Source organism: Rhinolophus sinicus, linkage group LG05 (assembly GCF_036562045.2).
Source record: "Rhinolophus sinicus isolate RSC01 linkage group LG05, ASM3656204v1, whole genome shotgun sequence".
Taxonomy (NCBI): domain Eukaryota; kingdom Metazoa; phylum Chordata; class Mammalia; order Chiroptera; family Rhinolophidae; genus Rhinolophus; species Rhinolophus sinicus.
Window position 1 is genome coordinate 163,698,233 of NC_133755.1, and position 126,245 is coordinate 163,824,477.

At 35.5% G+C, this 126,245-nt stretch overlaps 2 protein-coding genes across 4 annotated transcripts; both read left to right on the forward strand.

Moving 5' to 3' along the window:
- Positions 1–11,381: 11,381 nt before the first annotated feature.
- GJE1 (gap junction protein epsilon 1) lies at positions 11,382–20,164 on the forward strand. The gene is given in 5 exon segments (XM_074334012.1): positions 11,382–11,424; positions 12,545–12,726; positions 13,208–13,305; positions 14,872–14,885; positions 19,884–20,164. Coding segments are annotated over 5 exon segments (618 nt in total).
- A 9,152-nt stretch (positions 20,165–29,316) lies between these two features.
- VTA1 (vesicle trafficking 1) lies at positions 29,317–85,549 on the forward strand. Of its 3 annotated transcripts, none has more exons than XM_019756640.2 (9): positions 29,337–29,474; positions 29,811–29,885; positions 49,579–49,673; positions 51,841–51,968; positions 52,663–52,738; positions 66,832–66,940; positions 72,808–72,981; positions 78,060–78,140; positions 84,439–85,549. In XM_019756640.2, exons 3-9 carry the CDS (start codon positions 49,593–49,595, stop codon positions 84,582–84,584), a joined length of 795 nt encoding a protein of 264 aa, XP_019612199.1. In that variant the 5' UTR covers positions 29,337–29,474; positions 29,811–29,885; positions 49,579–49,592; the 3' UTR covers positions 84,585–85,549. The 3 variants fall into 3 exon arrangements, with proteins under 3 accessions (XP_019612197.1, XP_019612199.1, XP_019612198.1); XM_019756639.2 differs by having other exon boundaries at positions 29,830–29,885; XM_019756638.2 differs by lacking the exon at positions 29,811–29,885 and having other exon boundaries at positions 29,317–29,474.
- The last annotated feature ends 40,696 nt before the right edge of the window (positions 85,550–126,245 follow it).

Below are 126,245 nucleotides of genomic sequence, written 5' to 3' on the forward strand. Positions count from 1 at the left end.
TTGAAAGGATCTAGCCACAATGTCATAACTAACTCTTTGATATCAAAATAATAAAAACGAACCTGAAAGCTTGAGCATATTGAGAAGTATATGCTAACATATGCATATTTGTAGTCATCACTAAATTGTCACCAAGAACATAAGTCACGTTCACTTATACCTAAGTTCCTCATTTGTTACTGGCAATTTGTAATAACTTCAGACAAGAGCCCTCCAAAGTCAAGTTTGTACGGTGCGGATTGTCTCATTTTGGAAGAATCTGTTCATTGAAGAATTACCCTAATACCCCTTCAGGTTTATCTATGAATTGCTTTCAGGAGAAATGCCCATGTCTAAAGATATGGGCATTAGATTATTCAAAAAGGGTCAGGAGTTCTAGAAGATTTGGAGAAGTTGGTATGAAATTGAGAGCAAAGAAATATTCCATCTTCTGGCACACCTGAAGGATGAAAACCTCAGCTGCCTTGAGCCATCTTTTTTTTTTTTTTATCTTCAGAAGGGACTTTGGTAGTTGGCCTAACCATCACTGCTTCTCTTTCTATTCTTTCTCCAGATCCTTTCTTCCTCTTTAAGCTCATGTGCAGCACACTTGAAATGTATTCCAGAACCCACATATTATAAAGGTTTTTTAAAAAGCTAAACCATTTCCAGGTTCATTTGGGTGGCAGATGTTGTGGTTATGCCCCACAGAGAAGGGAGAGGCATGAGAAACTGTCTTAGCAGTTGTACAACTTTTGATCTTGATACTCCCGACTAAGACCTATGTCAGTTCTCAGAAAGAGCCAGAGCAACGGATCATCTGCATTCAGAATGCAACAGTCTCTCACTGTGTATGTCTCACATTCATGCTCCCCAAGTGTCTTACATTGGGGTCCAGAGGAATGGATTCTGAGATGATGCCCTGTGCACAAGGGGTTTATTGAAGAGTGCTCTTAGGAGTTGACCCTATAAGGAAATGAGGAAGGCAGGACTGAACAGGTGAAGAAACATCCACAATGTGGTTGCAACTGAAGTTTTCATCAGTTCCAAATGTTGTCATGGAGGGGAGATGGCCCCTTACAGTTGTTCTGAAATGGAATAGAAGCAGGTCTTTTAGCTCTGCATCAGCAAATTTCTGGCCATGAGTCACCCTCTGGGAATAGACACAAGCTTGGGTGAGACATTTCCCTTCAGTGGAGGGCTATGCTCAGTGAAGGACGTGGTGGTGCTCTGCCAGCAGCCCATATACCCAGCAGCAAGGGGCTGGTACAGAGCCAATGCACCACAGCAAGAAAGGAGATGGGACTAGGTCAGCCCTCCCCATCTAAATAAGAACATCTCATTAGGCATGGCCTTCTATATCAAGCTTATTCATGGCAAGCTTTGTCTGGTGACTTAAGAGCTGGTCTAGTTGATTGTGGCCAAGTAAATCTGTCTGCTTTCAGCCAAAACATAAAGCACAAAGAATTCTCAAGGACTCCAGCATGGTGGGAAATAAAAGTTTCATAGACCCATCTTCAGTACAACAAATGACCAATTTCTCGATAACAATCACATCAACAACAACAATATAATAATCTTTTTACAATAATTTGGTACTTACAGTGCAAAGTAATATATTAAATAATTTACATAACCTATCTCATTTAACCCTAACAGCAACCCTAGAAGGTGGATATTATTATTTTTATGCTCTAGGTGGGAAATTGAAATTTGGGGGTAGGAGGAACAGAGCGTATCCAATATCACACAATTAATAAATCATAGAACTTGAAATGAAGGGTTTCAGACTCCTTAATCATAAAAACTTTACTAAACTATCTACATTGCCTGGTTTATTACCGACCACATACTACTTGACACTTGGGGAACTCTGTTGACTTCTTAATTTTAAGTACAAAGTAAGATCTACTTATTACAAATGCTGCAAAATTGCCATTATATTTATTCAGAGGTCACATGATCTTAGCTTTTCAGAACATTGTTGAGAACCATGAAACCAGTTTAAAAGGCTTTTGTGTTCTGGTAGAAATGGAGTAATGAGGATTGGGTGTTCTTTTCTGCTTACTGCTTTAAACAACTAGAAAACCGAATCTGAAAGTGTAACAATCATTGTAAAACATGAAACAGCCTTTGGAAAACAAGCAGGACAGGGCTGTAATCACTGAGAAGAGGGAAACAAACCAGGCAAGTCCTGATTGCACTGAGCTTACTGCCGAGAGGCAACTTTCTGGCTGCTGCTTAGGAGGCAGAAACCCTAACTGAGCCCAGTGGCCTCACTGAATTGAGAACCAGAGGTCAGTGTTTGAGGATGGCTAGAATTGGAAGGGCAAAGTACTACAACGGTGGGAGCCAAAGAGAAAGGACTCCAGAGACCTGCAGGGGTCCACTTGAGGTTTTGACTGAGTACTGATCAGCTCACACATGAGAACAACATCCCAAGGCCAGAGAAAGAAATACCCATAATGATTTGAAATACAGACTAGACTCAGAGTAGTTTGTGTCTACACAGCCAGAGGAGAAAGACCTTGTAATGCCATGTGCGTCTTGTAGAATACTCAGAAGCATATTACCATAGTTTTGAGGCTAAATGTGCCCTATACCACAAGCTAATCTAAACCCATGTTAACAAAATTTAAACCAAGACTCAAAGGTATCCAACTGATTCCAGTAACCTATCTGCATGCCAGAAAAAATTCTAACACAATTGAAAGGGAGACAATAAAATACACCAACCAAAAAAAAGTCAGGCAGTCAGTTAAAAATCACCAAGTATATAAAAAGCAGGAAAATACAACCCATAATGAGGAGAAAATTGATCATTAGAAATAGACACAAAAAATGACAGAAATATTGGAACTAGAAAACAAGGACATTACACATCTATCAAAATATGTTCCATCTACCCATCAAAGGGTAGAGGAAAATATTAACATTCTGATTAGAGAGATGGAAGATTATAAAAAGACCCAAATTCAACTTCTAGAGAAGAGTTGGCTCTAAAAAGTTTGGCAAATTTTTCCTTATAGTGCCAAACAGTCAATATTTTAGGACCATATGAGCTCAGTTGCAACTATTCGACTCTGACCTTGTAGCACAAAAACGACCATGGACAATACATAAATGAATGTGAATGGGCATGACTATGCTGCAATAAATCTGTATTTTACAAAAGTGGTGTCTGATCCAGGGGCAATAGTTCTTTGATCCCTGACTTAGAGGTTAAAATATCAGAAATGAAAAATTCCCTGAGTGAGATTAACCTCAATGAGATCGTGTAGAAGAAAAGATCAGCATAATAACTACTAGTATAATAACTATTCGCAATGAAACACAATGAGAAAAAAAAACGTTTATAGAGAGAGTCAGGTATTTGGGACCATATCAAGCAGTCTAGCATATTTGTAATTGGAATGCTAGAATAAAAGGGGAAGAGGACAGAAAAACTATCTAAAGAAACAATGGTTGATTTTCCCCCTCAAATTTGTTGAAAACGAATCCACAGATCCAGAGAGCTCAACAATTTCCAAGTAGATGAGAAAACTGAAGATTGAAGTTGTTAGGTAATTTTCCAAAAGTATTTTCATAATAAGCTATGATTTAAATCTGTTTGCTGATTCAAGAACCCAAGTTTTTACCTATTTGGTATATTTCCTCTAAAGCTTGATAGAATGAGTCTAGTCTCCATAACAAGAGCAGAGATCACATTTACTGAGAAACCAACTTTCTATCAGGTGCTATGCTAGATGTTATCCCATATATTCTCTTATTTAATTACAATGAATCTAGTAGGTAAGAATAATTTTCCCATTTTACAGATGGGAAACCTAAAAGTCACAGAGTTAACACAGAATGCTTAAATAACAGCCAGTAATGGGAGAAAAAGACACAAACTCAAGTCTTCTGGATTTACAGGCTGTGTTCTCCTATGGAGCTTGACTATATGGGTGGAGTATTGGAAAAAGAAATAAGGCATATGTGTCCTATAAATAGAAATCATGTGATTTAGAGATATTTGAAATACAAACTTATTGATAAAGAAAAAATGAGGCCTTTGATTTTACCATTAGTTCAAGCAATACTGGCACAATACAAATCACTTAGAATAAATTTCAAAGCTAGTACAATAGTTCCTAGTATAGTTATAAGACTTAGCATCATAAAACCACAGAACTGTGAAATTATTTACAGATTGTAGAATCTAGTCTATTCCTTTTGGATGAATGGAAATGCAATCCAGAAGATTATATCATTTGCCTAAAACAACATCATTGGTTATTGACCCTTTCTTCTAAGCTATCCCAATTCCATTCTAGAAAATATAAATTATTCATGCAGAAAGACAAAGCCAATTTTGGCAGGTCAGAGATTTCAATGAGATGCGAATTGGTTTAAGATTGTGATTTATGAATTGAGGCAGTTACCCAGATTGCCTTATCTCAGCTGTCCTTCTGTGAAACATACTATAATATTGTCAGTACCTAAAATGAACTTTATTCCATCCCATTCAACAGTGATTGACTATCTCATGAAAAAGAAGGTAAATTATTATAACATAATGCAAAATTCTGAAAATGAAAGGATCTTAGAGAGGAAACTTATACAGAGATCAGTTTTCTTTTTGTGACAGATATAAAATAAGCCAAGATAGTTTGGGACTGTACTCTGAAGGATTCAATATAAGTCATCCTCGTTTTAAGCAAATTCTCAGCAGTATAAATGTCAACCATATACATTTATACATATGCACGCAGGCACGCATGCTCTTATGTAAGCCCTGTGAAGGCAGGGGCTACATTATTCTCACACGTTTCTAACACCTTACAGAGTAGCTGGTACTGTAGGTGCTCAATATTTATTAAGTGAATGAAGAAAATGGGTGAATAAATACAAACACATAGAAAAGCAAAGCTCTAAGGCAATACATGTAACTAGATTTTAAAATACTAATTGGAGCAGATTATGAAAAGTAATAAATAACGGTTATGGATTCATTTTCATGTGTTAGCTATCATGAGTAATGCTTTTCTATACTGTTATTTCATTCAATCCTTTCTTGGGTTCTGCATTAAATTAAGTTTTACCCCCTTTCTAGATTAAACCACACAGGTCTTAAATATTTTTAATCTCAGAAATTTTAGGACGCCAAGAATATCTGTCAAAAGATCATACGTAACTTTCAGGGTTTATAGTACTGGAAGATAGTGATAAAAAATGTCAGCAGTGTGTGTGTGTGTGTGTGTGTGTGTGTGTGTGTGTGTGTGTGTGTTGTAGTAGTGGTAGATCTGAGCTTGACTTCACACACGTCTGAAGTTAAAAGCTTTTCGCAAGTTTGAGCAAGCAAGCTGTTATGGTTGCCTCAAATTTCAGGCCATTTACTTAGGAAATTGATGGAGGTGTCCTGGTCATTTTTTAAATCTTTGGGGCTGGGAGAGCAGAAGTAAATTTAAATGAATAAATTTTCTCAAAGCCTCACTGGGGTTCAATCCCACTAGTCATTGTTGAGCAGAAGTCCATGTTTTGGCATCTTAATAAACTCTAGAGGAAGAGTCACCCCCTCCCAAAAAAAAAAAAAAAAAAGATTAGACAGGAATAGGGAGAGAGAGAAGAGATACTGTAAAAGGACATGGGATTTGTGAATGTCATTCATCATGTCTGAAAACGTTCATACTCTGGCCAACATGAAGGTTCTTTACAATGAAGAAAATAATGACTCTTCCTTACTTAAGAAAGATTATTAATTTTCTGTTAGCTACATGAAAAGGGAAAATGAATAGAAAATGATAGATGGTTCAGACCCTCATTAAAGACAGGAGGAATGTTCCAAGTCTTTTAATAATCCATGTATAGCAACCCCATGAGATAAATGCTATTGTAATCCTCAGTTGGAGAAATAGATTCAGAGATGGCAAATAATTTTCTTGAAATCTCAAATCAAGCCCAGTGGTCAAACCAGGGTTCAAACATAGTTTTTCTGATTCCGGAGCCCCTGATCTTAGAGACCATGTGCTCCTTCCTCCTTACATTGATGCAAAATGAGAAACATTAGCTGGATTCATTTCTGTGAAGTCCTTCATGCTTCGCAAGCCCTTCCCTGACACACACTATATTGGGTTAGTTCTCTGCTTAGCCTCTCCTCTTCACAGTGAGATCTGGCCAGGAGCCAGATCAGGGCCAAGGACTAAAGGCTAAGGGCCAACCTCTGCGGCACTCTCCAGCCCCTGTATACTCCAATAACCCCTAAGCTCTTTCCAGAAGAAGAGAAGAAAGTCTGAGCTTAGTTCCCCTTAATTTCCATGTTTTAGGGTCTCATCAATCAACCTAATAATATTATCATGTGCCCTATAGCCTACAAGTTAATAAAAAGCAACTCATTCACTATCTTTCACTACCTGTTTTTGCCACTTGCTAACTATAGCTTTGGATAAATTCCTTAAACCCTCTAAACCTCATCTGCAAATTGTACCTATAAGAGTACATACTTTATGGAGTTGTAAGAATTCAGGGAGATAGTTTGTTTAAAGCACTTATTAGCAAATAGAAAACATTCAACAAGCATAATACTCGTACATTACTATTAGATTTTTATTGTAGGAGAGTACATTTTTCTTCTTTTCCCCATTTGCTCTAGACCTTTTCATGTTCCTTTCACATCAGGAAGGAGGGGCTCAGCGTAACAGCACACAGGCATGACTTCCAACTTTAGTTCTCATTTCCTGAGTCTAGGTTTGTCTAGAAAGAAACCATATACCCATGATTCCTCAATTACAATTTGAATCAGGCAAGATTCTGGAATGTTAGATTTACTCAATTAATGCCCCTAGTCATGTGGTAGATTGTAAAATCAAAATCACTACAAATTCTTCACCTCTCCACATCCATGCTATTAAAATGTGACTTCAGATCTTCTTATTAAGAGCTGGATTCCAGGTTTGCCAGAAGACTAGCTTTGACTCATGGAACTTAGAGACCATGAAGCAAGTAGAGGCTTGAAAAGCTCTTGCATGTTTGAACATTTCCATTCTTGCTGCTTTTGGAACTCTGCAATTGCCACCATAGGAAGAAACCTGGGCTAGTCTCCAGCATGAAAAGACACAGGCCTCAGGCACCAGGATCATTCTAGTCAAAGCCTGCCAAGCACCAAACATGTGAGTGAAATCATCCTAGGCAATCCTGCCGGCTGAACACATATGTGTGTGAGAGCATAGCAGAGAACAACTGAATCAGCCCATACCTGGAAAAATGACCACTCAAACCATGAGCTAAATAAATGCTGGTGGTTTGGACCTTACATGTGAGAGCAGTTTGTGAAAAAATTCTTAACAGATACAGATATCAAGGGTTAGGTGCTGCTATAACAAAAACCCAACAATGTGGCATCATCTTTGGGACCAGGCAGGAGGCAGAGGGTGGAAAAACAACAACAACAAAAGCACTGCCAAAGGCAGGAAAAGCAAAGAGAAACTCTTAACGGAGGCTGGGAAAGCAGTGAGGAAATTACTGTAGCAGGCTGGAACTATAAGGATCCTTATTATGTAGCAGGGGAAAAAAAGTGGCACAAAAATCACCTGAAATATCTTAGAAGATAAAAAATGTGCTAATGAAATTTGGGGTTTGGTTAAAGGAGCAATCCAGAGAAACACAAGAAGTAACAGTTTGGTACACCTAGCCACATTTGATAAGTTATAAAACAAGAGAGATTGCCTAATGAAAGAGCCTAGAGATGAGTTTGCAAGCAAACTTTTGGGGAAACATAGAAGCTTGGGGCTTGGGACTTGCTACATGAAAATTCTTATTGTTTATTTATTTATTTATTTATTTATTTATTTATTTATGCCTAGTGTCCCTAGCCAGTAAAAATTTCTGACATAAGACATGGTCTCAGGGTAAAAACCAACTCAATGGAATGGCATAACATTGTTTCATAAGGCCTCAACTATTTAAGCTATGCCTAATGGCCACCTCAATTAGACAAAATGTTTCTAAAATTCTTAAAAAGCATGGACTCAGAGAAGCCTATTTCAGAAATAGCAGTAAATTTATACATATAGGAAGAGGCATGATTTTTAAAATAACATTGGGTAGGACTTTTTTTCAAATTAAATCTGGTATGTAAAAAACTCAAAAAAAGATTAAGAGAGTTGTGCCAACAAAAGGACTACAAGACAAGTTTGGAGTTAAAGGGACAGATATTTGTCAAATTGTAAAAAAGACTTCCGGTCACCCAACTTGCTTCTAACAGGAAGCAGTTTGAAAAAGCTACTCTGCTTCAAATAGTCATTGTTTTTCATGAAAAGGGGAAGATGTTTTCAGCTAAGAAAGAACCCAGAGGATGGAGCCACAGGTCAAGGACACGAAGTACCAGGGATCCACTTCCATTCAGCAGCAGAGCGCAGGTGACTAGATAGCAGGGACTAGGACTAATGCCTTAGTCACGGAACATTCTCCTTCCTCCGGAGTAGGGAGAATTGGTAGTATCTTCCTTGCCTTCAGACTTCAGAACTATTATGGACTCGCGACACCAGTGTGCCTTCTACTCTTCCACATTTGAGGTGGAAGTGTCTATTGAAGTCATGCTTCCCTTGTATCACCATTCTACATTGATGTTCTATGGAAAATGACTTTTCTTTGTGTTTCATTAGCTCCTGCACGATGGGAGCTACATCTCAGCCACATCCAGATGTGCACATGGTGCAAATCACAAAACCCTGGACCTCTGCCCTAATCCTATAACTAGATGAGAGTTTTGACATCCTGGGATGAGACTGAAGACATGTGGGTGAGATACGAATATATGTGATCAGAGGGAACACTGGTAAAATACAAAATTACCTACAAATTTTTTTCAGTCCTGCACCGACACCCCTACAATGTGACTGCAGATCCATCAAGAGGCAGGAGCTATTTCTTGAACCTGGGTTGACACTATAACTTGCTTTGCCTAATGTAACATTAGCAAACAGAGGAGTAAATAATACTTTACACATTGGGGATTGCCCTCTTTTACTGCTTTTGGAACCCTGCAACTGTTTTCATCTAAAGAAGCTCAAGTTGTCACCTGAATTAACAGCCCTACCCACTGCTGTCCATGTGAGGCCAGCCTCACTATACCTGCTGTCTTCTCTGGTGAGTTTACCTCACATTTGGAAGGTAAAACTCAGCATACATCACTTATCTCTTAGCACTTTCCTCTTGGGAGGAAATTGCCCACAGAGCTCAGAAGCTCTACTCTGCTTGTCTCATGCATGAATCTTATAGAGGTCGGGAGGCACTCCATGCAGGAAAGGTAGCCATGATACGGCATTGACCAGGTCTGCAGTATATCTAAGAATCATTTTCCCAAAGAGATAAGCCAGGTCCCTCCTGCAACCTAATCTTCATGGTAATAAGAGTGATATGTTGGCCTCTATCTGCCATATTCATTAGTCTTATGATTCAGTTGGGTCATAATCTATGAGGGGAAGACCAATACTATTTGTTTGGCCCTTTGAAGATCTCAGCAATGAAAATCATGATGCATTTTTCTCTTCTTCACATGTTATTACAGTTCAAGTCTATTTTGTCCATCTCTGAAAGAACACATGAAGACTTTAATGATTTTTACACATCTGACACTAGTATATACTGTGTTTCCCCGAAAATAAGACCTAGCTGGACCATCAGCTCTAATGCATATTTCTGGAGCAAAAATTAATATGAGACCTGGTATTATATTATACTATATTATATAAGACCCAGTCTTATAGTATAGTGAAATAAGACTGGGTCTTATATTAATTTTTGCTCCAAAAAATACATTAGAGCTGATGGTCTGGCTAGGTCTTATTTTCGGAGAAACATGGTGTCATGCGGGACGGCCTGCGGGGTCTCTGCTCCCGCTCCCCACATAAGAACGCAGGATATGGTGAAGCCAAAAAGGAATACCTATGGAGCCATAAGTAGGGGAATCATATCACTATATTCTCGCTGGCGGCATCCGCCTCTCTGCAATCCACTCTTGCTAGCTCAGCCACCATCTTCTTGCTAGCCCCCGTTTGCCGCTAGTGTAGCCACAACAGTTATATTAGTGGCCAATGGCTCACTGGTTACAGCTGATGGCCAACTAGCCACAGCTGATGGCCATCCAATCACAGTTGATGGCCATTTACTACCTGAGCCAGCACCTTTCTATGTGAGGCCGAGAGCCTGGAAACTGCTCTCTGGGGCTCTGTCCCCACACATGGTATTTATTTAAATTTAAAAAATCATTACTGTACAATAATAGAAGTCAAAGCAGAATTCCTCCCATGTGAAGGAATGTTTGAACTTTTGGATACCTCTTTGAAGGAATTAACACACAATAAACCTGGAATTCTGTTTCTGAGGAGATGAAAATATACATCAATGTCTCTTCCTACACCCCTGATTTTTTTCCTATCCAGGACAACACTCTGACTCAACAAGGCCTCTCCCCTTGCCTATTGATTACAATTACATGTGTTATGCAGTCACTTCTCCACTGGCTGAGGAGAGCAATGAAGTTGTCTGAAGTCACAACTTTCGCAGATCACAAACAAAACTAAGATGAGAAAGGCAGGTGAAGAAAGTAGATTTGATACATTGGCTGAATGGCGTTCTCGGTGGATGGAAGATATTATGCAGATGTATCAGTTTGAAGGCAGCTTTTTGTCTGTCTTCACCCCCGCTGATCATCAGCACCTGTAACAATGTCTAGTGGATGATATATCTACTAAAAGACAAAAGAAAAGGAAGCCAGGATTGATATGTACTAGACCCTGGTCTCCTCTGGATTAAGAGTGCCTGACATGTTTCCTTAGACCAGAAATCTAACTGCAGATTTTTCCCTATCTGTGGTAAGCATTCAGCCAAAGGAAGAATATAGCAACACAACCATAATATTCAATAACATAATAGCCATCATAGCCAATGTTATGATTTCTTAAACTTTCCAGAAAGTAGTTCTATTTCATTAAAGTAAGTAAGAAAGAATCAGGACTAATTCCCATGTACTTATCTTTTCAGACATACCTACATGGAAAAAAAATAGATTGCTTGACTTTTCAGACAAAACTCTAAGCTAAAGAGTTCACTGAATTATAATTTTCAGGTAACTGAGAGGCATTGAGTGCTCAGAGCCCTTGTCTGGCTGGCCTCTTGCTTTGCTGGCACACCTGTCTGGCTGGCTGGCTGTGCTGACAGTGTAAAGCAAGGGTTTATTAGATTGACCACATGCCCTCAGCTTTTGTTTCTTTGTTTTCATTTTGTTTTGGAAAGATAGTGAAGGTGACAGGCGCCCGAGAGATCTATGGGGGGAAAAAAGACAAAAGAAGAGGGAAGGGAGAGAAATTTGCAGGGGGTCTAGAATTAACCTACAGGGATGCCAGGATAATATCTCCTGACACATGTCTCTAAATTACATCAAAAACTTCTATGAAAGATGTGTAAGTATTATGCAAACAACAACAGCAAAAAAAATTTGAATGAGTTGTATCTGTGTATTTTAACCTGATTTGCATGACTGTTGATATGTTCCTCTACATATATATTAAGAGTAATACGAGTATTAACCATGTTCTTCAAAATATTCTGAATTTAAAACTATAACTAGAATAATTCAGGAAGTACTTTTAGCTGTTGACATTTTAAGTAACTCACGCTCAATTTGATTGTCATGCAGGGTCTCAGCACCTGCTCCCCACACAAGAACACAAAATATGGTGAGGCCAAAAAAGAACACCAACAGAGCCATAGATAGAGGAGTCATACCACCAAGTTCTCAACGGCGGCTGGTCGAGACACAAAAGCAAACATCCACCAGTACCCCAACAAGGGGTTTTCATGTACCCCAGCCTAGGTGGCTGCCAGGAAAGACACAGGAAGTAGGATCCACATGATCTGCAATCTGCCCTCCTCTTCTCTGCCCACCAACCCACCAACTACCCCCTAGTGTAGCCACGGCAGTTATATTAGTGGCTAATGGTTAACTGGTAACAGCTGATGGCCACCAGCCACAGTGGATGGCCATCTGATTACAGCTGATGGCTGTCTCATAACAAAGTCGGCACCTTTCCACGTGAGGCCGAGCGCCTGGAAATTGCTCTCTGGGACTCTGTCCCCACATTGATAAAGTAGAAAATAGACTGTAATGACAATTAAATATTATTTGGTTGGTTAGTACTGCTATGAGTTTAATATTGGATTTGTTATCTAATTTTCCAAAAGAGGTCCTAGATATTTTAAGATTCCCTTGAGTTTTATTGCAAAAGGATTACAGGGGTAGGGAATGTTCATTGAATTTAAAGCTTTTTACGTATTTCCAAAATTATACATTTGATTAGTAAAGTGTTCCTATTTGACTGTTGCATTTTATATCTTCAGAGTGAAGAGGAGAGAAATCTCATAATACAGGATTTCCATTGAGCTTAATGATCTCTAAGGTTCTTTCTTGCCTCAAAACTTCATGAATCTTAAACTTTTTAAAATGTCATAATGAAAAAATCCTTTAAAATATCCTCCTTTAATGTTTGTTCTTAAACTATTTTTTTTCTCCCTAAAATTGTAACAGTGAAGCCGCCAACTGTGATGGGTCAATCCCACACCCTTTTCTTTGGATGTCTCTGAATGTTCTTTTTTGTGGAGTGTTAGTTTGCAGTCTATGGGAATGAGGTTTTGCACTTCAGTTGTGATCCAGACAGCAGAGAAATAAACTTCCTCTGTTACAAACAGTTCAGACCAATCACTCCACAAGTTTTTCTGGGTACACATAAAACTTATTCTACACCACATAAAATTCTTTTCTTTTTAAATGTAAAATGTTATAATAAGATGAAGAATACCTTAGCAGGTATTATTTCCAGAATTATTACTTTTTTAAACCAGCTGTTTCTTTCAGGTAAGTTAGTTTGAGTCGGTTCCAACTTTCTTCGAATTCCAGTATTTTATTATCTGTTGCTGTTAGAATTATACTCCTGGCTTGTAATTAGAAAATAGAAATTGGGTAGGTACTTCATCATTATTAGTAACTGGTAGGTGATGATAGTAAAATATTACTACATTTTCACAATTAAATGAGATAAGTTCAACATCAGTACTTTTATGACATTATTTTTGTTATAAGACTTATGAAACTTAGAACTTTTAGCTTCTCTTCAAAATCAGTGATTTTTTTTAAGTGTATTTTTCGTTATATGTTGATTGATTTGACTAAGATATTTCTGACACACTTTAGGTGTTCTGGGCATTACAGCTAGTGATTGTCCTGGCTCCTGGAGGTAGTTTCCATCTTTATGCTGCATGTAAAAGCATCAAACAAGAGTGCATTCTTCAGTGTGACACGGCTGGGTTGGGAGAGAGAAGACCCCTCCATCCCCAGCCCCCACCCTTTCTGGCCTGCCTAGGGCAGAGCAATTACAATCGTGGAAGCACTCCCAGGGATCAGCAGTAGGCAGCAGACGCAGCTCCGGGCTTTCAGCAGCTCAGAAATCTCCCACCCGCCACACACACACACACACACACACACACACACACACACACACGGAAGAAGTGCCCTAAGACTCAGGAGAACTGGACACAGGGCTATTGGTGCTACTCTCAGTGAGCATATGTGCAGGCAAGGGCAGAAACTGCAGTGACTTTGTAGAAACTACCATCCAGACCCCTCAGCCCCACTCATCTAAATCTGTAGTCCCAACGTCACTCTGGGCACCAGGTGACCGGCTCTGCCTGCACACTACACAGAGGACTCTTTGGTACAGCAGAAGACAACCTGGAGATTACTTGGTAGGCTTAAGCCAAGAATGGCGCTGCTTTTTTTTGTTTTGTTTTGTTTTTCTTTTATATCTTTGATATCTTTGCCTGTGTTGAGTGTGAGTTGTCGGTTGTTTTTACATATGAAGGTATTTGATTTTTTCTTTGTTGTTGTTCTTGTTGTTGTTGTGCTTGGTGATTTGCTTTGTTCTGAAATTGCCCTACCAGGGCCCAGCTTAAGAGGCACAAGATTCAACACACGCAGAGGCCAACTCCAGACCAAACCAGAGTATTACCAGGTTTGACCTACAAGTGACACACCCAGAGGGAATTCTCTACAGGCACAAGAGTCCATAGAGGCCAAACCACATTTAAGTGGTGAACCCCCATGCAGCACAACACCCTGGGGTGGGCAGAGCCAAGTCTCACAACTAGTCAACGTAGGAGCTAACCCAACCTATCACAAGCGAAAAGCAATTAAAGATCTTCTTTAACAGGACAATATACAAACACAAGAGTCACCTTTGGAGCACATACAGAGGAGAAGAAGGAAGTAGCGCAAGTCAATTATAAAGGACAAATACTACATAAGATAACCCAGCAAGAACTAAGAACTCTAGGGGATCTACCTAATACATCGAAGCAAACACAGAGAGTCAGCCAGAATGGGGAAACAAAGAAACATGTCCCAAATAAAAGAATAAAAGAAACCTCCAGAAATGGAACCGAATGAAACAGAGGTAACCAACCTATCAGAGACAGAGTTCAGAACACTGATGATAAGAATGTTTAAGGAGCTTAGATACGACATAAAGAAGGATGTAGAAATCATAATGAACAACCAGTTTGAACTGAAGAACACAAATACTGAAATAAAGAACACACTTGAAGCAATTAACAGCAGGTTAGATGAAGCAGAGGATCGAATCAGCGACTTAGAAGACAAGTTAGCAGAGATCACCCAAACAGAACAACAGAAAGAATAAAGAATAAAAAACAATGAAGATGGTTTAAGAGACCTCTGGGATAACATCAAGCTCAACAACATGTGCATCATAGGAATACCAGGAAGGTGAAGAGAGGAAGCAAGGTATTGAGAACATATTTGAAATAATAATGTCTGAAAACTTCCTTAACCTGATGAAGGAAACCAACATACAACCCCAGAAAGTGCAGAGAGTTCCAACCAGGATAAACCCAAACAGGTCCACACCAAGACACATTATAGTTAAAATGGCAAAGGTTAAAGACAAAGAGAGAATCCTAAAAGCAGCAAGAGAAAGACAGAGGGTTACATACAAGGGAACTCCAATAAGACTATCAAACGACCTTTCTACAGAAACATTGAAGGCCAGGAGGGAGTGGCAGAGATACTCAAAGTGATGGAAAACAAAGGCCTACAACCTAGATTGCTTTATCCAGCAAGGCTATCATTTAAAGTTGATGGAGAGATAAAGAGCTGCCCAGAAAAGAATAAGCTAAAGGAATCTATCACCACCAAGCCAGCATTGCAACAAATACTAAAAGGACTTCTATAAATAGAAGAAAGATGAAAACAATCTAACTACAAATTTAAAAATGGCAATAACTATGTACCTATCAATAATCACTTTAAATGTAAATGGATTAAATGCTCCAATCAAGAGAAATAGGATGGCTGAGTGGATAAGAAAGCAAGACCCTTGTATATGCTGTATACAAAAGACTCACCTCAGATCAAAAGACACACACAGGCTGAAAGTGAAGGGTTGGAGTAAGATATTTCATACACATGGAAATGAGAAAAAAGCTGGAGTTGCAATACTTATATCTGACAAAATAGACTTTAAAATGAAGAACATATTAAAAGACAAAGATGGGCACTATATAATAATAAAGGGATCGAGCCAACAAGAGGACATAACCCTAGTAAACATCTATGCACCCAACATAGGAGCACCTAAATATATAAAACAGATACTGACTGATATAAAAACAGAGATCAACAGTAACACTATCATAGTAGGGGACTTCAACACACCTCTGACAACAAGGGACAGGTCTTCCAGACAGAAAATCAATATGGAAACAACAGCCTTAAATGACACATTGGACCACTTGGATTTAATCGATATTTTCAGAGCACTTCACCCCAAAGCTGCAGAATACACGTTCTACTCAAGCGCAAATGGAACATTTTCCAAGATAGACCATATGTTAGACCATAAGTTAGATAAATGTAAGAAAATTGAAATCATACCAATTGTCTTCTCTGACCACAGTGCTATGAAACTAGAAATGAACTACAGGAAAAAAACTGGAAGACATACCAATTCATGGAGGCTGAATAACATGTTACTAAATAATGAATGGGTCAACCAGGAAATCAAGGAAGAAATCAGAAGATATCTCGAGACAAACGAAATGAAAACACGATGACCCAAAATCTATGGGAAGCAGCGAAAGCAGTCCTAAGAGGGAAATTCATAGCATTGCAGGCCTACCTAAAGAAACAAGAAAAATCACTAATCAACAGTTTACCTTCACACTTAAGGGATCTGGAAAAAGAACAGCAAAATAAGCCCAAAGGGAGTACAAGGAAGGAGACAATAAAGATCAGAGCAGAAATAAATGAAATAGAAACCAGAAAAACAATACTAAAGATCAATGAATCCAAGAGTTGTTTCTTAGAGAAGATAAACAAAATCGACAAACCTTTATCCAGACTCATTTAAAAAAAGAGAGAGACGACCCAAATTAATAAAATCAGAAATGAAAGAAGAGAAGTGACAACAGACACTGCAGAAATACAAAAAAATTTAAGAAATTACTATGAGCAACTATATGCCAACAAATTTGACAATCTGGAAGAAATGGACAATTTTCTAGAGGCATACAACCTTCCAAGGCTAACTCAAGAAGAAACAGAAAACCTGAATAGACTGATTACCACCAGGGAAATTGAATCAGTAATCAACAATCTCCCAACAAACAAAAGCCCTGGACCAGATGGCTTTACAGGTGAATTTTACAAAACGTTCAAAAAAGAATTATCACCTATTCTCCTCAAGCTCTTCCAAAAAATCCAGAAGGAGGGAAGGCTCCCAAACACTTTTTACAAAGCCACTATCACCCTGATCCCAAAATCAGACAAAGACACCACAAAAAAAGAAAACTACAGGCCGATATCTCTAATGAACATAGATGCAAAAATCCTCAACAAAATATTAGCGAACAGAATTCAGCAATACATTAAAAAGATCATACACCATGATCAAATGGGATTTATCCCTGGTATTCAAGGCTGGTTCAACATCCTCAAATCAATTAATGTGATACACCACATTAACAAAATGAAAAATAAAAATCACATGATCATATCAATAGATGCAGAAAAAGCATTTGATAAAACCCAGCAGCCATTTATGATACAAAACCCTTAAGGAAGTGGGAATAGAGGGATCATATCTCAACATAATAAAGGCCATATATGATAAACCCAGAGCTAACATCATACTCAATGGGGAAAAGCTAAAACCATTACCCTTAAGATCAGGAACAAAGCAAGGTTGCCCACTTTCTCCACTTCCATTCAACATAGTGCTGGAAGTTCTAGCCACAGCAATCAGACAAGAAAAAAGAAATAAAAGGCATCCAAATCAGTAAGGAGGAAGTAAAATTGTCATTATATGCAGATGACATGATACTATATAGAGAGAACCCTAAGGACTCCACCAAGAAACTATTAGAGCTAATAGATGAAGTTAGTAAAGTAGCAGGATACAAAATTAATATTCAGAAATCAGTTGCATTTGTATATACTAATAATAAAACATCAGAAGGGGAAATTAAAAAAACAATCCCATTTACAATTGCTTCAAAGACTACAAAATACCTGGGAATAAATTTAACCAAAGAAGTAAAAGATCTGTACTCAGAAAATTATAAGACCCTGAAGAAAGAAATGAAAGAAGATACAAATTGATGGAAACACATACCATGTTCATGCATAGGAAGAATTAATATAGTTAAAATGTCCATGCTGCCTAAGGCAGTATACATATTCATCGCATTCAACTACCAATGACGTTTTTCACAGAAATGGAACATAAATCCTAAAATTTATGTGGGACCATAAAAGACCCCGGATAGCCTCAGCAATCTTGAGAAATAAGAACAAAGTGGGAGGTATAACAATACCTGACATCAAATTATACTACAAGGCTACAGTAATCAAAACAGCATGGTACTGGCATAAAAACAGACACATAGATCAATGGAACAGAATAGAGAGTCCAGAAATAAATCCATGCCTATATGGCCATTTAATCTACGACAATGGAAGCAAGAATGTACGGTGGGGTAAAGACAGTCTATTCAATAAATGGTGCTGGGAAACCTGGACAGACACATGCAAAAAAATGAAGCTGGACCACCTCCTTACACCATATACAAAAATAAATTCAAAATGGCTTAAAGACTTAAATGTAAGATCTGAAACCATAAAATTCGTAGAAGAAAATATAGGAAGAAACTTCACAGACACTACCCAGAGTAAGATTTTTACTGATATATCCCCTCTCGCGAGGGAAGTAAGAGAAAAAATAAACATGTGGGATGACATCAAACTAAAAAGATTTTTCACAGCAAAGGAAACCATCAATAAAACAAAAAGGGATCCTACTGAATGGGAAAAGATATTTGCCTATCATATATCTGATAATGGGTTAATATCACAAATTTATAAAAAAACTCACTCAACTCCAAAAAAACAAACAACCCAATTAAAAAATGGGCAGAGGACATGAAGAGACATTTTTCTAAAACGACATACAGTTGGCAAACAGACATATGAAAAAATGCTCAACCTCACTAACCATCAGAGAAATGCAAATAAAAACCACAATGAGATACCACCTCACCCCAGTCAAAATGGCTATCATCAATAAATCAACAAACAACAAGTGCTGGCGTGGATGTGGAGAAAAGGGAACGCTGGTGCACTGTTGGTGGGAATGCAGATTGGTGCAGCCACTATGGAAAACAGTATGGAGGTATCTCAAAAATCTGAAAATGGAACTACCTTATGATCCAGCAATTCCACTCCTAGGTATCTATCCGGAGAAATCCAAAACTCTAATTCAAAAATCTTTATGCACTCCTATGTTTATTGCAGCACTATACACAATAGCCAAGACATGGAAACAACCGAAATGCCCATCGGTAGATGACTGGATTAAGAAACTGTGGTACATTTATACAATGGAGTATTATGCAGCCATAAAGAAGAAAGAAATCTTACCATTTGCAACAACATGGATGGACCTAGAGAACATTATGTTAAGTGAAATAAGTCAGACAGAGAAAGACAAATACCATATGATCTCACTTATATGTGGAATCTAAAGAAAAGAATAAGTGAATGAACTAATCAGAAACAGTTTTGGAGACATAGAGGAAAAACTGAGGGTTCCTAGATGGGAGGGGGGTGGGGATAAGGGGAAGGTGAGGGGATTAGAAAATAGTCAGTAACCACAAGATGGCCACGGGGTTTTGGAAATTAATTGGGGGAATGTAATCAATAAAGTTGTAAAGATTTTGTAGGGGGGAAAAGAAAAAAAAAAATATATATATATGTATATATATATATATGTATATATGTGTATATATATATATATATATATATATATATATATATATATATATGAATTGAGGGTAGGTGTTCAAAATTATGTCTGAATACCAGTGAAGAGAAAGGTATAGGTGTGGTTGTTGGTTGGGAGGATATGAAAAGTAGCAGTAGACTAGGTAAGACATAATGGTATCTTGGAATATGGTGGTAGTAATGAAGAGAAGGGTATAGATTTGGGAGTTATTTGGTAAATAAATTTGACAGGACTCAGTGATAGATTGGATATGTGGGTTAAGGGAGAAGAAGATGCCAAGGAAAATTCTTTGGATTCTGACTTGCGTAAATGGATTGGACCGTGGAGCCATTGGCATGAGACCAGAAGAATAGGTTAGGTCATTCAGCTCTCGTAGTTTTTCTTTGGATCACAAGTACACTGTTCTTTCAATGTTAAATGACAAACTGATTACATGTTCTTTCCATTTGTAACAAAATTTTCCATTTTCCATTGTAAACATTTATACAAGCGAAAAAAAATAAAGAATGCATTCTGTGATTTATATCCTCTCCATTTTATTAAGTATTAGTCTAGAGGTGATAGCATTTTGGCTTCAGATTCACCTCTTTGGTTGCCAAGTAAAGCCACTCTACCTGTGTGATACTGGATCTCTTGGCAAAAAATTTACTATTATAAAGTGTATGGGGCCAGAATACCTTGAGAAGATCATTTTTCTCCTTGCAATGTATACATTTACTGTAATTACAATGGTATTATGTGTTGCTGAGTTTTTTGAGATCATATTTAGATTATGCTTTCTAGTGAAGCAGTGACCAAAAGGTTTATCATCTACTGTCATGTCAAAGTTATTTATCAATCATTTTTCTTTAGTTTTATCTTATTCAATGAGTATCTCAACTTCAAACATAAATGTCTATTATTTAAATTTACCTCACTGTGTCTGAAATTTATGTCTAATATAAAATATTCTTGAACAAACATTTCATTTTTTAAAAATTTGTCATGCATTAGAAAATAAACATAGAACTAATGTTAGCTCATGTTTAAATAATACTTTCATGGAATACTTAATTGATCACATACAACATCTTAATTGATCACAGTATTTTGTGACCAGAGAAACTTTTATTATCTCTTTTATATAGAATGGAAAATTGAGGCTCAGGGAGATTAATATATGGGCCTAAAGACATGCAACCAGACTAGAATCTAGATCTCCTTATTATAAAGCCATTGCCCTGTCCACTGAACCATGCAGCTTAAAATTTGAGGATGTAATTATATTTGCAGCCATCTAAAGTACAACTTAATTAAGCACAAAAGTTGTAAATTAATTATTAAAAGAGTCATTCTATCGTTTGATCACTAACTTAAAGAAATGAAGCAATTACATTTTTAATATTATACCTACTGTTTCTTAAAATTTTTAATATTAAGTGCTATGGTAATATTGCCACAAAGTAAATAAAAAATGCTATGGAAAATGTTGCCTGAAGTTTTCTTGTTAAAAAATAAAAACCTCTGTGCTCATAGATATCCTATAACTACAGCTTCTACATTCAAGATTGTTATAATGGAAAAATTATGTTTATATTGAGTTAGACTTTCTAAATAGCTATAAAATTACTTCAAAGGCAATTTTATATCAATTCAGCGCATTTCATTTTATCTGCCTGCCTTGCCAATAATCATCTTCATTTGATGTCATTTAAAATCTTTATGTATGACTGCCTTATACTGGTGCCTTATTAGGGAAATAAGTAGAGTCAGTCAGATATTGAGGTTTCCAATTTTTTCTTCAGTATTATTCAGCTTATGTTTGCTATCATGAATTTCCAGATTTAGGATTTCTAAATCGTTGAAGCTTTCTCCACATAAATGCACAGGAGAAAATCCAACTTACCTTCATTCAACAAATAGCTGCTGCATATCTATTATTTACCATGTACTGCATTAAGAGTTCATATAAAGGATAACTAAAGTTTAGTACCTTTATGAGATTATATTCCATTGGGTGGTTCAGCAGCTAAGAGGGTGGGGGCTGCCCATCCTGAGGGAAGGTATATTTATTCACTATCTTTGTTTAGAATCACTGGCCCTTAGTGCTAATAAACATCAACAATGTTTAGTCTGTTTTATTCTTATTTTTAAATTCCCTATGTATAATACACCCTTTATTGCCTCCTCTCATCAATCATCCCACATACACATATTTCTTCATCATGGATCATGTTTTCCTGTACCTTTGGAAGGCTGGTAATTTTTTATTGGATGCCAAACTGTGTGTTTTACCTTGTTGGATGCTGAATATTTTTGTCTTCCCACAAAGATTCTTAAATTTTATTCTGGGTACAGTTAAGTTACTTGGAAACTTGGGTCCTCTGTGCTTTCTTTTAAGCTTTATTATATGAGACCAATGTAGCCCTCACTGAAGGGCTAATTTTGCCACATTACTAAAGCAAAGCTTTTCTCAGTTCTCAATCAGATGCCCCTTTGATACTTCGGAAATATTATTTTTCCACCATTCTCACCATCTTAAATTCCATCCACAAGCTGGTAGACTCACTGTTTTAGTGCATTTGGGTTGCTATAACAAAATACCTAGAGGGTGGCTTATAAATAGAAGAAATTTATTTCTCAGTTCTGGAGGGTGGAACTCTGAGATCAAGGTGATACCATGGTCAAGTTTTTGTGAGTATTCTCTTTTGGGTCACTCACTTGTCATTTTATCCTCACATGGTAGAAAGAAGGTGAGAAAGCTCTCTGGAGTCACTTCTATAAGGACACTAATTTCGTTCACAAGAGCTCCACCTCATAACTTAATCACCCCCCTAAAAGTCCCACCTCTGAATGCCATCATATCGAGGGTTAGGATTTTGAAAGTTGAATTTTGAAGGACACAATCATTCAGTGCATTGTACTCACAGTTGCCACATAAATTGCTGTAGCTACAGGAAGGAAGTCTTTGCTGCACCCAAGGAAAGAAGGGAGAAAGAGCAAAAGGGAATTCTCCTGGTTTGCCTTTCTGAAATTTTTTCAGAGAAGATAATTTCTTCAAAAAATCCACAAGACTGTCTCTTAATTTCATTGTCCATTCACTGATGAACATTTTGACTTATTCTGATTCATCTTTTAAGAATACTGTCAAAGTACACCGGTGGCTGCTGGGAACAGCAATTATTTTCAGTCCTCTGTGAATCTTAGGTATTGTTCCTTTTAATCCTTTCAGGCAGTTTTTTGCCTAGAAAGATGTTTAAGATGTTACATTGAATAGGACTCAGTTGAAGACCCTTTGCAGATCTCTGGAGCTCTCTTACTTTGTAGCTCTTCCCTCTACTGTAGTCTGCCCTGCAAAAGCTAACCTCCTTGGCCTCCCTGGGCATTATCTCCTCAACTGATAGGAGGAAGGATGGTATTTCTAAGTCACTAAAGGTAACCCGTTTACTTCTGCTTCTTTCTAGTAAACAGTACATGTTATTATGTTTAAAGATACAGATAGGGTGCAAGAGTTGGTTTGGAAAATCTTTTTAATGACTTACTGATGTACTATTTTATGATTTCATTTCATTAGTAACTATATCAGGATTATTAGTACACAGCTATACACTCCTGGATAGTTAATGCTATATATAACTATAGTATTCATAAAGTAAAAATATTTATATTTTAAAATATAAAAACTGATCTTCCTAACCAAAATGCAAGTGTAGTAAAAATTAATAACAATGTCAAAACTAGACAAGTATCTAACCATTTGAAAACTATATTTAAACTTATTTCATAAAATGCTCTTAGATCAAATAAGGTCATTTAACTGAAATTTTTCAGTGTATTTATAAATGAACAGTAAGAATGCTACATATTAAAACCCATGAGACATGACCAAATATGTAGTGCACAGAAAATTGATGGCTGAATATAAATTTATTATTAAAAAGAAATAACAGATGTAAATAAAAAAGCAAACTATAAGAACTAAAAAAAAGCAAAAATAATTTAATAAAGATAAAAGCATAAAGTAATAAATTAGAAACCAAACATACAATGATAAATTCAAAATGGTTCTTGAAAATAACAGTCAAATAGAAAAATCTGGCAAAACAAATCAAGTTTGGAAGTACAGGATTGTAAGATTCTTATACGTGTATATTATCACTTGAAGTATATTATGATAATTTATAGATGTATACTATAAAACATGACAACCAGTATAACAAAACAACAAAATTTAGACTAATAAGCCAACGAAGGAAATTAAATGGAATTACAAAACATTCAATTAATCCAAAAGATGGCAGAAAAGAGAAAAAGAGGACAAAAAAGACAGGACAAATTTGAAACAATAACAAAGTAGTACACCTAAACCTTAAAATATCAATAGTTACAATAAATATTAAAGGTCTTATCACTACAAACAAAAGCAGATTGTTTGAATGCAGTTTTTAAAAGGCGAGGTGCAATTATTAACAAGAAACTCACTTTAAATATTTTAAATATTTAAAGCTTTAATATTTCAAACATTTAAATATTTTTAGAAATAGATCATAAGAAAAAATGGGAAGAGATATAGCATACAAACAGTAAGTATCAGAGCTGAATTGGCCATATTAACATGAGGAAACTCCAGTAAAATTCAGGGCAAGAAGTAATGACAGAGATAAGAGAGATATTTCATAATGATTAAAGTATAATTTCATCAGGAAGCCTAATAGTTATAAATGTGTATGCCACCAGTTACAGAGCATCAAAATACATGAAGCAAAAATGATAGAATTGAAAAGAGAAATCCAGTTATAATTAAAGGTTTCAACACTCCTCTCTCTGTAAGCAATTGACAAAATAGACAAAACATCAGAAGGGATATGGAGGACTTAAACATTATTAATAATTGATTTGAACTAATTGATATTTAGAGAATACTCCATCAAACATCAGCAGAATACACGTTTTCTTCACGTGCAAGTGGGGCATTCACCAAGACAGACCATTGGTGGGACATAAGAAAATTTCAAGGAATGAAATCATACAAAGTATATTAGCTGCTCACAATGGAATTAACAGAAATTAATAAAAATGAGATATCAGGAGTATTCCCAAATATTTGAGAAACTAACAGTGCAGATTTATCAACCCATGGATCAAAGAAGAAATTACATGGAAATTTTTAAAACACTTTAAACAAATGATAGTATAAATACAATCTATCAAGATTTGTGGAAGGTGCTAGAAGAGTGCTTGCAGAATACTATTAAATGTTCTAAATGCTATGTTTTAAAAAAAGGAAGTTATAAAATGATTTAAGCTTCTCACCTCAAGAAATGATGAAAAGGACAATTTAAACACAAATTAAACGGGAGGGAAATAAAAGAGCACAAAACACTGAAATAAGAAACTGAAAGACAATAGAGAAAAAAATCAATAAAACAGAAGACTGGTTCTTTGAAAAGATTAGTAAAACTGATAAATTTATCATTAGATAGATTGAGATAATAAGGGGAGAATGAAATTTATCCAAATGATGAATGGAAAAAAAAAAATGGACATCACAACAGAACATTTAAGTGATTACAAGGAAACATCATGAACAATGTTATGCCAATAAGTGTGATTTTTAGCTAAAATGAACAAAGCACATATTACTAAAAATTTACTCAACAATAAAAAAATAAATATCCTTATACTTATTAAAGAAATTAAATTTAAAATCAAGGCCTTTCCACAAAGAAAATGCCTGGCCCAAATAGCTTCCCTGATGAATTTCATCAAATATTTTAGGAAGAAATAATAATCCACAATCTCTTTCAGGAATCAGGAGGGAATACTTGCCATTTCATTTAATGAAGCCAGAATAACCTTGCTATCAAAACATTTTAGCAAAAATATATTAGTAATTATAATCCAGAAATATAGATACAGATATAGACATAGACATAGACATAGATATAGATATATAGATAATACATCGTATACAAGAGGGTTTTATCTGAGAAATGAAAGGTTGTTTTAATATTAGAAAAACAGCTAATGTAATTTAACTCGATCAAAGGAATTAAGGAGAAAACTCACATAATCATCTTAATAGAATCAGATAAAAGTATCTGATTAAATTTAACACCTGTTAATGATGAAACAAAGAAAAAGGAAACCTCTCATTATAAAAGGGAACTATGTAAAATTGATGAAAAGCATCTAAGAAAATCTACAGGAAACATCCCACTTAATAGTGAAAGAATGAACAATTTCTTCTATAATCAGGGGAAAAGGCAAGGATTTCTACTTTTATTCTGTTTAACAGTGAACAGGAGATCAATAAGATCAAGGAAAAAATATATATTTTTTGAGTATATATTTGTTTAATAAATATTACAAGGCAAAAAAAGAAAAGATATACAGATTGGAAATAAAGTAATATTGTTTTTACTCACAGACATGATCATATACATAGAAAATTCTAAAGGATATACAAAAATCTACTAAATAATTAAATTTAGGAAGGTTAATATTTCTGTAGAGTAACAAAATGAAATTTAAATTTTAAAAAGTCATTTGAAATAATATTCAAAAACATGAAACACATAGGAATAGATTTTATAATAGATGTGCTAGACCTGTGCAATGAAAACAAAACAATGCTGAAAGAAATTAAACATTCTTTAAATAAGTGGAACAATAAACTGCATTCATGATTTAGAAGACTTAAATTTTTATAATTACAAATCGGTCTGTAGATCCCATACAATTCCAGTCAAAATCCAGCAATCATTTTAGAAATTTACACACAGCTTTAAAAATGTACATGAATATAGAAAAAACCTAAAATTGCCAACACATTTTTGAAAAAACAAAATAAAAGTAAAGGACTTACATTACATACTCTCATGACTTACTATAAAGGTACAATAATCAAAACAGTGTGGGATTTGCATGAGGATAGGTATATTGATTTACAGGAATAATGGACTAAAAATACTTCTACACGTATATAGTGTTTTTTTTTAATATTCACCAACATAATTTAATGGTGCCAGAACAATCAAATAGCTATGTTGAAAAAATGAACTGCAAATTTTACCTCCATCCCTGTTCCAACCGTGGATGTGTAAACGGGCCTCGCTTAGTCATTGGGGTCTTCTCTGGTACTCTTCTGCAGGAACTTTTAAGGAAAAAACCTTTATTTTAGGGGATGATAAAAAAAAATAGAATGGAAGTCTCATAATACCAGAAGCCAAATTTCTACCGTATGCAATGTACCCAAAAGATACAGTGATAGCTGTATAGTACTCCGATTACATTGGTCGAGCCCTGCCATTTGCCATCAAAATAGATGTAACCACAACTGGAACAGAAAGTTTTCCTGTGAGATGATCACACATACACTGGAGTCCAGTGAGTGGTGCAAACATTTAACTTTTTCCATCAAAACACCTGTCTGTTCTCATCCCATTTTCTTCTTCCTGTGGTTGCCCCTACTTCCTATATCTGCCCTTCTCTCACTGGCCAAGATTCTAGCCCCATCCTGGAGGGTGATGTTAAATCTTTTAGCAATTGATCAGAACTGGATGGAGGAGAGATTGGGTCCTTCTTCATAATAAACTATCAAAGTAAATTCTTCATTGCAAAACACCAACAAGAAAAACCAATTTCTAGTTGTTCATAATTACTTTGATTCATGGCATAATTTCAATGTACTGTTATGCTAACAGTATTTCTGTTACTTTTCTCCCTCACATCAATCACCCTCTACTGAAGGGATTAAGGTATTTAGAAAGAAAAGAGCATGCATTCGCAGATTAAGTAAAATCCAATTGTAACCATTTCACTTACTTAGATATTTTGCCCCTCCTCTCCTAGAATATATCAAGGGACCTTGAGCAGCCTCCATTCCTGAAGGAGGAGATCAGGAAAATAACAGAAAGGTGCAGCTTTCATCAGAAAGACAAAACACAAGAATATATTGGTGTAGAGAGACATTAAAGTCAAGTAGTAATGGTTAGGTTCACAGGCTCTAAAAGCAAAGTACCTGGATATTACTAATGTTGAAAACTCATACTTACTGGCTGTGATCTGGGAGAAGTTACATAAATTCTGTGTCTCATTTTTCTCATCTGTGAAATAATGAAAATGAAACAATTATCTTCCTCATAAGGTTGTGATAAAGACTAAATAAGTTGATGTAAAGTGCCTAGAAACATGCATGATACATAGTAAATGCTAGCTAGTTATCATTATTTTTTGTGGCAGAGGGGAGGTGAAAGAATTCCTATTTGGTGGTCTTAATCTCAATTGCAGGAAGTAGTCTTTGACCAAGGCAATCAGGGCAGAAGGTCTGGCTTGAAGAGAATAGGGAAGGCTTGAAACATCAGCTGCACAACCCTAGACATGCCATTAAAATTTCGTCAAGGCCTTCAAAATACTGATATTTAGGATCCAACCCAGAACAATGAAATCTGAATGCCTGGTGGTGGGACCTAGACATGACTCTTTTAGAAAAACTTCTGAGGTGATCTTTAAGGACAACCGCAAGTGGGAATCAAAAAGTAATATAAAGAGAATAAATGAGAAGTCATAAGGACAGAGAAAAGGCATTTATGGTTATCCCACTCCGCTTTGCTTCATTAATTTTTCTATCAATCCAGCAACTTCTGATCGGAAAGTCAAGATAGTGGGAGTAAGAGAAAGAAACAGTAATGCTGTTGTCTATTTTGGCTACTGTAACAAAATGTCACAAACTGGGTTGCTTATAAACAACAGTCATTTCCCAAAGGCCCCACCTCCTCCTAATACCATCACATTGGGTTTTGACATATGAATTTGTGCAGGAGACAAATATTCAGTCTATAGCAAACACATCCTTGAGAGGTAGTAAACAAGTTGCTGAGATTGGGGAGAATACAGAACTCAGTTTTTTGCTTGGTAAAAAAAAGCCAGACCCAGAGTAAGATAATGGACTCTGCAAACAGACAAAGAATGTGCAGTGGGGGTTATATAAAGACCAAGAACAGAGTCTGCAGGGATTGGGGGTCGGGTTTAGTGTTGAGTAGAGAGTAGTAGACAGAGGAAATTTTCAGAGCTTGAGATCTTGTTTCTTAGAAATAATGTGATTTCAATAAAAACAGGTTTGAAGATGAACGCTCCAATCTGGGGACTGAGACAAAATAAATAATGAAGGTTAATCGAGGACGTAAGTAAAGTAAAAGATGATAGTATGGGAAGGAGAGGAAAGAAAAAGAATTGAAGTTATTGATGGTACAAGGAAAAGTTGATGCCTCCAATGGTGTGAGTCAGTAGCATTGAGCAAGAAGTACACCAGAACACCTTCTCTGAGCATTGACAAGATAATGAATGTCAAAATACTTTGTAAATGGTTCATCACTCTCCAAAAATAAATGATCTACGAATTATTCATTCACTAAAGTATACACTATTCAGTTCTGAATGAAAGTTCAATTTTCTTTAAGTTGAAAAAAATGATCAGTTTACCTAATGTGTGACTATAGAAGAATGTAATTTAATAAGTTTAAATGCAACATCTCTCATTTTACACAAGAATTGAATTTACAGTTACTAAGATCCGAAAAGTTACTATGGATGCCATTAATACAATCTGAGGAACCGGAAGCGATAATTCCTGAATGATGACAAAGGCAATTCAGGTCTTTATCCTTTTTCCCAATCAACAAACATTATTTTCTTCTTGTTTTTCCTTTTCTGTCCTTCCTTTTGCACAAAAGCGGCGCGGGGAAGGGGGGTGACCCACAGAACAAAAATGTAAAACAAAACAAAAACTCTCCTCCTTCACATCAGCAGAGAGCGCTGGTGTAGCTCAGCCTTTAACTGCCAGGAGCCAAGCGCGCTGAGGTTGTTCCAGCGGGAATCTGTAGTTGACAGGCTGTCGCTAAGCAACAAGAAAGTGGGCGGGATTTGTCTTGCGTGCTCGTGCGCGTGACCTCTCGGCGGAAGCGGAAGTGCCGGTGGCGCGCGACTAGGAAGTGGTGAGTCTTGGAGTAGCGATGGCTACGCTTGCCCCGCTGCCTCCGCTACCCCCGCAGTTTAAGAGCATACAGCATCATCTGAGGACGGCTCAGGAACATGACAAGCGGGACCCTGTTGTGGCCTATTACTGTGAGTCTTTCCGAGTCGCTGCGCCCCCCCTTACCTTCTGGGCCCCACATACTCTCTGTGGTTCTTGGGGCAGGCCTTGCCCCCCTGACTTTAGACCTGAGCTCTGACCTCTGGCCCGCCCTGGGCACAGAGTGGGGCCCCGCCCTCCTCTGGGATCCCGACCTTCTCTCTGAGCCTCGCAGTCCCAGAAAGCCAAAACTTGAAAAGCATGATGGTGTCCACTGCCTCTTTTGTGCTTTAATATTCCTAAACTGATACATGGGCTCAAGAACTCAGAAACACACTGCCCTAAGGTGTTTTGTTTGTTTGTTTCTTACTTCTGTGTGTACACACAAGAGCCTCTTGTCTCCACCAGGGAATCCTGAAAATAACCTGGGTAGTTTGAGTAATTGAGTTGGAGCTAAATCGAAGGTGAGTGCCCCAAAGACAGTAGTGATGTGGACAAAAGAATACAGACTAATTGTAAACATAGTCATATGCAGGTTAATTATGACCAATGCAAGCCAGTTGAAAAACTCATAAGTGGCTAAATGGAGAGCATCTGCTACAAAACAAGCATTTGAATTTGACTTCCCACGTCTGCATCCAAACTGCTCTCCCACCAGTGAAAATTTTTAGTCTGACTTAAGTAATAGTTGGGGTTGAGGCATTTGGTAGCAGTATTCTCACTTGTGATACATGCAATCTACAGTTGCTGGAAAACAGGGATTGAATTTTTTTCAAACTTTTTTCCTTTGTAGTAAAGAGAGTACTTCCAGTAATGTTACGTCAACTCTATTTTATATTCCATACTCTAACATTACTGCAAATCAGTAACCAGGAAACTATAAATCTTTTGAAAAGGATTTTTAGAGTTAAGCTCAATATAATTTGTCATCTGTTGTGAATGTTACAAGGTTAGCTAAAATCTGGTCCACCATCATCTCTGCCATATTCCAGGTGTACCCATTTTCTTTCCTCATATGTGCAAGGCCCTTTCAAACCTCCGTGTTCTTCACCTTGGAAGTTTTACCTTTTTACTCCACTTAGCAAATGCCTCATGATTTAAAATCTAACTCAAATGCCACCACTTCTGTAGTCAGTAAGTTGATTCTTCTCCCGGCTTTACTTCATTTTGTTCAAATCTTACAGCATTTTTTCTATTACACTTGTTCTTCAGGTTCTTCAAGCAAGGGCCATTAATCATTCCTTCAGCATGTATTCATTGAGCTTCTTCCTATATCAAGCATTACCAGGCACTGTGGCTACAGTCCCTGCATTCGTGGAGCTGACATATAATGGAGTGGGAGATTGAGCAATAAAAATAAGTACATTATATAGAATCTTTAGAAGGTTATGGAGAAAAAAATAAAGCAGGGAAAAAGAATAGGGGTAACAGGAGTAAGGGAGTGAATAGGGGATTTCACTTTCAATGTGGTCTGGGAACCAGTTCACTGTGTTCACATCTGAGCAGACATGAGTGAAAAGCGAGGGAAGTATTCGAGGAAAGTATTCATCTGGATAAGTATTCTCTCTCCTCCATAGAGGGAATAACAAAACGAAGTCCTGAGGCAAGGGGGTGCTTGGACGATCAAGGAGGCCATTGTCACTGGAGTGGTTAGATAGAGGAGAAAAATGATATGATAGGGACAAAGAGGTGTCATCTCTTGTAACAATGAAATAGAAACCCTTGTTCCTGTCTAAAACTAATCCCTATTCATGAGCTCTATATTGTGTACCCTTGTGAATATCCAAGGACCCTTTATTTCCTGTGGCATTATCCTGCTATTTCTTTCGAAGTTTGCCCTAGTTTCCTTTATTTAAAAAAGAAAAAAGAAGCTGTCACTATGATATTCTCTAAAGTTGTTTTCCTGTCTGCCTAACCTCAAAGATAAGCTTGAAATATTTGTCTGTAGTTGTCTTTACATTTTTTTACCAGTGAAAATCATTAATTACATCATTATCTCATGCATCCTTTTCAGTTCATTGCAGTCTGATTTTCATGCCCATTATTTCACTGAAACTTCTCTCAGCAGGGTCATGAACATTTTTATTGTTAAATCCAGATGGCACTTAAAAATATTTTTGTTTTGAAACATATGCATATTAAAGAACATATATAATGTATGTAAAGTTTATTGAATAATAAAATGAGGCCTAATGTACCCACCATATTTGATGTTATTAGACTTTTTAAGTTTTGCCAATCTGGTGGGCATGAAATGGTGTCTCAGTGGAGCAAAATTTGCAATTCACTGAGTCTTAATGAGGTTGGGCGTCTTTTCATATGTTAATTAACCATTTGTGATTCCCTTTCCAGATACCTATATTGCTTTTGACCATTTTTCTATTTCACCATTTGTTTTTTCTTAATAATCTAGGTACTAATTCTTTGTTATATGCATTACAAATGTCTTCTCCAAGTTCATAGTTTCATTTTTCACTTTATTTATGAAGTCCTTTGGTGTTTAAAAGTTATTAATTTTAAAATATGGCCAGTTTATTAATCTCTACCTTATGATTTGTATTCCGATCTTCTAGGCCTAGGTTTCCATTTGTACATGTAGTACCTTGTTTGGGATTTTGAATATTGCTTCTCTGTTATCTCTATTCTCTACTGAAATTTTGGTTAGACATGTGTTGTACTTTTCTCCTTTATTTCTTTGTCTCAGTGCTTTCATAGTTTAGCGTCCCTTTGTCTCTCTGAGTTTCATTTGGTGTAATTTCTTTTGATCTGTGTTTACCTCCATTTAGATATCATGTTGTATAACCTATTTATAGAGTTTCTGCTTTCATTTTTTATTTCTAGATGTTCTGGGGTTGTTTGGTTTGTTTGTTTTGTTTTCAAATTGGCATAGACATTTCTGATACTGTTTTATTACCATATTTTTTAAAATACTAATTTCTGTAAATGTTTTTTAAAATTTATACTTTTATTTGCTGTCTGGTAATTCCTTTAACTGCTGTATTTGTGGGTCTGATTCTTCTGTTCAACAGAACATTGCTCATGGTGACTTCTTTCCTTGTAATTTGTACTTCAGACATACCAAGCCAGTGCTCTTTGAACTTTGGTATGCAAGTTGTGCTACAGGAATCATTTTCCCTAGTCTCAATTTCCATATGTTTCTTTCCTTGTCACGGTAGCAAAGTAGTATGCTGCTTCTCTTTTCCTACATTATGTTCACAATTGCCCTTCTAGTTTACAGAAGAAGGGCATACTCTCATCCATCATGAATATTTTTACTGTGTGTTGCCCTGGGAAAGAAGGTAGAAAACCTCCAGGGTGTCCGGAAAAAAGGCACAATTCACATTACTAGTGTTAGTGAAGCCTCCATTGATTAAGGTATCAGGTAGAGCTTCCTGTCTTTCCCTGTCTTATATGGACAAAAATCAATGAGAGCAAAGAATAAGCCTTTATTCAAAACGCTGGGCATGAGAAATGTCAAAGGAACATTCTCATTTGGGGAAGGAGGGTGGTGGTAGTACATTTTATAAAGGGGATGGAGGAGTCACCTGGAGTTTGTCTCCGTTTAGGAATAATTGGTCAGGAAGATGGAGGAATTGGTCTTAGAGATTAGAAACCATTGTTTGATCATTTTGGATTTTATCCAGAGGAGTGAGGAGGGACCATTTGGGACCAAGGTCTTGTGAAAGAGGGTTTGGGGAGGATTAGCTGTAGGGACAAGGACATGGAAGGAACACAATAGAAAATACTGTGTTCAGACTCTCTTACACTCATACGTATATCTGTTCAGGGTAATACCTCATGTTAAAAACTAACCTATGTTGTAGTGTGCTGAATTCCCCAAATGGTAAGAGTTTTCATGAAATGACCTTACCTTTTCATTCTCTCTTTATTATTAAAGAATGGCATTCCTGAGATAAGAGCAAAAGGCTGAAGGGGGCAGTTTCTTGTTTCATCCAAATGACAAGCTTGTGTAAGGGTCTGTGGCTTAACCACAGTTTTAGAATGAAAATTAAGATGAAATGAGGCATGTGGGGACATAGGTTAACATATTTATTTGAATTGGAAATTTAAGCCATTTTTCTGAAAAAGTAAGCCTCCATTGGCTGATTTGTTTGGCATTAACATCAGGCTTTGCCATTTATGTGATATGGTAGACATTCTCCTTAAACTAAATGAGCTAGATCTTCAGCTCTGAGGTGTTATGTTTTTTGTTTGTTTGTTTATTTGTTTGTTTCAGAAATACATTTAAAACAAGTGATAAAATAACAACATTTTTATTGCTTGGTTAGTCGATTCATCCATTTTATTTATTTATTTATTTATTTATTTATTTATTTATTTATTTATTTATTTATTGCCATAGAATGTTGAAATGAACAGTATTCCAGTTCTCCCAATCCTGTTTCAGTGACTTAGGATAAACAAGAAGCCTCTGAAAAAAAAGATGAATCTTTTTCTGTATGTTTCACAGGAATTGAGAAAATTAATAACTCTACTGATGGGGTGACAAATCCTTTTCTAGTCTTAAAACAAATTTTGGAACAGACCTAATTGAATTGTCAGTTAAGAGGCTATTAAAAATATTACTTGATAATAGGTTATTATATGGTTTTTAGCCTGTCACCCAGAAGATATTTATAGAATGAATTGATTTTGCTGTGACAGAACTTCCATTCTGATCTGCTACTTTACGTGAATAAATTTTCTCCATGTTACGTTTATAAAAATGAAAATAGGAATAAAACTAATACCCTATTATGGCTCATTATGACAATAAATCATATTGACTCTCATATATGCAATTTAACTCATTATAGGATGCATTCCTAATAAAACTACTTTTTATTTTTAATGATTATTAAAGTATATAGTAATAATTGTTTTTTGATCAATTATGCATTACAGTAATTATAAAACCTCAATTCCAGAAGAAACATTTTAATACTTAGCAGCTTATTTCACAGGAAATTTTGATAAACTTTAATTTTTGTACATTTTTTTGCAGAGATAATGATACTCAAGTTAGGGATTTTGAGCATACAGATATATTCTTTATAATAAAATTCTATAAGATTAAGTAAATGAAAATACGGGTTAAAATAAAATACAACAGCATATTATTTCTAATTTAAAAAAGCTTTTTGTGTCTACAATAGATTGTGATCGATACCAAGTTACTATATTTACAGTTGAAAAATATCATAATTTTTCGATGTTAATGTCTTATGTAGTACAGAAACGACATTTTTTCTATCTGTTTAAACAGCTGATGAAAAGTGGTAGATGTTAACTTTAAAATGTGTGAAGGGATACATTTCTAAGGTCTTAGAGCAAACAAAAATTTTCTAAATTTGTAGAACAAGGAAGTTTTTTTGTAAGAAAAAAGTTCAAGATTTTGCTCAAGTGCTTACTAATTTGCAAAAGCTCCATGTTCTCTCTTACTTCTGAGACTATGTATACTGCTCTCTGCTTGGGATTACCTGACTTCCTCTTAACCTGACTAACTTTTACTAATTTCAATACAAATTTTACTTTTTGCAGGTTGCTTTTCATGACCTCATAAGGATGGTCTAGAATTGTTCCAGTTCATCTTGATCACACTGTGTTATAAACATCTATTTACCTTTCAATCTTCTGGATTCTCCTGGAGGACAAGGATTGACATCTTGTTTTCTTTCACCTGGCACATAATTGATATTTATAAATATCTAATGAACACCATCTCTCTAAATATTAATATTCCACTAGAATCTGAGAGCACGAAATGTGTCTTATATTGGTGATCTTTGAATCTCGTACCTAAGACATGGTGGATATTTGTAGATTTTATCTGTTAATTGAATGAAAGAACTATACAGTAATTCATTGCTTTTTTAATTCATTGCGCTAGCTACAGTAAGGAAATGGAAAGAATTCCAACACTGTATTTTGTAACTTGTTACCTTGCTATGTTATAATGGGTTTTAGATTAGGAGGTATGTCATAGGATTTACCCATGTGCCTTCGCCTTTTCAGTATTGTATGATTTCCAAAAATGATTTATCTCTGGCCTTAATGGGAATACTCTAGTGTTTTATAATTTGTTGTTGTTGTTACCTTAATCCTATATTTCTGTGCTGTTCGGTCTTTCTTCTTTTAAATCAGGAATGAACGTTGGAACACTGTATATCAAATTACTTTTTTACTATCTATGCAAGTGCTGATGTTTATTGTTACTTCTTTGAACTTATTAATATAAGTAATAACAAAATAGTAAATTTCCTTATATTTGAAACATACCTTCATTTCTAGAAAGAATTCCATTAATTTGTATTTTTTAATTAAAACTTTTAATTCGATATTATCATTGGCAACAATATGGATGGACCTAGAGAACATTATGTTAAGTGAAATAAGTCAGATAGAGAAAGACAAATACCATATGATCTCACTTATATGTGGAATCTAAAGAAAAGAATAAATAAATGAACTAATCAAAAACAGCCTTAGAGACATAGAGGAAAAGCAGGGTTGCTAGATGGGACTTGGGGTGGGGATGAGGGAGAAGGTGAGGGGATTAGAAAGCACAATTGGTAACCACAAGATAGCCCTGGGGAAACAAAAGTCAATTTGGAGAATGTAATCAATTACATTAAAGATTTTGTAGGGTATCTGATGAACACAGGTCTCATAAGGGAGACCACCTCAGGGATGATGGAGATGCCTGATCACTACACTGTACACCTGAAGCTGAAGTTGAACAATGAATGTCAACTATAATTGAATTGAATGTCAACTATAATTGTATACATGTATATATAGTTACAAAAAGCAGAGTACAGCATTAGGAATAGAGACAGTGGAAATGTAATGGCTGTGTGCATGTCAAAGGGATAGTGGGTGGGGGGAGGAGTGTTGTCACTGTGTGAGGGATATAAATGATAAATGTCTAACTATTACATTGTTTTGTGCACCTGGAACTCATTTTAAAAAAAGGGGGAGAACAAAAAAAACTTTCATTTTGAGATAACTGTAGATCCATATGCAACCATAAGAAATAATACAGAGAGGTCCTGTGTGTCCTTTTTTTACCCAGTGTCTTCCAGTGGTAATACTTGAAAACTATAGTACAGTATCACAACCAGAATATTGACATGATGCAAGCCATCAATCTTATTCAGACTTTCCCAGTTTTACACATATCTGTGTGTCTGTATTTAGTTCTAAATAGTTTTATCAGGTGTAGATTCTTGTATCACCATAGTCAAAGTAGAGACTAAGAGAATCCCTCATGTTAATGTTTTATAGCCACGTGTATCTCTCCTTCCCCCACGCCCCACATCCCTGTCCCCTAGCAGCCACTAACTTTTTCTCCATTTCTAGACTTATTTAACAAACATTACATAAATTGAATTATACATTGTGTAACCTTTTGGAATTGACTTTTCTCACTCAGCATAATTGCCTAGAAACTCGTCTAGGCTGTTGCATGCATGAATAGTCTGTTTCTTTTGTAATGCTCTGTAGTAGTCCATGGAATGTATATACCACAGTTTAACAATTCAACTGTTGAAGGATCCTTAGCTGTGCTGTGGTGTGAAAGTTTCTTTCCTCCCTAAAATTCGTGTTGAAATCCTGCTCCCAAAATGATGGTATTAGTAGTGGGGTCTTTGGAAGGCGATTAGGTCATGAGGGTGGAACGTCAGAAATGGGATTATTATTATAAAACAAATCCCACAGAGCTCCCTAACTCCTTACAGCACTGGAGGATGCAACAAGAAGTCCATCCAGGAAGAGAGCCCCCACTTGCCCACGTTAGCACTGCCTGCCAGCCTGTAGAACTGTGAACAGTCAATTTCTGTTGTTTCTAAGTTACCTGGTTCATGGTATTTTGTTATAACAGCCCAAAGAGACCAAAACAGTTGTTTCCAGTTTGTGACTTTTATGAATATAGTTGATGAACGTTAATGTATAGTTTTTTTGTGTGAGCATAAGTTTACATTTCTCTAGGATAAATGCCCAAGAGTACCATAGCTGGGTCATGTGGCAATTGCATGTCTAGTTTTATAAAAAACTGACAGACTGTTTTCCAGATTAGCTGTACCATTGTACATTCTCACCAGCAACATAGGAGTAATGAGTGATCCAGTTTTTCCACATCCTGCCGGTATTTGTCATGTCACTATTTTTTTAGTTGTTTGGAAAGGTGTGGTGATACCATGGTTTAATTTTTATTTCCCTGATGGTTACTGAAATTATCATGATTTCTTTTGTTTATTTACTATCTGTGTATCACCTTCAGCAAAATGTCTATTCCTATTTTAGCCCCTGCTCCTTTTTTATCATTTTACACTGAGTTTTGAGAGTTCTTTTTTATTTAATTAAAATTCATTGGGATAACAATTGTTAGTAAAATTACATAGGTTTGAAGTGTACAATTCTGTAATACGTCATCTATATACGTATGACATTGTGTGTTCCCCACCCAGAATCAATTCTCCTTCCATCACCATATATTTGACCCCGTTTACCCTCATCTACCACCCTGCTTCCCTCTCACTCTCTGACAAAGTAAAGAGGCAACCAACGGAATGGGAGAAGATATTTGCAAACAGCATCACCATTAAGGGGCTTATATCCAAAATATATAAGGAACTCATACAACTCAACAAAAAGGACAGAGTTCTTAATATATTCTAGTTACTAGTCCTTGGTCAGGTAATAATGTGTTTTTGCAAACATTTTCTCCCAGTCTGTAGCTTGTCCTTTTAGCTTCATTACAGGGTTCCACGAACAAAAAGTTTTTAAATTTAGTGGTACCCAGTTCATTAGTTTATTTCCTTTTTTGTATCATGCTTTTGGTGTCATCTATATGTTTTATTGTGTATTTTTCTTAATGCCCTAGTCTATTGTATTTTCTCAGTGGGCCCCCTGCCCCAAGAATAGTCCTAAGTAAATCTGGGTCAGCCTTTTTTTTTTCCTGAAGTGTTATCATTGTCTTATTTTTGGTAATGTTATGCTGGTTTCCTAAATACTGTTGAGAAGATTGGTTCTTTTTTCTCGTATCTGATTTGGATTAAAAGCAGATTTCTTTCTTTAGATTAAAAAAAAGTCATTGGTAAAGCAGAACTTTTTGGGGTTTTGGGGGGTAAATTCTTTTATACGTTTATCAATTTTGTTTTTTTAATTTATTGGGGTGACAATTGTTAGTAAAATTACATGGATTTCAGGTGTACAATTCTGTATTACATCATCTATAAACCCATTGTGTGTTCACCACCCAGAGTCTGTTCTCCTTCCGTCACCATATATTTGATCCCCATTTAAAAGAAATTTTGGCTTGAGCCAATGTTGCTATATTAAAGTTTTCTAGAATTTCCATTTCTGTCAGATTTTCAAATTTAGTAGTTTAATCATCTTTTGCAGTTTTAATCAAACAGAATTTCATTCTATTTCTAGAACCTTACTCATTTTCTCTTGTTTCCAAGTCTTCCAACATTCTGTTTTCTTTGCCTTGACGCCTCTTCCCTTCCCCACCACCGCCATTCCATTTTTATCCTTAAGGTACTACTAGCTTGATCTTCATTTTTTCAGGGAGGCCATCTTCTAATCCCCCTGGTTTTAAAGTGCTTCTTTTCTATGTCATCCTCTTTGTGTTTTGTGTCCCTTTACGTTAATTGTTTTCATTTGTCTGTATCTCTTGTAAACTGTAAACTTAAGAAGGCTTGCACCCTGCTGGGTGTTTCTTGTTCATTGATTGTGCCCTGTAGTGCTAGGCCACTAAAGATATTTACAGAAATAAAGACTAGGTGCTTAAAAAATGTTTGTTAAGATGAGCTGAATTTTAAGGCAACAGTTGTCCCAGAGGGACCTATGGCCATATATAGTTCTCACTAAATAAAGAGGCCCAGACAACTTCATGTAGCCCTTGGCATTTCTGACAGTGCTCTCCTGCAGGATATCTGATGCGAACCTCACAATCATCCTGGTCCTTCCCTGAGTAAGTGAAGGAACCAGGACCCGCATGGCACATGCTGGATGAGAAATGGCTATGTGGGAAATTGTTGATAGTGGGTAGTAATTAGAAAACCAGTTATAGAGTGAGTGAGAGTAAAGGGACTAGTTAAATTGGTGAAAAATGAAAGAGGGCAGAAAACCAATGAATTAATCTGAGACATTCCTAATAAATGGAGACCAGGTTTGATGTTATTAACAACATATCTCTGACCTCCATATATTTCTCTCTTTTTCTTTTTTTCTTCTTTAATAAAGCCAGAAGATATTTGAGTCCCTACTAAATGTGGGCGCTATATGATAGTTTTATTCTGTCAGGTTTGGTGTTATACATGAAGTTAAACCTAGAAAGATCCCTTCTTTTTAAATTTGCTTAATTGACTAAACATACAAAGTTTCAAGTTTGGTTTAAAACTTCCTCTAGGGGGTGACATTGTACAATTAATAAAGTTTCAATGACCATGTACAAATGTCTTTGAGTCATTTATTTATGTGGTCATAGAAAAATTAAAATACAGTTGTTCAGGAAGTTGTAAATGTGTGTGGTTATTTCAATTCTAGACATAACAAGTATAAATTTTTAGTAAATAAACGCTAAATGATATTAGATTTCTTTCTCAATGGCGGTAAGCCACATGAATATTAGGATTAATAATCAGTTGCCCATTTTTGTTGTTAATCACACAGAAATTGGATTTTCTAAAGCCAGTCAGACAAGCTTAACTCAGCCAATAAAAATAAGTAATTTTTTTTTTCTTTATTTTGCTAATTTCTAAATCCGTAGGTTTATTTGGAGCCTGTAGTCCTGTTGCCTAAGTGCTTTTTTTCATCAGCTGATTCAGGATATTTTACTGTCGCAGTAACAGGTTAAAAACAAAAACAAAACAACAAAGTTGGACTACTGATTTTTCGATGACCATTCCATTCGTTTACATTTGTTTTTGCAAACATAGGCAAACATGAATTTTATTTTTTAAAAATAGTCATTTTAATAGTTACTCCTGTTTTAAGTAAGTCATTTCATTTTTAGTCTCTTTTTACCTGTTTCTAAGGTTGAAGAGACAGGGTCAGTTGAGTCAAGAAACTTGTCCTTAACTGTCATTGTCCTTTCTTTTGGCACCAATGCAAGCTTGAGGATCTTTGGTAAGGTTCATTTTTATGACTTTTGTTTGATTGAAAGCTTACATACTCTTGAGCAACCCAGGATTATATATAATAAGTTTCAATGCTTGATGATAAATTCCTGTTTCATTCAATTCGTCATTTATTTTTCTGTGGCTTGTCAAGGTTTTTAGTTTTTTAACCTCAGTCAAGTCTCTTTGGAAGCACCTTGGATTCCATTGTATCTCCAGGGTGGGATTATTAGATATTCCTCTTTGTTTTATATTCTTAGTGATTGCTCTAGTGTTTACAATAACTTATCACAGTACCATCATATATACCACCTCACATATAAAGTAAGAACTTCAGTTTCTCTTCTCTAGTTGTCATACATTGTATTTACATATGCCCTAAACCCTAATACATTTTTATTGTCTTTGTTTTTTAAAGGAATGTATGAAATGAGAACATAAAAATTACAAATGTTTTTTCACATAATTACCATTTTCAACACTCTTCATTGCTTTGTATAGATCCAAGTTTTAAATATGGTTGTCATTTTCTTTCGTTTTGAAGAACTATCATTTCTTACGAGGCTTGCTGACAGTTCTTTCCAGCTTCTGTTGTGTGAAATAAACTTTTATTTCATTTGCATTTTTAAAAGATATTTTTGCTGGGTAAAGATTTTGTCAATTTATTTTTTCTTTCAGCAATTTTTTTTGTTTTGTTTTGCCATATCTTCCCACCCTTTTGCGGGAGGATCCAATTACACGTGTTAGAACACTTGGTACAATATTTTCTCACACTTTACTGAGACTCTAGTTTTGTTTCTGTTCCAGTTTTCAATCCTTTTTCTCCCTGCTTTATTTTGAGTAGTTTCTATTGCTGTCTTCTGAAGTTCACTAATCTTTTCTTCTGTGGTATTTAAACTACTGTCGTGTTTCCCCGAAAATTAGACGGGGTCTTATGTTAAGTTTTGATCCAAAAGATGCATTAGGGCTTATGTTCAGGGTATGTCATCCTGAAAAATCAGGCGAGGGCTTATTTTCCGGTTAGGTCTCATTTTCGGGGAAACACGATATTAATCATCTTATCCAGTAAATTCTTTTATTTCAGATACTGTATTTTTTAATCTCTAGAAGTTCTATTTATGTTCCTCTGTCTATGTTCTATTTCTCTCCTAATTTTATTCATGGTTTCCTTTAAATACTTTATAATGGTTTCCTAGTATTTTACTGTCATCTGCTATTTCTGTTATTATTGTCATTGTTTAATTTTACTGGGCTGTTGACCTATAACTTATCACAGTACTATTTTTCTTTTTGTTGTGGGTTGCATTCTCCTGCCTATTACCATCATTAGTCATTTTTGACTTCAGGACACTGAATTTTTAAGTTCTTGAATATCTGAAGTCTATGGTCTGTCTTCGAAGGGATTTGATGTGCCAACAATTAAGTTATTTGCCTTTCAATTTGATTAGTTTGTGCCTTGTTATTTTGTTTGATTTTAGCTTTGGGGGCAGGTCTGAAGTAGCCTTTTCTCTAGGGACAGGTAAAGCCAACTAGTAAAGCGTATATCTTTGGTGTCTCTATTGAAAATCCTGGGTAAACATCTGGAATTCTCCACTCTGGTTGAATGCATCCCAGCCCTGAGTGTGCTTTGGGAGCAGTTCAGTTCACAGCTCTTGCCCATTCTTTGGCCTTGTGGAGTTTTCTCCTACATATGTACGTGGTTGTATTTGGCCGAGCCTCAAGGTTACCCCTATACAGCTTTCTGGGTTTCTTTTCTGCTTAGCTCCCTCTTTTTGAGGGCTGCCCTTCAACTTACAGCTGCCTCAGTCCACCTGAACTCCAGTCTGTCTTCTCAACTCAACTAGAGGACTGTGCCTCCCTACTTCTTAGTTTGGAATGTGTGGCCAGGCAGAATGCCTGGCTAACCATTGGTGTCACCTCATTTGTTTCCTTAATCTAGGTGTCATGGTTTCTGCTGTTTTCCTTGTCTGAAAATAGGTTTTCTATATTTTGGCAGATGTGTTTTGTTGTTTACGGTGATGATAAATATAGTTACTCCATCATGGCCGGAATTAAATACTGTGGTCTTATTTTAATAGTCAAATTGTTACTTAGTGTTTGCTGTATACCAGCATAATCTTTCAGTAGGAATTCAGTGATAACTTTTTCTTAAAGCTGCTGCATTATGTACGTTATGACTTCATAAGTTCCATAAATATTTGTTTTGTGGAAGAAGTGACGTAAATACCCTGTTTCCCCGAAAATAAGACCTAGCCGGACCATCAGCTCTAATGCGTCTTTTGGAGCAAAAATTAATATAAGACCTGGTCTTATTTTAGTATAATATAAGACTGGGTATAATATAATAATATAATATTATAATATATGTAATATAATATATAATATAATACTGGGTCTTATTTTAATTTTTGCTCCAAAAGACGCATTAGAACTGATTGTCCAGCTAGGTCTTATTTTCGTGGAAACATGGTAGTAAACATTCATTGATACTTTCTTGTTAATCTTTGATTCAAAAGTCCCTTCACACACACACATGCAAAAAAAGTAGCAGATATTTATAATATACTTATAAATAGAGTAATATATTCGGCTCTTTTCATTGGGATAAAATTTTCTTTTAGACATCATATACATCATAATGATCCCTATTTGAGTGAGACATTCATTTAATCTATTAAAGTATCTTCACAATTTCTTTTAATGTATATTTTTGTGTATTTATATCATAAATTCCATATTTTTAGATTTCTCATGTATAAACAAGGATGTGTTAGAATGTTAATGTTTAGATTTTGTGGAACTTTGAATTGCACATATCTTCAGGATTAGTAAATGTTTCTAAAATGCCTCAGATTCAATTAAAATTGAGTCAGAAAGTATTTAATTCTTTTGCAAATATGCCTCATTACCCATCTTCAAATAATATTTTTTCATAGAAATAAACCCATTTCTTTGATGAAATAAATCAAATGTATTTTCTTATAGATGATTTTAGCTACACATTTATTGTTTTAGTAGGTAATTTCCATGTTAGACATTGATTTTTCATCGTACTGCTGCTGCTATGAGTTACTTGTTTTGAACATAGATCTATATGAAAGTGATCCTTTTTTCCACTCCTTGTGGCAAAAATCTTTATTAATTTTTATAAGTAGATTTCTTTTCACTTTTATTAATATTAGAGAATGCATCTTGTGATACATTTTCTGTACTTAAGAATTGTAAACCATGTGAGATATTTAAAAATGTAAAAGCCAGGCCAATTTTTATCCTAAATCTTTCCAATTCTGAGATGATCCAGTTCTTCAATTAAAGGTGTTACTGTACAGTAATGCCCTTAAAATTGCAAAGACTAAGTATGCATGTAAACCAAGACAAAAATGCACATAGGCAAAACCAATAAACTGTATTGTTATTACACTATTTCAAAAATCAGCCATCTGCATTGAGGTTAACTGTTAAAGGACAAGAATCTAATATTGGTTTATATTTGTGATGTGAGGGAGGATGATAATGGTTGTGATAGCAAGGTGGGAATAATTTGATTTTTGCTTCAAAGGAGATAGATAGTCTCCATTTTTATTATAAGAAGCAGTAGAAAGAGTTGAGAATCACACGTTAGAAACTGAATATTGTACTTTTTACGTAGGAATACATCACTTTCACATGGTAACAGGAAAATGCTGGAATTAATTTCCTGCATGTCTGCTTAATGGTTAAGTTCTGAAATGGTTGCCACTAAAGCTAAGGTGTATCTAGGAGTCAGCCTCATTTTGTCATTTATTTGGGCTGTTACCTATGCTTTACACCTAAAGTTGGTCTACCGAGTAGCTAACTATATGGATGGTAGGATTCATATAGTACTCACTACTGTGGTTAGAAAATAAGGAGAAAGACCTCTTGAAAAATAAAACTCTCAGTACTATATTTCATGTGAGTACAGTTCTCATGTTATCATGTTGACCAATATTATATATACATAGTAAATCATTACTTAATGTCTTAAATTTTCTGTGTGTTTCTTTGGGTGCAGTTGTTTCAATGAGATTGAAGTTGTTTGAAATAGTTATTTGAGAAATCAGGAGGGCAAGTCTTAAGCTTATTTGAGTTAGATAATTATGATATTTATAGTGATGGTACTATGCCAGTGGTCTCTGCTGCTTGTATATAGGCATAGAGAAAGAGGATATATATGAGTGTACTTTTGCCATAGGGATGTAAAAAAAGAAACATGGATACAAGGAGATTGGGCCGTAAAGTTCTAGAAAAATATATTGTAAAATCAAAGATGGTTGCAGAGGGACATTAAAGGAGAGAAGACTTATTGTGATGAAGAAGTAGGGAGATACCAGTGAACTGAAAGCCTGTTGTAATAGGATAGTTGAATGTTGTTGGGAAAAAAGGTTATTGTGTTTAGAGTGGATGCTTGATATACTGGTTTTGGAACTACAACAGTTTGTGGTGGTAAATTAATTATGGAATGACTGGCATGTAAGGAAGAGTATGTATAATTATTGGAAATCAGGGTTGATAAGAATGGAGAACATGGCACTGTCTATATGCATTAGAATATTAGAATGACATTTGCTTTCTAATTGCAGAAAATCCAAAATAACAGTAAGTAAAATGTAACTTATTTTCTCATTTAAAAGAAAATGTGATGTTGGCATTACCCAGTGCCAGTATGTGAATTCCATGAAGTCATTAGGGACTCACATTCTTTCCGATTTCAATTCTACAAACTAGCACTGTTACTATTTCCAAGGTTGCTTGTGTCCAAGATGCCCACTAGAGTTTCTGTCATCCTGTTTTTATTCTAGGCAGCAGGGAAGAGAAAAGGAAAAGGGTCAGTCAGATCTTTCCCCTGCTGTCATTCCCCCTTTGAGGTGATTTTTCCAGAAATCTCTGCCAACAATTTCTGGTTGCATGATAATTACTCAGTTACATGGCCATAGTTTGCTCTGAAGAATACTGGGAAATGTACTGTTTTGGCTAGGTACATTACAACTCCCTAATAATGTAAGGACCTTGTTAGTAAGTAAGATGGGAAGAATGAATGTGGAAAGGCCGCTAGGAGTCTTTGCCACAAATATCGGTTATCTATGTGAACAGACATTTCCAAGAAAAAGGAAGTACCCTTAGGTCCATGGGCAGTTGATTATAAGCATAACAAGAACAAGTAGAAGAGGATGCCATACGTCCTAGACTAGAACACTTAGAGAACATTGAGAGAATACTGGAATTTAAGTAGCAGTGGATGCAAAGAGAAAACCAGTCCTACTTGACAATCCTGAGATAGGAAGAATGTAAGAGAATTACAAGTCACTACTCAAGAGAACTACAAATAACATGATTTCAAGAAATCACTAAATTCAGAGTTTAGTTAAGACGGAGAAGGAATCTGAGAAGGTGTATAGGAGTTTGCTGATTATGAAGCAGTAGTTCCAGGGGATTCAGTAGAAGGAATGGGGTCGTGGGGAAGAGGCACGGGCTAGGTTGGGGCAAGAAAATACAGTTTATAGTTGAGAGGAGTGAGGATGCAGTAAGCGATTCTTAACCTTTTGATCACCTATCCACATAAGAAAAAACAACAAAACACAAATCTCCAATATGTTATATAAATTATTTAGAAATTACATTTATGTACTGACATTCTAATACTATATGTATTATAAAAGATATAAAAATTGAAATTTAAAAAGACATAAAAATATCATTGAGAATACTAATATTTTTTTCCCTACACTCCAGCTTATTGTTTTGGCAATTTCTGGGATCATATGGGTCTCAAAGACCTCAGCCTCAATATAGCTTAGGGTGGTGGCTCTATTAAGGAAAATAAGAGCAACCTGGCATGAAATTGGTCCTATTAAATGAGGCCATTAGACTGATGTGGCCCTAATGCTGGGGTAGCCTATGTAAGCAAACTGAAATCTAAGCTGGTAAATGCCTCATAGTTACTAAATCAAAATACTGAGGACACCCAATCACAGGCAGCCAAGGAGACTGTAAACCATAGCCAACCAATTAAATGATTTCCTCTCTTTGCTTCCACACTTTCTCTATACAAGTCTTTCCCTGTCTTCTGTCACCTGCATGCTCCTAACAATTTTAGTTTGGGGCTGCCCTTATTTGAACTGATTTTGTTCAAGTAAACTCTTAACACCTTTTTAATATGCCTCAATTTATTAACAATTCCTACTCCTAACTAAAAGCCTTCCTCTCAAAAATCAGAACAGCAGCACTTAAAATTCTTCAGAAAATGTTAGCGATACAATAAGATCTAATAAGATTAAATTTGGGGAAAGAAAAAGCATATCAGTTACAGATATTATCATATAAAAAGATGACATTTGATCTGAGATCAAGTAGGCAGGAAGTATAAAAAGTGAAACTACGCATGTTAAGGAAGGAATCACAAATCATTCAAGATAGGAAGGAGTATTGAGACAAGGTGCCATTAACTTGGGGGGATATGCAAATTAGATTGAAGAGTTAAATTTGAAAAACCATAGGAAAAACTAGAAAAATCGTGCAACTAAATACCAAGTCCCTGGAGATAAAAGAATTTTCCAAGCTTAGAACTGATAGGGGAAAAAAAAATCACAGATGATAGCTTTGAGTACATAAATATTTGAAGCCTCTGTGTTTTAAAACAACATTCAAAAATTGAAAGACGGCATAATATTTGCAGCGTATATATTTATTATCTAAAGAGCGTGTGATGCACTTCAAAATAACCAATGTAACAGAAATGCTGGAAGAAAAGACTTAACAACTCACAAAGAAGAGGTGTTGAGTTCAATTAGTTTTAAGGAAAAAAGAGCTAACTAAAATAGGCACAGAACAAGAATAACTCAAAAGAAATATGACTGGTTTAAAAAGGGGAGGGGCATTCAACTATGCTTTAAAAGGGGGAGGCTGGGAGGGATTGATGATTAAAATCTAACAGATAAAGTGGAAAAGGACCTGGACAACTAAGTTGCTAAAGAAATATGACTCCTTCAAAGAAGAAGAAATTACAGAAAATTTTGTCACATTTATGATTAGACAGTAGATATTTAAAGTAAAACAAGTGCTTTTTTGCTTCTTAAATTAGCATCTGTCTTTTTTGTGTGTGTCAAAGTGATATCCAATGCTGGCTAGTATGCAGCGAAAATGAAAGCACCATGTTTTACACTGTGTGGCAGTGTAAATCTGTATGATACTTTTGGAACGCCAATTTTTTTCCCTCTCGCTAATACCTAGATGGACCAAACCCTTAAATTTGATTTGTGAGAATAAATACATCAATAAATTAAGCTTCAAGCTCTCGAACATGAGATAGTCCTGAAACTTAACTAAGCATTAAAAAACAGTTCCTTCAGATAAAGCTATTAAAATTAAAGACAGAGATAGAATAAATATATATTATGCGTACATTAATACATTTTTAAAGATATGATCAGGTAAACATAATTGAGTTGGAAATCCTGAGAGTAACGGATACCAAACCATGTTATAAAGCACTAGTAAATAAAGCAGCGATAGAATTGGGCTCTTTTATCCCATGGAAACTTAATATATGATAATGAATGATAAAAATGGCATTTGAATCAGTGGGACAAAATGAGCTATTCTTTCATTCATGTATTTTATCTATTCAGAAAATGTTTATTAAAGGCCAAGCACTATCATAGATGCCAGGGATGTATCAGCAAATCAAATAGATTAAAATTTTTGTCATGGAGTTTAAATTGTAGTTGTAGTAGAGACAGAGGATAAATAAATAGAAGATGATTATAATGCTGAGGAAGAAAGCAAAGCAGGGAATGGTGATAGTGTTCGCAAGATTCAATTTGGGGGAAAAGGGTTATGTTCCTACTTCATACTGTATAAAGAACTGCCACAACCCAATTTATTAAAAAGCAAACAACCCAACAAAATTTGGTGGAAGTTTTTTCTTTTCTTTTGATAGATAGTCCTAATTCATAAAGGAGGCTATAGGGCTATCCTGTATATCTAACACCTATTTATTTAGTCAGGAAAATGCAAAATCAAATAGTGAGATACCACTTTCAACCCTGAGATTGATAGGAAGTTTAGTAATACCGTTTTTTTGTGAGTTTGTGGGAAATGGGTGCTTGTATATGTTGGAGATATACCTGTATATTAGTACAGTAATCTGTTTTGGAAAATAGGAGTAACTCAAAATGAAAAAGGTACACATGCTATGACCCAGGAATTCCACTTCTTGCTGTTTACCTGATGGAACTCTTGAATGTGTTTACAAGAAGGTGTGGTAAGGCAACACGATTAGTAGTAATGAACAGCTGAGAACTATCTAAATGTGCTTCAGTTGGAATTAAGTGTCCATATAGTGGAGCACTGTAGCACTAACAGATCTCCAAAACAGTGTTGAATGTAAGAGGTAAATTACAGATGATACATGTACAGGTGCACACCAGTGATAAGTTACCACCCAACTGCTCACAGCTTTTATTGGAAAAGCTGTTATGGTTGTGGTGTTAGAGAAGTCTTTAGCTTTAGCCTTAATTTTCATTAAATTTTTAGAATGTATTTATTTTTATTTGTATATATAAAAATGCTTAAAACAATTCTTCCTATTAGCCTCAGCTCAAGTCACATTTCCCACTCTCCCAGCCTATATTATATGTGTTATCACTCTGACTTATCTGACACTTGGTACGTGCTCTTGTACATGTAGTTGTTTTTCTGAGTGCCCTGACTTACCAATTAAATTGCAGGTTCCTTTGACAGCTTTTTTTTTGTCCTTTTTTAAAAACATGCCAAAAGAGAATGCCTTACTTGGTAAAACTTTGTTATCATCCTCATGAATCTTTTGCATTCTTCAAATAATATTTTTGTGTTCTTTATATTTCCAAATGAAATTCACAGTAAATCAAAACTTTATTTCTAAATTCACTTAAATTTTGGGTGATTTGTTAGACAAAACATATTTTAAACATTCAGTCATAAAAAGAAATGTTAAAAAATGAAATTGTTCAAATTATCTTGTTTTTCTTTGTAGGTCGTTTATATGCAATGCAAACTGGAATGAAAATTGATAGTAAAACTCCTGAATGTCGTAAATTTTTAACAAAGCTAATGGATCAGTTAGAAGCTGTAAGTTAAACAGTGATAATTTATTTTCTGATTAATGTTAAAAATATTTTATTTCATTTGTGTGTATGTGCTGTCGTTTTAGTTCTTTCCCTAGGCAATATTCAGTGATGTCATTATAGCTGAGGAAGAACGGACACATTTTTTTTTTATTTACATCATTCTACTAAAGGAGTTGTTAAGTGAAATTTAAAATAGGTCCCTTTATCTTTGCATATACCGTTATATCTTGCTCCATGTTATTGTAGATGACCTTTGAGTCATCCATTCATAAGTGATGAATCGTTTCTAACCTTCCCTCATGCAATCACATGGATGATTGAAATGGGCTATTTATTTAGTGAAAGGGACAATGAAAGAAATGATATCAGTTGCCTATTGTCTCTTCCTCCCACTCTTGCTTCCAAGGTAAGATGCTCTTATGGTTCAGGCATTCTCCCCTGCTAGAAGAAATATGGTAGGTGACTAAGGAGCTATCTTGAATTTCACAGCCTATGGAGAAACACCGATGTATAGTTTCATAGGTTATTTATAAATGTTGCAAGTTATTTAGATCAAAGTCTGGTTGTATTAAGCAGCCATGGGCAATAGTGTTCTTTCTCTAACTTGGTATGGGTGTCTGGCCTTCTGACCCAGAGCCCCTGTTCTCTGCTACTATTAACCACCCAGGGTGGTTCTGGTGGCACCACTGATGGGAGCACAGCAGTCCCTGGAGTCTGTCTGGTCTTCCACTTCTAACACTGCTAAAGGAAAAAGGGGAAAAAGTTGAGTACTCTTTTTTTTTTTTTTTTGGAGGGTAGGGTTAGAGGGCAGGAGGAAGAATGTGTCTTACACATAGTGATATATTTGTAAAATCCCATTTCTAACACATTTTATATAAAATATATCTCTTTATTAATTTCACAGTATAACAATAATAGGTAAAATAATGATAGCTTTTGGATACCACAAAACTCAAACAGTTCTTCATAATAAGCAAAATGTAAAGTCACACTTATAAAGGGATTCATCAGGAGTTTATTATTGTCTAAATTAAATAACAAGTCAAGTAAGTTTATTCCATGGTGAGAGCACGTTTGTACTATAATATTTTTATTCGAGTTGGAAAACTTTTAGTATATTATGTTTTGCTGCCAGCTGTTTTATGTTGAAGGTGAGATGACATACTTTTACTAAACTTTTTCTAGAATTGAATCTAGAATTCTTTCACAGTTTTGGATACAGTAAACTAGTGGGCCTTTTTCTGTTTTTGTTCAGGATAAGCATAGCGAAAAAAGTCCCTAAATTGTTCAGGATAAGCATAGCTAAAAAGGCTCTTTTGGATGTTAAATTATTCTGTTATAATTATGAGAATATTTACTTTGTTAATTTTATGAAACATCCTGAGGCCTTTTTTAAATTTAATTTTTTATCTTACAATGTGCTAAGATCTAGTATTCCAGAGGGTCATTTATTTTAATTTGACAGTTTGAGTAAAATGTAGGACCTTAGTTTGTTGTTTTTAAAATACTTTATTGTGTGTGTAGAAAATAGATGTACTGACTGGAAATTTACACAGTTGTAAATTGTGTTGATGTGAGGTATATATTTATCTAAACTCTAAAAACTTTAATAATCCAATTCTAAATTTTTCATACCTTACTTAGAAATAGATCTCTTTTTTTACTAAAGTGCTCTGAGAGAGAGACTATTTTAGGACATACTGATCTAGTCTTATTTTTGTATTTGATAAGAAGAAATTGAAATCGGGATAAATTAAAATTTTAAATTATATATGGTTAGGAAATAATTTCCTAATACCATTTTTGGGATACCTGATAGTATATACATTGAAAAATACATTATTTTGAAATATTTGTGTGATACTTTAAAATAGATGTTTGTATGTGTTATCTTTATTTCTTGGTTATTTTGTTTTTTAGAGCTAAATTATACTTTCAAGTTATCATGAGTGTGTTTCTTTAAAATTTTGTGAACATTGATTGGATTTTGTTTTAAATACTTTGGGCTAAGGCAGAGCAATTTTCTTTTTTGCAAGATTTCATTGATACATCTTTTACTGAAATGAATATAAAATAATTTACTTAAAATGATTATCAGGATAATTTGTACTTAAGCATACACTTCTGTAAGTGCAAAATCATAAGTTGCATATCTGATTTTGTTTTAGCTTAAGAAACAGTTGGGTGATAATGAAGCTATTACTCAAGAAATAGTTGGTTGTGCCCATTTGGAGAATTATGCTTTGAAAATGTTTTTGTATGCAGATAATGAAGATCGGGCTGGGCGATTTCACAAGTAAGTAAAGAAAGAGGAAAATAAAAATGTTAAGTTTAGTTCCTATAACCAGAATTATCCAGTTATGTATTGAACACTTTCTGACTTCCTGATTACTGATTTAGATTTTTTTTAAATTACTTGTAGAATCTCAGAGTGATTCTGAGTATTGAGTGCAATCCTTTCTTTTTAGACAAAATGTCCGAAAGAAGAATAACAGGGCAGATTCATTTTCTCAGTAAATATACCCTAACTAGCCATTATTTTAATATTTTTCAAAATCTAAGAGTTGATTTTCGCCAAGAACAGCCTGGTTCAGTGATGCTGATTTTAAAAGCTCCCACTCCACCAATTGAAATAATTTGTCTTTCTCATAATACTTAAATGCAAAGAAATGCACATAGCGTGATGTGCATTTAGATAATACTGTAATTATTTTTTCTAATATCAAATGTGTACTATAAAACCTTTACTATATTTACTGTACCATATGTGTACTGTAAAGCCTATAACACTAACACGAGTGTTGTTACTTTCTCCTAGTAACAGATTATTAAAGGAGCTCCTTTGTGTTCTTAAAATCAGATTTTATTAAAAATACTAATTTTTAGAATGCTTTTATAAACATTGGAATTTTATTCTTGTAGCTACATGACTATATAGCTACATTTAATGTTTTTTATTTAAACTAAACTAGCTCTTTTTTCTCTTCCAGAAATATGATCAAGTCCTTCTATACTGCAAGTCTTTTAATAGATGTCATAACAGTGTTTGGAGAACTCACTGATGAAGTGAGTGTGTATTCTTTATTGTCTTATTAGCTGAAGATCAGTATTGTTGTTGCTTATCAGTTTTATTAATACATTGTTTATTCAGAGCAGTGTGTCTATCAGAAATGTAAACAAAAATGTAATTTTAAATTTACTGCTAGCCACATTTTAGAAAGTAAAAACAAAAGATGAAATTATTTTTAATAATATATTTTTATTTCATAGTAAGCTCTTTAAATCCAGTGTGTATTTTACACTTTAGGAAATGCATGACTACTGTATTGGGCAGCACACGTTTTGAGTTTGATTTTATTAAGTGTTTAAATATTACTAATTCTGTATCCTGTTAAGTTTCTTCACTGTTATTTTGGCAAACACGAGGCAGAGACTTTTAGGACTTTTTTTTTTCCTATTTTATTTCTAGTCAGAAATGTTTATGATTTGTTTCTGTTGTAAAACACACATAGGACTTGATATTTTACAAGATACTTTATATTTTTTTATCAATTTGTTTCTCATATCTCCTCTAAGGTAAGTAGAGTGCATATTCATTTTATACATGAGCAAATTGAGGCTAAGCAACAAACATTGCTGTGATTTCAGTGTTGTTTTCACTGTAGCAAGAACGTTTGTTTTTGAGAGGAAAGTTAATAATCTAGAAAGAGAACAGAAAAGCCATAAACGAGACTGATAGAGGCATGTTATATTGGTGATTTGAAATCTATGAAGAACATTGCTTTCTGTGATACAAGTTTTTTCAAAATGATGAAGAGCGCATTGTAAAGTTCTAAACAAAAAGTGTAATCTGAGATATTTGCATTTTTGTGAAACAATATATCAAAACTACAAAAAAACTTTTGTATTTATATGTAAACTGAAGTTACGTTCTAACCTTGATTATAAGCTGGGTTTTGCATGGACAGAGTTGTGCTGGACATTTCAAAATCATGCCGAGTGAGGGATAATTTTTTATTGTCTGTGATTGCTCATTTTATTTCAAAACATCAATCATCCTTAGCACTTGCCCACACAGCATTCCCTAATCATTCAAATAACCAGAAAGCACCCCCAGATATTTCCAAACAGCCTCTGGTGTATGTGGCAGTGCCCATTGGGAGCCCCTGCTGTCCAGTTTTCCTGAGGCTGAGTGGTGTAAGGAAACAGACCTGGAGGGTGGACACCTGAAGTGCTTCTCAGTGGGTAGCACCTTCTGTATTCTAAAGGCCCTGTAGACCCACTATGTTTAATTTCCTTTCTACTCGCATCTCCTGTTATTTCTGATCTGGATTTCTTTTCTGTTCTGTTTTCACTAGTATGGGACTCTACGTATACTAGATACTTGAAGATACAGAGGTGGTTTAAACTATGGAAAGCTTGAGATAGTTCAGGAGGGTTTTGCAGAGTTCCAGGTAGTCAGAGGAGATTAACGAGAGCTCAGGTTAGAGAAGTAAGTCATAAACCAGATCAGAACAAATTCTAGTAGGAAGAAGGGAGAAGAAAGATGACGCAGCAACATGGTATTGGAGTAAGCAAGCCGAACACCAGAGGCCTTCTGCATGACATTTGTACATAAAGATTTTGAATCTTCTAGTTAAGTTCTTTTTGGTTTTCTTTTTAAAAAATAGACTTTTTTGAGAAGGCCACTGGTTCACCAGCTAGATTACTTCAATTTACATTATTTTCAAACTATTTCGAGCTCTTTTTCCCTGCAGACTGTTCTGTGTTGTTTAATTGAAGAACCCACAGGGACTTTTCATTTCCTGGCATTGCAGTTTCATCTTACTTGTGGTACTTCCTTACCTATCCCATTTCATGGTTTGTCAGGCCAGTCTGCTCACCACCCTCCCAGCTTTGACCATTGGGAACTTTATATTTTCACCCTACTTTATCTCAGTCTCACCCTCTCTTCAAGTCTTAGCTACATTGTTCTAACTCTTATGTGAATTTCTCCATCCTTTCAACTCTTCCACTTTTAGAGTCTTAACTGGGTGAATATTACACTGTAACTGTATTGACTTGAGTTTTATAGAATATATTTTGGAATGAATTATATTGCAAGTCCTTGAACGGGGAGCTTTGTCTTATTCTACACTTATATCTTCTTGGGCATTAAGTGCAAATTTGCAGACTGAGTAAAAACAGTGGCCGATTAGTTAATATTTCAAAAGTCATTATTGTTTAGCGTTTTATTTTTCTGTCCTTAGGTGGACAGAAACTTCTTTTACACAGAACTTCTTTCATAACTCTTCTGAAATGTAATAGATCTCAATTACTCCCAGAATTTTGGTTTCCTGATAGTTTTTCCCTTTTAATTTCATGTCATTACTCATAGTTGCACAGAACTAAATAAAGTCTATATTTTCCTTAGCCTTCAACTATTTATTTATTTATGTACATACATATTTTATCTGCCAGTCTTCTGTTTCTGAACTTCCCTTTCTCTGTTTTAGGTATGTGTATTGAACTCCTTTAACTTGCCTTATATAAGTATTTAATTAAATTTGTTGTTATGTAAACTTTTAGCATTCTTGTAGCTTTTGTGGAATCAGTGTCCCAGTTTAGGTAGAGTCACTAAAATATACATTAAAAATTCTAATTTTGTATTTTAAAGCAAGGAATGTTGAAAACATAAATATTTTATTTTCCTACTATATCATCATCATTTATTTATGGCCAATATTATTGACAGGCTTCCTTTTATCGTATTTTAGATTTATTTCACTTCTAGCAAGGTCTGAGAAGCAAGTATCATTTTACCTTTTTTCCTTTGTAGTCTTTGGTTTAGGTTTAATGCTGCTAATTTAGGAAGAATATGAAAATCGCTGGTAAAACACAATAAAATCGCTCTTATCTATTAAGTTTTTGCTAATTTTAAGGAATCAAATGAGTATGGTATGTTTCCCTCCCCTCACAGACTGTGTATTCTAACTCAGAAAGAGAAGCAAAATAACCGACTATAATGATATGTGGTCTAATAATGATAAAATACACAAAAGGGATCCACTCCTACCACTGTGCTTAGACACTTCAGATATATTTTGTTTCACCTTTCATAACTACGAATTATAGTGAGAGAACTGAGGGTCAGAAAAATATAAGTGCAATGTTCCAAGACATTGTAGCCCAGAACTGTGTTCTCAGACTCTGATAAAGGTCCAGCTTTTTTTTTTCTTAATTTCCAATTTGTTTCAGACTGAATGTTTTATAAAATACAAGTGATAATTGAATTACTAGAAAAAGTGAAACTTAAAAAAGCCATGCAAAATACAAGTCTAATTTGCAATAATTTTCCTAAATACTCTCAGTTCTGCACTATTTTGTCACAAACTGGAAAGCAGTTTGCAGACTGGTACTGGTTGTGGAACCACATTTTGATTAGCACTGATCTATATCCCTCTGTGGAAGACCCTAGGGATACTGTTTGTATCCCAGTCTGAGACTGGCCGTGCTGGAAAAACAGGGCTACAACATGACTGGAGCAATTACATGTGTAGCTAGCTGTGAAGGAGGTAGTGTGTTTAAGGAATCAATTTGCACTGGCAGTTTCTGAATTAAGCAACATCTTATCGCTAGCCTAGAAAACCATGGTAGAGTGAGGGAAATTGATCTAATTGCAGAAGCATGTGTTCTGTACACACCATGCCTTAGGTTTTCATGCTCTCACTGTATACTGAAGCTCTCATCCTTAGCAATTATGATAATAGATAGAAAAATATGAGAGTAGTATTGTCTGTCTTACTAGAGTAGCAGTTCATTAAAATTGCCAAGAACTGTGTCCTGTACTTAATATTCAATTAATTGTGAATGAAAATTCCATATGCCACTTCATAACTTATTTTTGGATAAATTATTTGACTTATGTAAGCTTGTTCTCACATCTATAAGATGAAGAAAATTGTAATACCTACTTCTTCAGATTATCTTGAGGATAAAATAAGAAATGCATGTAAAGCCTTTAGCAAAGTACTTAGCATATAGTAAATGCTTAAAAAAAACATTACTTCTTGCTTTTATTACTTGATGGATAATGGTCTAGTGTACTATATTTAGGAGGACATCAGCAAATACATGAAAATTTTAATGGAAACTTCTAAATTGCTCTATCTTGCATAGTTACTTAAGTTGAATTTATTCAGAAATAGTCATTATGTATTACTACTAACTATATTTGGAGTCCCAAAAAAGAGAGAAAAAATTTTTGAATAAATAGTGACCATTGATTTTCTAAATTGAGTGAGAAAACAGTTACAGATTCAAGAAGCTCAGTGAACCTCCAAGTAACAGAAATACAAAGAAAACCGTGTCTGAGAACATCATAGAAATTTAGCGGTGGAGGGTAAAATCTTGAAAGAGCAGTCTTAGGAAACCACACATTGTATATAAAGTCACAGTGCTCTGAAGGATGGGTGACTTCTCATTTTTCAACGAGTGGTGGCAAGAGGATAATGAAACTGACGTATTTCAAGTACTGAAAGAAAAACAAAAGAAGCAAATAAACCCTGTCAACTTAGAATTCTATATAGCGCAAAGGTATCCTTCAAACAATCAAGGTCAAATAGACATTTTCAGGCAGATTAATTAATTGCTAGCAAATCTGCACTAAAGAACAGCATAAAGGAAATTTTTCAGTCTGAAGGGAAACCAGGTGGTGACTTGGATTTACAGGAAGGAAGTACACTAGACATAGTATATAGGTAAATATATAAAACTATATTTTCACTTTTCTTCATTTCTTTAAAAGATACATACTTTTTTTAAATAAAAGTTATTTTAACTATACATGTATATTTGGTAAACACAAAAGAAGGCAGGGAAAAGGAAGAGAGAAACAAAAACAGATGGGACTAATATAAAACAAATAGCAAATATTAGGCATGTATCAATATGTACTATAAATGTAAATAGACTAACTATAATTTGAAAGTAAAGATTTTTCAGATTAGATAAAAAAGTAAGCTCTAACTTTGTCATTTACAAGAAATACCCTATAAATACAGAGACACAGATATTTTGAAAAGATGGAAAAAGTATTTGATGCAAATAGTAAGTAAACAAAATCCCAAGTGGCCATATTAATATTAGACACAGTAAACGAAGAAGATCTGTTATTAGAGGTAAAATGGGACATTTTAGTTCATCACGAAGATACTACAGTTAAAAGTGTTTGTGTACCGAATAACAGAGTTTTAACCCATATGAGACAAAAATTGATGGAAATAAAAGAAAAATAAAGATAAATTCCTAATCATAGTTGGAGAGTTTAATACACCCTCCCCCTCAGTCATCAATAGAATAAGTAGTTTAAAAACAGTAAAATTAACTAAAATGAATAGACTGGCCACATCAAATGTTGGCTAGAATGTGTAAAAACAAGAGCTTTCATACATTGCTCGGTGAAAATGTTAGATGTCATAACCACTTTGGGAAAAGATTTGGCAGATTTTTATAAAGTTAAACATATACCTACCTTTTACCCAGCAATTCCTCCTTGGTGTTTATCCAAGAGAAATGAAAACATATGTCTAGAAAAAGACTTGTTCAAGACTGCTCATAGGAATTTTATTCATAATAGTCCAAAGCTGGAAACAACCCAGGTGTCCACCAACAGAGAAACTGATAAATAAATTATGCTATTACTAAGGTATAGAAAGGGACTGCTGATACACCTTGCAACATGGATGAATCTTATAGACATTATGCTAAGAAAAGAAGACTCAAAAGAATACAAAGTGTATGATTCTGTTCATATAAAGAACTGCAATAGACATTTGGTGAAAAAAAATGAGGGTTTTTTTTTTTTTGGAGGGGGCAGGGGAAATTGATCTGAAAAGGGATATAAAGGAACTTTCTGGGGAACTTAGTGTGGTTATATTTTGATAGGAGTATGTTTTACACAGGTTTATCTGTTTGTCAAAATTCATCAAATATTCACTTAAGATTTGTGCATCATCAAAGTATATCAGTTTTACCACAAAAAATAAATATTGAACTGTTGTTTGTAGGTTTGTTTTCTCTTCATGGTATTCGGCTGTCAATTCTAAAACTGCCTACTCTATTCTAGGATAGAGCAAATGAGTAAATATATTGAGGGAGCCAGGTTTCTCACTTCTGGGTAAAGAAGTTAAAATATGGGATAGGAAAGTATTACATTGTATTGTGTTAGATTGGAGTTGGAGAAGTCCATATTCATTTGTGCTTTTAAAGATATTAAATAAATAGAGCCTACTATAAGTCAAGAACGGTTCTAGGTGTTAGTAATAAGGCATTGGGTAAGATCCGTGCCCTCATGGTAATCACACGCCTCTGGTGGAAACAGACAATGAAGAAATTAATAAATAAAATGCATGTCAAATGGTAAGTGGCAAGGAGAAACTCAAGGTAGGGATAAGAGAGTCAATTTAAATAAGATGGTTGGGGAAGACCTCACTGAGAAGGCAACATTTTAGCACAGCCTTGAAGAAGGTAAGGGAATGAGTCATACAGATGTTCCAGGAAGAGGCAAGAGGAAGTGCAATGGTTTTGAGCTAGTAAAGGTTACCTGTTTAAGAAAGAGCAAGGAGCACAACATGGCTGAAACAGGAGTGAGTGAGAGTCATAGGAAGTGAAGTTTGGGAGGGGCAGTTCAAACAGAATTGATAGGCTTTGGCTGCTATTTTTAATGTGTTATTCCTTTTCGTGTAATGAGCAGGGGTGGAAATAGTACCCGTTAGTACATTATTAAATAATAAAACTTAGAGGTACTGATGGTTGAGACCAGAATTTGCAGAAGATGACATGGTGAGAAGTGGTTAGACTCTGGATATATTTTTAACGTAGACCTGACAGAATTTAAAAGATCGTTGGTGGAATGTGAGAGAAATAGAGAACTCAAAACTGACTAAGGGTTTGGGCTTGAACGACTGCAAGAATGGAGTTGCCGTTTACTGACATGTGGAGGAATAATTTTGTAGGGGAAGATCTGAAGTTGGTTATGAACTTCGAATGTTTTGAATTATGAGACATACAAGTGAAATGTTGAGTTGACTGTTTAAGTCCTAAAGTTCAGTAGACAGGTCTGAGCATATGATGTAAATTTGGGAGTTGGCAGCATGAGGTTGTATTTAAAGCCAGTAGACTGGATGAGATCATCAAGGTAAAGTGTTGAAAGAGAAGTCTAAGAACTGAAGTCTTATGGCACTCCCCATTCTGGTGATGAGAAAGAATCCATCCGAAGGACTGGAAAAGAGCACCCATCGAGGCAAGGGTGCCTCATTGAGGCAAGGTCATCGAGGCAGAAAACCTTGATATCCAGGAAACAAGGAAAAAGGGGGTTACGCAGAGAAGGAAGTGATCAACTTTTCATGCTGATTCAGTCAAGTAAGATGACATCTAAGCTTTGGATTTAGCAAGAGACAAGTAATCTGTAACCTTGACAAAAGCCAGTTGCAGTGCATGCTGGGGATAAAAACTTGACAAGGTTGGCTTCAAGAGAAAATCCACGAAGAAGAGTTGGAGACAGCTAGTAAAAAGCATTCTTTTTCAAGGTGGCCTTTTGGTATGCTAATGGAGAATGATTTATGTCAGATTTTCCATAGTTTAGGCCAGGAATTTGTTTTTATTCTACCCTCATGTGATCCTTATGTGCACCAGGTTTGAGAACCCCTGCTCTAGCCTATGGTTGGTGTTTCTACCTAGTCCTTCTTCATGGTAGCAAGCGCAAATGATTTAAAAATTAAATGACTCTAGTGGCCAAATTTGCAGTTGTCAGTGATTCTCATCAATCCAGTTATAAAACAGGAACTTAAAGGAAAGGCCGGGACAAAAGTAAAAGTTCTTTCTGTAATTCCTGTTTCCCAGAAAGGATATCTAATCAGTTAAAAGGAGTTAAAAGATTTAAAAACTATTGACATCTTGATATTGTCCTCTTAAAATATTATTTAATATCTAGCATCTTTTATTTTAAAGAACAAAATCAAAAATCAAATTAATTTTGAGTTACAACTGCCAAAATTTTCTGCTAAACGTAAGCCCCTGTTTGCAGGGGTATCTTGGAAGTAGTGCAGAATGAAAAATTAAACTGTTATGTTGATTTATCCTCCGGAGAAATTTTTTAAAAATGTATTTACTAAAGTGAATGCATTTCATGTTGTAGTAATGTTTTTTAAAGTTTACGTACGAATGAAGGAACCCAAAGTAGTTTAAATGTCTCTTCACAGTCCATTCTAGGAAATTAGGAATGAAGGACCCTTCTACAATCATTACAATACAATTTAACCCAACTAAGTTTTAAGTTTAACCCAACTAAGTACTACGTTATTTCAGACCAAGGAAAAATCAGTTATATTTTTAAAGCTTCCAAAAGAAGGCAAATTAAACTTTCCTAGGCAATTTATTTCTTTGCTTTCAGAATGATCCTTTTATATCTACCAGAGTATATCCTATATTAATAAATGTTAAGTAGCTGACCTTTTAATGCTCATTTTTTTCTTATTTCGTATGTTCTCATCTAAATTGTAATTTGCAGAATGGTAATTAGCTTGCCAAGGCAGCCCTGAATTCAGTGGCTGGCTTCACTACTTAATAGTGTCACCTTGGTTAAGTCACTTTACTTTTGTAGTGTCATTTCCTCATCTCTGTAATGATGGGATTGTAAAGGCTGAAAGAGAACGATGAAGAAAACATGGACCTCAGGAGGTACTATAAGTTCCACATTTAGTGATGAAAGTTATTGCTTGCTTTGACATTGGGCTCTAAAGCTCAGGCTTACCCTGTTCATCCTGTTATCCCCAGCACTTAGCATGGTGCCTGATGTGATTAAATGATGAATAACTTGACTTGCTGGAAATCAGGGAGCTTCATAAGAGAATAAGCATGTGAACTGAGTCTAAGGGAAGAGGCAACTTACTTGGCAGAAGAGGAAACCATGTTAGATTGAGAATAGCATGAGAAAAGACTGCAGGTGAGACAAGCACATCTAGATTGAGGGGAAATAGTGGAAGATAAGACTGAAGCAATGTTCACATGTGGAAGGCCTGAATGCCATGTTAAACCATATCTACACTGAGCCAATCCTGACACTGTCTCGGGGTCTTATCAGAGTAAAATGTGACCTGCCTAAATCTCAAGGCTATTGTGTGGACCAAGTAAGAGAAAAATGTGTGCAAGTGCTTTATAACCTGCTGTTGTTACGTGCTGTTGAGTCAGCTCAGACTCCCGGTGACCCCATGAACGAGTGACGCCCACAGTGTCCTGTCCTCACAGCCCCGCTCAGCTCCTGTAGTCTCATACCTGTGCTTCCTTTATGGAGTCAGTCCATCTCATATGTGGTCTTCCTTTTTTCCTGCTGCCTTCTCTTTTCCCAACATTATTACCTTTGCCAAAGCCCCCTGCCTTCTCATGATGGGCCCGAAGTAGGACAGCTTCCATTTTGTCATTTTTGCCTTCAGTGATGTTTCAGGCTCAGTTTGCTCTAGGACCCACTTACTCATCTTTCTGGTGGTCCAGAGCATCTGTAGAGATTCCAAATGAATCACTTTTTCTTCCTATCAGCCTTCTTCACTGTCCAACTTGCACATCTGTACAATTGGGAATGTGAGGGTGTGGATAATTTTAGCCTTGGTCTCTAATGATACATCTTTGCTCTTGGTGATCTTCCCTAATTCTCCCATTGTTGCCCTTCCAAGTCTTTTGATTTTTTTATTTTATTTTTTTTGCCTGCAGTCTCCATTTGAATTGATGACTGAACCAAAGTAAGCAAAGTAACAATTTTGATATCTTCATTGTCTATGCTAAAGTTGTGTATTTTTTCTGTAGTCTGGATTTTTGTCTTGATGTTCAAATGCAGTCCTGCTTTATAGAGAGAGTACTATAAAGAGTTTAGCACCAGACTTTAATTTTTTCTTGGATTTAGCTTATTTATTCAGCTAGTCTCTAATGTGTATTTTCCACCCATGGCAAATTCATTTCTTAACTTTTATTTTCTGAACACTCCATTTGTTTCTGCCTTTCTGACTTTGCTCATACTTTTCCTTCACCTTACGACTCCTTTCCTCCACCTTTCGCATCATCCTGCAAGGCCAAACTAAAGTATCATTTTCTTTACCAGCTACCCTTCATTATGGTCTTTTCCTTTATTCTCTGCACTGTTCCATGTACTTATTAAAGAAACAAGTTTAATACTTCCTACCTGCTGAATTTATATGTATATAATTTTAGTTCCACATCCATGGCAAGGTGATCAGCTCCCTAAGAGCAGAAACAATATATTGATTTATTTTATATCTAATGGCCCCATATTGTCTAACTGAAGGTTTTAATAGCCAGTATTTATTGAGCCTAAAAAATGTTGAGGTTAATTGTATCTTAGGTTTCCCTCATAAGAGAGAAATTTTAAATCACTGGAAATTTCAGGTATATAATTATCTCCATTAGTTTAAATTGCTGGAGCATAGGTTAATAATGAACAGTTTAAAATGATACAGTGAATTCAAGTGGACATGCAAACCTAGAGACTCTAAGTCTGATTCTAATTCAGCATTTGTAGACTTTCAAGCCCAATTGTCCATGATTTTGAAAAAGTCAAACTAACCTGGAAAACCAGTGTTCTAACACATGCTCTTTGTTCTCAAAGAATGGAAGAGAAGGAAGGGAAAGTTGAACCATATGATATTGCTACTTCTATAGGTCAAAAACAGTCAAACACTAGAAATTGCAAGCCTCTCTAACTATAATAAACTTAATTGAATTTCCTAAACACAATCGTCATTATAGTACTACCAAAGAGATAATAAATCTGTGTGTTGAACAGAATGACTTTCATCAAAATCGATTAAGCTATCATGAATGAGAGATGTATATATTTGTTGAGCAACTACTATGTACTGTCCACAAAGCCAAATGCTTGGTATATCGTAAACAACAGACAGACATAGACCTGGCCTTTAATGAGCTAATATTCTAGGGTATGTGTGTTTTGGGGCTGGGGAAGGAGTTTATAAATATATATAAATATGTGATTTTAAATTGTGATGAACATTATTAAAGAAAACGTGACAGGATTACTGGGAAGTTCCACCTTATATTGGGAAGTCACGAAAAGGTTTCTGAGGAAGTGACATTTGATCTGTGAAGAATGAGTTGAGTAGGAGTGAGTTAGCTGGGTGAGAAGAAGGGGAAAGAACAAGAGGAAAAAGATTGTGTGAGCCGTGGCATGTTTAGGAGTAGAAGGGATGCCAGCATAGCTACTGTATTTTGCTGTATATAATGCACTCCCGTGTATAATGCTCACCCACGTTTCTGGCCCAAACTTTCAGGGAAAAAATATTTTGTTTTAAATTTTTAATTCAAATTTTCATTTGTTTACATTTAGGGACTTGTTTTTTTGTATTATAAAGGAATTTTAACATTTATTTTTTAACATATTATGGAATAGAAATTTTATGTAACAAATAATTACAAAACACAAGAACAGATACAAGGTACAAGAAATTTTATGTACCGGTAACAAATTTATGATATTTACGCATCATAGAAGGCCGAAAACTATCGTTGCAAGTTCCTCATAAATTCAACAAAACAGATTATCGTATTCCAGGGTATTATTTTGCATACGGTAATCGTTGTTGATTTTTACAGTTACACTTTTAATTCATAAGCATAAATAAATATAGATACAGAAATTTATATAGATACAGAATTAGTACTACCAATGTATAATGTGCATTCTTATTTTTCCCTCAGATTTGCGCAAAAACGTGCGCATTATACATGGCAAAATATGGTAATCGGTAGTGAATGGATGGAGTAGGGACATAAAAGGAAGTTGGACAGTCAAGAACCAGGTAGAATAAAATCTTGTAGCCAGAATTAGAGTTTGTTTTGTAATTCAAGTGCCTTGGGAAACCATTGAAAAGATTAACATGAGTGGATTTAAATTTAGAAAGATCATTCTACTCTTGAGTACAGGATGAGGGGTTGTGTGGTGGGTGGGGGTAGGGCAAGAATGTAAATAAGGGGACAGATTAGGGAGCTGTTGCAGAGAAAATGGGGTCACGACCAAATCATTATGTTTCAAAAACAATCAACTGGATTCCTGACACAGTAGATGAGGGAGTGGGGGAAGAGACAAAGGATAAGAGAAATCTGCTAAAAATGAGTCCCATCCATTTCTGACTTGGGAGAATGAAGTTCGCTGGATGGAGGAGAACTGGTTGAAGGAATGGAGAACAGTTTGGAACAAATTTAAGTTGTATTGAGATATCCAAGTAGAGGTGTCACGTCAGTTGGATATTTGTCAGAAACAAATTCTGACTAGATACATCAATTTAAGAATAATAAAGATACAGATGGTATTTAAAGCCGTGGGAATGAATGAGTATGGAGCAATAAAATAAACCATGTGACAGGAACCCTGAAGCTTGTAGGAATCTGGTAGGTAGTATAATTAATAAAGACAGCCCACTGGGATATAATAAATGACAGCTGATATGGTGTGTGAACTGGAGAGGGAGGATGAGAGAGCGGGGGGGAGAGAATGAATGAATGTGAATGGATATACTTCATCCAATGGAGACTGCTCTACTTAGTTCAGCTAATAATTATCAAGTTAATGTGGGCCCAGTGTTTCCATATCTTCCATTTTTTAAAAGAATTTAGGAATTTAGATTTTCTTTGGCTTGTCTAGTTTTTATTATGTGGAAAACAATTCATATTTAAAGTTCTATATGAGTCAGCATTGATTGAACCCACCAGTTTAATCTCTTTTATAGAACAGAGAACAGAAGATTATTTGGAAGTCAGATAGAGGATTAGCAGCCAGAGGATTTAGGAGGGAAACGAGAGTAGTGTCATAAAAACCGGAAATAGAGAATGTTTCATAAAGATTGGAATGGTTCGGTGTTTAATATGCTACCTGAGAGGCTTGGTAAGATTGTAACAAGGTGGATGGTATGCTTTTGTTCTCTCTCTTCTTAATCTTACCATAAATTCTAACTTGCATTTTTTCCAGGGCCTTCAGGCAAATAGTTCTAATTGATTAGAGGAATTCTGCAAAAATAGCCTCCTGAATAGGTGGGGAAAGATATGCAAAAAGATATGAAGGTTTATCAAAGATTTATAGGCATCTCAGGACCTGACTCAGATCAGCAGGGGTCCGGAATATCAAGAACTGAACATAAAGAGATCTGGAGATTTCCCTGCTCTTCCTTGGCTCCCACTTCTTGCCAAGCCCATTCTCCCTTCCCTTGACGTAAAAGAAGCCTGAATTCTGGGCTCTTAAGATGAATTTGAGGCACCATTAGGTCTCTCGTCTCAGTTGGTGCCTTCTCGACCAATAAACCTTTCCTTATTCCAAACTCAGACGTTTTGAGTTTTGGTCTTTCAAAGCATAGGGCACATGGGCCTTGAACCAGTAACAAGATGATGCCTGGAAAGTGTCCCTTGGATTTGCCAGTAAAAGTAGGTCTTTGGTGACATTAGCAAGAGCAGTTCCTAAGGTGAACTGATGACTTAAGTGAGGCTGGCACATGTGGGCTCCCAGCCATTACAAGGCATGGGCACATTCAAATTTTCAGACCTTCTGTTTGATGATAACAAGCACTAAACCAAAAAGAAATAACGTAACTAAGAATCCGAGCTGGTAAACAGTATACTACAGGTTAAAAGGTGAAGTTTGTCTCGCTGTCTGTCTAGTGTTTGTTTATTTGCTTTAACCACTACATCATTTTAGTTTTTGTTTTCATAGATTTGTGTAGATCTATTTTTTCATCTGTAGTGAAAATAGTTCAGTCTGTTGCTATTTTATATTTAATTTTAGAATTCCTTAGCTTAGTTCTCCCCTGTGCATAAGGGTTTCAAGTTTTCCTGGAAGGAGACTCCTCTTGCAGACCTCTTTTGAAATACAAAACCAGAAGAGAGAACTAGGCATGAATTGTGAGGAAGATAGCTTTTCAAGAAGTCTGTCCAGCCCTAGACATTGGTAGAGTCCAGTGGTAGGGTGTGGAGGGTATCAGACTCTTTTAGAGCTATACTGAAAAAATGGGTTTAATCTCAGAAATAGGTAGAGGTTATCATAAATGTATATTTTTATTTGACTTTTTTATTGCAATCTAATAGTGATATAAAAATACTTCTTTTAGAATGTGAAACACAGAAAGTATGCAAGGTGGAAGGCAACATATATCCATAATTGTTTAAAGAATGGAGAGACTCCTCAAGCAGGGCCTGTTGGAATTGAAGAAGATAATGGTATGTATTTATTTATCTAAATGGTTTAATAGAATAGAATAGTAAAATGGTTTAATAGAATCATAATTGTTCAGTATATTATTATTCAAAGTTTTCAAAAGGAACCATATAATTTTGTTTCTGCCGTAAGGTCCAAAATCCATGGAAATTTGGTATAAAATCATAAATTTAGGGGCTGAGAGATTAAGGCCTAACTCCTGTAACATCTGACTTTGTCAACAGAATGGCTTTGCTGTCACCTACCTCTATTCATATAATCCATTTATAGTTATAAAATTACTAAACGGGCAGTCCATTTATAATTTATAAAATATTTCCAAACCACAAGGAACACTATTATTATCTATGTATCTAAAGTTTTATTTGGGGGTGGTGGTGGTAGGTATTACATTCACATGGTTCAAAATCTATAGGGCATATAAAAAATATGAAGTGAATTTCTCATTTTCACCATATCCCTCATCTTTCCAGAGCCTACTGAAACCCAAATAAGTAATTACTGTTTTAAATTTTTTGGGTATCGTTACAGAGATTATTTTTTATGAATTTACAACTAAATAGGAATATATATCCTCCCTTTTTTTTACATAGTTGGTAATGTTCACTGTTCTGCAACTGTTTTTTTTTGTTGTTGTTGTTGTTTTTACTTGATATATACGTGTGTGTGTGTATATATATATATATATATATATATATATATATATATATATGAAAATTTCACCATCATGTAATAAGTGGTTTTATAAAATTAAATTGTGAAAAAATAAGGGTCTCATTTTTTCACTTGGGCTTTCAGTTAGTGTGTGATGGAAAAGAAAAGGAAAAATGTTTATCACTTACTTGTTTTTCTTGATTAGACATATAGGCAATAGACTGTCACAAGGAGAAACAACCACTGTTCTCTGAATTAAGAAAATTGCAAATGATTCTTGCATTTTGTTATACAACTTTTAGGTATATGTGAAGATGATCATCAAATGCATGGGTTGGTAAACTTTTTCTTAAAGGGTCAGATAGTAAATATTTTAGGATTCTAGGTGATGTGATATGGTCTTTGTTGCAACTGCTCAACTCTGCTCTTAGAGTGCAAAAGTAGCCAAAGACTATATGTAATCAAATGAACATGTCTGTGTTCCAATAAAACTTTATTTGTGAAAACAGGCAGCCAGCCTACTGGCCATAGTTGGCCAGCTACAGTCTAATATATCTCCTAAGATCTGTTGTTTTAGTGAATTCTATTAAAAGATTGCCTAATACTGAACCAGCTTTACATTGTGTTGTAAACCCCACTTGGTCATGATTTTTTTATTATTATTATTGTATTGATGGATTCAATTCATTACTGCGATATCATTTAGGATTTTTGCATTGACACTCATCAGTAAAATTGTTCTAAGTTACTTTTTGGTATTAATGTTATGCTTTATAAATATAATCTGAAAGTTGCTATTGTTTTTCTATGTTTTGGACATTTTAAATAGCCTTGGAGTTACATTTTCTTTAAAAGCTTCCTAGAATTTTTTGTGAAACCAACTGGCCCTGGTACTGGGGATGGCTTATTAACACTATTCTATGGAAATTATTCCTGTTAGATTTTTTTAAAAGTTTCCTCAATCGGTGTCCAGTGAATGAATGTGCACTGATGAATGATATTTTAGTTCTTTTAGGCCATTTTAGTAATTTCTCCATATGCGTGCTCTCTTCACAATTTTTCAGATCATAATTGTTGTGGTTCTGCCTGGTCGTATACTTAGTATGTGTACAATGTTGTATAAGTATTCGCTGACAAAATATAAAAGTTGTGGTCCAGCATTTCCATATATAATTTAAGAATAAGTGGGTGGCTAGTAAGCACATGAACAGATGCTGGAATCTTTAGTCATTTTGGAAAACCAAATTAAGATTGTAGCAAGATAGTCCACACACCTACTAGAATATAGGGCTAAAATTTAACAAGCTGATAGTACCAAGTGCTAGCAAGAGTGCCAAGTAGCTAGAACTCTCATTAGTGGGAAAAGAAAAAGAAAACGGTTGGTCAGTTTTGTATAGAGTTAAAATTACACTTAGCATAAACTCTAGCATTTCCACTCCCATGTATTTATTTACCCAAAAGAAATGCAAATATGTTACACAAAGACTTGTGTGTAAATGTTTATAGCACCTTTATTTGTAATTGCCCAAAACTGAAAATAATCCTGATGCCATCAATTAATGAATGGATCAACAAATTGTGGAACAATCTTGTAGTGGAATACTACTCAGCAATTAAAGGAATTGTTGATATATGCAACAATATTGATTGATTTAAAAAGTATGCTAAGTGAAAGAAGCCAAACACAAAAGGCTACAGTACTGTATGACTGCACTTATGTAACATGCTGGAAAAGGTAATGCTCTAGGGACAGAACTCAGATCAGTGAGTGTCTCAGGCGAGAGAGGGGATTTACTACAAAGGAACATGGGAAAAGGTTTTCAGATGAAGGGAATATTCCATTTGTGACTATAGTAGTGGTTGGTTATTCATTGTATAATTTTGTGAAAACCCAAGAAGTGTAAATTTTACTGTATGTAAATTATACCTCAATAAACTTGCCTTTGAAAGACAAAAAAAAAAAAAAAAAATGGAAGTGGGGAAGACGGGGAAAATCTTTGTATTTCATTTTTTCGTTTAGAGGACTATTTAGAATTTTATAATGCCACTCAATGACAGAGGCGCACTGCAGTTTTACATATGAATACTCTGTGTAAATTATTTTGCAGTTCATTGTCTAGAGATACAAATGTCCATGCAGTATTTCAAGTTCAACTTTTTGCTATCTGTTCCTGAAGCACAGTTCATGATAATGCCCTTGTCTGATCTTTAAAGTCTTTTTCACATAGGATGCTTATAGTCATTTTACATAATGAATGCATTGCATTTTTATAGTGCCTTAAATCTTATAAATCATTTTCACATATCTCATACCTTCAAAAATCCCTGAGATAGTTTATGCTCTTCCTGTCTTACAACGGAGGAACTTGAGGTTCCACATGGGTTTGAAGCCAACCTAATGTCAGAACCACAAAGAAGGAGAACTAGAACTTGAGCCTTGGCCTTCTTACTCTAAGTTCTGTGCTTTTTACACTAACACTACGTGAATAATGTAATATATTGTTCTTAAGTGTTTAAAACAGACTATTATAAAACATGGTTATGTTTCTGGGTTACTCATCATGATATTGGAGTTGGAATTTTTTTTTAAAGCAGATTGCCGCAACACTATTTCTTTTTCATTTAATACTTTAGAATGTTTTACATATTTCCTTTCCTCCTTTAACACTGACTATAATCAGGAATGTTTTATGTCAATCCTACTGTTTACAAGTGTCCACAAGAAAACATCTATGACCTTTAGCCTACCGACCAAGACTTACCGCGATCTGGCACCAACCTACTTTACCGGTTTTATTTCCTACTCCTGTCTCCTATTGTCTTCGTTGGCTCGGGCTGCCATAACAGAACACCATAGACTGGGTGGCTTAAACAACAGGCATTTATTTTCTCAAAGTTCTGGAGGCCGAAAGGTCAAGATCAAGGTTTGGCACAGTTTGGTTGCTGGTGAGAACTTGCTTCTTGGCCTTCAGACAGCCACCTTCTCTCTGTTCTCACATGGTGGAGAGAGAGATCTCTTTTCTTATAAGGCCACAGCCCTATCAGATTAGGGCTTTATCCTTATGACATTATTTAACCTTAGTTACCTTCAAACGATCCTGTCTCCAAATGCAGTCACATTGGGGATTAGGGCTTCCTGTGAATTTGGTGGTTGGGCAGGGAGGCAGAGTTCAGTCCATAGTAGCTGTTTAAACCCTTGATTATAACCACAGAAGTTAAGAGCCAGAGAGGACCTTTGTCTCTTTCTTTAGTTAAAATCATTTCTCCTTCCTAAAATGCTCATCTTGCTTTACCTATCTGATCCTGCCTATTTGATGATCTTTCCTTCATCTGAATTTCTGCAGAGCTACTTTATGTATGTGTGTGTGTATGTATCTGTGTATATAAAGTCTTGTAAAATATATACTATTTAATAAAGTATTTACTAGTTCTGTTTTTGTTTTATTTGAAATTTTATTTTATTAGGCACATACACCTTTATAATTGTTTTTGTTGTTGTTAATTACCTAACCTTTTATCATTATGAAATATCCCATTGTATCTCTGTTAATATTCCTTGACTGTGAATTCTGTTATGTCTGTTATTGAAATGAACACTTCAGCTTTTGTATGTTTGGTATTTATATAGTGTATCTGTTTTCATCTTTTTAAATATATCTGAGTCTTAATACATATAGGTGGGGGTTTTTTTGTCAACATCTATCTTCAAACTAGTGTTTAGTCCATTTACATTTAATATAATTATTGCTATAGCTAGGTTTAAGCCTAGTATTTTTGCCATTTGTTTTCTGTTAGTTCCATCTGTTTCTGTTCTCTCTTACAGATTTCTTTTCTCTAGTGAGTGTTTCCTTTTTCATTCATTATGACAACGTTTTTCTCTGTAGCCCTGAAACATATTTATAGTACCTGGTTTTAAGTTATTTTCTGTTAATTTTTCACTACCTGGGTCATTTTTGGTGTCTATTTGTATAGACTCTGTTTTTTATCTGACTCTGGTCACATTTTCTTTGCCTGCCACCCTCCCAATATTTCTATTATTTTTTATTGTTGATAAACAATCTTGTGCCTCCTCTACATTCTGTTCTCTTCCTCTGCAAAGTTTTGATTCTTGTTCTAATAGTCAGTTAACTTGCTGAACTCAACCACTACCCTTCTTTCTTTCATCTTTAAGGCTTTGCTTTCTCCAGGAGCCCTAGAATCTTCCCTGAGTGTGCATGAATAGTTCAGGGCCATACAGGCATTTAGTTGGGATTCATACACACATTTTAAGCCTCACTTTTCTGCAACACTTTCTTTTGCACAAACTGTTGAGTGCCCTCAGGTGAAAAGCCACATGAAAGCAAATCTTACCTGGTGAGATTTCCTTTCCCAAGGTTCACCTTTACTCTAGTTTCTGCCAGCTTTTGGTCACTCTCCAGTGCCTTTAAATAGTAGTTTGTTTGCTCATTTTTTTCTTGTCAGAATGTATAAATATTAGAGTTCTCTAATATAGGAAAAAATTACATTCGCGTATATAAGATATAAATACATCTGCAAGGTTACTTAGTACAATGTATGTATCAGAGTAGTAGATAGATAGTTTTGTTGATATAATCAGACAAAAAAAGTTACTTAAAAATTGAACACGAAACAAATTTATTTCAGAAATATGTAGCTCTGGCTTGCATTTATTTTATTTTAAGATTCCCAAAAGTGGCTACTTGTGATTTTTAAAGACTACAAATTTAATTTTCTCAAAGCGTTTTCAAATTCAGCTAATGATACATATTATATATTTTAAAAGTGTATTTCGCAACTTATATTAGCAAAGTCTCTTATTACTCCTTTCTGCTTAGATTGTTGAATGTGAAATTTCATTTCTTTGTTTTGTTGATTAACTGAATAATTTGGACAACAGACACCCAGGTAATTATTTAATAGCTAATAAGCAATGGTTGTTTAGTAAAAGGCATCTGTCAGAAAACAGAGTTCCTATTGGGTAGCATAAATATGTATTATGCCAAAAATGTCCTCAATTTTTCATAAGTTTACAGAATGTGTTTAAAGGAAGTTTATCTTTAGGAAAAATATTTTATGAGATACAGCCTGCTTATCACCTGCATTAAATGGAATTGCATTTGAAGGTCTGTTTGTCATGATTGTATAACAAAATTAGAATATTTGGCATTATTATTTCAAAATGCCTAGTTTAAGATTGCATACATATATTCAATAGATGTTGAAGAAAACGAAGATGTTGGAGCAACCTCTCTTCCCACCCAGCCACCTCAGCCGCCATCTTCAACTTACGACCCCAGCAACATGCCGTCAAGCAGCTACACTGGAATACAGATCCCTCCCGGTGCTCATGCTCCAGCTAATACACCCGCAGAAGTGCCTCACAGCACAGGTAGGAAATTAAAGCTCAACAAGTATGAGCATGAATAATAACTGCACTTATCATATCTGAGCCTCATAATGATGGTCATAAAGCATAAGAGCTTTAAATTTCATTTGAACCCACAAAAAAACATTAAATCCTTTCGTCAAAGATTTAATATAAGTTGTATTTTAGTTTTATGAGAAATGACAGAACATTTACATATATTGATTACTAGTAATCAATATATTGATTACTTATATTTTATTAATAAGAATAGCTTCTATGCTTTTCATGTGTGTTGCTGTGTTCTTTTTCTTTCCCTCCCATTCTTTCCCATTCAGTGTTGTTTAAGACTAGCATTGAGGTGGGGGAGGGCATTATAGGATGTGTCAGTCAGCATCCCACTGTGATAGCAAAATTCAATTTTTCCTGTCTCATTTCCTTAGGACCCTGTAGCCCTCAGCATAGGTGTTATTGATGAAGGGGAGAAGACTTTGAGCCATGGAATCTCAGTAGCACTGGAATCACAGACTAGTGAAAAGAGGGGGTTCAGGTTATTTTCTTTTTTAAGATTACAAACATGAGACTAAAAACAGAAGTCATATCTACTATCCTGGAATAATTCAGGACTGTATATCTATGTTTTCATAGAAGAAAGATCTGACAAAACTAGTCTCCAGTAAGTCCATGTCAGTAGATAAAGGTATTTTTTAAAGTTGCAAAGAGATACTCTTCTATATACTTGTCTTGTTGACATAGTACAAGTAGAAGAATATTTGAAACCATAATTTAAATCTTTAACTTATTTTAATTGTTTTACAAAAAGTATTCTTAAAATTTTACTTTTATTTCAGCATAAGTTTAACCTATGTTAATAAACTATACAAACATTTCAAACTAATTGATAAAATTGAGAGTCATTCTTTGAGTCCTGATTGCTACCATTTCTGTTATACAGTGTGCCATTACGTCATTGACTTTTAGTTCACCTCAGTTTACCCAAACCATTTAGGTTGTTTTACGTACATTGAATAATATTCAAAAGTTTTCTATTTTGACAATCTTAGCAGCAATTATGATTAGTCTCTTTCTTCCTATTTTAAAACTTCCAATTATAATCTACAAATATTGCTAATATTTTTGTCTTTAAGAATATTAATGAAAGTAATAATTTTAACACTGGTCTCTTTTGTGTCATCATTCCGCATATTTTACCCTGACTTTTCATTGCTTTATGGTCTATGTGTTGACATTAATAGGCAAACCAATCTGAATTAATTTTGTAAGTAAAATTTTATAGAACACTGTTTTAAATATTTCATTATCTTTTAGAAATATTCAGTATTTCCAGTGTAGAATAATAATATAAGCAAAACCCGCTACTTATGTGTATTTACCTTAGATGAACACTGTTTGAATGAATTATGCTAGTAAATTTAAACACAAATCAAGAGCCTCAGACAGAAACATCCATATGGAGGAGTGAAGTGAAAATAAAATGCATTTTGGAGTCAAATAGTATTGGTTATTAGTTTCTACCCCTTGCTAAGCCACAAACTCAACTGTTTATTCAACTTCTTTCAACCTAGTTTTTTCCTCTTTCTAAAATGAAATTAATCACACTTCTCATGGTTATTTTAGTGATTAAAGGGGAAAAGAATGAAAATTGACTAGTGCTGTGCCTAACAGAAAATCAGTGTTCAGCAAATTAGCTTCCTTTCCTTTTTTTTTCCCTCTTCCTTCCTATTTCTATGCCAAAGAAAGATGGGGTATTTAATAGGAAGTTAATGAACACTTAAAATCAGTTTGTGAATCAAGGGAAATGTCCCATTTGGGGATAGGATATGGCCTTAGAAAAAGATGACCTAAGGGGTATTGCTTTAGATAGTATATCTTAGGGCAGAGAATTGGCATAGGCATATATACTTTTATTTTATATGTAGACATACTATGTGTATATATGAGAGGGAAAGTATACATCTAGTGGGAGGCTATATTATGTTGAATCGCTATTTTTATACAACAAAAGTGAAAAAATATTGGTAGTTTCATATGTTCAAACTAACAGACAGTATTTCCTGCTTAGAATATCTGTGACACAAAGATAGATATTAGGAGTTAGTCTTCTATTAGGAAATTTTCTGGCATGAGCAGTTCATTTAGATCCAGTTAACCTCTGGCATGATTTTTTTTTCTCTCTTCTTGTTCCTCAGAGTGAGGACATAAAACTGAAAACTGGTGAACTTTTTTAGGATAAGATCCTATCTTGTTATTTTATACATTCTTACAGACTTAGCATTTAAATAATTATCCTATTTTATAAATTTATTCTTACAGAAACTGTGTTAGATATCGCTGCCCTTAATTTATAGACAGTAAAGAAATTAAGCACTTATCTCCAGAAAACTAAATACAAACATACCTAGTAAGTGACAAAACTAGAATTTGAACCCAAGTCTTTCTGATTTCATGTTTTTGGCACCTTCCTTTTATGTCCCTTCCTTCAAGGAGCTAAAATTCTACCATATCAAAACATACTTCTCTGATACATATTTTCCCCTAAGATTGGTTTGAGATATTGGAATATTGTCTTAGCAGGCAGAATTTTTTTTCTATTATATTTAAAACAGGCTTTAAAAAATCAGCTTATAGTTGCCTAATAGAAAATGAAAAAAAGATTTTTAGTTTATAAATATAGCAGATGTTTCCCCTCTTGCTCACTTTTAGAATGATTTATTTTCTCTCATATAAAAGTCCAGGATGCACTTTTATCAAAGGGAAATCCTTAAGATAGCTGAAAAGAATAGTGTGTACTAATACAGTTTTTAGTTCTTCCACAAAAAAGCAAAGCGGGTGCAAAGAGAGCAAGGATAGTGATTGTTTAAACAGGCCAAGTGTTTTTGCCTCTTGTGCTTGAACCACTGTAGGATTTGATATAAGCAATCAGTATACTGTGTTTTCCTTCTCTTGAAACGTACACATTTTACAGGAGGTAAATATAGAGGAAGAAAATCTCAGTAAAATATCTAAATAGGTTAAATAATAGAATTATTTTTAATTAATGCAAGCCTTTTAATTATAAATGCAGCTCACCATATATATACCAGGGGTGCCACAAAAATGTATACATATGTCTTGTATTCATCTTTTGTATCTGTATGTACTGGGGGTGCCAAAAAAAAGCATACAAGTGGGCACTTTGGTCAACGTTGCTCAAGCAGTAGTTCACCGTAATCAGAAGTATCTGGATGCTAATGGTAACCACTTGGAGCACCTCTTGTAATTGCAGAAGTCAAACGTGACTTGTATTCATCTTTTATCGGTATATACTGAGTATTACAATTTTAATACAGCTTTCCTTTCTTAATATGTGTATACATTTTTTGGCACCATATATATATGCATATACACACACACACACACACACACACACATACATACATACACAGACACACACACAGACATACACACACACAGTAGATAGGAATATTCAGGGCAGAATTATCTGTAGTAGCAAAAGATTGGAAACAACCTAAATGACCATCATTAATGAATGGCTTTATAAATTGTGATTTGTATATGAAATGGAACACAGTGTAGCCATTAGGAAAAAAACAAGGCAGATATATGTGTGTGTGTGTGTGAGAGAGAAACAGAGAGAGACAGACAGACAGACAGACAGACATATTAAATGAGAAATGTACAGAATAGTACAGTATGCAGACATATTGCCATTTGAAAAACAAACACACACGAACCACAGTATGCCTCTCCAGAGAGAAAAGAATTTGGAGGATTTCAGTTTAGGCAAGAACACAATTTTTTTTAGTTAGCAAAGAACATTTATTTTTATACACAGACACTTTGGACTGGACACACACATGCTTGTATGTGCATGGAAAGGTGCCCTAGAAACTAATGAGAGCACTAAAGTGGCCTGGAGTAGGAATAATAAATAGGCTTTTCACCTACATTTTTTGTACTGTTTAAAATTTGTACTTGACTTTTCATTTGTATCCCTTTGTACTTTAAAATTTTTTATTAGTTCAATTTTTAGTTAGAAAGTAACATTTTCATGGCTTAATAATTCCAACAGCTGTAAAGTGAAACTAATTTGCTCTAAAACAAAATTAAATGAGATAGACTAGTGTATTTAGCCATTTTTTCTTTTCAGGTGGGAATGAGAAGGTCCTTCAAAGTCAGAACTTTGTGCCTGCAGTCTATATTTTAGAACTTCAGTCAACCTTTGTGAAACCATAATAGTAGAACTCTATTGACTGTTTTTGTTTTCCTAGAAACTTCCCAATTTGTTTTCTTCCTTCTGTTCCTCTTTCACTCCAATGTCTTTCCCACTTTACCCTTGTCGCAAATTGCCTCTTCTAATTTAACCTATTAGTTTGAGGCAAGTGAATCCTGCCTTTTTTTTTTTTTGAGTGCATTGATAGATTAATAACTTTTCTTCTTCATTTGCTTTCTTGCCTATTGAATCATTTGAGTCTCTTTGGAAAGTTTTAGCAGTTTGTGTTAATTTTTAGATGATTAATGATCTTCAAATATAGTATATTAGTATTAGTCAAGATGCTAATTGTCTACTGAATATGAGTCATGACAAGTTCTCACAGACATCAAAACTAATTGCTTATTGAATATATAAAAACATCATCTTGAAAACATGTAAACTAGAAAATTTGGAATGTATAATTTGTTCTTTCCTGAGTGATGAAATGGGACTTCCTCCCGTAAGTTAAACTAAATCATAATTATATCCTACCTTGTCCCTCAAATTATTTGATAGGCTAAGACATTAAGAGACTCTACTATTTATAGACATTGCTTTGAGAAGCAAGTTGAAGTAGACATGACAAACAAAATAAGTGTTTGGAAATGTATGGCCAATAACATGTATGTAAACACTCGAAATGTGTTTTCCTGCATATTTTCTGTACCAGACTCCAACATCAAATAAGTATGTCAGATTACGATTCATTAAGGTTTCAAGAAAGTAAATGATCTCATGAAATTCCTCCATGTCCCTTTAAGCCCTTTCCTACTATATATTTAAGAAGTGTAACACTTACAACCATTTGTGGATTTCTAATTTGCAGGTGTAACAAGTAATACTATCCAACCTACTCCACAGACTATTCCGGCCATTGATCCTGCACTTTTCAGTACAGTTTCCCAAGGTAAGTCAGCTGACTGTTTTATAAGATACAGTGTATCTCTTGCTTTGGGGCGTTGTTTTATAATTTTACTTTAGGATTGTCTAGGTAATTTGAAACATTTCTTTGAATGCCTATGTTCACTAGATTCTCTAATGAGCCGAGATTGTTTCATATTATCTATTAAAAATCCCCAAATCCAAACACATTCATTTTTTTTTAGTTCATTTTTTCTTACATTGCTATGTGTATAGTGGCACAAACATGTTACCAAAGCTATCCTTGGAAGCTTAGATCAGTTTAGTTCAAGATTGCCATGTGTTTTGATTATGATATTTCTCATCTGCAGTGAGTTAGTAGATTATCTAAGAAAAGAGGAACTGACTATAATTGAAAATAAAAATTTCTGAGGATAATTATTGTGGTTGGTTGGTTCACAGGCTAGGTGATTGGTTTGTTGATTTTAAGCTTACCTACTTTTCTGACTTGTGGTTTTTGTTTTGTTTTGTTTTTACCCCAGTCCCGTTGTTGTGTTTATTTTGGTCTTTCTCATTCAGAGTTCTCTTCATGTCTGATGAGATTTAGTCCTTTTTATTTAGAATGAAGCCATGCTTTATTATGTTCAGTTGTGTTATTGGGTTTCCCTTGGTACTGTCTGCAGGTCTGTTTCCCACAAGAGTTTTCAGTTCTCCCTGTGTGAATGGGAATTGGCGACCTGCCTCTCAGCCACGGAATGAGGAGAGGTTTTATTGGAAGGGGATGGGGGAGGGTGTCACCTCTGTCTTGTGAGTCCTGGTATCATTATGAGCATAACATGAATTGTTTAAATTCTGTACTTAGTTCCTTTAATTCTGTACTCAGTTGACTTACTAGTCTGACAGCAAAAAGATTTAGCTATAGTTGGTTCAGAATTTAATAAAGTTAGGGGAGAGATTGGAAGTATGTGCTTGTCTGAAGCACAGCACAGTGCACTCTCTGCTGATAAGGTAATGGTGTCTCCAAGCATCAAGGACTGTGCTGGAATATCATAGTCCATTTAAATGTAGTATGTTGTTTTACTTGTATTTAAGTGTATGAGTTACATTAGGTTTGTTCCACTTTTCCTGGTTTTATCAAAAGTGGGTAAGTTATGAAGCCCAAGTGACCTTTGGGCCTTGAAAGGTCTCATTTAAGACCATGTGTGTGCTTCACGGGGCCACATAGTGCTAAAGAATAGGTAGGACTGTATAATAAACTGGCAAATTACCCAAGAACATGGTGAAAATATTTACGCTAGTCGACAGATAGCCTCCCCGACGAATATTGTATTCCTCTATTAAACTTGGTTTTCAGATTCCCTCCCATAGTCCCACCCACCTGTAAAGCCTGTGCCTAAATTCTGATGCAAAGATATCTGAAAAGCAAGGCAACTCAGTGAAACAGAATAGGTGTCATAGTATGAGAATTAAATTAATGATAATGGTGGCATTTGGATCAGTGTGGAAAGAATATGTATTCAGAAGTGGTGTTAAAAGTGATATCAGGGAAAAGTGTGTGTGTGTGTGTGTGTGTGTGTGTGTGTGTGTGTGTGTATGATAACTATCTCAATTATTGTATCTCATTTGGTTTGTCTTAACAGGTTTGACTAGTGAAAAATAATAAATTCCGTGCAGCAAAAGATTCCCTCTCCCCCCTTTATGTTGTTAAACTGTAACTAATAGACCAGGATGAAATTGATAATTAATAGTGCATTAATGTCCAGAGCATACGTAAAGTGCTCCCTCAAATGAATAAGTAAAATTCAACTCAGTGGGGAAAAATGGGCAGAGAATGTAAACAGGTAATATAAATGTGCAATGAACATATGAAAAGAAGCCCATCCTTACTGATAATCAGGAAAATTGGAGAGTTAAAAAGCATTTGGTTTTATGTCAATACATGCACAAATGTTTTAAAAGATTTATAAGCTGCAATGTTAATAAAAACAGGGAATGACTCTAGCATGCTGTTGGTGGGACTGTAAATCTGTAAAGCTTTTCTCAGTAGCATTATGTCAGTATCAGAAATGCAAATCATAAATTTTTTTTGACCCAGCTAGTCTACTTTTAGGAATCTATCTTAAGAAATACTTAGACATGGGCATAAAATGTAGTTACCGTGTTTCCCCGAAAGTAAGACCTAACTGGAAAACAAGCCCTAGCATGATTTTTCAGGATGACAGCCCCTGAACATAAGCCCTAATGCGCCTTTTGTAGCAAAAATTAATATAAGACCCGGTCTTATTTTCAGGGAAACACAGTATGTGGATGTTTATATCAGCATCATTTGTAGTAATAGTAGAAAACAGTCTTAAGTGCTTACTAACGGAAAGTTGTTAAGTCAATTATCCGTCTGCACTAAGGAATACTGTTCACATGTTAAAAAACAATGTGATAACTCTCATGTAAAAAGATCTAGACAAATTAAGTAAACAAGCAAGTTGCAGAATATTATATATAGTATGACCCATTTGAAAAAAAAAAAAAAAACATTTAAAAGAAAACTATAAGCTCCTGTGTGTATTTATGTGTGTAAATGCATAGGAAAAGGCTAGAGAATCCACAAAAATAATAGTTGTTTCATAACCACCATCACTACCACCTGTAGTGCTTCCGGTAGCCCCTTCTTGTTAACATTTTTCTCCTTAACACTTGGTACTTACTGCTTTTTAATACACACATTGCATGTATGTGTTAGTATTAATATATTTTAAATATTTGTGTAATGAATTTCTGGCTGATTCTGGAGATGAGAATGGAATTGGAAAGCTAGATTTTGAAGCACAGTCTTTACTGTTTCACCTGTGTACTTGATATAGTATTCTAGTAACAGCTTCCCTCATAAAGTTTTTGAGAATTAAATGGAATATCTAAAAAGCAGTTAGCATAGTACCTGACTTAATAAAATTCTATCTCTAATCATTGCTACTGCTGTTGCCATTATTAAGTGACGTGTCTGGGCCGTGACTGGATATGAGGGTTCAGCACTGTGCTTTACATTCATCTCTGAGATTTTCTGCAGCTCAGATGGTTCCCTTAAGATCCTGCCTGCATGGGCGGCCTGTTGGCTCAGTTGGTTAGAGCGCAGTGCTCATAACACCAACGCCGTTTCACAATCACCAGTTCAGTTGAACCGCCGGTTCACTTCCCACATGGGCCAGTGAGCTGTGCCCTCCAAAACTGGAGTGAAAACAGCGACTTGACTTAGATCTGATGGGTCATGGAAAAACACACAGTTCCCCAATATGGCCCAATAAAAATTAAAAAAAAAAAAAAGAAGATCCTGCCTGCATATGCCATTAAGTGAGAGGATGATAGAATATACTAGGATCACGTTATCCAAGGTCCTTAACATGCATTCTAGAACTCCCTAGTTAAATAGGAAAAAATCTCCAAAGACCCACTTTGGAAATATTTATGTTAAGTGTTCTTTCTTGGAAACTTGAAAAGTCAGCCTTGGAAGTGGATGCTTGTGCCAACTGAGCATGCAGGAATTTTTCTTTACACCATATACGTGTAATGTTATCTTTGATCCAGTGCTGACGAGACTCTTTGTGCTCTCAGAGAGACCTTGACTGATAGCTCTGGCTGTCTTCTGTTCCTGTTCTTATCCTGCCCTGTGAAAGGAGAAGCAGCTCTGTGATAAAACACTTATCTTGTCTGAAGCCTTCTAGAACATACAAGCACAGATTTCAGAAAAGATATTATATTAGACAACCTCTCTAATCCTTTAAACACCTTTTAGGTCCACAATATCCTCCCGCTCTCTGGTTCTGATTATGAGTTCTAGTAAATTTTAGTGATAGAAAAAAACCTTTTATTTTGGTGCATTAAGCATTATTTGCTCTTTTGAATATAAAATTAGATAAACTGAAATTGAATTACTGTTTTCTTCCTGCAGTGTGTTTTCCCTTCCTCTGTCTTTTTCGTTTCCTCTAGTTTTTAAATTGTAATTTAAAAGAATCATAATTCAGACACAGATTTTATTTTTAATTTAAAATTTTAATTTGTTTTATTTTAATGACTTACACATTATATTTTTTTAATGAAGGAAAACCTAAACTGTTAGAAAATAACAAAAGTAACTCTTTGACATGGCATAAGTTCTTTATATTTCTAATTGTTGAAAATAAATTTTCTATGTAAGTGTATAACATACCTTTTGTATCTAAATCATAAGTTATTATCTAGTTATATTTTGAGTTACATAATTTGTCATACATGTGTATTATGTGTATTACATATCTAATTATATTTTTATTACAATATTTTCATTGATATTTATAAATATTGAAATCTTTATTTCACAAAAAAATTCAATATTTGTTTTAAAATAATTTTACCATTGGTGGATAAGTTTAGCTTATAAAACCAAAATAGTAACTGAGTTCTTGCCATTATGCGCATTTTATCTGATTAACAAATAAGTGATACTTCAGCAAAACAATGCTAAAGCTAATGCTGTAAAAATAAGATTAGTCCTGAGCATTAGGGCTTTCTTCCAGCAAGCCGGTAAATTCTGGATGGATGCCTTATATATTTAGATTGCCCTGAGATAGGAGGATGGAGTATTAAAACACAAAATGAGCAGTGTAAGTGTAAGGTAAACTTAATTTTTAAAGATGTCTCACTTACCTAGATATAGTGTGTGTATCTCGGTGACTTGAACTCCTTAATATATTTTGGAAAACGATTAAAGAATCTGGTAGGTATTTTCAAGAAAAAAAATACAAGCCAAACCGTGCCTGACTAAATTGTCAACAGAACTAACTGCAGGATAATTGTTTTTGAGGTTTAATGAGGAACAATTGCCAAGTCACTAAAACACTAAAAGTAAAATTGAAAAGAAACTCTGTTTGATTTTTTTTAGTATATAATTATAATTTTACTAGTTTATTGATTTGTATTGTGTGCTTTTTAAGCAAGACCAAAATTCAAGGAAATTAAAATAAGTTCTGTCAAAATTGGAATGTGTAATCTCTAATTCACAACAGGAAGAGCCAACTCTTAATGTAATCTTTAATAATAGTAACTCAGCAAATATTTGAAGACTTACTATATGTAACACACTAGGCGAGTTATACGTATATTATGTCAAACTCTGAAATTTAATTAATATTCAATTTTATATGAACTTTATTTTAAAATGTGGGAAATAATTTAAAGTACAGACAACTTTTTTATATTCATTCATTATAGTTACTGATCATTCATAGGTGCCTGGCACTGGGCTAGAAACTTTAGGATACATTATTTCAGTACTCCTTGTTTTGAAAATTGAGGAAATAATAATTTGGATCTGAATTTACTATTTACCTGGAATTGCTACCTACTTTAACATCCATACCTAGGAAATGTTAAAGTTTTTGTTTTATGCTGTATATCTATGAAAAAATTAAAAGCAACTGAACAAAGTCATTCTATTTATAAGTATAAGCCTGTAAACAGAATTGAGATGTGTTGGTTATAGTCTATGCTCCTATTTTTCTGATCAGTTCTCCTAGATTCCTCATAAAATTCCTTTAAAAAATGGCATTTATTTCAAAGACAAGATACAAAGTCAATTTTTGTTTAATCTTGTAGAAATATATATTCAAATTTCAGATTGAATGAAATGTTGTTAGTGTGGTTTGTTTACCCAAATTATTTAGTTGGACTCTACACATATTAATTGTGTGTGTAACTGGAAAACTTACTGAGAATAAATTTTGAAGAAATAATTCGTAAGGGTTGTATACATGTTTAATTATATAGTTTAATGATATCAAATCTGTTAAATCTTAGAGTTTTTTTTATATGGATAGCACAAAAATGCAAATCTTTTTATGCTTAAAAAAGTTAAGTAACTTAAGTGACATTTTTACATAAAGTTTGTTATTTTTTATTGAGGGTTATATTTCTAGTTCAGATGAGTGCTGAATGGTTTAGTCTGTGTGTATTGTTCCATGAAAAGAGAGGCAGAGTGATTCTAGCATAAACACTAAAGCTCCTGTCCTTATTTTACTCAGAATATAATTTTTGTAATTAATTTGCCAAAATATAAAGGGCTCTAGTTTATTACTTCTGGAGAAAAATCTTGCTCGTATAAGTTATGTATTGACATAGGTATGTTTTATATTGGTATTTTAAAAATTGATAGCATGAGAAAATTTATTTAAATACAGCTGGGATTGAAAGAAAAAAATCCTTCATGTGTTTACATAACCTTAAATATTTTCTATAATCTTGAATGTAAGCATTTCCCTAACCTGAAGGGAGCACTTTTTATATTCTTATAAATATCTTAGTTACTCTGTTTCTTCTAGGGGATATCCGTCTCACACCAGAGGACTTTGCCAGAGCTCAGAAATACTGCAAATATGCCGGCAGTGCTTTGCAATATGAAGATGTCAGCACCGCCGTGCAGAACCTACAGAAGGCCCTCAAGTTACTGACCACAGGCAGAGAATGAAGCCTTTGTACTGCAGATCCATGCATTTTGGCTCGAAGAACTAGCAGTCTGTTACACTATCTTCAGCCTATCAGGAGCACAGTTTTAAGGAAGACTTCAGTTCCATTGAATATAACAATGAAATCTGTGTCTGTGTATCGGAATCCTGTTGAAGCACTCATCAGCTGCCCAACCGGTTTTCGTTGTCCATTTAGTGGATCCAGTAAGCTCTGGCTGTATAGGGCTAATGTTAGCAAGATCTAAAACTGCCCGTTGAACCCTGCTTCCAAAAATGAAAATACAGTTCTCTAAAATGTATTGGGAATAAGCTTTGTGTCTTAATTTATATAAATTAAGGATTTTTTTAATCTATAATTTGGTCAAACAGATCATGTTACTTTGCTATAAAATTCTAAATTTAACTTCTAATAAAGATTGCCAGAATATTTCAGATTAAAGGTCATTTTTTTTTTGTTTTCCTCAGAATTTATAAAACAAATACGAACATCCTAAACTGTTTGATGAATCTAAAAGAGCTTATGTTTAAAATTTAATTTATATTCACGTTACATATAACTACATTAAAAGTTAAAATTTTCATGGAGGGGAATATAAGATAAAGAGATAGAGTCACTTTTAGACTTAAGAATAAGGTTGATGTCCCAGCTGCTTTCCCTTCTCTACTCAAGCGTAAGGTGAATTGGTATTTGCTTCATAGGCAGTTTGACTGCATGTATTAGAGAATGAAAAAAGACATTTGTAGTAATGCCTGGAAACTTGGTGCTTTAAGTTAAGGTTCTCTTCTGCTGCTATGGAATGGATTCTCTAGAATGTATAGCTATGAAATGATGCAGAAGATTATAAGAAATTAGATTCTCAGTTGTTAAGTTCATAAGTTTTGTGGGGGTATTTTGGACTTCCTATGTCACCTGCATTTGTGCTGTGTAAAAAATAAATACAAGGATTCTTTTAACTAGTTCAACTTATTACAGAGCCAAATGTCTGTTTTCATTTGCATGCTAGAATTGTCATTTTTAAATCATTATTTTTAATTATAGGAATATGATGTTTTTATAGTAAGACACAGCAATTTTTTTCAAGTGAGAGAGGAGAATTTCAGCAAATTTACCTGAATTTATCTGGTACATTTCATATATTCCACTAAGACTGAGGTTCTTTAACATATGGGTGAGCAGCTACAGCCTATAGGCTGGCCACCTGTTGTATAAATAAAGTTTTATTGAATCAAAATCATACCCATTCATTTATACTTTATCTGTGGTTGCTTTCCATGACTACAGAATTATGTGGCCTCTAAGTCTAAAATATTTACTGTTTGGCCCCTTAATAAAAAACTTACTGACCCCTGATCTAACAGTCTATCTGATGAAAGAAAATGGATTAACTCAATCATTTGTATCTTTGCATTTTTCTATGCATAAGTGTAATGCTGTGATATAGGGTTTGATGTGAATATTCAAACAAAATAAACTTCTAAATTATTGCAAAAACAAGCCCCAAATTAACATGAAAAATGTTTCCATATCTGTTACCACTAAATTCCTACAGCACTTGTAGGGTTCAACATTTACATCTAGAAATCCAGTGCTCTGATAAGAGTTCTCTATAACTTGAAGCAATAGAAAGGTGGCTAGAATTATCTTTAATGTTATAAGTGGTAAAAATCTTAATTCAAATCTTAATATGTCTGGACACTAGAAAGAAAACTGTCACCTCTTAGTTTATACTCTATTTTATTGATCCCAATCGATAGAGCAGATGGAGGGAAGAAGCTAATATGGAAACCCTGGAGTCCACTAATGAGTGGGTGATGGTATGACAGTCCTTATCTGAAAAATGAAAGCAACACCACAGCCACCTCAAAGTTTGTTATGAGAACTGAGCAAGATACTATACAGGAAGTGCTTAGCACATATAGCATTCCATAAATGTTTATTATTGTTAACATTAAGTTTATATGAATATTGTAAATTGTTCATTTATTTCCTGAGTATCAGGAAATCCCAGTTGTCACCATGGCCCATTGCTTAAAAACTCTTGCACGAGGAGATTAAACTATAAAGATTTTACCTTTGTATATCTTCATATAAAATCTGGCAAAATGAAGTTAGAAATTTTCTGATGTAACACTAGGATAGCAATTTTCATTTAGTCATTCAACGTGTTTTTATTGAGCAGCTGCTTTGTGTCTGATACTGTCTTTTGCATGAGGAAATAGCAGAAAACAAGAAAGAAAAAAAATCTCTGCCTCATAGTTTATATTCCAATGGGAGGAAATAGACAAACTTAATAAAAAGTGTATGGTGTATTATATTCAACTAGTGGTTTTTCAAAGGGTAATTGTTAGAAATGCAAATCTCAGGCCCTACCCCAGTCCTACCCAATCAGAAACTCTAAGGGTAGAACCTATCATTCAGAGCTTTAAGAAACACTTTAGAGGGGAAAGGGGAAGGGGGGTGGTCGATGATGGTAAAGGGGATCAAATATATGGTGATGGAAGGAGAACTGACTCTGGGTGGTGAACACACAATGTGATGTATAGATGATGTGTTGCACAATTGTGCACCTGAAATCTATGTAACTACTAACAACTGTCACCCCAATAAACTTTAATTAAAAAAAAAAAAAAGGAAAAAACACTTTAGGTAGTCTGGTGGCTCCTGCCTGATAGTCTGAGTGGTTCAGAAAGACTGAGAGTCTGGGAAAAGAGAGTTCCCTTTAGCAGTGGTTCTCAAAGTGTGTCCCCTGGACCCCCAGCAGCAGCACAGGAACTTGTTACAAAGTTCTAGGAACCACATTTTAGAAACTTGTGTATTAGATAGTGATAAATGCTATGGAGAAAACTAGAAAATAGGATAGAAAGTGCACAGGTGTGTCTAGACATAAGCATATTTAAGTAGGATGAGATAGGAGAGGCTAGGCCTCACCGGGGTGACATTGGAGCAATGAAAGGAAAAGGAAGATATTCCTGGCAGAGGGAGGTACAGGAGAGGTCAGAGGGCATAAGTGAAGGACGCTTGTGAAGTTGCTAGAATGCTTAGACCATAGAGAGTTTTTGTAGAAAACTTGACTTTAAGCAAAATAGAGAGCTGCTGGAGGTGGACAAGGGTGGAAGCTGGCAGACCAATTAGAAGAACATTGCAGTAATGAAGGTGAGATACTCCCATGGCTTAGATCAGGGATAGCAGTGGAAGTACTAATAATAGGTCACTGGTTTCTGGCTGTTTTTTAAAGTAGAGCCACAGTATTTGCAATCACCTAGATCTGAGGTGTGCATGTGGGAGGACTGAAGGTTGACTCACCTTTTAACCTGAACCTGGAAGAAATAGTCACTCACTGCAGTGGGGAGAGTTGCTGGATTCTGCTGACATTTAGGCTGAAGTACAATGTTCCCAAGTTCATGTGGCCGTCTCAAGTAAAACTATGTGATAACGTTGTTTTCTCAATACAGACGGGGGGAAGAAAACACACGATAAAGTTCTGGGTACAGTGACTGTCACAGACATCTCACTAAATCGCTGCTGAAAGCCAAGGACAGTGCCCATGGTTACATGCTCAAAGAAGTTTGCAGGCTTCAAGATTACCAGGTAAAAGACCCCAGTTACAGGTCTTGAAAATTAACATCCTCAGGTATTCATAGAATTTATCTCTATGTGACTTGTATTTCTAGAAATTTGAGGTGATTGTGTTAAGGTTATAGGTTGTCCTTTCTAAAGAACTTTACACTTTAATAGCATTGTTATAATTATCTTCAACTCTAAAAGAGCAATAACTGACCAGGGGTTGAAGGTTTCACTTACCTGCATAGCTTCCTCTCTCTGCTCACCCCCAACCCCCTTTTAACAACTCACTTTATGTACCAAAGCAATTGGATCACATCATCTAGGTTGGACCATAAATATACCTCCACCAGTAGAAAAGCTATGTTCTTAAAAGATCATAAAATGTTAAGATACCACTATGTTTATATGGCTGTAATCGTCTATGTCTACATGGAATCCTGAGACTGAAAGCTTATTCACTGGAGTATGCTTAAGTAGGACTAATTCCAAATAAGCAATTTTTTTTTTTTTTTTTTTTTTTTTTTAAGGACAACGCAGCTCACAATGGCCCATGCGGGAGTGGAATCAGCAACCTTGGTGTTATTAGCACCACGCTCTAAACAACTAAGCTAACCGGCCACCCCAAAATAAGTAATACTTTAAGCATAATAAATACAATAGCTAATATTTGAGTGCTTACTAAATACCAGGCACGAGTCTAAGTGTTTTATAATACATGTGTTAGTTCATATAATCCTGCCAGTGATGCTGAGAGGTGGATCCTATCCTTGTTCCTAGAGGAAATGAGCCACTGGGTAATAATAAATGTGCCTGAGGCTGCACAGCTAATCCTGAAAGTTTCAAAGCTCAGACTGCCTATTACAGACCATGTCTCATCCTTGTAAGAAGAGCCATCAGTTAAATTATTGTGAGTACAGGGAGATGTTGTAAGTGAACTCCACATCATCACAATCAAGGTCACAATACCTATTGATCAGCAGGTGGTGTAACAGCTCGATTTTTCTATTATCTGGGTACTGTGTTCCAATAAACTGGATGTTAGACAGTGAATACAGAGCATGAACACACACGCTGGAGCCTATGGCCTGAGAGCAAATGGACAGCGAGTTCAAGGAGAAAATAACCAGGATTTGAATGACTGGTGCAATGGATTAGTACGTCATCTTGGAGAGGGTGACCCACATCGCTAGGGAGTCCTGAGTTTCCCAAACATTCCTATTTTGTTTTGTTTTTTTCCTTTTTATCTTAAATAACATTACTATTTTTATTTTAAACATACCATGTTTTGTTAAGCATTTTTATTTTAAAAATACATTAGATAGCCCTCACCTTCAGGAAATCAGATTGGAATGTGGACTTCAATATAAATATAATAATAATGCTTACAATTAGTTAGTTCCTCAATTAAATTTTTACCTGAAAGTCTGAGGCAAGAGCACCTGTCCCTTCAGGTATTCCATGAAGTTTGGAGGGACAGAGATGACTGTGTAATAGCCCATGAAGTAACTTCCTGGGAAACTAGCTTTATCGTTAAGCAATATTGGGAGATCTTGTAAATATATTAGCATCATTCATTTATTCAAAAATATTAATGTGCATTGAGCATCCATCATCGATTAAAGTAAAATGTGATAATGCTTCACTTGAGGTATTGTATGAGACACAATAATTCTTCCTGCAGAAGGTCAGGGAAGGCCTTGAAGCAAATGTTGTGCTGAAGGTTTGCCAGGCAGAGAAGCTGAGAAGAGTGAGCAAAAATTATAGCATGAGCAACAGCATGGAGGGGGAAAAAAAAATGTAGGAAATTCAGGGAATTGGAGTAATTTAGTGTGGCTATGACAGATGGCCAATTGAGAACAGGAGAAGTCAAAGATTGCACAGGTGGTGAGGTGTTGTGGACTGAATTGTGTCCTTCCAAACTTTATATGGTAAAGCCCTACCTCGCAATGTAACTGTTTGGAGACAGGGCCTTTTGGGAGGTAATTAAGGTTAAATGAGGCTATCAGATGGGTCCCTAATCCTATAGGACTGGTCTCTTTAGAAGAAGAGGAAGGGACACTATATATCTCTCCCTTTTTCTCTACCTCTCACTCTCCCTCTTTCTCTCCCCCTCTCTCTCCATCTCCATCTCCGTCTCCGTCTCCTTCTCCACTTCTCTCTCTGTCTCCATGCTCACACAGAGAAGAAGCCATGTGAGGAACAAGAGGAAGCCATCAACAAGCCAGTAAAAGAGCCTCTCCGGGAACCAACCCTGATGGCACCTTGATCTTGGACTTTCAGCCTCCACAACTGTGAGAAAACAAATTTCTGTTGCTTAAGCCACCTAATCTGGCATTTTGTTCTGATAGCCCAAGCAAACTAAGATAGGAAGCAAGAGGATGAAGGCACTGATAGTCCTGCCAAAGAATTGACATTTACACTCTGAAAGAGATGGAAAGTATAATTTTTTTTTATTTTATTTCAATGACAGTTTTATTTTTTTTAAACGTTTATTAAATTTATTGGGGTGTCATTGGTTAGTAAAATTACATAGGTTTCAAATGTACATTTCTATATTACATCATCTATAAATTGTATTGTGTGTTCACCACCCAGTCAGTTCTCCTTCCATCACCCAATATTTGACCTGAAAGTATGAATTTCAATTCTCAGTTTCCTCTACAGTCTGTCTCTCAATCTTCACTTTAAAAAAAAAATGGTCTATTGCTATCTCTTTGTGTATCTCTGTGAAGGCTTTGATCACCTCATATGTGCTCATAACCATATTGGTGGCATGCTTTATTGGTAACCCATAGAATTCTTTTTCTTTTTGACCCCTCAGTTATGTTATTTGTGTTGTGATACGGGGACATTCAGAGTCCCTTAAGAAGAGCATTTAGATTTGTCTATTATGTCATGCTTCTGTACGTTCTGTGTAAAACCAATAATACCCCTCTAACTACAGTAACTTGGCAAAGTGACTACATCTTCATTTTATATATCATGTAAGTTAAGCTTTATTTATTTGGATATGACTGTCATCGTTACATGATAAGCTCCTTGATGGTAAGAGCTATTTATATATCTGTGAATCCCTTAGTACTTTGCATGATGCCTGATGCAAACTATCCATACCTGGTGAAATTTATAGATGAATGGGTGGAAGAATGAGTAAATTATACTGAAATCATCAAATAAGGGTTAATTATGTTCAGAAATGTCTGTTCTCTAATACTGAAACAGAAGTATGATGATAGTTGCATCAAAGAGTTCTGAAATTATTTGTTGATCATTGTGACTAAGGAAAAAACCCTCATTCCACAATATTAGAATATTGGAATATTGGGTGGAGTCCATCCACGGACTTGATTCCTAGTTCAAGTGCATGGTTCTTTGCCTGTTGCAATCATGAAGGATAACAGTGACTCAGACCCGCTCAAAACATTCTTATACACTAATGACGTCCTAGTAACAACAATCATGTTCTCTGCAGGCAGCTTGTATGTTCTTTTCCTATCCACATTCTGGCAAACATGAATACGTTCAAGCCCATTGGAGTTATTTAATAAGAAAAGCTCTATGTGTTAAAAAACAGGAAAAAAATATTCAGACCACGTCAAAAATTGAAAATAATTGTGATGTCTGAGGAAATTGTAACCGAAAGATTATTTTTACAGATGAATGGGCAAATGGAAGCTTAAAATTACAGAAGCTGTTTCTGAGCCCTGAGCACTGTGAGGAAAGTAGGAACTCATTTGGATTTATTTTTTCTTTCTCAGTGAATATACTCTTTTCTTCTGCCCACAGCTCAAAACTCAAGCAACTGAGGAAAAGATGTGAAGATTATCGAGCTATGGGCACGGGGGTTATCATGCAGAGAGTGTTCTGTTCTGAATCAGGAAACTGGGGCTCTGGTCCCCCTTTGGCCATAATCTGTTCTGTCCATCGCTAAAGAAAATGTACCCTTCCTGAGCTTCCTCGCTTAGATCTCCCACATCCAGCATGACGATCTATGATTCTTTGACGATCTATGATTCTCCAAGTCTCTGAATAACGCTTTTACTTCCACAGGCAAAGTTTGAAGTTAGATCAAATCACTTCTCATTTGAACCAGACACATTATCCTGTATTCTCAAAACGTGAATCCCCACATCTATCTTACTTAAAGAGTAAATATCCCCTGAACATCTTATCTTAATACGGCAAGAATTCAGTAAATAAATCCCTTTGAACAAGGTTGAAACCAAGGACCAGGACAGCAAAATAATTTCTGTTCTTTGGGCAGATAATTTTCTTCTGCCAACTTGAAGATTGCCAGTGTGCAAAAATCTAACAAAGACAATTTCAAAGCAAAGAATGTTACCAGGTATTAAAGAGAGTCATTTCATAATAATAAAGCTGTCAATTAATCAAGAGAACATAACGATTCTAAAGGTTTATGTACCTACCATGAGAACTTCAAAATACGTAAAGCACAGCTAATACAATCGCGAGGAGAAATAACAAATCCACAACTATAATTGGAGATCTTAATACCCACCTCAATAACTGATAGACCAATTAGAAAATATGACTAGCAAAATATACTACACCCTTAAAATTGATCTTTATGACCCTGAATAAAACCAATCAGCCTTTGCTTTTTTTTTTCTTTTTGCAGTGTGCTCCTTTTCCTGTTTTTCTTTTTCTTCCTTTTTTTTTTTTGTTGTTGTTGTTGTTTTTTGAGTGACTCCTATATAAGATGATATGAAAATAATCTACTGACTCTTTTTCTCATGATTGGAGATTTTATTTCTACATATGTGAAGATTGCAAACAACACATATGACTTATTTGGTGCTGAATTTAAAGGGAAACACATGAGTGTATTTAGTTATTTACAAATAAGTATATGTATTTATTGAGTCGCCTATCAATACTCTTGAGATACTGTTTGTAAATATCCCCTGATATTCTAAGTATTTCCAAAATTAATTAGCCTGAGAATTTTTGCTATAGTGACTTGGAATAATTTTTTTTTTCAACCTGCTTGATTGGCAGATTAATGGTACCATTTATGAAAAATATCCCAGTATTGCTGGCCAAATAACATAGAGAATCCTGTTAAATATGTTTGTGGGTGTGTACACATACATAAAACATATATGTATCAGATAGTGTTCCTTTTGAAAATGTTAGAATTATGTGAAGCAGAAAAGCAAAGGAAATTAGAAAATAATTTATTTTCCAGTATAGCAACCTGAGGACACAAAGTTTTATTAGAAGTCTCTGCTGCTCAGGAGCTCAGAATCTGCTTCAGGATGCAGATGTGCAGAAATAAACAGAATTGGAAGCGTAGTTTTAAGTGTCGGGGGAAAAAACATTCATGAATTGTTATTGAAATGATTTTTTTTCCCCTCTAAACTGGGGAAGTTGGAGCTGAGCATTTCCCTGTGATGGTGGCATTTGAGTTGCATCTTATTCTAATTAAATGAGGTGGGTAGTTAAGATATAAAGGGAAGCATAAAAGGAAAAAAATATAATTGTGGAAAAGCTTTATAATTGAGAAATAACTTTTCTCAATTACAGCAAAACAGCCGTAAGGAGAAACTGCTTACCAGAACCAGTATAGACGCATCGTCGTAGTGATATGGGCCGCAATCTCGTAAAGATGGAATAGATAGATGGATTGGAGTCTTTAAGTCCTTTCCTGTATTTTCATTCTTTCTGAAGCTGAATGTGTATCGACTTGCAGATCCCGACTTTGTATAAGCTCCAGTCCTATTCATAATTTTCTCACAGCCTGCTCTTTCCCAAACCCTACTCGTATGACTTACAGGGCTGAGACACCTAACAATTAAAATGGGGATGAGTTCACCATAGGAAGGAGAGTGCTGTGGAGCAAACAGGGCTTACAGCAGGGCTAGAAAGAGAGCAAGATGGAGGAGGAAGCAGATTAAGTGGTAGAATATTCTACCTCAAGCTTTAAAAGCAAGGATGCAACTCAGTCTCCACAACGCACAGGAAATGTTACTGAAGTCCTACTGGTATTCTCATTGGTAGTCATCGTTGCCATGACTGTTCAGCCAGTGCGTAGGGTAAGTCATCAGGATGCTAAAGTTTGTGTAAGAAAGTAATTGAAAAGTTTGCAGTACGCTTTCATAAAAAGAGTTTCTAGAGAGTCAGAAATTTTCATCTGGGTATGAAAGAATTTGAGTAAAATTGGAGATAGCATGTCACTACAAATGAGTCTTGACAAGAAGGAATGAATCTTAGTAGGAATGTGTTTGATTTGGTCACAATTTACCTTCTCGGGAAAGTCTCAGTGTTTCAGCATCTAAATTCTTAAACCACTTGGGGAAGCTGAATAATCCTGGGAATTTGAATTGTTAAATGAAGTGTTAAAAACTTTAGTAGTGCTGATGAAAGTGACATAAACTCTGGTTCACAAACTCTAAATGATGGAAGGACCTTTAGAGATGATCTAGTTCTTCCATTCTACAAAGGATAGAATTGAGGCCCAGGAGTAATGGAGTTACTTGCTCAGTATCTCAAAGCTGGTTATTGGAAAAGAAAAGGAGGAAAAAAATTCCTAGTCTCAGACTAAGAATCTTTTCTTATAACATATCTTGTTCTGAGAGCTAGTTCAAGAAGTCTCTCAGTTAAACCAACACATTCTTGAAATTTACCATTTTCACCAAAATACATGTGTAATTCCAGTGGGGGAGTCATTATTTGGTTAACTGGTCAATCATAAGTATTCGCTCATTATTACCCTAAAAATCCCTTAAAGTGTCACTAAAGAACAAAGATGAATATCATTTCTACTTACAGAAATTCTAAGCGTATCAGGGTGGTAAGAAAAAGTCACATGAAAAGATCATGTAGCATCTCAAGGCAATGCATGATAAAATGCCAAATAATTAAGAGAGAAAAGAACAGGGTTTAGACTGTTGTTGAGTGTGGAAAGAAGGAAAACATGCTATGGAAAATCAGAGTTGGGAGAGAGACCAAGAGGAGCTAGAAATGTCCAAGAAGGCTTTGTGAGAAAAGCAAAGCTGGAAGATAATAGGACTTTTCTGGTTTTGCTGAAACTCCGACCTACCTGCTGTCTTAGTTCGGGCTTGCTGTCTGAGATAAATTCCCTTGCTGGTATAAACGGGTCGATACTCTTCTAGCCACGTCTGGAGCATCAGTTTTTCATTTTGTGTTATCTCCTTAGAAGAGAGGTTCTTAAGCCAGGAAAGTGTCTGTGACTTTGGATGAGAAAATAAATCACTTCTTGACTTTTAAATCTCTAGCTAAAATTTAGCATTTCCTATACCTGTGAATGTAAACAACAAACCACAGTACTCTCAGCAATTCCCGTGACTCTGTCACCAATAAAAATTACATAGTTTTATCCCTCATTACAGTTGTTGCACTTGTTACTGATATATTGAAAAATCATTTATGCTCATCACTGTTTTGAATTTATGGACATTAGATATTATTGATGTGTTAATAAAGACAAACATATTATTATATCACAAACTTGGATTTTAATATATTTTTATTACTGATTTCCACATAATTATTTTATCCATAATCCTAATTAGGTTGAATAATGGCCCCCAAAGATGCCCATGCCCTAATCCTCAGAACCTGTGAATACATTACTTTACATGGCATGGGGACTCTGCAAATGTCATTAAGGTTAAGGACTACGAGGTGGAAGATTATCCTGGGTTATCCAGGTGGGCTCAGTCTAATCACACGCCTTCATAAAAACAGAGAACCTTTCCCAGTGTGGTCAGAGAGAGGAATGTGAAAAGGACTTGATCAGCCTTTGCAGACATTGCAATTGGAAAAGAGGAGCCATGGGCCAAGGAGAATGGGTAGCCTCTAGAAACTGGAAAAGACAAGAAAACAGATTCTCCCTTAGATCCTCTGAAAAGGAACGCAGACCTGTCAACACCTTCATTTTAGCCCAGTGAGACCTCTATCAGACTTCTGAATTCAGAACTGTAACATAATACATTTGTGCTTTGTAAGTCACTAATTTGTAGTAATTTGTTACAGCAGCCATAGAAACCTAATACAGTATTTTATGCATCTAAAAATATTATTTTGAGAAACTTCAGCAAAGGTGTATATGCAGAAAAACAAGTTGAAAACTCCTGCCTAGTAGTGTCTGTTGTTACAGTTAAAAGGAAAACCTTAGGTAGTTTGACATTGACTCCAGTCAATATCTACTGGTACCCAAAAGGTTAATCTGACATATATTTTTTTGACAATTGTCCAAATGTTCCAGTAAAAATTTTTGTAGCAAAATCACAAATGTAGTTCTCATTCATGTTTGGCTTTTTCTCCTCACTTTCTCAGTGATTCTTATTTTTTCTGGCTTTTGAATGTGGATTATATTTGTGCAGGAATGGGAGCCAAGGGAAGAGTGATTTTAATCTTTTTAATAGACATTATTACTTTATGAGCTTCCAAATGGACCCAGCAGCTACTAAAATACCATGCTAGGGAATTGTAGGAAAATGAAAACCCAATAAAGAGGACCTATGCCAAAGGAGATGTGTTTCCCATTACCAGTGGTGATTCCTTTATTGAAATTCTTGAGATCAATTCCTAATTTGTTACAACATGTTAATACAAAAACGATTTTAAAGAGTTTCCATTTTCCTGCCTATTAAATGTACACAGCACCTTTTGCAGTATCTGGTTAATTAAAATTGGTAATGATATTTGTGAAGTTCTGGGACAATGCTTGATGTCATTTTAACAGTGCATTCTTATCTATTATTTTGGAGCCTATCAGAAATCTATTCTTATTTGTAATCCAAAAGACTTGTCTCTTCCCTTATGGAAACCACAGTCAGAAAGTAACGAATGTGAATCTGCCTTTGTCAACGGCAGCATTCTCTATCTGCTATTAGAAACAGCTTGCAATACACTTGTCAACATGTCCACACTGTCTTGTAACAAGCAGTCTTGTTCAATATGATGTGCAAATAAAAAACAAAACTTACCAATGAAAACATTATAAAATTCTAAATTATCGATCAATGTGGTTTGTATAATATGCATAAAACAACCTAATAGCTCTTTGCAAGAACTAGCTCCTTTGAGTAATGGAAAACAGACATGCTAGTTTTGTGGAGGTCAAGAGCATACGGTATATAATAAAGTATGATATCTGGACCTTGGACAAAATGGAATGCCAAAACTAGAGTGTTGCCAGATTTCCTGTATACATTAGGTCTAATTGTGTTGATACATCTGCTTTCCTTACTTCATGAAACTCAATGCATTTTCAGGAATTCAGAACTAATATTTCTTGTTAGTAAACATGCATACCATAGGTATAAGATTTTTTCAGGTCTGGGAATATGCAATTGCTTTAGTGAAAAAGTAATTGAAAACTCAATGACTCACCACTTAGATTTTTATGGATTTTTCAGCTGAATTTTTGTATCACCTTACTTTTTTTACATTTTAGAAAATTCTCCACAAGGCATTCTGAAAACCTCCCATGTCAAAATAGATGTCATTTAACACAACTTTATGTACCTGGCACCATATTTTTAAATACATTGCCTGTCTGCTGCCCACTAAGGTTATATGTACAAAGTCACAATCCCACCAAGGGCATGCATAGAACCCGTTTCCCAATGTCATTGCATTGTAGCACTTGACATTATTCATGTTTTTACAGCTTTACAGTGTGACCAGTGAAGTATAATTCATTTTTAATTGACATTTCTTTTGTTATGAGTGAAGCTGACTGTTTTCCGTTCTTTGGGAACCATTTGCCTTTCCTGGCTTATGAATCCCTTGTTACTGTTCATTATCAATCTTTCTATGGAAATTTAGTTTTATTACATTGCATTACATTAATTTGTCCATGCCATTTGCATAGGGATATCTGTTCTTTGTTTTTCATATGTATTGTAAATATGTTTCCAGTTTGTATTTCATTCTTATCTATACTTTTATGTTTATATATTTTTAAACAAAGAATTTAAATTTTAGATGAGACAAATGTGATTTTTCTTTTTCTTTTATTGTTTCTAGGTTTTGTGACATGCTTAGAAAGTTTCTATAGCTGAGACTTATACAAATATTCACTACAACAGACTTTTATTTTGATTTTTTCAGTATTTAAACTTAGTTGAATCTCAACAACAGAACAAAGACACCTCAGTACTCACTCTTTATATTGCCTTGGCAATGAACACCTGTGAGTGACTACGGCTAATAACTAGTTTATTAAATTCACCTTGGGGAAACATTGTTAGGGCTGGAAATTTTTCATTCAATTTACTGTTTACATAAATTCAAACATCCAATTTCACTGATTATTTTCTTTGACTTTATCAAGTATTTATTAATAGTTATGAAATGAAATGCCGCATTTATACTATTCTAATGCCAGTTTTATTTAATAAGGATGATGGTAAAAATGAACCCCGATCCCACACAGTATCATGTATAAAAGACGAGTATATTTGGTTCTGTTCAAAACAGTCCAATTTTGCATACCCATTCATTTATATTATTATCAGTTTGATAATTTCCCCTGTGGATTCTTTTAACTATGAGATGTAATTAAAACTGAACTCAAGAAATAAGCAATCTTTTAAAAACTACATATCTTTAAGAAAACTTCTTCTGATAAAAGAGTATTCATAATGGTATAATTATGCTAATTTGGGTTGTATTTTAAATTAGGGCTAAAATAATTCAAATAAATGTAGAGATCCTTGCTTTTCTGAAAATACTAAATAAAAACCGTATATCGCCTCATCACAAAATATTGTGGTGTAAAGAGCACTATTCTAGGAGTCAGAAGACCTGCCCTTCACAGTCCAGTCTCTGCCAACATTGAGCCACATAACACAGCCTCCCCATGTCTCCATTTTCATGGGGTCCTCAAGATCCAATTAGATCTCTTACTTTTGTAAAACGTTATGATTTATTCATGAAATAAATATTCCTCTCTTCCTCTTTTCATGGTTCAGTACAGAGTATCCTGGATCAAAACACTCAGGAAATCAAAGTTGATTTCTAGAGTATTGATTGCACTTTAAGCACTTACCATGTGGCAGACCCCCCCCCCCCATAGTGTGTGATGTGTCCCCCCTCTGGGAATCTTACATTAACTCTGGAAGGTGTCTGTTAGTTCCTATTTACCTCAGAGGACATGGAAACCAAAGAGACTGAGTAACTTACCAAGTCCCCGCAGATAATAAGGACGTGAGGTGGCATTTATACCATATCCTTGTTACTTCAATGTGTGACCTCTACCTTTATGCACCCCTATGCTCCTGTCACTTACTAGAATTGATACTTCCTGGGCTATGAGGACATCACATGGTCATCAAGCTCAGGAATAACCCTTATTCTTCTAAGACGTAAAACTGGAATTTCTCTGAATAGTTCCTGTAGTTAAACCCATTTTATTGTTTGCATGTGGTATGACTTGGGTGCATTTTTTTAAATAACTGTTTTTTTCTGATTATAAAAATGTAGTTTTTCATTTTAGAAAGTTAAGAAAATGTAGAAAGATATATAAATAATAAGGATCCTTCATAATCACCACACTAAGAAATTCGCTGATAATATCAGTGTCCACCTTTCTCCAACCTAGAGGAGGAAGGGCAGATTGACAGGCTTAGGTGTCAGGCTGTCCGAGGCCGTCCCAACTGCAGTTCTCCAGGGGAGAGCAGTAGGAGCACCCTGTGGACACAGCTTCAGTGGGGTGCGTGTAGTTTGCAAATGAAAAGCCCTGCTCCCCTGGAAGTTCTATGAGCTCTCCTCTCACCCCACTCAGGCACCTCTTTTAGCATCTCTGTGCATAGGGGGGGTATTACTATCTGTTGCATTTTAAAGCTATATCTGCATAGAAGCATAGTGTCAAAACCTTCTGGGCTAAATTGCTTTTCTTAGAGAATGGCCTTTTGTTGTGCTGGTCCCTTCACCCTCAGGCCCCTTAACACTGAATAGATGAGAATCATGAAAATCATAACTCCCATTGTGCTCTACTATCTTGGCTCTTCCCCATGAGTTTCCTCCCACTGCCCAGCATTGAACTTGGAGGATAATGCCCCCAGTCCTGTGTGATGGCTACTTTCTGCAATGCATGTGGGGAATTAATATCTTTGACAGGACATACAAGAAGAAGAACCGACATGAGGAGTGCGATAGCACTCTGGCGGCTTCCAGAGGGAATACTTGCTGAGCAGAGGGAGAGAGGTTTCTAGTTAGTTCAAACTTTTATTCATGATTTATTGTCAGATGCTGTCCCATTCGATGAGGGCAAGGACTTTGTTTCTTTCACTGCTGTATCCCCAGGCCCTAGACTGGTGCCTGACAAACTGTAGGTATTCAATACATACCAAGTAAATTATTTAGATGTTCTCAAAGATAATCAGGGACACTCGACAGTATCTTCCTCTACCAACCATTAAAAGCACCGCTCTGGACTCTTCTAACTCCCTCTATTCTATCTCCTCTGCCAACCAAGCTTGAATTAACCATCTCCTTGCTGATGACTTCTAATTTTATTACTCAGGCTCAGTTCTTTTCCTCTGTATTCTAGACTTACTTGCTATCTGTATTGGGGTGACTCTAAAGGTACATAAATTACACATCAAAAACTAAATATTCTCTCACATGCTCCACCATCTGACCCTTCATCACTGTCTCAGGAAATGGCCACACCACCTATTCAGTTTAGTCAATTGTATAATCTAGAAGTCATATTTGACTCCTAGCTTCTCTTATTCCCCACATCCAATCCGTTAAATCCTGTATATTTGAACTCCGAATATCTACTTGTGTATGGCATGTCCTTTGATCTCTACTACCATGATTCTAATCCAAGCTGGCAGTCTCTCTCACCTGGACTATTCAGTAGCATCCAACTCTTCTCCCTGCATCTTTCCCTTCCCTCTTAGCCCACTTTTCACCACAGGTAGTCACTTTTTAAAACCTGAAATCTGAGTTTTCTGTACCGCTGCTTAAATCCCCTCCACTGCTCTCTGGATAAAGACCGAAATCCTTCCCATATGCTTCTAAGATGCTGTGTCATCTGATCCATGGCAGGCAATCCAGCTGACCTTATATAACTTTCTTCTTTACTTTTTCTGCTTAAATCACCCTTGGCTTCTTACAGCTCTTTGCTTTCTCCTACCCCAGGACTTTTGCACATACTGAAGCTCTGCCTAGAAATATTCCCTCCCTCAATCTCATTCTATACTTTACCAACTTGAATTTTACTCATTTTGTTTTTACCTGAGATCTATTGCATATTGAAACTTGTTTGTTTCGATACACTTTTGCAAGAAAATATCCCCATACTTTAGACTTTATAGTTATTTTTAAAGTTTCTACAGAGCATATGTATTTTTGTTAGTAGTTTAAGTGTTTTTCATACTTTACTATGTATTCAAGTAAAGTTGACATTTCATTACAAGGATTAAGAACACAGAGTATTTTTGCCTAGAGAAGTACGTCCCTTCATTGGTGCAAACTAGCACTGATTTGTCAAGATTCTAGACAATGCTACTGTTAGGAAGAGGCCTCACAATTCTATATCGTAGAACAGAGGTCAGCAAACTATGACCAATGGGCCAAATCTGCCCCACCACCATTTTTTTTTTCAGTAAAGCTTATTGGAACACAGCCACCTTCATTTAAGTATTACCTGTGCCTGCTTTCATGATGCAACGTGAGTAGTTGAATAATTGTTACAGAAACCGTAGGGGCCAAAAAGCCCACCCCACAGGACTTCCTGCCTTTTCTGCTTGCCAATTTAAATGCATTACAGTCATTGCAGTTTGAATCCTAGACCTATCTTCCTGGTTAAACCAGTACCTGTTGAATAAATACTCAGCCCTCAAGTTCTTCTTCTTCCCCTTCCTGCTTATCTGACCAGAGATGCTGTCATGTCTAAGTAGCCTGTGTAGTCCATTGCATGAAGAGAGAAGTAGCACCTAGTCTGCTACCATCCCTGTCCTAGTGGCTTTCTCTGTGGTCTATATGGATCCTGTTGGTCACTAATATCCTGAGCTGCTATCCACACCAGGTAGCACAGCTAGCCCCTCCTTTTCTCTCGGAATCCGTACTCTCCCGTGCTGACTTCTCTGCGGTGGCCTCTAGTGCTGCTGTTCTCCTCACTCTTCAGCCTCGACTTCCTGACTTCTGATCTCTTCTAGTTCTCTTACCTTTTCTACATTCCTTTCTAGGACATAGAGAAAGTTCTGGACCCCTTGCACTGCACAGATAGGCCCCGAGAACCAGGAATGGCACCTGAAGCCCATCTACCCAAATACCTTCTTGATCATAGGTAATTGCTGTTTTCTTCACTGCTGTGTTCTCAGGGTGCCATGTTGCTCTGGCATTATGCTGAACAGAGGCCTTCTGGGAGGGGCCATGCTATAGGAAAGAAGGAGCAAATCCTCGGGCTTTGGGATTATCCCAAACCTATTGGGGTTTTTCTGTTAGCGTGCCTAGCCCCAGATCCTCTCCCCTCCTAACCTTGGTGAGGTGGCAATGGTGCACGGACCAGATACCCCAACTGGTTTATCTCTTCCTCTTCCCTTCATGCTTCATTGTGTGGTGCTGATTGTGTTTCTCTCCTCTCTCTCTCTCTCTCTCTCTCTCTCTCTCTCTCTCTCTCATTCTCACCCTCTCTCACTTCTTCACCCACTTTCCCACCTGCTCTTCTCCTAAGGCATAGAAAGAGTTTTTATTTCCTTTCTCTACCTAATCGGAATGCCTTCGTGCCGTAGCCACATTGTTCCCTGTTCTATAGTTTATATTAAGACTTCATGCTCCATCCTCTGCTCCATCTTAATATTCAAAGCCTACCTTTAGATTCTCTAAGAAAACCCTTTGCCTCCCATAAAGCCTCTTGCAAATCAAAAGTCTTTTTCTTTTCAAACTATCATCTCATCATGGACTTCAAAAATCTTATTTTGAAATTCAAAGCAGCACACTAATTTCTTTGCATAGCCTATGTAGTGTCTGCCCTCTGTTGTCCTTGGGCAATAAGATCAGGTTGAGGTCTTAGCTTTCCTGACAGGAGAGCTGCCAGGGACAAATTTCAATTGCGCAGAGAAAAAAATTATAAAAGTTATATATGTTATTATCCCAAAATAAATATATATTTTTTCTGTGTGGCTTCAATTCCAATAATGCAGGCTATGGTTCTGGACAAAACCCTCATTTACCCCAATTACCAAGAGTTAGTGACTTTTTCTTGATTTCTTTCTTTGCCCTCATAGACAATAAAATGTCAGATATTGTCAATTCCATCATTTCAATATTTCTATAATTTTCCCTTTCCAGTTCCCATTAATTCACCCCATACTTCTCACCTAGATTATTTCTGTAAACTTCTAACTTGTTGCAATGCCTGAAGTCTCTCCTCCATCAGTTTCTTTCACATGTTCGTTTCTTAGATTGGGAACATGAATCTTGGAGTGATTTAAACCTGGAAACAATTCTACTTCTGCATTTTCTTGTTTGTGAATTTGAGCAAGTTTTTAAGCCTCTGTTTCCTCAACCTTAGAAGGCTGTGTCCTGAGGATGAGATAAGGTAATATATGCAGAGTGCTTAGCGCAGTGTCTGATGGATGCAGAGCAGGTGCAGACGGTTGTCATTATTATTATTATTGTTGTTGTTATTATTCTGCTCAAAGGTTAAAATATTTCATGAGGTTCATGGATGGCAGGGTAGGCTTCAGGAAAGAGCATGAGACAGGTCTGAAGGCAGGAAGGCACCAACCAGTAAGTAAGCAGTGAAACGGGAGAAGATTCAGGAAGGTAGGAGAGAAATGTTGGGGAGGTTGGTGACAGAAAGCTTAGGGATGATATTAATTTCTCATGATAAGAATTTGTATTCTATTTCATAAGCATTGAAAGGGTTTTTGCTTTATACCAACAGCAAAGTTCTGTATGTACTGTGAGCACACAGGTGAATATATGCATTCTAAAAATAAACATAAAAACAGATGTTTAAAAAGTAGCAAAAACTAACAGAAGGGAGAAAGAGAGGAAAAAAAAAATATTTCAGGACCAGAAAGAAAGAGAAGTAAATTACCACTATAAGAAGATTTAGAAAAACCCAAGGATCAAATCTTAAGGATGAATTTCATGGGAAGCAAATTTGCTTAAGCAAAATGACAACAAATTAACTCACATACCTTGAAAAAAGCATCCTATAACCACCGTCCCCCAACAAATATGCCAAGTAGAGGAATAAGATATACAGTTAGGGAGATAAGTAACTGAATCCATTTATCTTCAGAAGCAAAAGACTCCAAGTGAAGCCAGGTGCATTGACAGCCATGTTGGGAAGAATTCATGATTCAGCTGATCAGGTGACTAATTGCCTAGCTTCTTGCAGGAAGAAACCATGCCTTATTTATTGCATTACCTCCATCACTAACACATCACTGGCCTTCAGTAAATTTATTGAACTAAACTAAACTAAATGCCTGAGAGTTGGAAAATGTGAACTCTGGCCATGGCATTGGATTGACTTTTGCCACCCTTCCCAAGGAGCTCTATATTATCTTCCCTTAGCTACACATTACTTGGCCTGTAGAACTGGTTGAGTCAAGTCTTGCTTAATTTTACATTGTGACTGAGGAAAGTTGTATTTACCCCCACCCCACCCCCCCGTTTTTGCCCTTCAGTGGGAAGATAATTTATTTATCATGACTTCAACTAAACTCAAGGATCCAATTGTTTGTTTCTACCTAGGTTCTCAGGAGCTGCACAGAATGAGGCAGTAATTAGACCACTTTTTTGTTCCAGAAAGACAATATTCAAAGTGCGATCCCTATTGAGTCCATTCTTTCACCTACTAGGTCCTTCCTCAAAGACCATGATATGTTCTGCAAGGAGTTCAGAATTACTAATAATAAACGGGGAAAAGGAACACGGTTAAGAATGCTAGGGTCATGGATTAATTAAAAAAAACAAAAAACTTGAAATGATGTTCTGTATCCTTTACCCTATATCCTTCAGGCTCGTAATTATGGTCTTCAGTGTACAAAAAAACAGGACTTTAACTCCCCATGGATAAGCATTCTTTGAACCTTTATGGTGCACTTGAATTATAGCTATTAATAGTGAGATCATGGAAGAATGAGTAAGACATTCCTACTCATTAAAGTTCTCCCAAATGATACTTTCAAAACTTTAAGTCCCTTAAGTAGCTGTAACTTTCCATTATTAATGAAGAAAGTTTTCTTATTTTAAAATTTCTAGGGGCCTTAAAATACATTTACCCTATAAAAGGTCCATCTATTTGTTATAAATTATCCAGTATATTTTTTTCTTTCCTTTTCTTCCCTCCATCCTATCATTTAAGTGAAAGCAGGGTGAGTAGTGTCCTATTGTTTATTGCTAGGCCTCTCTAGGCATTTACATGAAAATCAGTTAGGTACTCAAAAAGTCCAAAGATGTAAAAAAGGCAGATGCTATTATTATTGACATTTTTATTATTGCTATTACTCTGCTAATTTCCATTTCACCTGTTAAATTTACATTCCCAGTCAGTGGCTCCATCCTGCTTTAAAAAAGTCACCATTTTTTTGGTCAATGTTTGCTTTTCAAATATCAGATACATAACAAAATTTCCCCCTAAATTTAGATTAAAACAGAAATAAAATAGTAAAAGGAAAGTGAGGAGAAGGGGGAATCTGCTCCTTGAAGAGTTATCAAACACTGTTTTGGACATCTGTGTCCCAGAACAACTCTGATTACCTCCATCTTTCACAAATCAAATTTCTTTCTTTCCTTCTTTCTTTCCTTCTCTCTCTCTCTCTCTCTCTCTCTCTCTTTTCCTTGTGATGAGAACTTTTAAAACTCACTCTCTCAGCAACTTTGAAATATATAATAGTCCCCTGGCTGGACATTACATCCCCATGACTTAACTTATTTTATCATTGGAAGTTTGTACCTTTTGACTCCCCTTCACTTATTTCTCCTGCTCCCCATGCCTTAGCTCTGGCAATCGTCGGTCTGTTCTTTGTATCTCTGAGTTTGGGTGTTTGGGTTTTGGTGGTTTGTTTTTGTTTTTTCTTTAGATTCCACATATAAGTGAGATCATAAGTTGTCTTTCTCTGTCTGGTGTATTTCACTTAGTACAATGCCCTCAAGGTCCATTCATGTTTTCACATGTTTTCTTAGTTTGAAAAGCAGCTGCATAATTTTATAATTCAGTTTCAAAATCTGCAAGAGTTTCCTCAAAACGCTGAATGTGGTGTTTATTTGTTTGCTTGTTTTTAAGAGAAGGAAAATCCACATTTAAAAAAAAAATTCTAATCTGCTCTGGTCTTAAAAGAGCCCCAGCTCAATTTGCTTTTTCCCACGCAGCTGAGATGCTTGAGAGTTGCAATGAAAAAAAGATTGAAATGAACTGAGAGTGGTGTTGATTGTAAAGGAGAACTTTCCAATTTTACTTTTATTCAAATCCTTGATGGATGAGGCTGCAGCACAACCTGGAAAGGGGAGCAGGGGAGGTTGGCCACGGTGCAGGCTGAGGACTCCTGTAGGGGAACAGAGGGAAAATCAGAGACCAAGCCAAATCCACGTGTCTTCTATCCACCATTTCCCGGGAGGCTTACAAATATAACACACGTGAGAAAAGTAATTCAGTAGCTATAAATGCCATCATAAAAGGTTTCCAATGGGAATAGGCAATAAGCCCATTACAAATAAATCACAACAGCGATTCTTGACGGTGGAAAACATTACAAAGAACTCTCAAGATGGCAAGACATTTCCACCAATAGGTGCGTTCTAAGAATAGTAGACAGGGGTGGGACACTACCAACAATAAATGATTTCCAAAGGAAATTCCAATTATTAGAAAAAAGCCAACAAAAGATGTGGAGATGGCTTGAGTTCAAGCATACAGGCCTCCATCTCTCTCCACTGGCTTCATTTAACAAGAAGATTCCTTTTTTAAATAAAAAAAAATTCCCCATTATGAGTAGTTCCCATGCTTTAGTATAGTCCAATGATTTACCTGTTTTTCCTAAATGAAAAGGGGGCTTTGTTCTTGAAGAAAAGAATGGGAATTGTAAACAATTCCTACCATTACTGTGTCTAGACAGGATCATATTTCTATATATTGAAGAACCGTCTATAGCGTTTACAAATGAAGCCAGCTGGTGGCCATAAATACTAGTCCCTTAAGAAATGCAGATGCGTCGATGGCCCACTGAGAGTCAGACATTGGGGATTTGGAGTCAAACATGACATGGGCCTTTCCATCAATGGTTATGCTTGAGTGGCGCAGAAGTACAAAATCAGCAAGATCACAGAACAGACCATGCCAAACAATTAAATTAGTTCTGTAGTTCTTAATGCCAGCTGACTATTAGAATCGCTGTTAGCACTAAGAGTGCTGGAAAAAAAAAAAAAAAAAAAACTAACAGCGCTCTGTTCCACCCCACTCCTGCCCCAACTTATTATTTAAGTTTCCTAGGTAATTCTAATGTGCAGTTAGGTTTGAGAACACTGGCCTTGGTGCTGTGCTTTCTGGGGCAGCCCAGAGCCTGGATACTTATAAGCTCCCTTTTAAACAAAGGGTAATTTGAGTTGGATTCATTTAGTTAAAGAATTCAGTTAAATATAGATCTCCCTGAAGGAAACATATTTTGAGTGGTCATTAGTCACACTTTAGTGCAGCCCTGTTCAATAAATGGAACTTTCTCTGATGATGGAAATGTTCTATATATAGTGTGTTGGCTGATTTGGTAGCCCACTAGCCATCTATGGCTATTGAGCACTTGAAATGGGGCTAGAAAAACGGAAAAGGTTAATTTTTAATTGTATCATATGTTAACTAATTTAAATTTAACTAGCTACATGTAGCTAGTGGCTCCTCTATTATAGATCAGTGCAGTTCTGGTATGAATGACTGATGAGTGAAAGGACAGTGGATATGATACTGGAAAGGGGTGAGAGGGAGCCCTGAGAATGGAAAGATGAGAGAGAATGTGGTTAGGGGGTCACCGTGAAAACTCGTTCCTTTGGAGGAGTAGGAGGAGATGCTGTGGTAAAATGTGGCTTTAGGAATGCCTGTCTTTCTCTGTGTCACCCTCAAATAATGCTGAAAAGGAATTTCTCAGGCGGTGACTCTGGCTATCATGTCTTACTTCTGTTCTACAGACCAGCTCCCATACAAATAGAAAGGCTCACAGAAGCCCTTTCAGCCATACCTCTTACTAGATAGACAGCAAAGGGTAATGGAAAGAGTAAATAAAGCATCTGGAACCAGACGACCTGGCTCTGCATCTTACGCAGTAATTTAATTACAGTTTCAAAATTATATTCAATATTCTTTAAAAAAAAATCTTCAGTCACATTCTCAAATGAGTTACCTCTAGATATAAAGCAATGACTTCAATTTTGAATATACTGTGAACTGTCCAAAAAGTCTGGAAACAAACAAACAAAAAAAAAACGTGTTGTACTTTTTCCAGATTAACAACTGAGACTAATAGGGAAAATATAAAATGAGAATAATTTTTTAATGAAAATCTAGAAGAATCTATTTCAAACATGAAGGTAGAGAAAATCTTAATCAATATTGGAAATTCAGCATTGTCTAACAATTGCAAAATTAAGAGCTTTTATATAGCAAACTGTTACAGATAAAATCATAAGGTAATAACAATGATGGGAAAATATTTGTATTGTGGGTGTTAAACAATTAATATATATGCCATACAGAGAACTATTAAAAGTTTACAAGAAAATGACAGACAGCCCAACAGAATATCCAATAGCATAGCCCAGGAATAAATAAATCACAGAGGAATTAACCTAAATGGGCAAGAAATACTTGAAAGAAATGCTTATTTGATAAAAAAAAGAAATGATCAAAAAAGCAGAAAGATAACACTTTGTACCCATCAGACTAGTAAAATCTAACAAGGGTTCTAAAACCTATTGTTGGCAGAATGAAGGGAAAGACTACTTTCATATATTTTCAGTGGAAATATGATGTATTACAACCCTTTGGAAGGCAATCTGGCAGGATACACTAAAATTAAAAATAAATACATCCTTTGACCTAGCCATCCTTCTCTGGGACTCTGTCCCATTGAAATAGAAGTACCAACATGTAGGAACAGATGTGTAAAACTGTCTGTTGCAACTATGTTTTAGTGACACAAAAAAAAGGCCACTAAGCGAAATAAGTCAGACAGAAAAAGTAGGCAACTATATGATTTCACTGATATGTGGTATATAAACCAAAAACAGCAAAAGAACAAGACAAGCAAATGAAAAACAAAAACTCATAGACACAGACAATAGTTTAGTGGTTACTAGAGGATAAGGGGGAAGAGGATGGTAGATGAGGGTAAAGGGGATCAAATATATGGTGATGGAAGGTGAACTGACTCTGGGTGGTGAACACACAATGTGATTTATGGAGTATGTAATACAGAATTGTACACCTGAAATTTATGTAACTTTACTAACAATTGTCACCCCAATAAATTTTAATTTAAAAAAGGCAAAATATTAACAGCAATTAACAGAAGAGTGAATATAAGAAATTATAGAACAGTTTTTCTTGATCATGAACACTTGTTCATAAAATTTTATTCAGCCATTAAAAAATTATTGCTATACTAGTTTACTTGGAGATATTCCCATGAGATACTGTAAAAATTAAAAAAATAAATAAAACCATGTAAAATGTGCTTAATATGATTTCATTTTTGAAAAACAACAATTTTTAGAAAACCTCTGCATTTATGTGTTTATATTATATGAGAGAGGAAAGGAAAGGTCAATTTTTCAGTTCACCCTTCTAGTGCAATAGTTTAGTATAAATGGGAACTTTTTTAGACATTACAGATCAGCAGGGAATCAATGAATATTTAATACAGAGTTCTGAGACAATTAATTATAGGAAAAAATGAAATTAGATCTATAGTGCACATCAAATACTAATAAAATACTGGGAAACATCAAGACCAATTTTGTTTATTTAATAAAAATTGTATTGCATGAACATGGAAAAATTGTTATGATATTAGGGGAACTTTTCTTTTTTAAAAACATAAAAACAATTTATAAAGAAAATATATGAATAAAAATTGCTATTTTTAATTATAGAAATTCCTATCCATCTAGAGTGGAGGAAAATAGGCCAGAGATTGGGGAAAGATTTGCAACTTTTCCATCAGATGTAAGAAAATTACTAAATGTTAATGGAAACTAACACCAACAGAAAAATAGGTAAAGGATTTATATTAATTAAGGCAATGCTGCTAGCTTCTCTAACAAATAAACTTCCAAATTTCATTGGATTCACCCAAAATTTAAATTCCCGTTCGTATAACAGTCCAAAGATGAGTATTCCAGTTGATGGTCAGGTTTCCTCCACGTGGTGACTCAGGGAGCCAGAGTCCTTGCAACTTGTAAACCTCTCTATCTCTTAGGGTTACAGACAGAAGGGGAAAACAGAGTAGAGAAAGTACACTCACTTTTCATCCACCTTGGTCTTGGTGTAACGTCATTTCTGCTCATATTTTATTGGTAAGAGCAAGTCATATATCCAATCTAGATTCCAGAGGTCTCTGGAAATATAATTTCTAGCTGATATCAGCAAGAAAACTTACCAGCAATGGGTCCACAAAATCTTAAGGGAGCATGAATATGTGGCAGCACTGTCTACCACAGATTATGAACTGGAACATAAGAGAAGAAAGTGGAAAGGTCTAGAAACAAATGAAAGAAACTTAACCTTAGCATTCGTCAAGGAATTACTAATTAAAGCAACAATTAAAAACAGAATTTTCCATCAAATATGGCTATATTTTGATAAATAAATCACCTGAGAATATAGAAATAGCAAGGTTGCATGGAACCATTTTTTTTTTTTTAACCATTTTGTTGACAGCTGAAAATGATAGAACCACTTTGGAAAGTAGCTTAACTGTCAAGTAAAAATGAAGATTCCATTTCCTATGGCACAGTAGTTCCACATTTCAATGGACTTCCTCACATTTGCACAAGTGGACAGTTTGAATATCTTAGAAGATGTTTATTTGCAGGACTGTTTGTAGTGTCGAAAATGTAGGGAAATTCAGTAGGAAACTAGATATATTAATGGTGCTCTCTTCATTCAATATAAGTTAAGCTACATTAAATTAATTAAACGAATAGCTATGTAGATTAACGTGGATAAAATAAAAAATATAAAGCTGAGAAGATCAAATTGCAAAAGAGTATGTTTGGCATGCCACCATTTATTCAAAATTTAAATATAAAAATCAATAGTACATATTGTTTGTGGAGACACAGAAATGTACTAAATGTATAAAAACATTCATAGATGTAAAATTTCCAACTTTAAGATAGTTGTTACCTTAGGCAAGTGTGCTGGGAAAAGGAATGTGGGCGGAGGAAATTTTAGTTTACAGATCTGAAATAAATATGGCAAAATATTAACGTTGAATGTCAGCGTCGGGTACATATATGTTATATTATTTTCTATGTTCTCTGTATTTGCAATTTAAATTATAACATTTTCAAAATTAAACATTTACTTGTAGTTAATGAAATAAAAAGTTTGTCATCAGTCCAGGGCAGACTTTTGAAAAATAGTTGGTAGGCCAAATTCTGGCAATCCAAAATCAAGTTATAAAATGCCCGATATCTTTAGAGGCTGTTACAGGTAATTGAAAAAAATTCAACATTATTTTGTAATGGAGAGTATTTGATATTTATTGTTTTTAAATAACATACTCTTCTAAATTATACTACATCGTAGAACAAATTACACTAATCTACCAAAAGATGCCTGTACTTAAAAGTTTATAAACAAGAAACTGTTCTTTGCCAAGAAAATCTGAGAACAGAAATTTGTTCTTTTAAAATATAGGACTATGAATAAAAATAAGTGAAATAACTACTACCATATGTGAACACAATGATTCATATCTATACTGCCATTTTCATCTCTAAATATATTTGATTAAATCTCTACAGTCTTTGCAAAAATATGAGGAAACAACTCTTATTCTTACAAGGAAAATTCACATAACTAACTAAATGACTTAAGCAACAACTAATAAATGCTGAAATTGATATTAGAATCCACATTTATCTTCTTTCTACCTCTATTAAACACGGAGCTACCCTCTCTTGCTTTTCTTATCCCTAACATAGAGAAGGATTTCATGAGAAAATTGTTGAAAAAGCACATCACAGTTTTTGAAGGTGGGCAAATTGTCTTTGTTCTTTTTGACTAATTTATATGATTGTTCTTATTAAAGTCTTTATTAAAGTCTTTATTTATTCTTATTAAAGTCTTTATGAGCCCATAGAGATGGGCTCATTTCAATCTAACTGTTAAACAAGAAAGATGAATACATCAAAGACACTAGCTTGTTACTGAAATGTTGTACTCAAGCTATTTTGTGGGACTGTGAAATTGCCGAGTCAACATCCCTTCTTCAATATTAATAAAAGTATAATAAAAATTTTAAAAAGAATTGTTATAAAATGCTAGGTAGGAAATACTTCCTCATAAGACTTTAAATGATACAGTTGTATTCTCTCCTGTTTAGTGGGCTGAGAAAACCCACCTCCATCTTGGTATCCTTCATGTCCAAGAATGTTTGGTCTTGGAAATAGTGTCCTGTTCTTCCATGAAGCACATCTGTCAAGGATAATAGGTAATGGAGAAAATTTTTAATTTAGAAAAAGTTATGATCAATAAAATATGACAGAGCAGTAGAAGGATTGTTATGAGAAAGCTGAAGATACCAATGTAAGGGTGATTTTATACTTGAAAATTGCCATATCTGAAAAGAGACCAGGAGTCACTACCTCTTCATGAATTCATAGTTTCATGTAAATAGTAATATGGTAAACTTTCCACAATATGAGATTAAACAAATGTAAATGTTTCTGTATTACAAGACTTCTCAGAGCCTTTATTTTGTTAATCTGATTTACTATTGTTCAAAAGAGGTGTTTACTCTACATGACTGTGTGGGCCTCTGTTGTATTCGGACTCTGTTACTCAGTTTCCAGGAACATACACTGAGGACTGCTGCCTCTGAAAAATATGTCTTTGAAAGTCCTGTCTTGCTTTTTATTCAGTACACATTTGTTTATTGGATTCCTGCTATGTGCCTATGTATGGTGGAGGCCAGATACTTCGTGAGGTTCAAAGGCTAGTTGGAAAAGCAGATATGCAAACACATTTTTATACAGTAGGCTTAGTTCAAGGTTGGCTCTGGGTTAGAAAGATACTAGAAAATAAGGAAGAACAAACTTTGCATATCAGTACAGTGGGGAGTAAAGCATCCCAACTGCCAGTAATTAGAGAAGCAAAATTTAAGACTACTCCCACACCAAACTGAGAAGTAGGAAATTCACTGACCTTTAGTATCCACTGTGACACTGACCCCAGGAAGGAACCTTGATTTACTTTTTCTTTTCAGCGATATATTCAAAAGATCTAGGATAAACACTCAAATGTTTGTTGATTTAATCACTGAATTAATGTTTTTCCCCCACCTTAAGCCTACATCCCTTCAACAACTCACTGAAAATTTTCCCTGGAGCTTGTGACTCTAATTCTTTATCTTCAAACTCACTCCTTTTACTCCAGGCTGGACATCTCCTAAAGCTCTGTTCTTTCTATCTGTAGTTGAAGACCTCTTTGTGAACCAGGTGTAAGATGACTTCCTTTACTTTCTCCAGAAATTTGTTTTCTTGTCTTAGCTTTCAAAGCCAGACTTTTTCTGTCTTCCAGGGATTCAGTTACTATATCTGATGTAGAGATTCTTACTAATGTGCTAACAGGAGTGTGTTAGTTTTAGACCTCTAAGACACAATTAAGAGTGCAAGAGAGCTTGGGGGGAAATGCTTATGAAAGTTAAAGGGAAGGGAATAGGAGAGAGCAAGAGAGCCTCATTCCGCAATGCAGGTCCCACATCTGTGAACAGGACTGTGAAGGAAGCAGCACTAGGAAGGAAGAATCTCAGACTTTAGCAGAGTTCTGAGAAGATTTCAGCCAGCGCAGAAGAGATTCCTTGAGACAAAGTTAGTAATTACAGGAGACTGAGTCAGGTAGGAATGGCTGGCTCTAATGCCCTGTAGTGCTCAGCCTTTGGCTGGGAGGAGACAGGGTAGTTAGTCTTCAAGGGAACATGGGATGAATGCAGTGGGGGAATAGCAGCTGGAGCCCTTGGTCAATATGCTCCCCACAGAGAATCTGAGTGGTCCGTTATTATGATGGCCACAGGGAAAGAATTTAGAAGTACCCCTTTAGTGTTTCTCTTCCTGCCCTGGTAACAAATGGGCATTTTCTAAGTGCTCTCTGGAAACAAAGCTCTGCTCTTGTTTACCCTCATGCTTCCCAGGCTTTTTCTTGTCTTGGCACACTTAGAAAATGGGAATACATCAATAGCACATTGTGGTAAATAGACAGAGGGTGAGGGGATTCAGAAATCCAGAGGACTGATAGAATCAGTATCTCGAACTCTCTTAACCCATTTGAAGCACAGCGGAGGGAAGTTGTGATCCAACCCATTAGGTATTTTGCAGATGTTTCTTTCTCTATGCAGTGATTCTCAGCCCTGGCTATGCAGTAGAATCACCCAGAAAGTTTTCAAAAATAATGAATGACCCGATCCCACCCTAGACTAGTCAAAATCTCGGGGGTGGATTCCAGACACTGGTACATTGATTTTTATGTGCAGTCAAAGTAGAGAACCACTGTTCTGGGGCCTTCTACAATGACAGTCCAATGGAAAAGAGATCTTTTGACAGGCAGGTCCTTAAAGCACACACCCTTGACTTTAAATAGAGATGGCTGTGACAAGAGTGATAATGAAAGTACTAGGAGAGTTATGGCTTTCACTAGACTTTTTCCTATTCCTCTTGGCTTTCTAGGAGCTGGGAGGCATGTACAGGGCTGAGTTTCATAGCTGTGCCATCATAGCCCATCTCTCATCTAGTGTTTTGGTACTGAGTTTAGATGGGAAAGCAAAAGACCCAGAAAAGCCAACGTGGTACTAAAGAAGTCTTGTGTTGTTTTGAATTTTTACACCACAGAAACTGGCAAACACTACAAATCATGACTTATTTTTTTCCCACAGAGTTGGTTTAACAGCACACCACTGTTTTCAAGTATCTTTTAAGTTTTACATTTCTCCTTCCAATTATGTTTCTTTTTTAATGTTGTTTTATTTGTTTGTCACAGATACCTGGTTATTTTTGCTGATTATAACACACTAATGTGGGTTTACGTGCATTTCCTATAAATAATCAGCATGACCAGATTCGGGTTTATAATTTTAAAGACTACTTCAATGGTGTTATGTTCTTCTATAAGGAAGTGTTTCTCCTTTTTGTGATGTTAACAACCACTGATGCTCAAGACCTCAATCCATTAATTTATTATGGGTTACAATATAATTCTTATTTTCATTGCTTAACTGGAACATATCTATAAAGAGAAAAACTGCCCTTACCTATGATGCACAGTGACACCAATTTTATAGGAAAAGCAGGATACATGTTTGATTCTTTTCTTTTTTTTTTTTTTATCATATCTCAAAGTAATCAATCAGTTCCACAGTTTCCTCTAATGGTAACCACTAGCTTTTTTGGTTTTTCCAGTGTTACTAGTCATGGATATGACCATATGTAATGTGTTTTAATCTAGTGTAGCTTTTATCTTTATAGATGTCCCATCTTTAATTGGTTGGACCATTTTAGGTTGGATCCTGAGTCCTTTTGATCCAATTCTAAACCTAGTCTTTGAGAGGTTCATTGTCATCTGATATGGTAACATGTTCCAGGCTCATCTTATACACTTCTTGCCCCAGTCCTAGGAATCATACATGTCTCTGATATATGTTCCTTTTTATGGGAAATAACATTTAGGGACCACACTCCAGGCTTTGGGAGTACTACTGATGCTACTGATCATTTCTAAGCCTTTTCAGTGGACAAAGCTACAAAAATATAAATTAATTATGGTACTTCCAATACATACGTAGAACTGTATGGTTTTTATATATCCTCAACTGTCTTTAAATTTCTCTTTTCTCCAATACCAAGAATTGTGGTTTTCAAGGATATTAGGGATGCTAAAATTTGAATGTCACGTAATTGCTCATTTGATTTAATACGCACGACTCACAGAACACTTTAGAATAATCGCATCATCACCACTAACAATATAATTAATGAAAGAACTAAACATTTTAGCAGTTCTATCCCTTGATATTCCGCTAACTACATGGATTCTTGTATTTTAAAATAATTTGAAATAATTGTACTTGGTATAGTTTTAGCAGTAATATGTACAAAATAATGAGGTGTGATAAAGAAATACGGTGAATGTTTAAATAAAAAAATTATTACAATAAAAGACACATTGCCTTAATCCTCCTCAAAATACTCCCCCCTCACTTCAAACACAATTATTCCATTGTTTTTGCCACTTTCTGAAGCAGCTCTGAGAGTCTCTTTCGTGAATGTCTTTAGTTGCACTGTTGTGGCTGCTTCGATGTCCTGAATCAATTCAAAATGTATACCTTTCATGGTCATTTTGACTTTGGAGAAGAGTCCGAAGTCACATGGTGCCAGATCCAGTGAATAAGGTGGATGAGGACACACTTTAACATTTTTGTTTGACAGAAATTGCCGTACCAGAAGCCATGTGTGATACAGAGCCTTGTCAAGATAGAAGATGAAACATTTTGCCCATTTCATGGTAATGTGCGGTTTGTGGTCTATGATTTACAACACACTTTAAAACACACTTTCTCTCAATCGTCCCTCACATTTGACTGACTGCACAGGACAAGTTGAAACTTGTCACACACCGTGACTAAGATTTGCGCCCCACTTCCTGTATTGAAGATTCCTGCATGGAACTTGGCAGCAGCAGTCACTGTATATTTTGATCACACGTTGTAGATTAATTTGTTTTTTAATTATATTTCATAGTTTTTTAATTTAAATCTTGTTATATAATTATGTAAAATACATATATGCTTCAAAATACAAATCTACACAGAAAATACACATTCTAAGAAATCTAGCTCCTGTCACCATCCCTTCTATCCTCCTTCTTTCTCTCTCTCTTTATTTATGGTAACCATTTAAAATCATTAAGGTTATTCTTCCATTTTTCTTATTTCATATAAGACATGCATATATAGCTGTAGTCTCTTCTGTCCTCGATAGATAAACAATTACATTCGATATATACTTTGCTTTTTTAATTTAATTATTGGAGATTATGCCATAGATTATATATATATATATATATATATATATATATATATATATATATATATATATATATACACACACACACTCACATATATATACATATATATATATACAGACACATATATATACATATATACATATATATGTATGTATATATGTATATATATATATATATATATATATATTCTTCATTCCTTTATATATGCGTAATATTCCATTGTGTTCTATACTTTTTCCAACCAGTCCCTTTTGATGGAAATTTGAAATGTTTCCAGGTTTTTACTATAACAACAGCCCAGAAAAAATTGACTTGAGCATGCAGTAATTTTACATTTTGGGCAGAGTAGCCGTTGTATAAGTGCCCAGAAGCAGAGTTACTGATTTAAATGATTTATGCTATGTAATCTTAGGCATTGCCAAGTTCTCCTACATTGTGCTTGTGTCATTTTGCACTCTCACTGGAAGTGTATGAGAGTTGCTGTTTCCCCATAGCCCCTCCAGTCATCTAGATTGCCAAACATGTGGGATTTCTTTCTAGTGTAACAAATGAGAACTTATAGCTCAATATCGTTTTAATTCTCATGTCTCTTATTATGAAAAAGTGCATGTGTGTTTTTATATAGTTAAGAACCATTTCCATTTCTTTTTCTGTAAACTGTTCATATTACAAGTCCATTAGTCTACAACATCTGTCTTTTTCTTCTCTATTTTTAGAAGCACTTGATATATTTGTAAACTTTTCTCTGTTGTATGAATGGAGCAAAATGGGATTCAGAGATATGGAGAAATAGGAACCAAATTATAATTTGTGGATGATGAATAAAGCCCAGGACAGCTCTTTCAGTGTGGCTGTGGACTTCCATCTGACCACTTCCCAACCTAACAACAAAGAAATACTGAATTCTTATCGTGTGTCATTCTCTGAGTCCTAGTGAGGTCACTGATGCTTTATTCACATGATACAAGATGTAAAGTACTTAAGACTTGATTCTTATTTGTATTCTTATTATTCTTATTATTATTTTATATCTGCTAGCTGGACTATACAAGGCATTTCTTCTCAACCTTTTTGAATCATGGCTCAAACAGACTATTATAAAATTTACACCGAGGTAAGCTGCAGGTAATTTGGGGGATGTGTATATGGGGCTTGCTGAAATTATCTTTATACTACTTCATTAGCATAAAAGCCAAATTATTAGAAATGATATTAACTGTTGAGTCTGTATACAATTTCAAAATTAAAATTTCCAAATTGGCTAATGTGACTTAAGCTTGCCTTCATGAACATAACTTTTTAGTCAGTTTGAAATAGTGACATAGAATTCCTGATCTTCAACAAAGACATACTTTGTTGACAAAATGAAGTGACAAAAAATTATGACCCCTGGTTTTACCCCTCCAAAAATGGATAGAAGTAGAATTTTATTAGAGAAACTAATGCTTCTTTTCCTTCTTTCATTGATCAAAGTTATGAGCATTCGTTATGCTTAGTGAACACCCAGGTCTGACTGGGGCCGCTCCTGCCTGCGGACCTGGCCATGCCTCAGACCAGATAACCTTGGTGTACAGGCCTTTTCCTAGAGTACCTGGAACACGAACTCCTCCCATGGCTTCCCAGTAGAGGAACATGATGGGCAATCTCTGAAGCCAGTTGCTAAAGGTGGTAGATACCTCTTTGAAGATCTTGTTCCACCAGTCACATCCCTGAGAAAAGGTGGGTGCTAGATGTGGCTCCTCATGCTTGTCACCTACAGTGATACCAAGATGCATCATTGGACCCTGTGCCACTTGTTACTATCTGCAGAGCGCTAGACAAACCTGCTCGTAGTCAGAAATGGCCACCCCTGGGCTCCAACCACCATAAGGGCTGAAGAGATCAATATGTCCTGGCACACAGGTAACCCATACCAGTTGAGAAGAGCTGCTCTCATGCACTTTGAGTAAAACACATCTGCAAGGAAATGCCCTTTCTAAATACTTTAATTACCTCTCCATGGTAGGTGGTATAAAAGAAACAAGATTCAAATAGCTGTTTTTTAATGGAAATTCAGTGAGAATTTTTAAAAATTGAGAAGCCACTCTCCTGTAGATTTCATCTTACTCATTAGGGTGGAAATGAGTTTTTGGGTAGGAAAAAATACGTGTGTAAGAGTTGTATTTCCTGGATTACTTCTCACATTGCTAACCAACTGAACTTAAGTGGTTATGACCAACCCGACTGGCTCCCTCAGATCGTGAGACTCACTGTAGTCTTGCCTAACATTCCATTCACTACAACAAATCAGAGAAATATAAAAATAGTAGAGGAAGAACATTACCTATAATGTTATCATCGTTGAAGAAGATATCCTATAAAATTATGAATTACCCATGCATTGAAATCAATTAGCTTATTGGCATCCAAATTCTGTCAATTGGTTGAGGACAGCATGGCAATTTTTTGCTTCTATCTCTCATGCTAATTTAAGGGGCTCTGTGAAAATCATCCATGTGCCTAGAGCTTCACTGAGTGCTGTTAGGGCCACAAATGAGTCATTATTTTGTGTGCCTGGTAAATAGTTCTGATTCATGGACTCACATTTTAGTCAGGCGTGTTTCACTCAGAGCAGGTATTGAGCTGAGGTGGGGCATTCTAGGGATTCATTTCCTGTGGTGCGCTGAAGATTGTTGCCTGAGGAAAATATTCTTTGGATCTTTTCTTTCCCAGAGCCTGCTATTATTTCTTTGGGTAAAGTGGTGAAATGCATGGATCAAACTATGCCCTGTAGAGTCAAACAAAATCTGGGTTCAAAAGCGGCTTCATCACTTTCCAACTATGTGATTTTTAGCTTAAGTTTTCTCATCTGTACAATGGGGACAATAACAACATCTACTCATGGAGTAAATGAGGATTAATGCAATAATGCACCCCAAATCATGGCACAGTGTGGTACATAGTAGTAATCAAGGTAGCTAAGTCTACTTGGAACAGCATATGCCTAGGTCAAAGAATCATTATTTAAATTTCATTGCCAAGGACACTCATTCTGATTTTTTAAAAAACTGTTTCCTATTCCTTCCTCTGTTTAAAAGGTCATAGTTTCCCTGTAGATGGTTCTGCCTCTCTGGAAAAAAAATAATTTCCTCATAAATAACAGCCCTGCAAGAACTTGGTGTTATTCTAATCTTGGCCATATTAAAAAAAGAAAAAGAAAAAAAAAAAAAACTATTTGCAGACAGTGATGATAACTCTCCATCTCAATTTTCCATGATGAAGTTTTTTGTTCCTTTTCTTCTTCAGCCAGGCAACCAAAACATAAACGCTCTTAGCTATACGTGTGGCTCAAATATGTGTCAGACATTTCTAAAAAGTATATTTTTCTTAAAAACATGGCTCCCTCCTGAATGCCAAGGCATGGGAAGAACTTAATTTTTAATCAGGAAAGTGTTTTGGGTGACATTTTTAACCAGCTACATCCTTCTTCTCTAAACATTTTGGTAAGCGTGAGTGGATTTGTATGCAAGTTCACCTAATTCAGAGATTTTTCAGTTATAAATTGCAAAGTTGTTCCAAAGATGCCTTTCTGGGGTGGGAACTGAAACCCAGACATCAGTATTTCCATATGATATACGGAGATTTGGGGAACTGAGAAGGTGGCTGCCAGATGTTCAGAAAGTCAGCCTGAAGTGGGAGGAAAATAGATCAAAGGGCTGTCTGCAACTCTTGCTCTGAAAAGCCAGGAGTCCCCTTTAAGATGTTTCTGAGTCATGTATGTTGAATTCTAATGGGAATGTCCTTCAACTCTTTAGGTGGCAGAAAGAAGTCCATAATGTACGAACTGAACAGAAATTTCATTGGTTGCCTTTGTGTTCCAGGCAGCCTAGTAGGTGTTCTGGAGGCCACATAGAGAAGAGGAAGGCATGGATGGACCCTATGTTAAGAGTTTACATTCCAGTTGAATAGAATTGAAATGACTTTCCTTGAGACACTCTTGCAAAACTTGTTCCTCAAGAACAAGATGCTGATGGCACTTAATATAAATTCAAATGCATTTAGTCTTTTAAATGATGAAGTATGGTCAGGAGACGTAAGTGGGAGAATACTTGGATTGGAAACTAAGAGACCTGAACATTTGGTCCCAGTTTGTCTCTAACTTTCTAGGTCAGCTAAGCCTGTCACTTTATCTATTCTAGCCTTTGATTTCTTTGTTAATAAAGCCTGGATCACAGAATCTTTAAGTCTTTTTCAGTAATGTATTTCCACAATTCTAAGTGGAGATTATGTAATTCAAAGCAATGAAACTGAATGCAGGAACCCCTAGGTGCCGTGTACTGTGTCCACTTCATGGAAGACGGGAGATAACTCCCGTGGGCAAGGGCTACTTACTCCTGGGAAACCTGCATGGGCAAACAGTGTGGGTCCATGACTATACAACAAAACGGGCCACATGCTCTAACAGAGGTCCCAAAAAGGTCAATTATGAGTGTGTAGATATATTTATTTATTATATATATTTTACTTTGTAAATATTTTGGTGGAAAAAGTCAACGCACCCCTCAAAACAGACTAATAACTTCTTCTCCCTGAGCTAACCCTCTATTTGTTATTATTTTCATCCATATACACCTATCTCTCACACATATAGGAATACACACACCTGCACATCGCATCGCATTGTACGTCATGGTCAAAATATTTAGTTTTTTTAAATATTTAAACTTTTATTTAAATAAATATAAATTTATATTACATTTAAATTATATTACAGTTGTATTTTATATTTAAATTGGAGAGCAGTACATTCATCAGGATTCTTCAGTTGCAAGCAGGGTAAACAGACTCTGGATAATTTAAGCAAAAAAAGAATTTATTGTGAGTTGCTGAGTGAGATCACAAATGGAAGGGGAAGCACGATAACCAGGGTAAGAAAGTTCAGGGAGCAGTTAGCTCCTGGGGCTTTTGCGGCAATAAAAACTCTTGCCTTCATCAGTGAGCCATGAGAACTAGGAGGCATAAATTCCATATGTTTTCTGACTTTAGGCTCAAGATTCAAAATCCAAGAAGAGAAAACCTCATTATGTTAGCTTTGGCTTTCTGCTTACCTCTTGGTGAGTGAAGAGAAGGCACATTGTTTTCTGAGACTCTAAGACGGCAAATAATAGAAGGAGGTGGTAAATTGGGAGGTCTAAAATATCTGCAGGAAAGAGTGAGTGGGTGCTGAGTACTGAACACGAACAAACATCCATTATAGTTAGCTATTTGAAGAAAGCCTGAATTTTTCTTTAAAGAACAATTATCCTTAAAGTCTTTCTTAAAGGCTGCGTTTGGGTTAATTTCTCATTTATTTTTTAATTTAGCATTGTTTTTAATATATCCGTGATTTTTTTTCACCTTGTTTTTGTAGGTAAAATTGATGCTCCAGGAATATATGCTATGTTTATTCTTTGGCTATAAGTAACACCTGACACATCCTATGAAGCTTCTGAGAATGAGTATGGGTTTTTTTTTTTTAGAAAAAAGAAATGTTGGAAAGAGCTGGTGCTAGTGTCAGAGAATATAAAATTGAATTTTCATTATCTACTAAGTGTGTAACTTCAGAAAAATTATTTGACTTCTCTGAGTCTCAGATTCCTAAATTATAAAGTGGAAACAATCCCTGACTAGTGCCTAATGAATATATAACACTTAAAACAGTACCTGACAAATAAAAACATGTTAGTTGTGTCGTTGGTGTTATTGCATCGATTGAGAGGTCAAGAGAGATATGTAAAATGTGTATTTTATTATCTAGGAAACTGGAAAAAGTCAAAAGACCTCTCAGACTAGGTTGATAATTCCCCTTCCCTCCCCCACTTTACAATGCTCCATAAAATTCAGATATCGTCATTATTTCTTATTCTTCTTAGAATGTGCCACTCTAGCCAGGTATATATCTTTGCCTATAAATATGTTTCCTCCCCTTTTTTACCTTTATCCCATTCCTACCTTCCTTCAATGCCCAACTCACCTTCCTTCTTCTCCATGATACATTCTTCAATTCTGTGTATGGAATTTGCTTTTCTCAAAACTCCTGCATCATCTTGCAGGGGCCACTCATTTTGTTACCTATGCAGCATTACTTTGTAACATGATTGCTACTGGTTGTCTCCTGAATCAGGAGCTTGTTTTCTTGACCAGGCAGTAAAATTCAACCTCTCTTTAAGGAGTGCCTACTATGCACAAGACACACAACTAGACACTTCAGACTTCAAGGATGAGTAAGACAAGCTTAGCCCTCAAGAAATTAGTAGATGAGGATCAGAACTGTATAAGAAAGAGAAAGCTTTCAGAAGAAGTTAGCACTTGATAATGCCCTTCCTCATCAGGAAATAATGGGGAAAGTTGGGGAAGGGCCAGGCAACAGGAAGGGCTTTTGAGTCAGAATAGTGATCAAAGGAAAAAGCACAGATGTGAATCACATCTTACACTTCTTTTCAGCTTTCCACAGAAGCTGGCCAAATGCTAAGTACATTCGAGGGACTTCGGTCACTAACAATTGAATTTCACAACAAGAAAGAAAGAAGTTGGGAAAGAAGTGTATTTAAGGAATCAGAGGACTCAATAGCATTCTGAGTCTTTTTTTTTTTTTAAAGAAAATGAAGCTTGAATATGTATCCAACTTTTCTAGCTCAGAATGTTCACGGAACAGAAATCACAATGGTCATTATTTGTTATTGATGTCCCGCCTCAGAAACCTGGGGACCTCCATAAGCTCCCAGTATTATTTCTCAATATTCTATCAGCAGCTCCTGTGAGAGGCAGCATCTGAAGTAGCTCTGGGATAATTAATACCTTTATTTCTTTAGTTAGGAGCTTCAAAGGTAGGGGAAGTTGGAGCTCCGACTCCTTACTTTAACTCAGCAGTGAACACAAGATGACCAAAGCAGAACAAAATGTCAGTGGGAATCGTGTTTCATGCCTCTGTATCCAGGTAGAACTATAAAAATACGTAAAACGATGGGTACAGATCCTCATTTTTAAAAGCAAGTACCATTCTACTTTTATCAGGAATTCATTCATTTCACTGACACAAATTTAACTCAATCACATTTTATGCTTTTTTCCTATCACTTTTTGTTGTTGTTATTTACATTTTAAGCCTAACCACTAAAAACTCTGTTCTGAGGCAACATCGAATTAGCTTTATTTTTGCTATAGAAGCTCACTGCTGAACAGCGATCTTGATGTATTTTTATCTCTGAACATACAGTGTTTTCCACAAGGAGGTTTTCAGTTTGCTTTGGTTTCCATTGTGACTCTACCGCATTGTACTGACCACCCACCAGTTCCTTGTTTTTCACGCATAATAAGTTTTAAAATCATGTTTCAGCCAACATTTCTGGTAAATACTCCTACCTCAAGAAAGGAAAATTAGGTTGTTTTTTGAGTTATTAATTGACCATTAAGCATAAGCATTTAAATGCATGCAGAGAAACAAGTGTTGCAATGAAGTCCACGTGTTCAAAGAGTAAAGTTCCCTGTAAACAAATAAAATGAACCAAAAAGTTACCTAGAGAAACCATATTTAGGGAAGTTTCAGAGGGCGTGTCTTTATTAGCTTCAAGTACAGAAACAGTATATGAATTCCTAGTGAAATTCTGGGCACTTACCAAAATATTTCCCTCACTCAACCCATGGGATATTTTAAGAGGAATTTAACAATGACTTGGCAATGACAACTGTGCTGCACAGCTGCCAATTTAATATTCAGGTTTCTCAAAGGCTCAAATATCACATGTCCATGATTTACATTTCTATATACCCGTGGGTACATAAATGGTACTTTTCTTTGACTGAGTGGTCCCTCCAGACGCAACCCAAAGAAGGCCATCTCTAGTCATTTTTTCACATCTTCTTACAAATTATTAGGTTCTGTACTGACATTCGCACATTGTGCAATAATAAGGTGCTGTTCTCTTTGATGTTTTAAAAGATGAACCCCAAAAGTCACATTCCAATTGCCATTCTGGTATTTTTCTGATTCGTGCTATTGGAATGTAGCAGCAGATTATGTGCCACTTAAAATTGATAAGCAGAGCTGATTCCCCAGTTGCTGGCCTAACCACTAAAAATTAGCTTTGCTAATATTTTAAGTCCCTGGAATTCTACCATTAGATATTTATTAATTTTGTTCTCTGCATATTAAAACTACAGATACCCAGAGGGAAAGGTAGCTGTTGAGGAATAGAGGGAATATATAAAATGAAGTCAATTTAAATAAGCTGGTAAAATTATTAATATTATAAAGGTTGAGGCATAAGGAAATAATTCTATTCTTGTTCTAACTAGCCTGGGAACTTAATTTTTTGAACTTTCCAGTCTTGCGTCAATGTCTGGATACACATCAGTTCATTGTGTGTTCATACCTGGACATACACCAGACATCCAGATAACCCTGTGATTACTCCCTGAAGGACTCACATATGCAGACCCCCTGACATTCACCCAACATCCATTATCCAGAACACCAGACATGACCCGACCTCCTGGTGCCCATCTTCCAAACCACCTGGCTTCCATCACCAAGACACCTGACAGGTGACTGCTAACCATCCTGGACCCACTCTAGGGCTAAGAATACAGAACTGATAATTCAAAGATGTACTTTCTACTATAAGAGCTCTTAACTGTTCTTTCTTCTTTGAAATACTTACAGATTTTTGCCTAGCAATGTTCCCTAGTTGCAACTCTAAGACCCTTAAATAAATCTTTACCATTTATTTCTAGCCAAAGTTTCCAGGCTTTTTTTGAGTTCAATGGACACTATTGCTTCTAGTTCTAACACTTATTTACAGATTTCTCAGCGTTTTAGGTGCCGGG

Excerpts from the sequence above, each read along its gene's own strand:
- VTA1 (XM_019756638.2), top strand. The coding sequence starts at position 29,363 with ATGGCTACGCTTGCCCCGCTGCCTCCGCTACCCCCGCAGTTTAAGAGC. Across the intron at positions 29,475-49,578 it reads CCCTGTTGTGGCCTATTACT|GTCGTTTATATGCAATGCAA; the intron begins GTGAGTCTTTCC and ends TTTTCTTTGTAG. Across the intron at positions 49,674-51,840 it reads TAATGGATCAGTTAGAAGCT|CTTAAGAAACAGTTGGGTGA; the intron begins GTAAGTTAAACA and ends ATTTTGTTTTAG.